Below are 126,381 nucleotides of genomic sequence, written 5' to 3' on the forward strand. Positions count from 1 at the left end.
ACTTGTTCTCTTGAAGATATGACCAGATACTATGAATCCATTGTTGATTGTAGAGATGGAGGGAAGGAAGTCTTGTGTGATGGTCTGGGGCATGGTGAAAGAGACTGGATCCAATGGGCAGGTGGTAGACTGGATGGTCTACCGTCTAACCTTTTTCTGCTAAGGTTGAAAAACATGACATTAAAGGAATAAGGGAATCCTGCCTGTAAAATATAGGCATAATCACGGCAGAAGTGAAGGTCTGGTAGATTTTCTCAATCTTCCCATTGTAAAAGGAGGCAAAGTCTTCAGCAGTTATGGAGGATGTAGCAGGAAGAGCGAAAAGAATTTCGCCAGGAGTGTACGGTAAGAGGCCAGATCTGAGTCGGTTTGTGATTTCTTCCACTTTTTCTCAACTGATCTTAGTTCTCTTCAATTGTTGTGCAACGCATCTGATATCCAAGGAGCAGGACAAAACATTTTCCTGAGTTTAGTGGACAGAGGACAAAGAAGGTCCATGGTTGAGGAAAGAGATGAGAGGAAAGTGTCTGTGTATGAGTCCAAGGGTTGGAAGAAGAAAGTGTCAGGATCAGGAAAAGCTAAAAGAGTGCCAGAAGCTACAGAGGTAGGGGAGATTATTACAGAGGTTACCCTGGAAATTGGTTTTAGGTAGGATTGAGTGTGTGATAATGAAGGATACCAGGTGATTATCAGAGATGTGAATTAGGGTGGTAGTTATGTCTGTAGCTGGATGGGATGTCTGTGTTAGGATGGGTGAAAATCAGATTCAGAACATTTCCTTCCTTGTGTGTGTGTGGGGGCGGAGGGGGTCAGTGCACTTTGGGGACATTCACATCTCAGTTAGCGCCAAAAATAGTAGATGATGTGTATGTGATATACCAGGATATGTGACCTGTGCTATGTGGATGAGAGCACCTGCATCTGTAATCTTCCTCGTCAACCTGCCTCTTAAGTCATATGCCACCACCTCTTTTGACACCTTTTGTCACCCATTGTTATCGCCTTTTGCTGCAAATAGATGAAAGACCAAACCTTTGATTTGTATACAGTAAATACTCACTCTGTCTCAGTAAACTTTAGAGAGCATTGCTACTCAAACACCAGTTCTTTGTGCTTCTTTAAGCACTCTGTTCCCTGATATTACTGTTAGGTCAGATGCATCAGTATCAGTGCAACTCTAATTCTATCAGTGTGCGTGTGTGTGTTTACAATGCAGAGACCAACAAAGACACCAACTGGCCACAATTCAATTGTTGTAAATACCATCTCACTATGTTCTTCCTCACAATACCACAATTGTACAACATGCAATCTCATCCAGAATGAAGCCGGATGAATTAACTTGAACTTCTCCAAGTTCTCCATCAACACCTTTTTTGCAGTGTTCCATCCACTGGCTATCTGTAGCTTCTGCATCAGATATAAAACACTGACATTCATCTACAGAGGAAAAAACAGAAAAGTAACCACCAAACTTGTCATACCCTACAACGAAGATCTACAGCAACACATTTTTCTTGCACCTGATAGAAAAATGAACTTACCCTAGCTGTCTAACAATGGAGTTTAAATATGTACCTGAGTTTATTGTAATTTATTCAATAATGTTCTGTATTTAGCCTGCATATATAAACAGCACATAAAGATATGTGATACAAATATCTGGGTTTGTTGTGAAAACAAATCTATAGAAATATTTTTTGTCTAATGTGCATACCAGAATTTAGAGGAAAAACAGATTTGAGATAGAAACTCCAAGGGAACCTCTTTGGGGGACTCAGAATGGAACCGTCATAATCAAGGTGACCACAGACAATATTGTTGACTTGAGTAAAAAAATATATATATAAAACCTTTAAACCTACAGAACACTGTGCTAGATTTGTATCAGTTCTGATCCTGTTTTTGTAAATGTTTGCAGTGTAGTATAATGAGCTCTTCTTTGAACTGAACCGTATCATTCTTTCTCAAATTACAAATTAAACATCTCAAAATCTTTTTTCCCCATTCATGCCCTATATGTCTCAAATTTACATTAAATCTGTTTTGCAAAGGAAAAGGAGGAGGAGGAGAAGGTTTGCATTTGCACTAAAAGAAGACAAATAGTAACTAATTTAGTCAGATACTGCAGAACATCTCTGAAAGTCACTGAGATCTACAAAAGCTACAATACAGAGTTTACTTTCTTCACATTTCGGGTATGAGTCAGTTATTTACTGAAATATTTGTTATTTCCTAACACTTCATTAAGGAAATGCTTTATAGAGCTTGACATGTGGGGTAATGAATGATTTAGTATATTAGTGTTCTTTAGAGCAGGGCTGAGCACCAGCAAATTCTTACAGTTAAAAAGAGAAGACTAAAGCATAAGAATCAGATGATAAATTTACATTAGATAGTCTAATGCGGTGTGATATCTCTATGTAAATAGCACTTATTATTTGCATTTCAAAATTATTAACTTAAAGTATTAGCAGATTAAAACAATTATTTTAAGATAATTCACATTAAATAAATCTATGAAGATTACTTCAGTCAGGAAAAAAATTCTATAACACATTTCCTGTGATTAATTTAATACATATAAAATGTATATTTTGGGATTAATGATTTTTCTGTTTTACACCTCATGTTGAAAACACTATGATTTTAGGACTTTTTGTTATTCTCTTTCGTTGTTTGTTGTTTACTCCAATTGCAACTCTACCTGTGGTCCATGGCAATTCTATAAACAAAGGGCCCTACCCATATGCAGAATTTTTGACTTGTTTCTAAATTATCCTGAAATGATTATGATCTACATGAGACTTGCTATTGCACACTTAATTTCAAGATGTGCCACATTAACATCTACCTCAACATGCTCTTATCCTTTTTTATGTGCGGTGATTAGAGCTTTGAATTTCCATTTTCATTTTTCCTTAAACTTGTGGAAATTCAGCATATTCCTTTATGACTATTTTGAACAAATTTGGAACCCACTTTAAATTTTTTTTGTTAGTTTGAACGCATGAATAAAGTAGGTTGGGTGGACGAAAATATGGATACAGCCTCTGTTGAGGCTTCTGCACAAAGCAAAACTCTAAAGGTAAATAACTATGCAAGACATCTAGAAAGTGCATTGTCCCTTGTTTAAAAGAAATCTTGAGGCAACACCCATGATACGGTGTCTAATTTTGTGCTGCTGTCGGTGATCTAAAATGTTAGCAACTTACAAGAAAGATAAACATCTCGTATACAAAAATCTCGTATAGACCTGTGGCTAATATCATAATGCAACTCTTTTAATTATATTTGACATCAGCAGAAATTTCAACCTTACCTTTAACAAATCATGCAGTAATTTATATTATTTTATCTGATGGTTTATAAAAAGTAATCACAGGTTTCTGGAAGATTAATTGTTTTTATTTACTATCATACTCATATTTTCTGGAAACTCAGACAATTGCATATGGTGTGAATTCACAGGTTAATATCTCGGCAATAACTTTAATAGGAACTATTTAAATATGAATGTAATAAATTCTTTGTTCAATTTTAACAACATAGAATGTCTGTTAAAATTAAAGAAATTGCAGATTTAATTGGAAAGATAAGTCAAATTTAATAACATCCTAACCCAGTAGAGGATGACAAGGAATCTCTTTATACTTGCAGAATTACAATGCAGTCTGGATGATTTTTCAACCTGGTAGTATTAAGAAAATCTATCTATATGTATAAAAAATACGTTGTCTAAAGAATTTGTGATCACTTTTCATGTTTCCAAATTTTACCAAAATTTATGTACCTCTTCTTTTGACCTTAACGCTTCATCTTTTTTTTTTCATAATATTCAATTTATTTTTCTGAAAATCTATGACCACAACAGATAAATTGAGAAGAACTGTTTTATAAAGATGATCTTTCTACCATAGTAAAAAGAATGATAAACAATAAATCTCCAGAGCTGGATGGCTTTCCCTTTGAAGTTTTTTGGGACTCCATTAAGCATCTTTTTACAATGCCCTTATTGAATGTGTAAATAATGGTGAATTGGCAGAATCAATGAACAACAACTCTTTTGTCTTATACCCAAGCCTAATAAGGATTTAAAACTTTTGAATAATTTACACGCAATTACTTTTTTGAGCTCTGATTGTAAGTTTTTGGATTCTATATATGCTGAAAAGATCGAAACCTTGTTTAGCAGACATAATTTCTTCAATCAGGTTTTTATAAAGGTAAACATATATCTAACAATATTAGACTCATTATAGATATTTTAGATTATTCTGAATTTATAAATGAAAAGTCGTTAATTTTGTTTATCGACTTCTACAAAGAATTCCATACAATTGAGCATTTGTTTATTTTTAAAGGTAGTTCCTTTATTAGTGCAATTCATAGTATTTATAATGGAATTAGCAGCTGTATTTCCTTAGCTTCCGTCGCTTCCCCCGGTTTCTTGTGTGTTGCGGTATTCGCCAGGGATGTTCATTTATATTTACCTGACGATACATATATTCATTCATTCATCTTCTACCGCTTATCCGAACTACCTCGGGTCACGGGGAGCCTGTGCCTATCTCAGGCGTCATTGGGCATCAAGGCAGGATACACCCTGGACGGAGTGCCAACCCATCGCAGGGCACACACACTCTCATTCACTCACGCAATCACACACTAGGGACAATTTTCCAGAGATGCCAATCAACCTACCATGCATGTCTTTGGACCGGGGGAGGAAACCCCCGAGGCACGGGGAGAACATGCAAACTCCACACACACAAGGTGGAGGCGGGAATCGAACCCCGACCCTGGAGGTGTGAGGCGAACGTGCTAACCACTAAGCCACCGTGCCCGATACATATATTTTACTTGCTAATTTTATATTTTAAATGAATCACAAATTTTGGTTGCCGTAAATGAATTGAAACTTTTCTCTAAAGCTTCAGGATTGCTACAGATGATTCAGTTGATTCATTAGCTCCAGCAGGTTCAAGTGATTCATTTGCTCCAGCAGGTTCAGGTGCTTCAGACGGTTCAAATGGTTCGGTTGGTTCAGGTGCTCCAGCAGGTTCAGGTGCATCATTTACTCCAGCAGGTTTAGGTGCTCCAGCAGGTTCAGGTGCATCATTTACTCCAGCAGGTTCAGGTGCTTCAGACGGTTCAAATGGTTCAGGTGCTCCAGCAGGTTCAGGTGACAATAAACAAATGCTTCAGTGTGACCCGGAAGTGTTTCAATATTAGGGAGATGGCTTCCTTTGGTGGTTTGTGGGCCTGACGGGTCACACTGAATTCTTCCCCAGGACACCTCTTAAAGTATAATGATTGCTGGTGTTGACTACATAGTCTGTATAGATTCAAGATTAGTTTCGAATATAAGCAATGCTGTGTAATGATTTATCAGTTTTACTGAAGTCACTGTTTTTTTTTAATCACATTTCTTATTTCTTAGTGTTCTAAGCCATCAGTGATGAAGCAGCATCTGTTCATACTAATATGTTTTACAGGTGAGTGTGTGTGTGTTTGGTTTTAAATAATGGCTGCACCTGTGCTAAAGAAAGGAGGCCTTATTTCTAAACTGATAGCCCTACTGTCTGATACAGGACACCTCTACCTACGTTTTTATTTTATATATATATATATATATATATATATATATATATATATATATATATATATATATATATATATATATATATATGACACAGCACTAGATGAAGCCAGTGACAGATATCTGATGTTTTATGAACAAATACATTTAGCATTTTATGTTTTACATTGATGGAATTATAAAAAAAAAAAATCTAATTAAATAAAATTAGAATTTTTACAAAGAGCCAACATTGCATAAAAACTTTAAACTTTTCTTCACAGGAGTCATCCCTTTTGTCCTGCCTGTCTCTCGTTATTACTTTCTGATCCAACAGGGGAAAACATGGAGTGATGCTCTAACTTATTGTCGAGCTCAACACACTGATCTGGCAATCATCGAAACCAATGATGACATGGTTCAATTTCAGAATGAAGCACATAGACAACAATTCAGTTCCAGTGCTTGGGTTGGACTGTACAATGACATTAACAGCTGGCACTGGTCCATGGGAAATGAGCCACTGGGAAGTATGAGACTATGGGCTTCAAACGAGCCTGACAACTGGCACGGAAATGAAACATGTATTGCGATATACTATTCTGCATGGGCTGATGCATCATGTTCTTCCATATCCAACTTTGTGTGCTTTGATGGTAAGAAACAGCATTTGTTTTTTCAGTAGAGAAGTGGGATATAATAAAATCACTGCTGGCATTATGCTGCAGTGTGAGTGTTCTCATTAAATCCCCTTAATTGGGTCAACCAAAAGAAACAACCTGTCTTTAAGAACTTTGATGGAGTTAGAAAATAGTGTACTGGTGTTCATGTTTTTGAAGTTACCCTGTAACTTGTTTACATACTAAGAGTAATAATACAAAACATGTAATCCATTTAATTTATTGTGAATTGTAGTCGCATAACACCAATGCACTTCCTTCCAGTAATAGTGTAGATTCATTAGACCTATACGAATAACAATGATTAGTAGCACCCTATTTTTGAACATGGGTTAAAAACTCAGTTTGTGTAGATAAGGCTGGTACCCTGCATATTTCCTGGTTCTGCAGTTCCAGAGGTCTTTCTAGAAAAAAAAAGAAAAAAAAAGAACTTTTTAGTTAAGAAAAAAAATATTTATTTTATTTTCTCATTAAATAATAGACTAGGTGACCTACACTGACCCTTTTTTCTGACAAGATGATTAAAGTTAAAATTGGTTTGTGAACCGAATATTCACCTGTCTCATAATCTTTGTTTTTCACCTCAGTGCTTGCCTTTCCCAGAGAGGATCCCAGTTTGATCCCCTCAGTTTTACGCTCCTTTCCACAGTTTATTCAGTCTTTGCTGTCATCTCTAGGCCTTTCTAATTTTCCTGCAACATAGTGTTAATTTCGTCAGACGAGACGAGACGAAATATGTTCGTCAACAACCTTTTTTTTCATGACTAAGACGAGACGATGACAAGACTGCACCACTGTCCAAAAACGCTGACTAAGACTAAATTAACATGCATTATTGTTGACGAAAAAAGACGAGACGAATGTTTTATGTATAAAATAAAAACTAAGATAAAATCTCTCATTTTCGTCTACAATTGTCTCTGCTTTTTCATCAGCTGTTACGCCTTTAAAATATTCACAACGAGTTCGCAGCTTCGCGCTGTTGCTCAAGTTACAGGTCCGCGAAGCGGATGCCGCTTATTATATTGCTACCTACCAAATAAATCGATAATTTAACTCAAAATGAGGATTTAAAAAGGAGTTTATTGATTTAAAAACAATTGTATTGTTTCCGCTAAAGGAAATAGTGCGCTCCATCTCTACGTTTAGAATCCTGTGTGTTCGAGTGTATGCCCTGTTTAAACGAGTGTTCTCAACTTCTCACTGATACTTTTGTGAGTCGCGGAGTTTTGACAAGTTTTATAGCCTTGATATTGTTTCTTATTCAAAAGTGGTGACAGAAAAAACTCAGCACCCCCAACCTGAAACCCACGCCCCTGTCACAATCACATAATAATCAAAATGAATAATTAGGCTTAAAAACAAATGTATATGTGAGGGAATCAAGTTTAACAATTACATGTAAAAACCGCTCCAAATATCATCAATAATGGTGTGTGCAATACCATGTATAACTTGCATTAAGTCGGTTATTTATTTTTATATATATATATATATATATATATATATATATATATATATATATATATATATATATATAAAATTACATACACACACACACCTACAGTTTTGATCTTAGGCTTTTCATTAAGTTATTTATTTCCACTATAACACTTGTGTTCCTGATATTATTGCATTTAATGAGGCCTCGTTCTATTTATTCTTACAATAGATTCCAGATGTGGTCAAGCTACAATTTTTTTGACTAAAACTAGACTAAAATGACGAGACTTTTAGTCAACTAAAACTAACAAAAAAGATATGTGAATGACTAAATATGACTAAAACTAACAAGGACATTTGGCACAAGACTGAGACTAAATTAAAAATAGGTGACAAAATTAACACTACTGCAACACAATCTATTAATTCTTACTGGTGGATCAGTGTGTTAGAGCATTTGTGATTGTAATACTGAGAACCAGGTTTAAGTTCATGTTGAACACAAACTTACTGACTAATCAAAACAGTGCTATTGCATTAGAGGATTTAGCTGTTCCTCCTGATTACAGTGCATGTTACAACCCCTTTACTTCATATAATTAACGAGTGGTTATGTTTTTATTCTTTCAGGAAATAAAACTGGCAACCAGAGGTTCATTTACATCTCTAAGAGTGTGACATGGTTTGCAGCTCAGTCTTACTGCAGAAAGTATTATACTGATCTTGCCACTATTAGAACTACAACAGAAAATTCATTTATAGGGGGACTGAACCCTTTGTATAATGTTTGGATTGGTCTGTTCCGAGATGCCTGGAAGTGGACAGACAATACCAGCTTCTCCACCATCAGCTGGATGTCTGGAAAACCTGATAATGCTCTGGGGAATGAAAACTGTGGTTATATAAATAATGGTCAAGCTGCTGATGCACAGTGCTCAGACATAATGCCTTTCTACTGTTACTCAGGTGAGTTAAAGTCTTATTCAGACTCGTTTTTAGATTATATTTTTTTAATTTAAATAAAGAATGTAAGTTTGTGCATTGATGATTGTGTTTGTATGTCTTTAAATTTCTACATTCAGATATCACTGGAAAACAACAAATCCTAAGGGTGAAGGTTCGGTTCAGTCAGGATGTGAACAATCCTGCAGTAAAGGAGGCCATGCTGGAGCAGGTGAGTCTTCATCAAGCTCACACTGAACTGTAATCACAATCTGACTGTTGGGTACAGTTTCTGTAACATTTTTACAGGTTACACACAGATGAGTCTCTACCATGTTTTATTGAGTAAAAAACTGTTTTTCAGATCAAGCAGAAACTAATGGATCACGGGATGCCAGAGACCATCACAGTGAAATGGAGAGTGAAACCAGATGGAACTGTGTTTTACATGTCTTTAATATGATCATTCATGCAAGGGTGGAAAACATACTGAGAAGTTAATATTAAATTAAAGTGTAGATAATAAATGTAAGTATTTTAATCAAAGATAGAAGTATCTAGCTTCAATTGCAGAAGTATCTAGCTTTAAGGTTTCAATTTTTAAATGTAAGTAGTAAAAGGTACATGTTTTAAATCAAGATGATTTGACATTGTGTGGAAACATTTACTTACTATTATTATTTATCCAAACCTGTTAAAAGACAATGTTGATTTTAAAGCAATTACCCAGTTTTGCCTAAAACTTCATTCTGTCTCTGCGAGTGTACTTTTCACGTGCTTAACTAATGCTAAATAGTTTACTAATTAATTAATCAGAAGTAAGGTATCTCACAAACAATTGATAATTACTGTTAGTGCTCATTATACATCCTTAAGGATTATCTATATTCAGACAAAGATAGATTTATCAATAACTACATTGTGTAAAATGGAAAGGTCAGATACAACAAACAATTGGTATGATTCAAGATCAGTTTGTTTCAGTAATGGGCATCATTGTAGAAAATGCATTCAAATCTTTGTATACTCACTTTATATATTCTAGGATATGTAACCTTGTATAACCCCTTTTTGTAAGCATTAGCTATTTTATTATCAGGTCCTGTATTCATGACACACCCAGTGCATGTAATCACATGTTATACCAATATACCATTTTTAATAAAGAAAAGGAGAAAAAAAGACAAAATTCTTTGTTGTGCGGTTCATGACAGATTGACTAATCTCAAGATTAATTAACCTGAGTGATGAAGAAACAACTTACACTTCTCTTTTTTTGAAAGGAAGGACAAAAAGGCAGGCAGTCTCTATAATTAGTATTAATTCTTTGGAATTAATACTAATTGTGCATTAATCTAGATTAATGGCGGAATTGTGTGGCATGGAGAAAACACTCTGTAATGCAAACGCTGAGACTGGAGTACCAGAGTTTATGTGCAGAGTTTAATGGAGAATAATAGCAAATAATCCAATATGTATGGCAAAAACCAGGAACAGGCAGGGTTCAAATAACCAGAAAAACATCAATAAACATGGCACACAAATCCAATACAAAACTCCAAAAAGTGCACAACTGGAAAACGGAAAACTAGGTCATAAGAATGGGAAGCCAATAAGAACAATGTAAGAAGGCTTGGTAACAAAGGAGAAATGTTGATACTTCGCATGAGCATGGCTTAAATGGCTAACCAACAGGAAGTGATCTGAGTGTCCAGGAAGTGTCACTATTCCCTCTGGTGGTAAAAATGGGGAGGCACAACTGAAGATGTTACAAAACCCCCCATTTGAACTCTAGGGCATCCCCTAGGTCTGAGGGAAGATCATACTCAGTGATTATCATGGAATGCTTTGACAAAGATGTCTTTCCTGTCCACCCATGATCATTGGTCTGGGCAGTAGCCCTCCAATTCCACCAGATATTGGAGTAGGGTTGCAAAGGGGCGGAAAGTTTCCGGTAAATTTCCGGAAACTTTCCACGAGAACGAGAATCTGGGGAATTTTGGGAATATTCCAAATTGGAAACTTTACGGGAATTTATGGGAATTTACGGGAATTATTTGGAAATATAAGTAAATGTATATAAACTATATCATACACAAACATAAATAAACATTTTGATTGGTCATAAGCAGACATACATGCAAGGTAATACAAATTTTAAAAATGACGTCTTGACTGATTTAATTGTAAGTAGAACTCTAAGTGATTATTTCATTAAGTAACACAAAAGCATAATAAACATTATGCTTGTAATAAACATAATAATCTTAATAATTGTAATAAACATATTTCCCTATGATTGCAGTAAAATGAAAGCACACCCACCCTTGCACTTCTAAAAAAGTCCCAATCAAAATGTAAAATGAAGCATTTGTTCTCAAGCTTATTAGGTCTCTGCTTCTGTGGTAGTCAAGGCCTTGAAAATGGAGGTGAATCCCCCCTTAAGTGATATATGGAGGATGGTTTTTAATTTCAGGGGGGAGTGTGTGTGTGAGGGGGGGGTCATCAAATAATCTGTGCATGTGGTAACACTCCTAATTTACTGCTTATTAAGGGTTAGTTAGGTAGTTATTAAGTATAGGTATTGGGTACAATTAAGAATGTAGAATAAGGTAATGCAGAATAAGGCATTAATATGCGCTTAATAAGTACTAATAAATAGCCAATATTCTATTAATATTCATGATAATAAGCAACTATTTAAATGACCCTAAAATAAAGTGTTACTGTGCATATTATGGAAGAATGCAAGTACATGCAGGGGGTTTGGCCTCAATGGCCCTCCAGTAAGCAGTGTGCTGTGTGCAAGTGACCGAGGAATGCAGGGTACAGATTCAACTTAAATTGCATTAAATCTTTTGTTTTAAACAAAATTATGCTGCAAGATTTTTTTAACTACATTTAAGTTCCTTGTTATAGGTAACTCTGAATTTTTTTAAATTCCCAGTTTATTCCCATATATTCCCATTACTTCCCATGGAAAGTTTCCAGCCTTGAAAATTCCCGGAATTTTGCAACCCTATACTGGAGTCAGCCCCTAATCGCCTAGAGTCCAGTTATACTGTTTTTTATTTCCTTGTTTTGGTTAATATTTATGCTGTTGCTTTTGTTTGTTAAATTCTTTACTTTTCTATCACAGTTAATTTTATTCTTCTTCTTCGGGAGTCACTTTTTTGTTTCCTGTCTTCAAACAGCTAGAGGAGGAAATGCTCTTCAGATCTTTATAATATTCCAATCTGATTCAAGTCAAAGGTACGAAATCATTAAGTTTGGGATACTTTCAGCTTGTCCAGTGTGTAAGCTGCAGGATGTTTTGTAATTCTTTCTCCACCATTAGTGTTAATTTTACTTGTGATAAGTGTTTGTTAGTTAGTGGAGGTGCACATCCAGACACCAGAGAGGATTATGTAGTTTCTGTAGGGGAAAATCTGGATGCCTTAGGCAGAGTTATTAACCCTCCAACTCTGGCATTAGAGCCCTCACTGCGAATAGGTGACGACCCGGTAGCAGAGCCACAAAGCCAAAGATTAAGCTAAGACTTGCCCACGGGAGCACCACTCCTCTCTGCTTCACATGTCTAACAGGTTTGCTCTCCTTAGTGAAGCACACCAGCTTAGGAGATGCAATTTTAAGGAATGTGAAATTAGCTAGGTCTTTGGGGCTTTGGCAGCACTCATTAGGTGTATTTCAGGAGGCAGGGTGCCGGACATACTGTAGCAGGTAATCTTAGGATCTTAGGCAAGCATAGATACTTGAAGGTAGTTCAGTCAGGACCACTTGAGTCAAAATAAAGACAATTCTTTGACATATTTAAATTTTTAATTTGCAAACTTATAAAGTTTACATTTGGCGGTATGGCTCTGTTCTGAATTCCCCATCCTTTTCATGAGCTCCATGAAAGCTAGTCAGGGAACAGCAGCAGCTTCGTGGGGGGACAATCTCCCATTTAACTGGGAAAGCAGCAAGACAAAAAACCCCCCAAACAGACCATACCAGGCAATCCTCCCTGGCTCTTCCTGCTAACTGAAGAGCCAGCAGAGGATTAAAGCGAGCATTTCACTAGCCAAACTTATTAAATTAACAACAACAGAGCAGAGGACATGTTATTATCAGGCACGGAAAGCAGTTCCTTTGCCATTTACTAGCACCCACTGACCATTAACCCCCCCCCCCCCCCAACCAACTGAAGGCGCAGCGTCTGTATACGATTCAAGGCCTCAGAAGACTCAAGGAGGAGAGCTAGCAGCAGCAAAGGAGGAGAGATAGCAGCAGCAGAGGAGGAGAGCTAGCAGCAGAGCTAGCTCAATCACAAACAGAACACGAGAAACCAAGCGCCTCCTCCCTGAATATCCCCCGAGTAGCCATCCCTCTAGGATCCATCCAACAACCTGAGAAAGGAGACTTCCAAAAGGCCCAACAAGAAATCCAGTCTTAACTTCCTTTCCCAACAAAGAATCGACAATTTCAGGTTCCTTAACAGCAGAAAGCAAATTATTATAGGCAAACTAATGAGTAGGCAACCAAGACACTCCTGCGAAAACCTTGGATAAGTCCAGCTATTAAATAATTGAAGAAGCAGCGGTTAGGATGCTTCACAGTGCCTTTCCCAGCTTTGGAACTTTTTTTTTTTAAGAACAGAAACACAATACAAGCAGAGCCAGTAACCATCGATTATCATCCACAGGTCACTATCTTTCGCTGGACACTGCTGCAGAGCTTCTACAAGGAGGAGAGAAGCTTTTCATTTCATTGCTGGCTAGCATTTAACCATTGTCAAGTTAAGAAGTTAGACCATTTGTCAATAAATATTTCCTGCATAACGTATCATAACAGCCTAGCGAGTCCCAACATAACATCATAACCGCCTAGCAGGGCAAAGCATAACCAGAGAGTCCTAACACAACGCAACATACTGCCCAGAAAGGCATGGCATAACGCATCACAACAGCCCAGCGAGGCACAGCCCAACGTATCACAACAGCCTAGCGAGGCACAGCACGACGCATCACACAGCCCAGCAAGGCACAGCACAACGCAACCCGACACAGCCCAGCAAGGTATAGCATAACGTAACGCAACACAGCCCAGCAAGGCATCGGATAGCGTAAAGCAACACAGCCCAGCAAGGCACAGCACAACGCAAAATCACACTTAGCAAGGCACCACATAACGCTTCACTACAGCCCAGCGAGGCACAGCACCACGCATCTCAACAGCCAACGAGGCATAAACACAGTGCAATGTAACACAACATAGCCCAGCAAGGCACAGCACAACATAACCCAACACAGTCCAGCGAGGCACAGCACAATGTAACCCAACACAGCAAGGCACAGCACAACGTAACCCAACACACTCCAGCGAGGCACAGCACAACGTAACCCAACACAGCAAGGCACAGCACAAAGTAACACAAATACAGCCCAGCAAGGCATGGCATAACGTACAATTACAGCCTATGGAGGCATAGCATAATGCAACAAACGCCTATCGAGACACAGCATAACGTATCATACAGCCTAGGGAGGCATAGCACAACTCAACATAATGCCCAGCAAGGCACAACGCATCATAACAGCCAAACAAGGCACAGCATAATGTAACAAAACGCATAGCAAGGCACGGCCTAACGCATCATAATAGCCTAGCGAGGCAAAGCACGACGCATCACAACAGCCCAGCGAGGTACAACATACTGCAATGTAACCTACATGGCCTAGAAAGGCATAGCATAACGCAACACAACATAGCCTAGCAAGGCACAGCACAACATACCATAACACAGCCCAGCGAGGCATAGCACAATGTATCACCACAGCTTAGCGAGGCACAACATAGCATATCGTTACCCAACACGGCCTAGCAAGGCACAGCCCAACACAGCCTAGCAAGGCATAACATAGCGCAACGTAACCTACCATGGGCTAGCAAGGCATAGCATAATGCAACACAACATAGCCTAGCAAGGCACAGCACAACGTATCACAACAGCCTATCAAGGCACAGAACGATGTATCACAACAGCCTAGCGAGGCACAACATAGCGTAATGTAACCTAACACGGCCTAGCAAGGCGCAGCACAATGCAACGCAAAACAACATAGCCCAGCAAGGCACAGCACCAAGCACCGTTAACACAGCCTAGCGAGGCATAGCATAACGCATCATAACAATCAACGAGGCCTAACATGGCGTAACGTAACATGGCCTAGCGAGGCATAACATAACGTAACCTAACATAGATTAGCAGGGCATAGCATGGCGTAACCTAACGTAGCTTAGCAGGGCATAGCATAACGTAACCCAACATAGCTAGCAGGGCATAGCATAACGCAACCATAGCATAACGTAACCCAACCTAGCTTAGCAGGGCATAGCATAACATAACCTAACATAGCTGAGCAGGGCATAGCATAACGTAACCATAGCATAACGTAACCTAACATAGCTGAGCAGGGCATAGCATAACGTAACCTAACATAGCTGAGCAGGGCATAGCATAACGGAACCTAACATAGCTGAGCAGGGCATAGCATAACGGAACCTAACATAGCTAGCAGGGCATAGCATAACGGAACAGCCTGGCGAGATATGGCATAACATAACATAACATAGCCTAGCAGGGCATGGCATAACATAAGCTTACATAGCCTAGCAGGGCATAGCATAACGTAACCTTACATAGCCTAGCAGGGCATGGCATAACGTAACCTAACATAGCTAGCAGGGCATAGCATAACGAAACCTTACATAGCCTAGCAGGGCATGGCATAACGTAACCTAACATAGCCTAGCAAGGCATAACATAGCGCAACGTAACCTAACCTGGCCTAGCATGGCATAGCATAATGTAACATAGCCTAGCAAGGTAAGCCTAGCTAGAATAACATAACATAGCATAACCTAGCATACCATAACGAGCTGGCTTAGCAAGGCATATCGAGGCATGCATTACCTAGCATGAGGCAATCTAGCCTAGTATAGCAAGCATGGCATGATACATCATGACAAGCAATGCAAAAGCATAGCATAACCTTATATTATAACATAGCGTAACATAAAACATAACCTAGCATAGCATAACATACATAGCATAGCAAAGCATAGCCTAACGTAGCGTAGCATAACAGACTGTACAACACGCCAGCCCTAAGGTCGCTTCCGGCTCAACAAACCCCATTATACACGAACATGCGCGCCGTATCGATTTACCGCAAGTTTAAAGCGTCTTCAAACTTCCCCTTCGGCTCCAGTATACTAATAGTAATCACGACCTCTTATAGTTCCATATCGCGAACACAAAAGGAGATAGCGGTTTAAACTCTAATCAGCCGCCGAGTTTAAATCGCAGCAGCAGCAAAGCAGAGGAAACAGCCAAGCAGACAGACTGAAAATGCATTTAAATAGGGCACCCTGTTTGAAAGGGACCAATAACACGCTTAGGAATCAGATCAGCTGATGGGCGGGGTTAGAAAATTGACATCAGCTGATAGCCGAGCTTGACTATGTGGCCTGCCTGAACTGACGCTGAACGCTATATTTATCCACATAGGAGCTAACTATATACGCCTTTATCGATCAGAGATTACTAAGAATAAAATTGTAGAGGTGATGTTCGATGCTGTAGTATGCTCTGGTAATGTACTGTACATTACAGCAGGATATCGTCGATGAACTGCTGGATGTCCAGGTGGTGTTCTGAAAACAATGTGGGCTTCATAGCTAATTGGAGCACTTTGAGAGCAGGGCTGGCCTGTTAGGATGAAATGCTGTCCATCCCACTCAGGAAGGAGCTGCATTAATTTCTTGCAGCATAGTACATCTTTTAAATAAAAGGTCTAGTTAATCTCTGACAAACTACGGCCAGGGAGCAGACCATATTCTGAATTCTTCTGTGAATTTCCAGATTTCATTTCAAACCTATTTGTTTCTTTAAACAAAGCAGTAATTATTGGAGTCTTTAATATCCATTTTGATAAGTTAGAAGATCCTTTACTGATGGGATCAACAGTTGTTTCCATCTTAGATTCGATAGGGGTTAAATAGAATGTAATAGGACCCACTCATAATGGAGGTCACACTCTTGATCTTTTTCTAAGATCAAGAGTGTATATAGAAAATAAAAATATAGAATGTTATAGAATTCTATATATTATATAGAAAATATAGTCACAGTGCCTCAATCAGAAGCTATCTCAGACCATTACTTAATTTTGTTTAAAATGCATTTTGGACACGATATGTGAAGTACACACCCTTCTTTAGTGCTCTGCAACAGTCCAATCCTTCAAAAACAAATTTTTAAAGTTGAAGTAGCTGCAGTTCATATGGCTAATCAAAAGTGCAAGTTCTGATTTGTTCCTGTTTATTTTGTAGCTGTATAACAGTGTAACATATGCCAAAGTCAGATTTGAGTTTTAGTGTAAGGTTTTATGACTGTCATGTTTTGTTTTTAACAGTTGTAATACTTGATTGCTCTAGTGCACGTGTCAAAACTCTGCTTGTTTATTGCTGCAGCATTTTAAGATTGTTATTCTGGCACTTTGAGAACAATTTATTTTATTCCAGCACTCCAATTTTTTTGTATTTTTATCAACAGTTTAAAAGCATTTGTGTTGATATACGCCAGCATTTTAAAGGCATTACAAGTTTGCATTTTTTGCCTTTTATTTTATAAAAATTTAGATATATTTCATTTTTAATTATTTATTTTATTTTGATGACTGGAGTAGAACTATATCTGAGTCCAATTTTTGCAGTTCATGTTGACAGAAAATGTGTCGCTTGGCAGAATTGTAAAATAAATATTTTTCTGTAAAAATGACAGTCTGTTTTAGTCTGTGTTTACAGTATGGTTTGCAATCACTGTGTTTGATTTTTTTCTGCTTGAAAAGAAGAAAATTAAGTTGAACCAACTTAAAAAATTGAGGTAATTTGCTGCAAAGCTTTTTTGAGTTTACCGAATTTCAGGTAAACTTCAGGGCTGTAGATCTCCCTACTCGTTTCTTAAAGTTCACTTAACCCCTTTTTAACTTTAAATGAACTCATGATTACTAGTTAGATGTACTTACTGAGGAAGGTTAGATGAACTTACTGAGGAAGGTATACCTAACAAACTAGCAGTTTCAATCCACTTTCTACAATGATTGTTGATCCGAAGTTGAGTAAACTCAAAATTGATTTGCAGCAAATTAACTAAATTATTTAAGTTAACTCAACTTCTTATTTTTTAGTGTGGATTGTACCTCAAGTATAAAAGGCAACAGCAGGGGGAAGAGCTTTTTCTTACAGAGCCCCACATTTATAAAACAGCCTTCCAATTAGTGTTTGGGACTCAGACACACTCTCAGAGTTTAAATCCAGGCTAAATAAACATTTATTTAGTCTAGCTTTTTACAAATAGCTTTTCTTAGGTAAAGGAGCAGATCTGGAGGGTTCATGAGCATAGAGTGTTTGGTGAAGTGGGATGTCTGGATGCTGTCAGCTTACCACCCTCACAAGACGCTCAGGTTTGCAGACTGTGAAATGGTGGGACACCATTTACGTTGCAGGATTACCTAGATGAGTAAATATTTTTCCACAGTCTGAGCAGGGGTGAATTTCCTTCTGCATTTCTTTTTGGGAAGTGTCTGAACTGAGAGAATCAAATGATGTGGGCATCCGAACCTTGTATTCAATCTCTTTCCTGACTCCTGCAGTTTTACATACTCCTCATAATGGCAGCTCCTCATGTGTTTGTTGAGGTAAATTTGAGATGTAAAGGAAAATGTGCACAAGGAGCAGAAGAAGACTGGCAACAGCACATCAGTTAGTTCTGAAGAATTACAAAAAAAAAAAAAACAGCACCTCAATAAAGTATATATTAATAATAACTTAATTAATAAACAAAATTAGAAAACTATCCCACTGTAAAAAAGACCTAAAATGTTTTAAAAACAGAATTTAAATAAATGCCACAAGAGAATATTCTTCTTCTTCTTCTTTCGGCTTTTCCATTCAGGGGTCGCCACAGCGAATCATCTCTCTCCACCTAACCCTATCTTCTGCATCCTCAACACTTGCACCCACTAGCTTCAAATCCTCATTAATTACATCCATATACCTCCTCTTTGGCCTTCCTCTTTGCCTCCTGCCTGGCAGCTCCATGTCCAACATTCTCCTACCAATATACTCACTCTCCCTCCTCTGAACATGTCCAAACCATCTTAATCTCGCCTCCCTAACTTTGTCCCCCAAACGTCCAACATGGGCTGTCCCTCTGATGTACTCGTTCCTAATCCTGTCCAATCTTGTCACACCCAAAGAGAACCTCAACATCTTCAGTTCGGCTACCTCAAGCTCTGACTCCTGTCTCTTCTTCAGTGTCACTGTCTCTAAACCATACAGCACGGCCGGTCTCACCACTGTCCTGTACACCTTCCCCTTGATTCTTGCTGATATTTTCCTACCACACAGAACTCCTGACACCTTTCTCCACCCACTCCAACCTGCCTGCACTCGCTTCTTTACTTCTTTCCCACTCTCTCCATTACTCTGGACTGTTGACCCCAAGTACTTAAACTCCTGTACCTTCTTCACCTCTTCACCCTGTAACCTTACTATTCCACTTCCCTCCCTTTCATTCACACACATGTACTCAGTCTTACTACGACTGACTTTCATTCCTCTTCTCTCCAGCGCAAACCTCCACCTCTCCAGGTTTTCCTCCACCTGCTCCCTGCTCTCACTACAGATCACAATGTCATCTGCAAACATCATCGTCCAAGGAGACTCCTGTCTGACCTCCTCTGACAACTGGTCCATCACTATAGCAAACAGGAAGGGGCTCAGAGCCGATCCCTGATGCAGTCCCACCTCCACTGTAAACTCCTCTGTCTGACCTACAGCACACCTCACCACTGTCCTGCTCCTCTCATACATGTCCTGCACCACTCTGACATACTTCTCTGCTACTCCTGACTTCCTCATACAGTACCACAGCTCTTCTCTTGGCACCCTGTCATACGCTTTCTCTAAGTCTACAAACACACAGTGCAACTCCCTCTGACCATCCCTATACTTCTCCATCAACATTCTCAGAGCAAAAATTGCATCTGTTGTGCTCTTTCTCGGCATGAAGCCATACTGCTGCTCACAAATTTCCACCACCTTCCTTAACCTAGCTTCCACTACTCTTTCCCACAACTTCATTGTATGGCTCATCAACTTTATCCCCCTATAGTTGCTGCAACTCTGCACGTCACCCTTATTCTTAAAGATCGGCACTAACACACTCCTTCTCCATTCCTCAGGCATGCTCTCACTTTCTAATACCCTGTTGAACAAACTAGTTAAAAATTCCACTGCTGCCTCTCCTAGACACTTCCAGACCTCTACCAGGATGTCGTCAGGACCAACTGCCTTTCCACTTTTCATCCTCTTCAAGGCCTTCCTGACTTCATCCTTTCTAATCTTATCTACTTCCTGTTCCACAGAGTTCACCCCTTCTACTCTTTTTTCCCTCTGATTTTCCTCATTCATCAGCTCCTCAAAGTATTCCTTCCATCTCCTCTGTACACTCTCCTCACTTGTGAGCACCCTTCCATCTCTATCCTTAATAATTCTAACTTGCTGCACATCCTTCCCATCTCGATCCCTCTGTCTAGCTAACCTGTACAAGTCCTTCTCTCCTTCTCTAGTGTCTAACCTAGTGTACAACTCATCATATGCCTTCTGCTTGGCCTTAGACACCTCCCTCTTCACTCTGCGCTGTAACTCCTTGTATTCCTGTCTATTCTCTTCAGTCCTGTCCATATCCCACTTCTTCTTGGCTAATCTCTTCCTCTGTATACTATCCTGAACTTCCTCATTCCACCACCAAGTCTCCTTATCTTCTTTCCTCCTTCCAGATGACACACCCAGCACCTTTCTCCCTGTCTCCCTGATCACTTCTGCTGTAGTTTCCCAGTCATCCGGCAGCACTACCTGACCACCCAGAGCCTGCCTCAACGTCTGTCTAAATTCCTCACAACATTCCTCCTTTTTCAGCTTCCACCACTTAGTTTTCTTCTCTATCTTTGACCTCTTCCTCTTACAGACCATCAAAGTCATCCTACACACCACCATCCTATGCTGTCTGGCTACACTCTCTCCCACTACCACTTTACAGTCACTAATCTCTTTCAGATTGCCTCTTCTACAAAGGATGTAGTCTACCTGTGTTCTCCTACCTCCACTCTTGTAAGTCACTCTATGTTCCTCCCTCTTCTGAAAATACGTGTTAACCACAGCCATGTCCATCCTCTTAGCAAAGTCTACTACCATCTGTCCTACAAGGTTCCTTTCCTTAACTCCAAACTTGCCCATCACCTCCTCATCACCTGTGTTCCCCTCACCAACATGTCCATTAAAATCCGCTCCTATCACCACTCTCTCACCCGTGGGAATACTCTCAATCACCTCATCGAATTCACACTAGAATCTCTCTTTCTCCTCTAACTCACAACCTACCTGTGGGGCATAACCACTAACAACATTCAACATCACCCCTTCAATCTCTAACTTCAGACTCATCACCCTGTCTGACACTCTCTTCACATCCAGAACATTCCTCACAAACTCCTCCTTCAGGACCACACCTACCCCATTTCTCTTACTATCCACACCATAATAAAACAGCTTGAATCCTGCTCCTATACTACGAGCCTTGCTACCCTTCCACTTGGTCTCCTGTACACACAGTATATCCACCTTCCTTCTCTCCATCATATCAGCCAGCTCTCTACCTTTCCCTGTCATAGTACCAACATTCAGAGTCCCTATTCTCAGTCCTACACTCTTACCTTTCCTCTTCTCTCTCTGTCTGTGCACTCTCCTCCCTCCTCTACTCCTTCGACCAACAGTAGCCCAATTTCCACCGGCGCCCTGTAGGTCAACGGAGCCGATGGCGGTCGTTGTTAACCCGGGCCTCGACCGATCCGGTATGAAATTCTTTCTGACAACTCGCATGGTTAGATTTGGCAATGTTTTATGCCGGATGCCCTTCCTGATGCAACCCTCTCTATTTATCCGGGCTTGGGACCGGCACAGAAGTCACTGGACTGTGACCCCCATGGCTAGATTCCACAAGAGAATATTAATTTAATGTAAATTAAGCCATGTTAAGCCACACATACAAACATAAATTTGACTACATTAGAAAGTACATTGCATTTTTTATTTTAAAGAAAGGTAACAAGCCTTTGTACCGTCAATGTACACATCTTACATACCACACCAAAAGCTCTTGTCCTGGATAAATGGGTCGACAGCAACGATACAGAATGCGTCCTTGATACTGAAAGGCCACAAGATTTTGCATTCTCCATCATGACGAGCACAATTTACATACCTAAAAGTTGGAGGTAACGTGGCAAAAACAGAAACATGGTGAAACAAGGGAAACACAGATGCCCATATGTTAGAGATATAAACTGAGAGGAGGCAAGAAAAGCATACTGTGTGGGAAATCTTTTTAATAAAATAATTCAAAAGTACACCACGGACTAGGGGAAAGGTGAGAAGGAGAGAAGAATACACAGCAAGAGTCAAGGCCATTAGAAACAAGCAGGTCCTAGGCGTAGGTCATCAACAGTAGTAAACGATTAACCACCCCTATAGGCTAAGAATACACAGAAACCAACACACACACACATACACACACAGAGGCAGAAAGGACACGCGCACACAATATTAAGGCCCAAAACTGAGCAGAAGGGTTTAATAGGGAGATGCAAAATCATAAGGAGTCACTTCTTAATATAAAATGGTTTGACAGCATAGCGAGGAGGATATTGAGTCTTTTTGTTAACACGCCATGGAGCTTGAGTAGCCTGAGTGCGTGTGGATGGAGTTGGAAGAGTCTGAGTAGACTTGGTGACAACTGTAGCAGTCTGTGTCGAGACATCGACCCCTTAACAGCAGATGTGTCGCTGGGTCGACCACGACTCTCCATATCCTGGATATAATGAGTAATGACCTCAGTGAGAAGATCAGCAGTAGGTGAAGGTGTAGAGAGGACAGTTTCATCCAAAAGGTGTGCTACCCATGCGGAGATTGAAGCTAGAACACACCACAAATAGAGCCTCAGCAAGCATATACAAATACTCTGGCCACTGGGTTAATAAGTAAACCAATGACTACTGCACACCACATCCAAAGAGACTGAACAGTAGAAGAACAGGTTTTGAATCATATAGAAGAGAAAATGCTGGAGTACAAGAAAATCCATACATACCCATGAACAAGTGTGTTGTGCTGAGTTGTGTTGAAGAAGACCATAGAAAAAGAGAATGAGTCTAAAAGCACATAAAACCAACTTATAAGCTCCATGGCCTGATGACGTAGGCCCAAGGACTATGGGGACGGGGCCCCTTGGTTGGGAAATAATGGGAATTTAGAGGGCCTAATGCGTGGGCAAAATATTGACCCAATGTATGGGCAAAGCATTACAAATTGGAAATAATGGTAATTTCCTAAGCGGGTGAAACTGTGTACGTGAGCGGTATTATGATTGGATAACGAAGGGGGTATGGCAAAAAGGGGGGCATGTCAGAACTGTATATAAACTTATTGCAATCAGCAGTGCTTCGGTGCAAGTCTCGTCTACTGGACAAACTTGTATCCCTGGTACCAGCTGGTTAATTGCTGTCTATACGACTGTCAATAAACCTACCTCAACTGAATCCAGTCTTCGTGAGTTTGGCTGATCATTTCTTCTCTGAAATTTTACTTAGAACTGTTGTTTAAACTTATAGTCAGATTGCAGGAGCTAGCCTGGGCCAATGTAGGGTGGAGTCGGTTTTCTCCCACAAATGCCAACAAATAAGTAATTGTTAAATTAAAGATTTCATTCAAAATTAAGGACCCAACAACCAATGTATTCCTCACCTCATCCAGTTAGCATGCATGTCTCTCTTGGCATCTATGTATTCTTCGCACTGATTATTTGTGTATATCTGCAAAAAAGCCACATTTATATGTTGTTTATATGTTATATAAAATCAGCATATGGTATTCATCAATCAGCCACAGATAAAAACCACATGCCTAGTATTTTGTAGGACCACTTGTGCTACCAAAACAGCTGCCACTAAATTAGCTGCTGCTAATGTCTTAAGTCCTGCAAGTTGCAAGGTGGGGCCTCCATCAATCAGAGTAATACAGAGATTAATACGGATTTGGTACCCCCTTTGCAGCTACAAAGGCTTCAGGGCAAGCTTTCCACACAATTTTGGAGTGTTTCTGTGGGTATCGTTGCCCATTTGTAAGTCAGGCACCGATGTTGCACAAGAAGGCTTAGCTCACAATCTCATGTGCAGGCTAGTTGTGTTCATCTACACTAAACTCATCCAACCATGTCTTTATGTGTCTTGTTTTCTTCACTGGAGAACAGTCATGTTCTAATTCCATCACAGTGCCATGCTGGAACTACACTGACCCCTTTTTTAACAAATGTTTGTAAATGCAGACTTTACACACTTGTGGCAATGGGTCTGGTAGAAGTAGGGTTGCAAAATTCCGGGAATTTTCAAGGCTGGAAACTTTCCATGGGAATTAACAGGAATATATGGGAATTAACGGGAATATATGGGAATTAACAGGAATATATGGAAATAAACTGGGAATTTTTTAAAAAAAATGTAGAGTTGCCTATAACAAGGAACTTAAATGTAGTTTAAAAAATCTTGCAGCATAATTTTGTTTAAAACAACAACAAGATTTAATGAATTTGTACGCTGCATTCCTCAGTCACTTGCACACGGCACACTGCTTACTGGAGGGCCATTGAGGCCAAGCCCCCTGCATGTACTTGCATTCTTCCATAACATGCACAGTAACACTTTATTTTAGGCTCATTTAACTTGTTGCTTATTAGCATGAATATTAATAGAATATTGGCTATTTATTAGTACTTATTAAGCACATATTAATGCCTTATTCTGCATTACCTTATTCTACATTCTTAATTGTACCCAATACCTAAACTTAATAACTACCTTACTAACTCTTAATAAGCAGTAAATTAGGAGTGTTATCACATGCACAGATAATTTGACACCCCCCCACACACACACTCACTCCCCCCTGAAATAAAAAAAAATACTCCATATACCACTTAAGGGCGGGTTCACCTCCATTTTCCAGGCCTAAGCTTGAGAAAAAATGCTTCATTTTACATTTTGATTGGGACTTTTTTAGAAGGTCAAGGGTGAGGGATGCTTTCATTTTACAGCAATCATAGGGAAATATGTTTATTACAATTATTAAGTTTATTATGTTTATTACAAGCTTAATATTCATTATGCTTTTGTGTTACTCAATGAAAGTGTCACATCCGGGGATGGAAGGAGGCAGACCCGTACGCAGGATAGCTTCAAAAGAAGGGGGTTTAATAAACACAGGAAGACATGGACAAAAATGACAATAACTGAAACAATACAGATGATGACATTTAACAAAGACTAAACATGACAAAGGGGGAAACGTAACTAATGATCCGCACTGCATTCAGCAACTTAAATACAATTAAGACAATGACAACATTAGGAACAGGTGAAGAAACAGGGAGGAGCAGACGAAGGCGGGGCAGACACGTGACAACAACAACAGCACATGGCCAAAAGTCCAGGCTGAATCATGACAGAACCCCGTCCCGTCCCGTCCCGTCCCCCGTCCCCCCCAAGGCGCGGCTCCCGAAGCGCCAAACCCTGTCAGAGTCCAGGAGGGGGGGCGAGGCACATGGCGAAGGCAGATGGGGGGGAGCAAGGAACACGGCGAAGGCAAATGGGGGAATGAGGAACCCGGCGAAGGCAGATGGGGGAACGAGGAACACGGCGAAGGCAGATGGGGGGAGTAAGGCACACGGCGAGGCCGGTGGGGGGAGCAAGGCACGCGGCGAGGCCGGTGGGGGGAGTAAGGCACACGGCGAGGCAAGCGGGGGTAGCAAGGCTCACAGTGGCACAGCAGCGAGGGCCAAGCGACGTCCTCAGCCGAGCAGAGGGGCCGAACGACGTCCACAGCCGAGCAGAAGGGCCGAGCGACGTCCTCAGCCGAGCAGAAGGGCCACACGACTTCCATGGCCGAGCTGAAGGGCCGAGCGATATCCTCAGCCGAGCTGAAGGGCCGAATGACGTCACAGCCGAGCTGAAGGGCTGAGCGATATCCACAGCCGAGCTGAAGGGCCGAACACAACCCTGACACACCGCAGCCAGACTCATGTCCTGATGTCCAGAATACCAAGGGTGGGAGGGTGGGAAGGTCCATCGCCCTGGGCCTGCAGCACCCCCCGCGGAAGAAGTGCAGCGACGCCCTCCTCGGACGGAACCGGAACTGGAGCGGCGTCCTTCACCGGAAAAAGGGCGGGGCGATGCCGCAGGGCACCAAAAAACAAAAAAAGGGGCAAAAACGGGTTGGTGACATCCTCCGCGACGGAAGTGAGGCGACGACCGCCTCGGACGGAACCGAAAACTGGAGCGGCGTCCCTCACCGGAAAAAAGGCGGAGCGATGTCACCGAGAAAAGAAAAAAAAAAAAAAAAGACCTGAAGGACTGGCGGAACAGTCCAGGGGGAGAAGGGAAAAAAGCCGGTCCGAGCTGGAAGCTATCCTGCTGGGTCTGCTGGATTTTAAGGCGGATCATTCTGTCACATCCGGGGATGGAAGGAGGCAGACCCGTACGCAGGATAGCTTCAAAAGAAGGGGGTTTAATAAACACAGGAAGACATGGACAAAAATGACAATAACTGAAACAATACAGATGATGACATTTAACAAAGACTAAACATGACAAAGGGGGAAACGTAACTAATGATCCGCGCTGCATTCAGCAACGCGGCTAACTTAAATACAATTAAGACAATGACAACATTAGGAACAGGTGAAGAAACAGGGAGGAGCAGACGAAGGCGGGGCAGACACGTGATAACAACAACAGCACATGGCCAAAAGTCCGGGCTGAATCATGACAGAAAGAATCACTTAAAGTTCTACTTACAATTAAATCAGTCAAGACGTCATTTTTAAAATTTGTATTACCTTGCCTGCATGTCTGCTTATGACCAAACAAAATGTTTATTTGTTTGTATATGATATAGTTTATATAAATTTCCCTATATTTCCAAATAATTCATATAAATTCCTGTAAATTCCCATAAATTCCTGTAAATTTCCATAAATTTCCAATTTGGAATATTTCCAAAATTCCCCAGATTAAGTTCCCGTGGAAAGTTTCCGGAAATTTACCGGAAACTTTCAGCCACTTTGCAACCCTAGGTAGAAGCAACCAAATTCAATAAAGAAGAGATGTCAAAATATCTTTGTCCATATAGCGTATGTGTTAATGTGACATTCACACGAATGACAGGACCCAAGGTTACCCAGCAGAACAATGCCCAGAACAATGCCCGCCTCTTCCAGCTTGCCTACTCCCCATTGAACATCCTGGTGCATTCACTTAACCAGGTTATAATCTTTTGATGGAATATATGATTCCAAATCATACTGCAACTGGATCCTGGACTTCCTGACTGGGAGACCTCAATCAGTCCGGATCGGGAACAGCATCTCTAGCACCACCACACTGAACACTGGAGCTCCTCAAGGCTGCGTGCTCAGTCCACTGCTGTTCACTCTGCTGACTCACGACTGTGCAGCAATGCACAGATCGAATCATATTATCAAGTTCGCCGATGACACGACCGTGGACTGCCTGGTGTAGAGCCAACAACCTTTCTCTGAATGTGGATAAAACTAAAGAGATTGTTGTGGACTTCCGGACTTCAGGAGAGCTCAGAGTGACCACTCTCCTCTGAACATCGACGGATCATCTGTAGAGATCGTCAAGAGCACCAAATTTCTTGGTGTTCATCTAGCGGAGAACCTCACCTGGTCACTCAACACCAGCGCCATCACCAAGAAAGCCCAGCAGCGTCTCTACTTCCTACGAAGGCTGAGAAAGGCACATCTCCCTCCCCCCATCCTGACCATGTTCTACAGAGGGAACATTGAGAGCATCCTGAGCAGCTGCATCACTGTCTGGTTCGGGAACTGTACGATCTCGGATCGCAAATCCCTGCAGCGGATAGTGAGGACAGCGGAGAAGATCATTGGGGTCTCTCTTCCCTCTATCATAGACACTTACACCACACGCTGCATCCGCAAAGCCAACAGCATTGTGGATGACCTCACACACCCCTCACACACACTCTTCACCCTCCTGCCATCTGGAAAGAGGTACCGAAGCATTCGGGCCCTCACGACCAGACTGTGTAACAGTTTCTTCCCACAAGCCATCAGACTTCTCAATAACTGAACTGTACTGTACTGAGCACAACATACACACACATCATCTGTATGGACTGCACAGACCCTCACAAAACACACACACTGACACATCATACTGTTTACATGCTGCTTACAATCCATCAAACTGTTTGCATGCTGTTTTGCACACTTTTTCTGCTGTTTTTGCACAAACTGTCCAACATTTCAGCTGTTTTTGCACATATTGTACAATATTTCAGCCATTTCGCACATACTATACAATATTTGTCATTTGCTGTTTTTTGCACAATTCTATATATTATCCCAAGGACCTGCTGCTAAGAAACTGTGTTCATTCTAATGTTACTGCAAGAAATATTGTTTGAACATTCAATATTCACATACAGTATATACACTGGTCGGTCGGCGCTGTTTCTGTTACTGTTTACTGTTTATTGTCTTTTGTGTATTGCATTTTTTGTACTTTTTGTATTGTCTTGTGTCTGCACTGTCTTTTGTCCTGCACTGTCTTTTGTCCTGCACTGTCTTGTCTGTCTTGTTTGTCTTGTCCTGCACTGTTTGCCCCAGGTTGCACAGTTGCACTTTATGTGGCTCTAGACTACTTATAAGTGTGGTGTCTTCTGCTTATGCACTTGCACTGTTATACTTCAGTAAAACAATAGGGGCAGTATGGGGAATGAAGGGTTGAGAATGTGAAGAAGAAGAAGAGAAGTGAGTGGGGTATGAAGATGAAGAGTGTTGCACATGTTACGTGAACGAGTGAAGTAAAGCGTTGTTCCGCTGACCTTGATTGCTTCTTTTACTAATACAACACAATACCACAAATTGGCGACGAGGATGGGATCGTCAGCACCATTTCCAAACCTTTTCTTGCCTGTTCCGGGAGAACCTGCAATCCCTTTCAAAACGTGGGAGCGGATGTTTCAGAATTACTTACTAGTCATTGATGTGGAAGGACAGGAATGGTCGGAGGTCAGGAAACGAGCTCTTTTATTGCACTGCTTGGGCACCGAAGGTCAAAGAATCTTTTATACATTGCCGGACACGGGGGATACAATGGCCGCTGCTATTACTGCTTTGCACACTCATTTCACGCCCAAAGTAAACGTGGTCATGGAACGACACACATTCCGGAAACGAGCACAACAAGTCGGCGAATCGATAACTCAATACGTTGCTGCACTGAGAGAACTGTCGTCTACTTGTGAGTTTACAAATGCTGATGATATGATTCGGGATCAGCTAGTGGAAAATGTAAGCAATCCGCGAATCCGTGAGAGACTTTTGCTACAGGATAAGTTAACACTGACAGATGCTATTACAATTGCTCAGCAAATTGAAACCGCTGGAGAAAATGCAAAAGTAATGTCGAGTACTCAGAACTTTCCGGTGCAGACCGTACGAGTCCAGGGAAATACTAGACGCCGTACAGGAGGATTCAAAAACAAATCGCCTCCTCAGCGACCATCTGCCTCTTTTACAGCTGCTTCAAAGGTGACTTCAGCTACACGCTGTTGCTTTCGCTGCGGCTCGGACCAACATCTAGCCAACGCGGTGGAATGCCCGGCAGCCAAGGTAACATGCAAAAATTGTAAGAAAAAAGGTCATTTTGCACGGGTCTGTAGGACTACGCAAACGCATTCAGTACATGAAGTCGCGATGCCTGAGTATACAATGCTGTTAATTCGAGACACAAACGTGAATACTAAACTACAGTGTACAGTGGAAGTGCAAACGGGTGCAATTTTGCGATCTGTTACATTGACTGTAGATACTGGTGCTTCAGTTTCCGTACTGCCTAAAGTCATTTATGAGGATTATTTCGGAAAAGTACCCTTACACCCACCTGCAGCGCGATTGGTTAAGTACTCGCGTACTCCAATTGATGTGCTAGGTTGCATGCGCGCAACTGTGAAAAAAGACTGCAATACATGCGCTGTGGATTTCTACATAGTAGAAAAAGGAACCGCGTTGATGGGAATGGATCTCATAACTGCACTACAATTATGCATTATAGGGGATAAGATTCTTTCTGTGCCTGTCACAACTGCAAATGCCGCCTCTTCGGAGTCAGTACTTCATTTATCTGCGCATGCTGAAAGGCCCTCAGTTGGATGTGTCACGGGATTCATGCACAAAGTGAAAATTTCAGATGCTGTCACTCCAGTTCGACAAAAGTTAAGACAGCTGTATCTGTGGAAATTGAGAGGCTCCTTTCTGCCGGTGTAATAGAACGCATTGATGCATCACCATGGGTTTCACCAATAGTGGTGACAATGAAGAAGACAGGTGGTATAAGAATGTGCGTGGATTTGAGAGAACCGAATAAGGCGGTGATAGTAGACTCTTACCCCTTGCCTCATATGGAGGAATTACTGACTGCTTTGGCAGGGTCCACAGTCTTTTCCACAATTGATCTGGAGAGTGCGTACCACCAAGTACCTTTGCATCCAGAGAGTCGTGATCTAACAGCTTTCATTACACATGATGGACTGTTTAGGTTTTGTAGAGTACCATATGGCCTGGCTTCTGCACCCTCAGTGTTTCAAAAAATGATGGAGTGCATACTTAAAGGCATACCAAATGTGCAGAACTATCTTGATGATGTCATTTGTTTTGGACGCACTGAATCTGAACATGATGCTGTGCTTAACACAGTGCTGAAAAGATTGCATGCGGCTGGATTACGACTAAACGCACAAAAGTGTAAAATTAAACAAAAGGCCTTGCGCTTCTTGGGACATTTAGTGACTGCACAAGGTGTTCAGCCTGACACAGAACACTTACAAGCCATAGTACAGGCTCCAGCTCCTACAGACGCAACTACCTTGCGTTCATTTTTAGGCATGCTCTCTTGGTACAGTAAGTTTATACCCAACTACGCTACCGTAGTCGAGCCGTTACGTGCATGTCTTCGCCAGGAAGGTTCTTTTCAGTGGAACAGTGAGATGGAAAATTGTTTTGCTGCAGTGAAGAAAATGTTGGTTGCAAGTCCAGCATTAGCCCTTTACAACCCTTCCTTACCGTCTGTTATATCGACCGATGCTTCGGATTATGGTCTGGGAGCTGTGTTCACGCAAATACACCCTGATAACACTGAACACACAGTTGCTTTCGCTTCAAGAACTTTAACTCCAACTGAAAGGAAGTACTCCACAGTGGAAAAGGAAGCGTTAGCTTGCATATGGGCAGTTGAAAAGTGGAGAACATATCTGTGGGGGCACAGATTTACGCTTCGCACGGATCACCAAGCTCTAACTACCTTGCTTTGTACAAAGGGCGCTGACAGAGCCGGAATGCGAATAGCAAGATGGGCTGCACGTCTCTTGTGCTTCAACTATGATGTTGTTTATCGTGCAGGTCCCTTGAACAATACAGCGGACTGTCTATCAAGACTACCCTTGCCAGCCGATACGGCTTTGGATGCAGATCCTGAGCCTGAACTTGTTGCGCTACTTTCAACGTCACAGACTGCTGTTACTGCTGCTGAGTTTAAAGCTGCTTCACAAGCTTGCCCTGAACTTTCTGCTTTGCGAGCCCAGATTAACAAAGGCTGGCCTACTTCAGCAAAACCACTGAGTCCAACATTGCTGCCATACTTCAAATTGCGTCAGGAATTGTGTGCCATGGACGAATTGGTGCTTAGAGGTTCACGTTTCTTGGTGCCAGTGGCTCTACGCAGAACACTGGTCACTTTAGCGCATGAGAACCATCAAGGAATAGTTCGGACGAAACAACGCTTGCGAGAGTTGTATTGGTTCCCAGGCATGGACCTTATGGTTCAGACACAAATTGCTACTTGCGCACTGTGCCAAGAGTCGGACAGAACTGCAAAGACTTCTGCTTCTCCATTACAGCCAGTAACTTTCCCTGCAGCTCCTTGGTTGAAAGTGGGCTTAGACATAGTTGGACCGTTTGAGACCGCTGCATATGACTGCAGGTATGCTATTACACTTACTGACTACTACTCTAAATGGCCGGAAGTTGCATTTACACCGTCAGTTACAGCGTCGGCTGTAGTCGGATTTCTGAACTCTGTTTTCAGCAGACACGGCAACCCAGAGTGTCTGGTGACGGATAACGGTCCTCAGCTGATTTCTTCAGTCCTCTGTGACTTTCTGAACGAACGAAATATTGTCCACATCAGAACGGCTGTTTATCATCCTGCTGCTAACGGAGCGGTGGAGAGATTCAACAGAGTGCTTAAAGACTGGGTGCAACTGATCATACTGCAAAAACAACAGTGGAAACAATCAGTCTTGGACTTTTTGCAAACGTACCGTTCTACTCCACATGCAACGACTGGTGTTTCACCGTTCGAACTGTTATACGGTAGGCGAATGAGAACTAAACTTACTGTATTCACGCCGTCTTCCAGTAATGTCCTGGACAAGGTTGTCAGAGAGCGAGTGTTAACTCGACAGGAGCAAATGAAACGGTACTTCGATGCCAAACATGGGGCACGGAAGCCTACTTTTCGAGTGGGGGATAGAGTGCGTGTACGCAAACCAACACACGTCCCCAAAGGACACACAAAGTTCACAAAACCTGTGGAAATAACCAAATGTGTAGGCCCTTGTACATTCAAGTTGTCGGACGGACGGACGTGGCACTCATCTCAGTTATCCTTGTTCCCTGAGATACCGAAACAGCCGTCAGAACAGTTGGCTGGGGAAGTCCCTGTTACAAAGACAGATACTGGACAAAATACAGAAAGACGTTCCGCTAGGCAACGTAAACCACCTACCTGGTTAAAGGACTACGAAAGTAAATAAGAGAGTGGTTACTAAATCTGGTGTATCGAATGTAATTGATGCAGGTACAATAGTTCAGTTTCTTTAAGGAACAGTTATTCTAATGTATTAATGCTTAAAGGTGTATATGCAATGGTGGGTGAACATTTCCTTATGTTAAGTTACCTCAGGATGTATTGTTACGTAATGGGGGAATGTGGTGTCTTCTGCTTATGCACTTGCACTGTTATACTTCAGTAAAACAATAGGGGCAGTATGGGGAATGAAGGGTTGAGAATGTGAAGAAGAAGAAGAGAAGTGAGTGGGGTATGAAGATGAAGAGTGTTGCACATGTTACGTGAACGAGTGAAGTAAAGCGTTGTTCCGCTGACCTTGATTGCTTCTTTTACTAATACAACACAATACCACAATAAGTCTTTAGCCCTGTTTTTGTTTTATGTAGCACCATGATCCTGGAGAAACGTTGTCTCATTTAACTATGTACTGCAACAGTTTTATATGGTTGAAATGACAATAAAAGCTTCTTGACTTGACTTGACTTCATCATACCAGGCAACCTTCTTTATGTGCGCCATGGTTCAGTTCTGATGCTCAATTTTTGGTGTTGTACAACATGTGCCATCTGACTAGTCTGTAACTCCACAGCTCCACGCAAAGCAAGCGGTGATGTACTTTGTATTCTAACATCATACCCAGCATAAACCTTTTTAGCAATTTGTGCTACTATAGCTTTTGTAAGGGAGCATTCAAGCTAACCTTCACCATATCTGCATCACTAAGCCATCGTCATCCATGACCCTCATGCCAGGTCAAAAATTGTCCTATCTTGGACCACCCTGTGTACTAACCACAGCATACCAGGTGCCCTCACAAGACCAGACATTTTTGAGATGCCTTGATCCTGTGTCATCAAGCCAACACAATTTGGCCCTTGTCAGAGTTGCTCACATGCTGTCTAGCATATCTCACACCAAATGATAAGGGCCATTGTTATAGGATAATCAATGTTATTCATTTTACCTGCTAATCTTTTAAAGTTATGACTGACTGCTGAATGATTGATCAATATCCTCTTCTAAAGTTTTTAATGTAGCACATAGTGTTTGTGGTCTCAGACAGTTACAGACAAGTATAGCTGTTTTATAGTTATTCTATATAATTGCTCTTTTTGTTTAAATCACAAAGTAATTGCATGCAGTGATAAAAAACTTTATTTTGTTCTGTTGCCCAATTCTAGTGACACCACAGTAAAGAACATTTTAATAGAGGCGCAATCTTTGCCAAAAGAAAATAGGAGGCATCAGACAAATCTGAATGTTTCTAGAGCTGGTAAAGGCAATCTGGACAGGACTGTAGTTGTAACAGGCCTCTTCAGTATTGCATAGAAATATGTTACAATGCCCACATTTTTTTTTTTTATAAATTTTTTTTTATATATATGTTAAAAAATATTTTTTATAAAGAGCAACCAAATGTATGTTACATTTAATAAAAGAAATAATATGGACAAGGGTCTAGAGGAGACTCCTTAGGTTAACCAAAGACTCAGGAGAAACAATGCTGGTTCCACCCAGTTTGTACTCTTGCACAAAATAAGAGGCTATGAATGTATACTAATCAAGTCAAGACGTTTTTTTTATTATTAAATCAAATATATATTTGATGCAGTAAACAGCAAAACAAAATGTTTTTCCAAGACATGTAAACATAAAGAACAGTGAACAGCAGGTTGGAGCAGCACTAAAAAGTAATGTATAAAGATAGCAGTATTAGTGCAGAGTTGAACAACTGAATGTGTGTGTGTGTGTGTGTTGGCCATCAGTCCAGTCTCTGAGAATTAAGAAGTCTCTTGGCTTGGGGAAGAAACTGTTAAAATTGTTGGTACCTTTTTCTATCCAGCAGGAGGGTGAAGAGTGTGTTTAAGAAGTGTGTGGGGTTATCCACAATAAGGTTGGCATTGCAGATGACAGCGTGTGTTGTACATGTCTGTGACAGAGGAAAGAGAAACTCCAATGATCTCAGCTGTCTTTACTATATGCTATCCTTTGGGCTTTTCTGGTAATGGAGCTGGTGTTGAGGAATCTTGACTCCACAGAGGATCGGTCAAATATTCATCTGAAAATGGTAGGTCTGTGCTCTACTGAAGTCAACAACCTCTTTCGTTTTGTAAATGTTCAGAGACAGATTGCTGGCTCTACACCTGGCTGTTAGCTGTTGCACATCCTCTCTGTATGCTGAAAGAATAGAAGTTAGAGTTCACGGCGTGAACAGAAGTGGAGTGAGGACACAGTCGTATCGGGAAGTCGTGGCCTAATGGTTAGAGAGTTTAACTCCTAACCATAAGGTTGTGGGTACGAGTCTCGGGCCGGCAATACCACGACTGAGGTGCCCTTGACCTTCTGCCCTTCATTACCACTATCATCAATAGATCCATAGCATCTGGTCATGTACCAACTACCCTCAAGAAAGCAAGGGTTATTCCCATCCTAAAGAAACCTGTATCAGACCAGTATCACTTCTCTCGAAAAAATTTTTGAACGCATTGTCTTTAATCAACTGTCTGTCTCCCTCTCACAGAACAGTCTGGCTTTAAAGCAGCTCATTCCACAGAGATTTTTGAAAATAAAATAAAATAAAAATGTATATGTTTTTATAGATTTATAAAATGTGGATATTTTTTGCTGAATGCGTCATTGTTGTTTTATCTTTTGTTCCATTGCAGGTTGATCTGATCTGTTGTTTGATCATTATTGCTTGTTTAGAAGAAAAGACATAAAAGGACACATTATCACAAACATATTCAGTAGTGTACTCCATTTTATCCAAACACAGAGGAACTTCCAATTAGTATTTATAGTAAATGAATAATAACTTACTACCCAAGAGTAGGCACTGTTCATGGCTTCTTCTCTGTCTACCATCTGTCCTTGATAGGGTCCAAAGTGTGCACCCACTGGAACAGTCTGCCCCTTATTAAACACACCCAGACCTGAGTCAGGAATACTGGACTTCTGAATCTCTAATCCAGAAGGAAGAGTTTGTCTGGCTCGGTCAGCGACCCCCATGGGAACAGGAGTATCAGGAATGAAGGCTGCTGGACCATGAACCTCACACTTTTTAAAGAAGTAGGACTGGCAAGCTTCACAATCTAGAAATGGGGATAAATGATGCCCAAATTATTTAAAATAAACTGCATCTTTTGTGTTTATACATTCATACCAAATAATTTATCCCACCAAAATCTTCCAGATTTCTCAGAATGTAAAATCATACCAAAAAAAAAGTGAATATTGCTAAGAATAAAATCAAGGCAGACAAAAAGACAAAACAGAATTTTACGGTTGTAATATGAACAGAAAAGGTACTAACCTTCTGTAAAGTGAACAGAGAGATTAGGTGACTTATATTAAGTAAAAACTATTTTTTTATTATGTTTACAAACGCTCTTAAGTGCTTAGTGGCTGTTCCATGTTTCCGATACAGAGAGACCAAACAAAGCTGACAGTTCACACTATCAATCAGACACAGCAGCTCAGTTCTAATTGCCTCTTATTTTGGATTTTTATTGCACTATATAATATGTAGGAAGAACAATCAGTGAGTGTGTTACTGGGCTCCAGACTAAAGTGTTTTGATGTCTTACAGAGGAAGTCTTTATCATCAGCTTCTTCATTTTTAATGGGGATTTTAACTTCAGGTGTGTTGATTAAGCTGTTTCCATAGTTACTGATGCTTGGCTCCAGGGTCTCCTCTTTCTTAACACTGCCTTCTGTCTCTCCATCTGAAGTTTCTGTTTTCATGTCCTCACACAGCTAACGATCAAACAACAACACCTAAGAAAAGGTGCCTTGACCTAAGAAAATGTAAGTTATACATGACTACGGACCACAATGGGTAACACCCAAGACAATTTTCTATAAAAGGTGGATTTCTTACATCAACATTCATGATATGATCTAATATATATATTATGGTATGATATTCATTTAGTGTTTTTTTACTGTAAAAACACAATGTTTGAAATTATCGAGAGGGTAGTAATGGGACTTTTCTGCTCATACTGAGGTGTGCTGTACAGTCAGGGTGTCACAGGAACAATATGGTCCAATCAAATGAATATAAATAACTGCTGAATAAATTCATTAAGATTAAAGTATCCTAATTAAATGTTTGTATGTACCCTAAACAGAACAGTCTGAAGATGATGTTCATTACTATGCACCGTAAATAATTCAAAGCTTTCCACATACAGAGAAAGCGAGATTTAGTGCTGACGTTACCAGTACATGAGTCCAATAACTACAGTCAGCTTTTTATCCCCCACTGTGTGCATGTTTAACAGGCTTTAAATTATTTTAGTCTTAGTGAAACACCATCAAGGTGTCAATGACTATTAAAAGGACAGCAAGAAGAAGAGTGACATAAAATTGCTCTGAATTTAATGTTTTCCTTGGAACAAGGATGCAAATTTTACTGAAAATATTATAAATTTTACACATTATCCATCGGCCTAAGCCAGTTGTTCCCAAACTGGGGTCACTAAAGATTTACGGGTGTCACAAAGCTCACTCTAGTTTGAGGGGTACAATTTATTTTTTCTTTATAAACAGAATGACAAATAATTAAATTTTTAAAAATTTTAATAATAACTAGATTTGTAAAGTTCGTTGCGACAAACTTTGATGTTGGCTTTGACGAGGCAAGTATTCGCAAAGGTTGGTGCTTTTTGGAGGCGAGTGGACATAAGGGTCAGTGGTACCTTTGGAGGCAAGTGGACAGAAAGATAGGGTGCCAAAACATTTCAGAATGCAATAAAAATAAAGAAAAATTAAACATATCAAATGACTGAAAAACGCAATAAGCTTCTAATCACACAAACAAAAGAACTTTTTAGAATTTTAGAATTACAGTTTTAACCAGTCTTATATACACTTAAGACAAACACCTTTCTTTACATGGGTGGAAAGGTGGGGTTTACTCAATATGTTATAAGATATAATGTTCTCCTAATGTTATCATGGGTTTGCTGAAAATAAAGTCCTCATCAGTTACGGCAGGAAAAAAGGTTTCAAATCTTTTACACATAATTGAGGTAAATAGTTTATAGTCCACATTCAGAATAGAGATTGATTCGTATAGACCAATCTCTATTCTGAATGTGGAACTGGAATTGAGCTGGAATTCTCTCATTTCATAACATCAGAGTATTCCAGTCAATATTAAGATAAGAGGTTTCTTGGTCACTTTGGATGTGAAATGTATACTGTTATCACTGAATTTGGGATACCATTCCTAGGTATGATTTCTTTTGCCAACATTTTAATGACAGCGTTTGCATGTACTTTTGCACAGGGAAAAGCTTTAACCCATTTTGAGATCTTATCAATGATAACCAAGAAATATTTTATGATTTTATGCTATTTTATTGGATCTCACAGAGATTGATGGGTATTTTAAGGTCATCCTGGACCTTGGTTGTGTACACATAACAGAAGATAAAGAGATTAGTTGGAGTGCTGAAAACAAGACCTCCTCCTTCAAAAGATAAACAACAGTTTAACTTAGCCAAAATGTCACAACCTAACAGATTGAATGGTTATGATGAAAATGCAATTTCAGGATCATCTTGACTAGAACATTTAAGTCAGAATATTTTTAGACAGGTGACAAGAATTCCATCTATTCCCACAGAGTTGTTACAAGATCGTTGTAGAGTTGATATGGGCCCATTGTACCTATGTCAACCATAAAGGGGTAAACAGCACCTTCAACACAGATTTATGGCTGGTAATGAGGTAGGATCAGAATTAAGTACAGTTCCTTCACTTAGTGGGCAGCCCTATTGATGTTGAAATTGGCGCTGATGAGGAGTGTTGCTTTGAAAAATCAGTACCCTTTCTTTTAACATTCCATTCCTGTGACTAGGAATGTGGCAATAGTAATACTTGCCAGACTTCCTCTTTTTACAGTATTTACACTGGTCGGCACTGTTTTTGTTTATCATCTTTTGTGTATTGTCTTTTGTTTAATGTGTTGTATTTTTTGTTTGCACTGACTTTCTGTCTTTTTGTCTTGTCTTGCACCAGGTTGCACATATGCACTTTATGTGGCTGGGACTACTTACTAAGTCCTTAGCTCTGTCTTTGTTTTATGGAGCACCATGGTCCTGGAGAACCGTGACAATAAATGCTTCTTGACTTGACTTGATGAAGTAAAACAACCAAACAACAACTCCCTTTGCGAATGGCGGTATGATGAAAAGGATATCATGGCATTGAAGTAAGACACTGTTAAAGCAGCCACCAGCCCCAAAATAGTGTGATCCAATAGTCCACATTGTAAGCGTAACAGGAGATATTGATCAAAAAGAGGAAAAGAAGGAATCCACACAACTCCTAATATTACCACCAGTGAAAAGAGTTGAAGTATCAACTCAAGCTTTTTAAACAAGCTTTTTAAACCCTAGTATCTATACTTCTACCTGAGTAATGAATGTGAATACTTTTGAACACCAGTGGTGTCAAAAGTATTCACATTCATTACTCAGGTAGAAGTATAGATACTAGGGTTTAAAAAGACTTCTGTAGAAGTTGAAGTAAAAGTACTGGTTTCAAAACTGCTTAAAGTATAAAAGTTAAAGTAATGCAAGGAAAAAATGCGATTAAGGACAAAAGTTTAGGCTGTGCCACAGGGGCCTATTGTGCACTACCCCACCTCCTCATAAAACATATTTCTAAAGGCCATAATGACTATAATGTTATATAAAAATGATAATGTTGAAAAATTTGGGATGTACTAGATTACCTGTTTCAGCCGCATACTGTATATGCCCAGTGAAAAAGAACGCATTTTAGTACAATGCGAATACATTAAAGAATCATATATGTGTACTACTGAGCTGTGTTTCATGGAGCGGAAGATATGACTAGTTGGCTATAAGTATTGTAATGTTGCAAAAAGTCAAACTTCAGAGGCATGTCATAAATAACCTTTATTGAAACAAACACATTGGACTCAAACAACAACAGGGTAATCAACATCAGTTAAGCACAGAACATGCGACAGAGTTACTAATAGGCTTTGTTCAGCCGCAAAAGCAGCTGGTTCTTAAAGTTCTTTGAGCCAGCGCATGCTCTTCTTGGCCTGAAGATCAGCCCTGCAACACTAAACAGTCTTTCACAGGGTGCTGAGGCAGGGAGTGCCGTATTAAGCTTAAGTGATAGCTGGCACACTGCTGGGAAGGACTTCAGTACCTCTACAGTGTCTCCTGGGCACCCCAGGTACACATCCAGCTGCTGTGTCATTTCAAGAGGGCTGGTCTTCTTCAAGGAGGAAAAGAAGTCCTCTTCCTCAGAGTAGTGTTAATTTCGTCACCTATTTTTAATTTAGTCTTAGTCTTAATCTTGTGCCAAATGTCCTTGTTAGTTTTAGTCATATTTAGTCATTCACATATCTTTTTTGTTAGTCTTAGTTTTAGTCAACTAAAAGTCTCGTCATTTTAGTCTAGTTTTAGTCAAAAAATTGTAGCTTGACCACATCTGGAATCTATTGTAAGAATAAATACAACGAGGCCTCATTAAATGCAATAATATCAGGAACACAAGTGTTATAGTGGAAATAAATAACTTAATGAAAAGCCTAAGATCAAAACTGCAGGTGTATATATATATTGCACACACCATTATTGATGATATTTGGAGCAATATTACATGAATTGTTGATTCCCTTACATATATATTTGCTTTTAAGCCTAATTATTTATTTTGATTATGATGTGAGGTTTCAGGTTGGGGGTGTTGAGTTTTTTCTGTCACCACTTTTGAATAAGAAACAATATCAAGGCTATAAAACTTGTCAAAACTCCACGAATCACAAAAGTATCAGTGAGAAGTTGAGAACACTCGTTTAAACAGTGCATACACCCGAACTTGACTGCACATCACATTTTTTACTTTATTGATGCTGCTTTTAATCGTAATGCAAAGACCGGTCATCGGGACATAAGCTGTCGTGTACAATAAAAGAGCCTGCGCAGCGACAGGAAATATAATTTAACACAAAAAGCCGCCTAGACCTAGGGTGGACTTGCGCTCAGGAGTTTTTTTTTTTTGTTTTTTGTTTTTGTTTTTTTTGAGGGGCGTGTGGACAAATTCTTTCTACGCACACACTATTTTATTTCTTGATAACAGACCAATGCGAACTATAACACACCGTTGCCATGAAAAACAGAGCGTTGCCATGGACACACAGGATTCTAACCGTAGAGACGGAGCGCACTATTTTCTTTAGTGGAAACAATACAATTGTTTTTAAATCAATAAACCTCTTTTCAAATCATCATTTTGAGTCAAATTATTGATTTATTTGGTAGGTAGCAATATAACAAGCGGAATCCGCGCATCAGCGCGAAGCCGCGAACTCGTTGTGAATATTTTAAAGGCGTAACAGCTGATGAAAAAGCAGAGACAATTGTAGACAAAAATGAAGAGATTTTATCTTAGTTTTTATTTTATACAAAACATTTTCGTCTCGTCTTTTTTTTTTTCGTCTCGTCTCGTCAACAATAATGCATGTTAATTTAGTCTTAGTCAGCGTTTTTGGACAGTGGTGCAGTCTTGTCATCGTCTCATCTTAGTCATGAAAAAAAAGGTTGTTGACGAACATATTTCGTCTCGTCTCGTCTGACGAAATTAACACTACCTCAGAGGGTTGGAAGTCCTCACTGATGTGATTCTAGGCCTGATAGTAAAAGTGGTTTCTGATGTAGTCAAGGGCTGTGGAATAAAAATTTGTTTTCAAATCAGGACCATTTAGACCATATGTCAGTATTGTAATTGTGTATTGGATAGTGTGTGTGTGTGTGTGTGTGTCATTAAATTTCATTTTAAACTCAATTCAAATTCATTTCACTGTCTGCTTAGAAATTATACTGTACACATTAAAGAGATAGATCATTTTTTTCACCCAAAAATGAAAATACTGTCATTTTCTCATCCTCATGTTGTTCTAAATCTATATGAATTACTTTTTTCTGATGAACACAAAATAAGATATTTTGATAAATGATGGTAAGCACACAGCTATTGTAACCACTGACTTCCATATTAGGAAAAACAAATACAATGAAATTCAATGGTACCGTTAACTTTGTGCTTACCATCATTTATCAAAATATCTTCACCATTTATCACTATACTTCCATAATATTTGTTTTCCTACTATGGAAGTCAATGATTACAATAGCTGTGCACTTACCATCATTTATCAAAATATCTTCTTTTGTGTTCATCAGATGGGAGAACGATGGCTTAGTGGTTAGCACGTTCGCCTCACACCTCCAGGGTTGGAGGTTCGATTCCCGCCTCCGCCTTGTGTGTGTGGAGTTTGCATGTTCTCCCCGTGCCTCGGGGGTTTCCTCCGGGTACTCCGGTTTCCTCCCCCGGTCCAAAGACATGCATGGTAGGTTGATTGGCATCTCTGGAAAATTGTCCGTAGTGTGTGATTGCGTGAGTGAATGAGTGTGTGTGTGTGCCCTGTGATGGGTTGGCACTCCGTCCAGGGTGTATCCTGCCTTGATGCCCGATGACGCCTGAGATAGGCACAGGCTCCCCGTGACCCGAGGTAGTTCGGATAAGCGGTAGAAGATGAGTGAGATGAGTGAGTGTTCATCAGAATAAAGAAATTTAAAACAACATGAGGATGAGAAAATCATGACAATTTTTTTTGTGTGTGGACTATCCCTTTAAATCTGTTTTAGGACCACAAGCAGCTGCTGGCATGACTGAAAATTAGCAGTAAAATCATTTTAAACAGCATTTGGATAATAGTTGGGCCTATTACCTCTGTACAAGTACCCATAGGGCCCCATACGGGGCGTGCACTCTCATACACAGACAGGATCATGACTATCTTTAGTACATACCTTATCAACCAGCTGTAGATTATAGCTTTGCACAATTAACTTACAAATATTGCATATAGTAACAATATAAGCTCAGATAACATTTGGTTAAAAGTTGAATTTCAAATCTCACACCGAGCCATCAAAGTAGTTTGCAACGTTGACTCATAGCTTACTGGTAGCAAGCAAACCATTGTCATGTACCCAAGTTTGCCACAGCAAACATTGCAAATTTATCATTTGTACGTACATTACTAGGTCACTACAATATTGTCAATAATCAACTGATAATAACAAAAACTATAGCTTTGCACAATTAACTTACAAATATAGCAATAATTTAAACTCAGATAACGTTTGGCTAAAGTCGAATTTCAAATTTGTTAATAATTGACTGATAATAACAAAATTTCAGCTTACCTCAGTATGCTTTTTCAAATTAGATAGCGAGGGACTTATTTTTCCATCCAACCATATTAAAAAATTCTTCCAGGTCCACCCAGGGATGTATAAGGGTTGGGGTTGGTTGGTCTTCCTGGCTACAAACTTCCTCGCTGGTGCTGGTGCTTGGTTGTTGAGACATTTGGTTTGAGTTTTGAGCCTCTGCCACGGACATCTTCGTACTTGGCTCCATCTGCTATGTCCAGCGTTGGGTAACTGAAGTGTGACATGATTTGTGTCTTGTGCAGGTGCAATGGATCACGTACAAACATGATTTGTTTTTAAAAGCAGTAAAAACATTATATAACGGATGTAATAGCTCGATTAAACCTGCTGGTGGGACTTCACAAAGGTTTGATATCAATTGTGGAATTAGACAAGGATGCCCTCTTTCTCCTTTTTTTATTTTGTTAGTCACTCGAGTTTTGGCTGTACATATTAAGAAAAGTCAATTTAATGGTATCAGTGCTTTAGGTAAAGAATTTAAACTTAGTCAGTTTGCTGATGACACGGCTATTTTTTAAAAAAACAAAATTGAGGTTCCAGTTATAATTAGAGTTATTGAGGCATTCACTGATGCTTCAGGTCTTAAAATGAATGGTTTCACTGAGCTGTACATATCTTACCATATCAGAATATATCACTTTCATTCACTTGGGCCATAACACGGCCTAGTATTGCCATTGTAATGAGAAAGGGGATGTGATTCACTTCACGTGCGTGGTTTTTATGTTATGTCTAATGATTGTCACAACTGAGCAGTTAAGGGCCTCGCACAAAGGCCCAGCTATGGCACTACTGGAATCTGTACTTATGACCATCTGATCTGTACCACTTATGCTAAGACGTGATGTTGAACAGTGTTAAATTTTTATAGTGATTCTTGTCTAGGTAATGCTTGTATGTGATGCAGCTTCCTCACTAGAGATCCAACAGTGTTTACTAAAATGTCCAACCTCTTAGATATGTTCCTTCACCTTATTTATATGTTATGAATTTCTATTAACTTATCTTTTAACTTCCTGAGAATGCTCTTTAGTCTTTATTTTCACTCCATTCCTTTAGAATGGCTGTCCCTTCAATACCAGTTTAACTGAGGGTTTTTTGTTCTAAAAATGTTAAGCTGTTTTAACATTTTAAAAATGACATACAATTAGATGTCAAGTAAAAGCATTTATGTACTGCCTACAGGATGCGGTATGTGTTACAATACACACAGTGTTCCAATGTGGAAAAAAATGACAAAAGGGACAAAGGATGAAAACAAAAAAAAAGTTAATCATCTCACAATATTAGTTGCTGATATCAGGACACTTTATCAGTGTTAGTCCAATTACATCAACTGACATTTGACTCTGACTGTGTGCATTTACGCACTGGTGAAGGAAAGACCTGCTTCCATGGCATGCTGAGGAGGTCGAGTCAGTGTGTGTGGCATCATCGGGATTTGGAGGGTCACATTGAAAGAATGCTTGAGTAAAGGGTCTGAAAAAGTAGGGCTCAGCTACACACACACAAACACACACAATGAGATGCACAATATCCCACATACACACCAACCTCGCATACAGACACACACAAATTCAAGAACTCAGAATATCATGTGTATGTGTGTGTATATGTATGCGTGTACCATGTATGCTCCTGGTCCGGGTGTCGTGTTTTTAGATTGTTTAAATCGATCCTCATTAAATCCAATGAGAGCAAACTGTGATTTAGACATAATGAGTGGACTGTAGTGACCTGGGCCTATAGACAGACAAACACACTTAGCAAACACTGACAATATGCAAAAATGATTGTCTCAGCTGTGTCATATACTGCTGATTTGCTGATTGGTATGTCATCAGAACAGCATTCCTTTTAATGCATATTCTTAATATTCCATTTTCTTCAGTCAGAAATTATTCAGTTGATGAATGCAATTCAGTATTTATGGATAAAATGTGGCCTGAAAAAAGTCATTCTTTTGATTACTCAAATGCAGCAAATTGTTGTGAATCTGTGTATCACATGGTGAGAGTGTTGCAGTTAAGTAAAACATAAACATGAGAGGGTGATATGATACATCACTGATGGGTTTGAATGACACTATACCCTCAAGCTCACATGCCAATGATTAGAAAGTAAAAGATGCTGTGTTGAAAACCTCTATATCAAAAACATAGCCTCACAGGACAGCATTTATTGATAGATTGCACGTTTTGCTGATATCCACTGTAATTCTATAACTGCAATGAATCTGAGGATTGTACACAAACTGATTATTAAAGGATAACATGGCATAGCCATGATGTTTTTAACATGGCATAGCCAGATGTTTTGACCCCTTGCTCCTGACTCCTCACCTGGGATGTGGGGATCATAGTGAAAGAAGGAATTTCTGGGCACAGTGCTTAAGAAACAGCTCCTCCGTTTTTGTGCTGCTTTTGTGCGAGGTTCACCATGTCCTCCCTGTCCACACATTTTTTCATATGCTTCCCTCACATTGTAAGAGCTTGGAGAAGGTGTGTCCTGAACAAAATCATAATATTAAAGAAATAAAAATTAAATTTACTAAGCAATGTATTAAACCTTAAAATGTTTACCACAGCTCCCAGAGGTGCAGGAAGTCTCTCCATGGCTGATTTAAAGACTGCTGTAGGCTGTTGCTTGTAAAACTCCTCCCTTTTTTCCTCTACCTGCACACACAATATACAACAATGAGTCAGTACTATATACAGCACTCAACATGTGTGGGTTCATCAATGTACCTCGTCACACTGTACCTCATCACTGCATTCAACACAGTCAAACAGGCCCAAGGAGACAGGGGGCTTAAATCTAGAGTCTCTACCTAAAAAGTCACTCCTATTAACTGCCAAGAGTCAAAAGAGAAAAAAGTCTCCCTGAAAAACTAAAGAAATCAGTCAGTGTGAGTGTTTATGTATAAATTGTGACTTCTGTATGATTTTAGGGGTCAAATACACCACATAAACGTGTATAAACACACACTAAACAACAGGTCCTTCACATCAGTTCACTTCACTGGTCACTTGACCAGTGCTAAGATCATTTTTATACAGTATATATTAGATAAATAGTATCCTATAGTGTTTATTTCATAGAGGCAGTGTGTGTAGTGTGTACCATATAGTCTGATGGTCCTGGTTCTGTGGTTTTACTGATGAAGGTGGTTGTTCTTTTGGCTGTTGAGCCAAAGCCGCCCGTCCTCTTGCCATCTAACTGTGCTTTCTTCAGACTCTCATTTGCCAGACCATAATCAAAAATGTTATATGCACCAGGACCTAACAAACAAACATAAACACAGACACACACACATTTTATTATATTTGTTATTTATATTATTCCTATGTATTCTTATGAATGTCTGTTGCATTTATCATTATAGCACAGCCATTAATGCTGCACACACACACACACACACACACACACACACACACACACACACACACACACACAGACACACACACAAACTTACCTGGTGTGGTGTTTTTTCTGTTTTCAGGAATGAATCGAGCTGCTGTAAGGTTAAAAGGACTTTTATTCACTCCATTATGTTTATTCAGATGTTCCAGAGCACAGCGAGGATCATTATAGGATCCCACAGGGGGCGCCACATCCTTCTTTAAGCAGAACCTCTACACACACAAACACACACACCAAAGCCAAATAATTTTAGATGTGTGATTTCAGTTTTATATGTCAGAAAATTCTTTTGTAATATATTCCATGACAGGACAAAACAAACTCCTTTCCCCTAAAGATAAGTTAAAAAAAAAACTAAAACATCCAAAACATAAAGCTGAAATCTTTACCAAATCAATAATTATACACATTTGAATTTTTTTAAAGAGCTGTGTGCACATGTATGCAAAAATAAATAAAACATCCTTTAAATTTTTCAAGCCTGTCTGGTCTCCTCTTTTGTGACATAACCATATTCTGTTAATATTTTAATATTATAATAATTGAATATTATAAAAATATTATATAAGTATAATATTTCTGAACGCCATCTATTCATGATACATAGATATAAAAGGGACATGCATGGAACCTCTCTCTCTCACACACACACACATAAAACACACACACACTCACACTCTCAAGACTCACAAGAGCAAGTTCCAGTACAAACCACAGTAACATCCACTTGAAATCTAAATACAAGAACAGAAAATAATCTTTGGAACAAGAAATAGAGTTTATACCTGTAGGGTTTACATACCGGTGTTTGTGACATAAATGCTGGTTTGGACATTGTGACTCCATTTGACTTCTCAAATTGTCCTTTAATATCATACTGACCAGGACCAGGAACTCCCTACACACACACACACACACACACACAGATATACACTGAGGTGCCACTTCATTAGACATGCCATTTTTCTCTGTACCCTCAGCTGCTCTAGGCCTTTAGTCTGAATCTGTCAGTTCAGTACATTTTTATGGATTATGTTTTTCTGGATTGCATGTTACAATCCAGTAAAGTAAAGTCATGTTCAGTAAAGTCTACTGTAAGTAAAATATAAGTGTTAAATGGCAAAAATATGAAAAAACCACAAATCCAAAAGCAACAACAAGATTTTCAAGGATAATGGCTGTGACGTGTGTGTGTGTGTGTGTGTGTGTGTGTGTGTGTGTGTGTGTGTGAGTGTGTGTGTGTATACCTTCTTGTTTGCCTGTAATATAAGGAGCTCAGGATATCGAGGAATCTGCAGCACAGCTTGGCTTTTCATCTCGCGCTTCAAATTCACATTCTCATAAAACACGGAGTGATCCCTACACAGCACACACACATACACGCACACACGCACACACACACCTTATGCAGATTCTCTCTATCAGGACTGATTTTCATATTGTGATATGATATAGTCATAACTAATGTACATTGTCTTTAACCATTACATGATCACAAGCAAACCAAAGATCTCTCTCTCTTTTCACACACACACACACACACACACACACACTCTCTCACTACACATGCAACTCCTGAGCTCCATGTGTCCTGAGTCCTCAGTGTGACCACCTCTTCTCTGTGGACCTGCCTGATCAGTCCTGATGCCCTACTTCTGGGTGGAGTCTCATTGATTGGTAGTTCTCACTGCTGCAGGGGATGGCTCTGTATGGACAGCCCATTACCCATAGGGCTGCTGTGGATACAACCATGTGGAGGCCATGGTGCCAGATTTGAAATGCTGTAATGTCACTGTAATCCCAATAATCCCACTCGCTATATTTATAATGTTTTTTAATCCCACTCTGTGTTTATAATGATTTATACTTAAACTCTCAGTGTTTATAATGATTTATAATCCCATTATCTGGTGTGAGAGAATGAGGTTTCTTTTTGAGTATGGTTCCTCTTAAGGTTTCTTCTCTGAGAGCTTTTTCTTTACACTATTTCCTTTTTAAACCATGTATGTATTTCCTTTCCTGTGTGTGTGTGTGTGTGTGTGTGTGTGTGTGTGTGTGTGTGTGTGTGTGTGTGTGTTCACGTTTCTCACTCCTCTGGATGGTAGTGTCCTGGTCCAGGTCCTTCCACCAGCTTCATCTCTGTCCGTTTCCCCGTCATTTGGCCAAAGTGGATTCCTTTATACTTTTGTTCTACCTGATATACAAATGGAGTTAAAAGACAAAACTTCACTTTACTTCATACTCACACAGTAACACACACCTGGGTGGGGCTGTAATAGGCAGGGCCCAGGCTCTGGTCAGTTCTTGGTGGTTTCTGCATGCACAGATCCCCCTGCTCGTCCTCCTCAAAACCAAAGGCCAGACTCGGAGATGGGATGGAGGGAGCAGAGTGGAACAACCACCTCACACGCTGCTCTCACACACACACACACACACACACACACACACACACACACAATAAGATTAGTGTAGGAAAGGAACCATGGAACTGCTATAACACACACTGGACTGTACCTTAATGCCCCTGTCTGAGATGGAAGGTAAGTGGTGCTTTTCCCCCAACGGCTGTATATCATAGGATCCTGGTCCCGGAATATTTGAATCTGCCTCCTCAAAACGCTTTGATCGGTTCTGCAGAGAATTACCACCAGGAACAGGAGCCTGTAGAACCAATGATAAAAAATAAAAAATACAAGAGATGGCAGCAAAGGACACAAAAACAATTAACATATAAAAAAGGGACAAAATAATGACAATAAATAAACAAATATAAAAGAAATATTCAATAAAGTATATAATAATGTACAATCAAATATCACAGAAACCGCTTCTAATAGGGCCATAAATTCAACCTGCAAATGAAGCACAATAACTAAAGAGTGCACAGTTAAGTGGTGCTATAGTGTGGGGAGGGCTAAATAATGGACAAGGCTACAATATGAGTGGAGATAGAGTAGAGGTGGATCAACATGTGTTGCAGTACCCAGGTAAGGACTCCATTATAGTGAGCCGGTCCAGGAGAACACTGCTCACTGTCCCCCGTGTCAAACACCGAGGGCCTGGAGGAGAGAGACAGGAACGGTGCAAAGGACTCTACAGAGACATGTACAAGGAGAAAGGATGAAAGACACATAGAGAGAGAGAAAGTCAGACATGTAGAGACAATGCAGTTTTAATGGTTTGATACTGAATGATTACTCTTTGACTTTTGAGCTTAGATGTTTCATTCTTGTTCCTCTACAACAGCTTCATATGTTTAACCCAATTAATGGTTCATCTCACAGTTAAAATACCATCAGAATACTAACTGTGTTAATGTTGTGAGTTTCAGTTCTGTTTAGATAAATCTGACAGTGTTGTTATTAAACATTACTTAAAAAAAAAAAATTAAAAATGATCACAGTGCTCAGGTGCTTCTCACCGATCAACGTTTTTCTCTTTGCACATTTCTCAACGTTAGTCACACTTAGAAATCAGCGTCATTTTTGATATAAAAACTTTCCTTTCATGGAGAATGATGGGACAGGATGCATGTCCATATAAAAAACTATCATATAACTTTTGTACACAGAAACTGCAGCTGTTTGGTTCATTGCACTTTGGTGCACTTTCATACTTACACCCACCCTTTTATCTGAGAACACAAAGAGTACAATGAGTACAATGATAATCTTACAAGATTTATTGAAAGTTGAACAAAAGCTATGTTACAAATGTGGGTGGTTCTTGTGGCCATGTTCATCAAGAACAAGTCTCAAGAGCAAGGGAAGTGTGGTGTGTTATTATGCTGCATAGCTTGTAATTTATGACTGCTAACTGAAAGGCTAGAGCTAAAGAAAATGCCATTTCAACCTGAAATTCTTACTCAGGAGCTCAGGGTAGTCTTCTAACATACAATTTTCCCTAAGTTCAGCAGGCTAAGTCAAATCAACATGGCCACTGACCGCACACACAATCTTTTTTATGCTGCTATTTTTTTGGGTAGGTACACCAGTAAATATAAATATATTATAAAAATATCATTGTATACACATGTGTAAACACTCTATGCACATGACTTGAAACTAGTGCATACACATGTTTTAACTTTTAATCAGTCAACATACAGAATTTTTCTGTATTTAGCGTGTTAAATCAAACACTGACTAAACAGTTCAACTTTCTGAGGAAAATATACATCACTAATTGTTTGCTAACAAAAGATGAAGATGGCAGCATCTGTTTTTCCACTCTTTATACCAAGGACACGCACACTGAGTCTTCCAAGGTATGTTGAATGAATTATTATACAGTAGACTATACAGTAGAACAGTTTAGGGGATAATAGATGAAAATGAGTGCAGCAGAGAGAGATGCTCAGTAAAAGAACAGTTAGAAGAGCAGTTAAACAACAGAACAGCAGAAAAGCAGCAGAACTGTAAGAACAATTAATACATTAGAATTTTCTGAATCTGACATTATGTGCACTTTAATGTGCCTGAGGTTTTGGAGTTTCCAGTGATCATTGGTGTGACAGTGAACAGTGTTGTGTTCTCACCGGTTCTCTCTGGAGCAGGTCTCTGGATGTTGTAGGAACCCGGACCCACGTTGGTGGTACTCGCGCTCTCGGCGCACAAATCCGTCACCCTGCACGCGCGACTGTACATCTTTAATTGCACTATTTAACACAGCGGTGGTAATAAACTAAACAAACTCCCCCTGCAGTGTCTGAGGTCTGAACTGACCTCTGCTTGCGTCTCAGCGTTGCTTGGATGCAAGACGCAGCTCATAGTGTCTAGACTAGAGAGTGTGTGCGTCTCAGCCCGTGTACACGTGGTAACCACGGAGATCGGTAGTAATGCATGCAGATTAGTGACTAAGGTGACTGTTTTTGCACTGATTGCCACTCTATGAACTCTCTGCAGAATGTCTGATTTATACACACTACGTTTAAATACATTAGCAGACTGGAAGCATGACAAGTTATTAATTACATTCATTCACATTAAGTATATTGATCACTATAAATAATAAAAATTAATTATTGGTTGATGATTGTCATTGACAGTTTTGTACATGACAGTCCAGCTTTAAATAAAGAGGACAGCTTTCAAATGGTACGATACTTTAATACTATGTGATACTCTAAGCTCGCCAATGCAACAATCTCAAAATCTCACTTATACTTTAGAACCATGCAAGCTTTTATTTTCGAAAACGTTTTTGGGGATGGGAGTGTTTTCAAGAAAAAAGCTGAAATATTTGGAAAAATATTCTTATTCACAGAGACAAATCCAAAATAGCATTTGTACCAAATACCTCTTATTACCATCTGAGCAGTGACACTGTTTTCATAAAGCAGTGAGCTGCTGAGCTTCAAGCAAAGTTCTCAACATATGTCAGCGGTGAGAAAGCGGTGTAATGAAGATTAAGTGAAAGTGGTGTGAACAGATTAAAAACACTGCTCATATTTATATATAGAAAAAAACTGCTTTATCTTCCGCTTGGAAACTGGAGTGTAGTTATGAATTCTGTTTTGTTTGTGCTTCAAGCAGTATAGGGTTAGGGTTAGATCCTGTACTGTGACATCAACTCGACTATCTGGCACACAGAAGAAAAAAAAAAACACCACAGAATTAATGAACATTTTTTTCCCTCACTCTAGTCAGATCACTGGCTCTTATCCCAGCCAGAGTTGTCATGTTCTGAAACACTAGCCAGTCATGGGTGTCTGTGAGCTCAATCATACAGAACAGGACAGACGCTTTCCACTGAATGTTATGCTGCGGGATCAGTGGCTCACGTTAGCTTTCATCCTTTCCGGTCAGTAGCTGTTGACTGATATGGAGAACTGGCTGATGGATAAAAACTGGCAAATGAACAAACCAGAACAAAATGGGGGTTTAAAAAACAGGTCTAGAACACAGTAGAACACTGGCTGATGTTTATTGTGACTTTATTACAAAGTCATTACTCTAACATGGTTTTATGCTACACCAACACGTACAGATTACTGTTTTTTTATTTACTGTGATGTTTAGAGCAAGATTTGTAGCACGTTGTACAGGTTACATGTGCCATTGCCTGGTCTGTGCTCAGTACAGTTTTTCCTGTGATTCACCATAGCTAATGCTTCTGTTTATCATGTACTTTAGAAAACTAATCTAGAGAGAAGCTGTGATCCTGCAGTTTGTGTTTGGAGAACTGCTCCAAGGTCTGGTAGTGTTTCAGGAGATCCGCCCGCTTCCTCACTGGTTCTGATTCGGTTCCTGCAGTTCCTGTGCTTTCATCACAGTGATGTGTGTGAGATGATCTCTGTGTGTTTGTGCTAACAGGTGCTAACAAAGGTTAATGGTGTTAATCTGTTATTAGGTTGAATGAGAGTGAAGTCATATGTCAATGAATCAACAAGGTTTGCTAATCACTGCTCCTCATACACACCTCAAAGTACACCTGTGATCAAACACACTTTAACACCTTCGAGTTTCCTTCATGTGCTGCAGCGCCCCTCTGCCTGGAGTTTCATGTTACATACTGAGCTACACAATGCCAAGGGACAAATGTCTTGATAGTTGTAGAGAGCCAACTGAAGTCCAAGGTCAATTAGGGAACTAAAGTTCAGTTGATTGGTGAAGTCATGGTGGGGTCATTCTGAGGTGAGGAGTTGAGTGTTTGGGGTCAGGATCGCTCAGGCTCAAAGGTCAGTCAAGTGGTTGAGGGTCTGCTATAGGCATGGTGTGCAGAACTTCGTCCAACAGCTGTAGTGCTCTGTGTAAATGAATCTCAATCCAACATGGTGTTTCTTTGATGCTCTGACGAGGATAATCAGGGCCCCAACCTTTAACAAAACTCATGCGCAAAATACACAACCGACGCAGATCATCCACCCCGATACCTGCAGCTGCAGACAGACCTGACACACACACACAGATGCAACATCACCACAAACGTAGCGCATGCAACAGTACAACAATAGTCTGTGTGTGTATGTGTGTGTGCTCACTGATTGCTGGTGCTATCCCTCCCACTGATCCTGGTCCTGGTATGTTTCCTGCAACTGCTGCAGCCTGAGCTGCTGCTGCAGCCTGAGCGGTGGCTGCCTGCTGCTGCATCTGTCGATGGCACTGCCTCAGATCAAACACCTACAAAACCACCACAAACAACACCTGCATTTTGCATTGGACAAAAAAGAACAGTACATGGGGATGGGGGTGTAGATGAGGGATAGTGTGTGTTGATCTGGGATATGGGAAGTGTGATTTGAAGTCTGGTGCTTGGGGACTGTGGATAAGGGTAAGAAAGTCTGGGGACATTGGTGTGGGCATACAGTTTAGAAAACAGAAATGCATTTTCAAGATTGTGGGCTTTGATTTTAGAAACTGGGGAAGTGTATTTAGTGGTTTTGGATATTGTAGAGTGTCCTTCAGGATTCAATGGTATAAACACTTAGCAAGGGTTTAGAGGTTTGAGTTACCTTGATGTAAGCACTGGGGTATATTTTGTGGACAGCATCACCTGGTGCACGACCTGCTTCACGATCCAGATAATAACTCTGGACAAACACAGCATGGTCGCTAAGACATCGCACCCAAACATCACCCTCACCCTTACACTCCAACTGTACACCTTTACCAATGTGTAACCTGAAGGGAAAGTGCAAGATCAGGAAAATCACAAAAACTTTTGCACTAAAAAATTAATTGTTGTTCACACTCATGATGTGACTAAAATAATTATGCTATGAAAATGCCCTATAATTAAAATGTGATGATGAGCACCATGCAAACGTCATAAGTTCTGATTGAGTGTAGTCTGAAACAGATTAGCATGCCTCGCTCTCTCGATGGCCTCGGTGCGGTGAACATTGCTGAGCTGGCCCAGGCAGAACCGATCTCCTCCTGATGGATCCACATAACCGTCCACTGTCACCACTGGACATGAAGATGGCACCTTAAATGTCTCGCCCACCTGAACATCCATCTCAAAATATGCTATAGAACACCAGTAATCTGGAGCTGAAAGAGAGAGGCAGTCTGAGTTCTGGACAATCTTAACACCTAGTAACAGCTACTACAATTCAAGTCCACATTATCAGGTGTGTGTGTGTGTGTGTGTGCCTTTTACCTGGGTGTGTAGATATCGGGGGCTGGAAGATCAGTTCATTATGTACAGGCCCTGTGAGAGAGACAGCAAGAAAGAACAGAAAGAGAGAGGAAGATAAACATCAAACATTCTAGAGACAAGTAGAGAGATAAACATAATTCAAAAGATCGGTAAGCTTAATAATAAGACACTACCGAGGTAACATTGTGATGACAATAAGGTAATGTTATGACAGTAATGAGGTAACATTAGCGCTAGTAATGAGATAACTGTATGACAGTTGTTGTAACATAATTGACCATGATGCAGTAAAGTTTCTGACGAGGTAATGTTATGACAGGAATTCAATAATGTTATAATTATAATCAGGTAAAGTTACACCAGTAACGTAATGACCAGGTTGAGATAACATTATGACAGCAATAACATAAGATTAAAAGTGCACTGAAACAATGTTATGACAAAAGTATGGTAATGAAATGACTGAATCTAACCTGTCACCAGAAGTCTTTATGATGTATCGAAAGCATACCACCACAAAGGACTCACCACATCCAACAGGAGGAAGGATCCAACATCCATGCAAGAGGAAGCTGTTTGAAAGGTATATCTGGGAACTAACTTGTATCCAAAAAAACCTAACTCCACAGCTGCACAACTCACTGTAGTATTAAATTAGCATCTCGACTCCACCAAAACTGTTCATCGTGAGCTCTAAAGGGACAATATTCATGGTCAGAGTACTATAGCTGATGCTGTATTGTCTGCAAAAGGAGGCCTTGCACTACTAAGAAATTACTGCCTTATAAAAACAGCTGTTTCAGTTTGATTTTCCAACCCGTGTAATTCGGCATTTGTAGATTTTTTTTTTTTTAATACAATCTGGGTTTGGGATAAATTTATGATGGCAATGAGAAAATGTGTGTCAATGAGGATGCTAGTGAATTTTATTGCGGACTATATTGAAACTTACAGTATTGAGGTGGATGGTGCTGCAAAGCTCCGCTCGGATTGGCCAGATTTGTCGGAAAGGCACTTCCTCTTGGCCATGAGCCACTGGCTGCTGTAGGTGGAAAATAAAGATGATCTTGTTGGATGAGTCCACTCCATCATAACACTGAACTTTATGTCTTCCTATTCCCTACTCCCTCTGCTGGAGAATACTGCACACTACACAGGTAACAGAATAAGTGAAGAGAAACGTTTAGCAATACATTTGGGGCACTACATTCTGCTTGTACAAGTTCTAAATGACAAATTTTATTCATAATATATAAGCAACCTAAACACTAAATAGGATTATAGTTCATCTAAATCACAGGGAGTGCATCATTTAGACACTAATCTATTGTAGTTCAAATTCCTCAGCACGCTCACTAATGTGCAGACCTTCTGACACAGCAACATAGTACACTACGTTCAGAACAGGGTGTGGACTTAATCATACAAGAACAGGTCTTACAGGCTGGAGTAGGAGCCAAGCTGGAGAAAGCAGGGCTGGGGGCTGAGCTGGCTGCCTCAGGTGGTGGCATAAGAGCAGGGCTGCTGAACGTCTCAGGGAGAGGTGGGCGTGTGGAAGTGGGTGGAGCAGAGTGAGAGGGGGCAGGCTGATGCTGGATAGTCTGAAGACTGTGTGGCCCATCAGAGCTGGAGTGAGACGGCTGAGGGTCAAATTCCTCCTTAACTATAAGTCCGGCACTGGGAACTGCACACGCACACACACACCCCCACACACACAGCAGTTCATGAATCACTGAGTTGTAATATAATTGCAATCGTTAAATAAATAACATCGGTTTCCTCCCCCAGTCCAAAGACATGCATGGTAGGTTGATTGGCATCTCTGGAAAATTGTCCCTAGTGTGTGAGTGAATGAGAGTGTGTGTGCCCTGTGATGGGTTGGCACTCCGTCCAGGGTGTATCCTGCCTTGATGCCCAATGACGCCTGAGATAGGCACAGGCTCCCCGTGACCCGAGGTAGTTCGGATAAGCGGTAGAAAATGAGAGAGAGAAATAACTAACATCACCCTCACCTGTTCCACCCAGATTCAGTCCAGACAGATCTGAAACAGTGAGAAAGAAAAACAGAGAGAGACAATTCATTTATTTTTGTATTTAGTCTGTTCAATGTTAATGTTCTTACAAATGAACATAAAGGTTAATGTCAATATGTAATTTTTTTATTTTCACTCTTTAGCCCTATGTTCTGTGTTGTTTTGAGTCCTGGAGGAAGATTGATTTATTTCACTGTGTACTGCATCAGCTATACATGTTCAAAATGGCAATTAAGGCCTCATGACTTGACTTATTGTGTAATATGGTGAAAAGTCGGTATGAATAGAAATGATTTGATGTTCTTATTGCCATCACTGTGCAACTGAAATATGTTACACATTCCTGCTGTGTGGGTGTGTGTGTCTTACCTATACCAGGTGATGCCACTCTCTCATAGTGGTAGGGGTTTACACACACACTGTCACACTTCAGGTCAAAGGCATACTGGCAGTATTTCACATGTTTCAACTCGTTCTTATGGAGATCGGGCCACCGCCATAACCGTGCATAGATCACATGGGGAAAGCCTTTACGACCGGCAACCTAAACATACGTATTTAAATATAAAAATATTTGTTATGTAATATTATATTAATATAAAACATAATGTACAGTATACTCTGAACTATTGGAAAAGTGAGAAATTCTATTGTTTGTCAAAAGATGCAACCAGGTGAGTCCTGATAGACTGACCATTTAAACCATTACAATCACTGAATGTCTCTTAGTTAGAGTGGGTTTCAACTGTGAAGATGGCAATTGTTAATAAAAAGAAGAAACGAACATAAAGACCAGAGAGCTGTCTGTGGGGAAAACAGAAACCTTCTGAAGCAGGGAAAAGAATAAAAGCCCACCCAGAGTCACTGCACAAACACTGAGCAGATACAAAACAACAATCTGTAAAGTCCTGAAAAGGAAGAAATCCCTGGAGCACTGAGTCACACACACCAACCAGATCAACTAAGAAAACTACAGCAGCTGATGACAAAAACCTAAAAAACAACAGTCAGTGACATCACCAACTACCTCCACAGGGCAGGGTAACGGTCTCACCCAGCATTCCCACAGCACACCAAAGTGGCCTGAAGCAGATCTTTTTGGGGCCAAATCTATTTTTGCTGTGCAGCAACTGAGGCTTGAACTGAGGAATTTCACCATAAAAACACAGCATTGGTCTAATGTGTTTTTTTTACACAGTCATCCTATGATTTCCAGCACAGTGAAAAATATATTTGTTTTTTAATACTTTAATAATATTAATTTTATCATAAACTACATATTCTTATTCGGTGTGTGTGTGAGATGAAGAACACCATCACATCACAGCAGATTATGTTGGCGATCAGATCAGGTGGTGACAGGTGGAGGAGTGAATCCAAAGTCTGCACCTCATCCTTCTTCTTAACCTTAACAACAGATAAAGTGGCATTCCCTTTCTTCTGTCTACTACTTACAATGTACAAAAAACACAGATAAAACAAATTAAAGCTAATTAACATCGGACACACACTGCTTCTAATCTGCTTACATGCTCTGCACATACCAAGTTTGAAACAGGCCAGGCCAGACCAGACTGGAATTCACAAAGAAGATGATCCAGTGTGGAGAAAGTAAGGATCTGCTCCTGACCCACAACATACCAGCCTATCTGTGAAACATGGTGGTGGTGTCATGGCCTACGCTTCATGGCCGCTTCTGGAACTTACTCATTAATCTTCACTGATGATGGAGTGCATGATGGTAGCAGCAGAATAAAGTCAGACATCTACAGAAACATTCGGATCATTTACAGAGAAAAAAGTCCAATCTAATCAGGAGAAACTTCATCATGCCTAAAGACAACAATCCAAAACACAGTGACACTATACACAGGACTTTTTGAGGGAAAAAGTGTAAGTTTTCAGACTGAATAAGTCAATTTTGGTGATGTCTGTTTATACTTCTAGATATTATTATCAGGAAATAAAAAAACTGAAATTCTGATCTACTGTCTCATGTTCCTCTTTTGATGTCAAACCCAGATGTCTTCAGTATATTACTTTCAGATGAGACTGAAGTCTGAAGGCTCTCACTGTTGGACAGTCACTGCTGACAAAAACCCCAGTTATCAACATACTAAAGTGTGTGTGTGTATACCTGTAGTCTCCCATCAAGTGTGCGCTGTATAGTAACACACTTGCTGGGATGAGCTCCGTTGGTTGTGACAGCGGTGATCAGAGAGTCGAGTTCATCTTTTTTCTCTTTCAGTTTCTTCACCAGACTCTCGATGGCTCTTTTACTGAAGCTCTCGCTCTCACCACCCTGCCGATGGCACATCAGACTGTGCACAATGCTGAGACACGCGTCACTGCTCGACACTGACATGCTGAACGCACTCAGTTACACCGGAGGGGCTTGACACTACACAAACACACACTCTAATAATCAGCTTTTGGAGGGAACACACTCCCTCATACTGCCTCTGTGTGCAGTCACTCCAAGCCACACACACTTTTGCGTCTGAATCCACTGGATCAACCCTGTAACACACAAAAAGCAGCCTTGTATGTAAGCGGTGTTTCTTTATCAGCCTGCAGGGGGCGTCAGTGACACGTTTACTTTCTAAAGACGAACCGCAGCAAGACGACAGTCACAGCTACCTTTTATAACAATTATTATAGTGCTGTTTCTGAGAAAATAATATTTTGATAGCAGCAAAATACCTCTATATCAACAAATACAGATTTTTTTATTGTTTAATATTGTGCTTTAAAACCTGGATGATTAATTTATTTATCCAATTAAACAAACAATAGAGCAAACATTAAGTCCAGAGAAATTTTTAAAGTAGTTTAAAATATACTATTATATTCTATCCTGCCTGTGTAATGTTTTAACCCGTTTCTCTCTCTCTCTCTCTCTCTCTCTCTCTAGCTCTCACTCACACACACTTCTGCATCAGCAGCTAACAATTAAAGCTAATGTAAACAAAGACCATGTTAGCATCACCGTTAAACTAAGCTTTGCTGAATTAACCATTGTGAGAAAATGCGACATTAAAAGTTACTAATGGCTCCGTAAATGTTTAGAATTGTGAGGTAATACCTGATCTAATTATTAATTTTATTATAAAATCAATTCTACTGCTCTCCAGCTAGCTCAGCTCGAATCCTTGTACTGTTAGGCGCCTGGCTAATGTTGTTAGCAAAACCAGGCTAACTGTATGTGCAGGTCCCAATGAGTCAATTAAACTCAGGTTAAACTGAACTACTTGACATTTAACGAGTATTATGAACGCATAAAGATGGTAAATGAACACTTGCACAATCACCTGAAAGCTGTACAGTCCGCGGTGTGTATGTGTAAATTTATTCCGCCAACGTTAATAACAATAACAGAGAAGAAAGGTACTGATCACGCGCATGCGCACACCTGCGCACCGTCCTCAGCTCAGGACACCGTCAGCATTTCAGGAAAGCCACCTGGTGGCCATTTAATAACATGGTGTAAAAACATATTTCTCACCAAAGATGTTCAAGAGCAACAAGCATGGGGTTTATATAAAAATATATGAATGAATAAATAGTTAAATAACAATAATAGTTATAATAATTTTTACACTAATAATTATTATTGTTAATATATTATTATATTATGTTGTAATATTATATTCTATATAAGATTCAGTGGGGGCACGGTGGCTTAGTGGTTAGCACGTTCGCCTCACACCTCCAGGGTTGGGGGTTCGATTCCCGCCTCCGCCTTGTGTGTGTGGAGTTTGCATGTTCTCCCCGTGCCTCGGGGGTTTCCTCCGGGTACTCCGGTTTCCTCCCCCGGTCCAAAGACACGCATGGTAGGTTGATTGGCATCTATGGAAAATTGTCCGTAGTGTATGATTGCGTGAGTGAATGAGAGTGTGTGTGTGTGTGTGTGTGTATGTGCCCTGCGATGGGTTGGCACCCCATCCAGGGTGTATCCTGCCTTGATGCCCGATGACACCTGAGATAGGCACAGGCTCCCCATGACCCGAGGTAGTTCGGGTTAAGCGGTAGAAAATGAGTGAGAGAGTGAGTGAGTAAGATTCAGTTTTATACTATGAAACACTGAAACACACAAAATATAATTTATACATTTATTCATATAGCAAACACATCCAGAGCAACTTCTAGTTGAAATCAATTCAGCATACACAAATGCTCTAATAACATCACAATCACAAAACTATAATAATAATAATAATAATAATAATAATAATAATAATAATACATACTAATAATAATAAATACTAATACTAAAAATAATACTAAACATAATACTAATAACAACAATAACCTTGTCCATGGCTCTGTCACTAACTGTACTTTTTTGCTTTGAGCTACACACTCGCAGTGCTAAACTGAGACAAGTCAAGGATACTGTAACAAACACACACCAAAAACTTCTAGGTCAGTTATGAAGCTGAAGACAGAAAGGAGTCATACATTAACTTGGGGGTGTTTTGGTGCTCATTACTCATGTCTTCATAATTTACAAAATATCAGAAGCTGGTACAAACACAAGTAACCATAGGAGTGTGTGGAGCGGTGATGATCCTGTCATGAGTGACATCAGCAGCAGGCATTACCACCTCCTTTAAGCTCCAGGGTTCATCCTGATCCCAGGTTCCTGTATATGTGAAGTGCCACATGTTCTCCTCATGCTCCTCTTAGTGTGAGCGACTGACTTCCCATCCAGGGTCTATTCCTGGGGAATATACTCCAGATCCACAATCACTAATAATGCCCAATAAATAAAATAAAGCTCTTACTGAAGAATGAATGAATGATTGCCTTAGGAGTGAATGGGTTTGGTGACAATTCTGGTTTAGACTAGTGGAGTGTTGCAAATGATAGCAGCTATACTTAACAGTTAGTGACAGATTTTCCAGAAATTCCGGTGTGAGGAACTGTGTGCATCTGGAGTGTGTGTGTGTGGAGTGTACTGTATGTGTCCATCATGATTAGGTTTGTGTGTGTATGTGTATGCTGGAGTGTTCTTGCACTAGTGAGCTATGAATTCATATAATCAGGAGGAGTGCTGCTGAGGGACTAAAGCTCAGTCGTGTATGGGGCTGTGAGAGACACCAGGCCATTCATAGGTATCTGGGAGGAAGGAGTCGTACTGTGTGTTCCACACAACTGATCTCACATATTCCTCTTTATCCACTGGCTCTGGGTACCGGAACGCCATGCCTTTACTGTACAGGTACTCCACCACCTACACATACGCATAATTAGACACCACCCCATCTCAATATATGCGTGCACACACACACACACACACACACACACACACACACACACACAGACCTCACCTTAACAGCCATCTGCACAGACACCTCTCTGATGCTGGACAGTGGAGGGTAAAGCCGACCCTGACTCAGCTCCTCATCAGTCAGCTGAATTGCCAGGGTCTAACACACACAGACACACACACCTGAGCAAGAAAAGATTTCTGTGTGCACCAATATGAGGACCTGGTGTAAACATACCACAATATTAAGCACAAAGGAGAAGAAATTTATAGGAAATTTTGTACAAGGCTTTGGAATAAATATCATTGCACAGGATCTGAACGAGAGTGGAGCTGCTTAATCAAAACTAGAAGTTTGCTGGTTTATTTGTGGCTTGCACTGGTGGGTTGTGTATTTGGTTTGATAGCCAGGTGTGAAAATTAGGCACCAGCTCAACATGTTTTACAGCAAAATTTGACACAGACAAAGGTCTTCGGTGCAGTCGTGTTTCTGTACAAAGAAACGGAGTGAGTGGTTTTGGAGCCCATGGAGACGGGGTGTGAAATTTCTTCAGAACTGTTAGAACTTGATAAAGTAAATACATTAACAGGTAGACAAAAACAGACATAAATGTATTGCAATGAATATTTAAATAAAAGTCAGGTGAACTGGTAACATCATACACCGTGATTATCTGTGAAACTGTAATGTACAGTATATTACAGGTCACATCTATCTACACAGTCCCCCAGCATGAAGGTGTTCTTCACCTACAGAAACAGTTTTGTTCTGGCTGCTGTCTCATCTGGCTCAGTGTTCAATTCACCAGAGGGGCAATAAAATCTGTCACCAGTAAACCTGAGGCAGAGGATCAGCATGTTAAACTGCATGTTCTTTAGCACAGAAAAAAATTCGTCCTTTAAAAGGTGGTGGCAGAGAACATGATGGATTGTAACCTCCTGTTGCCCTACGTCTGGTTTGCTGTCCACTTGTAGAAGGTTTTAAAAGGGACTGGACCAAACGCAAAGCCTCATATTGGCTAAAGCCATTGTGTCACATCTTGCTTGTCTGAAACGGTACTGCATAAGAGGTGAAGGTTCGAGAGAACTCTAGTGTCCTGAACAGAGCTCTGACTCTGACTAGACCCCACTGAACACCGACTGAACGCCAGACCTTCTCACCAACATCAGAGTCTGATCTCACTAATGCTCTTGTAGCTCAATGATCAATCACTAATCCCCACATACACAATCCAACACCTAGTGGAGAATTGTCCAGAAAACTACACAGTACTGAGTGTTCAGCTTCTGACTCATAGAAAGAGTTTAACTGCAGGAACTGCTTTAACATCTGCAAATACAGTCATATTTACCTTGGCAGCTTCAAGGAACACCGTATCACTTATGTGTCTGACTCCACTGAGGATCACAGCCAGAGCTACACCTGACAAAACACACACAGAAAATGTACAGTTCAAACAGTTTAGATTAATAGATTAATTATTTCACCTGACCAAGTTTAAAGCACAGCCACCAGAGGGTACTGCTTCTAAACAGAGAATATGAACACACACAAGCACTCAAGCACATGAGCACAAGCACAAGCACACGCACACACACGAGCACGCACACATACACACACCAGGAAATATGTATGCGTTGTTTCCCTGTCCCGGGATGAGGATTCTGCCATCATCCAGAGTAACAGCACCAAATGGACTGCCACTTGCAAACAGACACCGACCCTTAAACACACAAACACACAAAATTACACCATTGTATCCCAAAAACAGACAGCCAAATGGTGATTTCTATTTTCTATACACAGTGAAAATCTTAGATAGATAATTTATAAAGCTTTTTTTTTCAAACAAATATTGTTTATCATCAATATTTTAATTTAATATTAACTCAACTTTTACAAGTTAAGTTGGCTGTGTTTTCCATGGCATAAAGGTTTTTGTTGAAGTGTTATTTTGCTAATATTCCTTCAAATTCTGAGCAATGAAGATTAACAATATTTCAGGGGAAAAAAATCGTGTTTCTAAATTGTTCTCTAATCATTTTTCCACTGTATGTATGATTCATTATATGATTTTTTCAGAAAAAGCTGTGTGTGCGTGTTGTACATGTGTGAGGCTGTAGGCGTCCTCTGCAGTGCACTCAGCTTTAGCAGTCGGGTTGCTGAGAGCAAAGATGATTGGCCGCTCATTTAACGAGCCCATTGCTCTGATGACATCATGAGAGAAGAGACGCCCCGCCCCTGCCACACCTAAACACACAGGAAAGTATCAAATACACACACTCTCACACTGACACACACACATACTGACACACACACTTACCAATAATGGCTGTGGGTCTGATGACATTAACAGCATCCAAAAAACTCTTTACATCTCCAGGACTTGGGTGAACAAATCCTTCCTGATTACTGTCTGTGGACTGAGATCTGCCCTAAACACACACACGCACGCACATAGTAGAGTCATAGATCACACTGGATCTAACAAGCAAGCATACCGCACACTCTGACTCGCGCGCACACTCTGACTCGCGCGCACACTCTGACTCGCGCGCACACTCTGACTCGCGCGCACACTCTGACTCGCGCGCACACTCTGACTCGCGCGCACACTCTGACTCGCGCGCACACTCTGACTCGCGCGCACACTCACCTGGACAAGGAGGCCGTCTTTGTCAAACATCCATATCTTCTTGCGTGCGTCTGCCTGACTCACTCCCTCCTCCATCATGGCCATGACGATAAGGTTAGCGATGCCTAGAGCAGCCTGAACACATGCACTGTTTACACACTGCTCGTAATGCTAAAGCTAATAGATCATTAACATTGCCATCTGTTATAGCAAATATGGTACATGGCCAAGGAATGTGATTAATGTTGCAAAACTTCCTGTTTAATGATTGAGTTCAATGATATGAAATCAGCAATTGCAGCAAAGGAGAATTAACTTTAAAATAATAAATAAATAAAAGAAAAGGGATGAATCTGAAGCATTCAAAATAAAGTGTGAAATCTGTCACTGTACTGGTCTGTGGTGGTGAATAAAGACATCAGTTTCACTCGGTTTAAGAATCAATACATGTTCCTATCCTCATCTATTGTCACTGGGGTGATGATAAAAAGAGTAAGGTCATAAATACAGGCAAGGGAAGTGAGGTTATTCAGCAGGACTGTTGAACTTACTCTCTATAAAGAGTCTAGGGCTCAATCTGGGAATATTAGCATGAGTAGAACAGCTGCTCCCCAAAATCAAGAGGAAAAATGTAAGGTCTGAGCACCATTCAAGCTTGCCCCCTGGTGGGCTCCAGAAGAGGCTCCATTCTCAAGAGGCAGAATAAATAAATAAATTGGAATAATGATTTAATACAAATGGTTTTAGTGTGTGTGTGTGTGTGTGTGTGTGTGTGTGTAAACGTACCTCTCCCGCTCCCAGAAACAGAACTCTGTGCTCAGTGATTGGTTTCCCTACCACACGCTGTGCCGCCAACAAACCCGCCAGAGCTACTGCTGCAGTGCCTACACACACACACACACACACACACACACACACAGAGTTAGTAAACCAGGCTGTGGAATGTGTGGATCTGTGATATACAGAGTCTTCTAAAATCAGATTTTCAGACTTAATTGTCTTTGTGGAAGTGGGGACATGTTTGACCGACAGTTTGTACTGCATAACCCCTGGCAAAAAGTATGGAATCACCCCTCTCAGAAGATGTTCATTCAAATGTTTAATTGTGTAGAAAAAAAAAAAAAACAAGCACATATATGCAACAAAACAATTTTCACTCAACAATCCAAACTTCTCGCTGTATAAAAAAATTTAAAAAAAAAAAAAAAAAAAAAAAAAAAAAAAAAAAAGAAAGATAACTATAGTCAATTACATCTGTTTTTACAGATCAAACAAAGGAAAAAAATATAGAATCACACAAATCTGAGGAAAATTATATGGAATCACCAAATAAACACAACACTACTAGTACTTTGTTGCACAACCTCTGGCTTTTATAACAGCTTGAATTCTCTGAGGCATGGATTTAACTAATGACAAACAGTATACTTCATCAATCTGTCTCCAGCTTTGTCTTATTGCAGTTGCCAGATCAGCTTTGCAGGTTGGAGCCTTGTCGTGGACCATTTTCTTTAATTTCCACCACAGATTTTCAATTGGATTGAGGTCCGGACTATTTGCAGGCCATGCCATTGACATTATATGTCTTTCCTGTAGGAATGTTTTCACAGATTTTGCCCTATGGCACGATGCATTATCATCCTGAAAAATGATGCTACCATCACCAAACATCCTTTCAACTGATGGAATAAAAAAGTGTCCAAAATCTCAACATAAACTTGTGCATTTATAGAAGATATAATGACTGTCATCTCTCCCATACCTTTACCTGACATACAACCCCATAACATTAATGATGAATAAATTTAATTGGAACGGCACCAAACAAAAGTTCCAGCATCATCACCCTGCCCAATGCAGATTCGTGATTCATCACTGAATATAGCGAGCATCCAGTCATCCACAGTCCAAGATTGTCTTTCTTTAGCCCACTGAAACCTTGTTTTTTTCTGTTTAGATGTTAATGATGGTTTTCGTTTGGCTTTTCTGTATGTAAATCCTATTTCTTTTAGGCGATTTCTTACAGTCCGGTCACAGACATTGACTCCACTGCCCATTTGTTCCTCATTTGTTTTGTTGTGCATTTTCTGTTTTCAAGGCATATTGCTTTAAGTTTTCTGTCTTGGCGCTTTGATATCTTTCTTGGTCTACCAGTATGCTTCCCTTTTACAACCTTTCCATTTGATTTGTACTTGGTCCAGATTTTAGACACAGCTGACTGGGAACAACCAACATCTTTTACAACATTCCGTGAAGATTTACCTTCTTCGAGAAGTTTGATAATCCTCTCCTTTGTTTCAACTGACATCTCTCGTGTTGGAGGCATGAGTTATGTCAATCATCTTGGTTCAACACATCACTAATGTGTGCAAGCACTCTTTTTTAACTGCAGACTAATTAGCAGTTGTAATCAGATACAGGTATTTGTTTTACAAATGCAAAGTGCATGGTGATTCCATATAATTTTCCTCAGATTTGTGATTCCATATTTTTTCCTCTGTTTGATCTGTAAAAACAGTTGTAATTGACTATAGTTATCTTTCTTTATTTTGTATTTTTTTTAAGTGTTTTATACAGCCAGAAGTTTGGATTGTTGAGTGAAAATTGTTTTGTGGCATATATGTGCTTGTTGTTTTTTTCTACACAAACATTTGAATGAACATCTTCTGAGAGGGGTGATTCCATACTTTTTGCCAACGGTTGTAAGTGGAAAAACACAGAGCTACATTTATGGCATTTGGCAGACACCCTTTTCCGGAGCAAAAAAAAGTGTGTGTGTGTGTGTATGTGTGTATGCTGAATAACAAGCAGAAAAAAAGGGAAATCAAGCTGTGATCTAAAAGCCTGCCTCCGGTCTCCACTTTCCACAAACCCTCTTAAAACACACTAGTCTCATTGTATGACTCGCTCCTAATAAACACAGCTTCACTCTCACACAAACAGAGAGTGTGTGTGTGTGTGTGTGTGTGTGTATACCCTGGATGTCATCATTGAAGGTGCAGTATCGATGTCTGTATTTTTTCAGGAAGCGGAAGGCATTGTGATTTCCAAAGTCCTCGAACTGTATAAGTGTGTCCTGACCGTACTTATCCACCACCGCTTCCATGAACTCATCGATCAGGTCATCGTATCGCTGTGAGCGTTCACGTCGCTGGTACAACCCCATATAGAACGGGTCCTTTAGCAACTTCTACACACATAAACACACAAGCACAGTGTTAGTGTGTCAGAACCCTGTCAGAGCAGTCAGACGATTCTGAAGTCATCCTGTAATAAAGGAGTCTGTAATATTACTGGTACTAAACTACTGGTGCATAGGGGCTCAGCAGTTAATGCTCTGGGTTACTAATAAGAGCTTATAACCCTCTGCTTTAGAGAAGAATTTCACTGTACTCCAACATATATGTGGTAAATAAAAGCTTTCTTTTTTTATTACTAATTTAAAGAACTCTGAACTAGGCAGAAGGTCACAAGGTCAAGGATACAGTGTGAGTCTTCTTTATTTATATTTTAGAATTATATATTTATCGTGACACCGTGCTCTGCCTGTATTCTCTACAAAATCTCTTTCAGTATAGAATTCAGTAAAAGTAATTTCAACAAATCCCGGTGACAAGAGTCACAAAAGTAAGTATGCAGTGCTGAGGAATTCAAACAGACTGAACACAGGTTAAACATTTGGATCTCACCACAGTGGAGGAACGTCCAGAGACGATTAGTACCTTTAGATCCCTCAAGTGAAAGTGTAATGGAAGCACCCGATACAGTCTTTAAGTACATTTCTTAAGTTAGCTGGACAAAAAAAGGTAAATTTTGTGTGTGTGTGTGTGTGTGTGTGTACACTCACCTCATTATCTGTTCCCACATCGATACACACAGGCAGGCAGCTTTCTGGTCTGATTCCAGCACATGCGGTGTATAAACACAGCTTCCCTACAGGAATACCCATTCCATATACACCCAGATCACCCAGACCCAGAATCCTCTCACCGTCTGTCACTACCACAGCCTGCACGCACAAGCACACACACACCAACTGAGTTCCTTCAGTTAATCTCTTATTAAATAAGAATAAGCATCCTGTCCCTGTGGAAAGGTTAAGAAGAAGAGAGTGATGTCAAAAGCTTTTGGTGTCCATTGGAATGGCATCATACTTTTTTCTCTAAAACAATTCCATAAACCCATAAACCATAACCAACCAATTACAATCACCTTATCACCGCAAACTTAATATGAGAAAGCTTCAGGAAACATGCAACACAGCAATGGCTCACTTATTAGACAAGAGGAGTGGTAGGAACACTTAACCTTTTATATACTATTTTATATCCATAGTAGCTTCATCAATTTTACTGTTTATAACTTTAACACAATCAAGTTTTACTATCTAAGGTAAATTTGAAGACTATTCAAAATTGTAGAGCACAGGATTGTTTAAAAGTTTACTGTCCATCCCAATGAACATCAGGTCTTAAGAGACATCAAAGGGAATCTCATTGTTTAGTATCTGTATGGGACGGCTGGGACACTTGTGGACATTTGTCTGTGCAAAGGTTTTGGACAGGTGTGAAAAAGGTTGTAAATTACAAATGCTTTCAAAAATAGAATTGTTTATTGTGATCAATTAACGAAATTGAAAGTAACAGAAGAGATATCCAAATCAAATCAATATTTGTTGTGACCCTTTGCCTGTTAAACAGTATCAGTTTTTCCAGGTCCACTTACACAAAGTTTCTTAAGGAACTTGGCAGGTAGATTCTTTGATACATCTTGGAGAACTAATCACATATCTTGTGTGGATGTAGGCTGTCTGGGATTACACGAAGATACAGAAGGATCTCAGTCTTTCTGTATCTTCGTGTAATCCCAGACAGATTTGATGATGTTGATCAGGGTTCTGTGGAAGACAAACTTCCAGGACTCCTTGTTATTCTCTACACTGAAGATGGTTCTTAATGACATTGGCCTGTATGTTTGAAGTCATCGTCCTGCTGCAGAATAAATTTGGGGCCAATTAGACACCAACCGCATGATGTACTGCATGATGGATACCATTCATCCTAAACAGATCTCCTACTCCATTTTTTTAAATGCAGCCCAAGGAACCTCCTTCACTGTTGCCTGCACACACTCATTATTGTTCTCCAGCTCTTTTGGTGAACAACCTGCCTCCTGCTACAGCCAAATATTTCAAATCATCAGTCCAGAGACATGCTGCCATTTTTCTACTTAAAAAGCTTTTTGTAGGTCACTCTGGATACGGGAGTCTGCCAAATGCTCTAAATGTAAATGCCCCCAGTCCCTATGTTTGTGTGCATAGTGGAGTCTCCTAGTATTGTTTCCATGTTGGAGGTTTGGCATTTTGGCCGCAGTTCTTCCATAAAGAACACTTATGCCCGGACCTTCGATGGGTGTGCCTGTGTCCCACTCGCATCCACCAGTTCTGTGCTGATTAACATCTCCCGATGTTGAAGGGAAATAAGAGCAATGTGTCTTTCATCTGCTGCATTAAGTTTCCTTGACCCACTGCATCTACGCTCTTCAACTTTGCCCGTTTCTTTGTGCTTCCTCAAAACAGCTTGAACATTACATCCTGAAACCCCAGCCTGCTTTGAAGACCTTGCTGATGCAGTAAAACTACCTTGTGTCTTGTTGCTGTGCTCAGTCTTGGCATGGTGTATGACCTGTGACATAAATATGTCTCCACAACCTCACCTTAATAACAGAGTTTGGCTCCTCATCCAGTGTAAAGCTCCTACACAGCTGTTACAATTAATGAATGGGTTTAAACTATACATGAAACTGATGATCATTAACACCTGCTTGGTATAACTGGTGAATCGCACATCTGACTCTGATCCTACAAACTCACTGACCTTGTGCAAGATGCCGGTTTTGAAGCCAAAGGGGAATCACACCAAATATTAATTTGATTTTGATTTTATAGTGTATAGTGATATGAAAAATGTTTAGTCAACAGGGTTTATTGCACTCAAAGTTGACAGTTGACTACGTGTGTGTGTGTGTGTGTGTGTGTATATATAAAGTACCTTCACATTAGTTTCTGGCCAGTTGTCCAGGATGGAACGGATGTGTCCCTGATCCATAATAGAGATAAATAGGCCTCTGGTATACCACACACAAACACACACAATGTACACACATAACAAAACACATGATAGTAGTTGAATATATAGTGCATGTGTTAGGAATGTACTTGGGCCTGCGGAAGATGTGTCCGTATTGGGTGCAGGCGAGTCCCACAGTGGGCGTGTACACAATGGGCATCAGAGCCTCAATGTCCTCCATCAACACACGATAGAACAAACGCTCATTACGCTCCTGGATCCCCATAAGGTAGATATACCTAGTTAGATACACACACACCAACTTCACTGTAGTATAAATTTTTGTATGAATTATTCAGTGTTGTATAAATTTGAATAAGCACACTGCTATGGTGAGGTTGCTATGTATATTCATACAACCACAAAGTCCAATATGCAAAGAGCACCTCCTGTCTCTGCTTATCACCAGCTGATAACAAAAGGAGTGGTCTGTATGTGTGTACGTTTGTTATGCATTTGTGTTTTTCAATAAAATACTGTGATGGGACTGAGTTTTTCCACATCATGACGATTTGCACATCTCAGTTTTATTCTCCAGTTTTACAGCAATTTAACAATTACCAGTTTCTACTCTACATCTCAGTATAAAGTAAAAAAAAAATAAAAAAATCCATACATGAGACAAACATTTTACAGAGCTGCTGTTATACCAAATGTTATACCAAATGAATCAGTGTGTGTTGTGAACAGAAAGGATTATGGGTAAGTGTTCAATGTGCAGTACTTCTGCAGGGGGTCCGACATCTTCCTCAGGTTCTTCTGAAAGCGCATGGCCTGTAGGTCCTGAGTCTCAAACTTTGGGGGCAGCAATCCATGCAGTCCCAGGACCTGTCTCTCCTTTAGGGTGAAGGCCATGCCCTACACACACACACACACACCAGAGATTCTTGACTCACAATGTACAATGACTTCCAATTTAAATTAAAATCTGTAGTTGGTTTGAGATTTTATTTGAATTCTGAATATTGGTGTTTACATTTTCTTTACACCATAATTCAAAATAAAACTATAAAATGATCATGTTTGGTGTTTTGGAAGAATGAAAAAAAATGCATCAACCTTAAGAAAGTGGTTTTAAAAATCTCAGCAGCAGTTGTTGGGAAATTAAAAAAAACACAAATTAAGTGAAGGTAAGAGATTAGTGACGATGTTGTGGTTTAAAATTGCTGGTCGTTATAGACACACACACACACACAATTTAAATTATAATTTAATTTATGATTTAATAATTAAGTAATAAACTTAATTTGAAATTGTGTTGTGTTCCAGGTAACCTGAGGACAAGTCAGTCCACACTGTCTGTCTGCTTTGTTTCAGTTTCATTGAAGTGATCCTTGACTGGCTGTGAGTGTGCAGCTGTCACCACCACAAACTACATTAATAAAGTCGTCTGTATAAACCTGTGTCCGGTGACCGACAGGCACTGGGCTGACAAACACAGTTAAATGCCTCCCGCTCTCAGGAGCATGCAAACCTGTATGGACTAAAAGCCTGGGAAATAATTCATTAACTGCAACCACTGTGTTATAGAAAATGTGGCTTGTATATAAGAAACATATTTTAAATAAGTTTTGTTTATTAAATCCAGTTAATTAAGTCTGAAACGTGGCACATTTCCAGAAACACACTTGGAAATCTACATTAGAATTAGAATTACCAAATTAGAATTGAAATGAAGAAGGCCACGGAATGCTGACAAATGTTTCTCTGAGAATCACTTCCCTGTCTTTGACTTGGTGATTGTGAAGGATTTACGTAGTGCTCTCACTCTGGTCAATGTCTGCAGCAGATTTTTGCCCCGTTATCTTCACCTCTTCCTCTAAAATGTGTAGAAAACTGAATCTCTTCATTTTTTCGAATGTTTGAGGAACTTTCCTTCAGTTTCATTCAGGAAACTCTTTCCCAAGCTGTGGTTAAGAGGCAACATGATTCCTGTGTTTTTATGTTTAGAGTGAGGACCCGATCTGCTGAGTCACTGCTCTAATGACTTCCAGACCCAAACACCTCTGTGTGTGTTTGTGTGCGTGTGTGTGTTACCTTGTTGGTGCGTGGGTTGAGCATCAGTGGTTTGCCCTTCTCTTTAGTGTGAGCCATGCGACACACACTCAGACATGGCCACACACTCACACGCAGTCTTGACAGCATGATGATATACCTAAAACACACACACACACACACACAAGGAACTTGGATTTAGAATACCATAATCCTGCCCTCACACACTCACAAGGAACTTAGATTTAGAACACCATAATCCTGCCCACACACACACACACACACACACACACACACACACACACACACTCTCTCTCTCTCTCTCTCTCTCTCTCTCTTAAAGTCATTATTGCTGCTGTTATACAATTCCAAAGTGCGTGGTGACAGGTGTGTGTGTGTGTGTGTGTGTGTGTGTGTGTGTGTGTGTGTGTGTGTGAAGAAATTGAGCTTAAAATGAAGTGAATTTAAAAGTAAAGTTGTACTATTATCACTTGTACTTGCAATTTTAAAATAAAAACCATATTTCAAGCAACAATTACAACATAATGTTGTGAGGTAAAGTGTGTGTGTGTGTGTGTGTGTGTGTGTGTGTGTGTGTGTGTGTGTGTGTGTGTCTATAACGACCAGCAATTTTAAACCACAACATCGTCACTAATCTCTTACCTTCACGCGTTTTATCCGTCTTTAATAATCACTATTTACAGCTGCATACTCTTTTAAATGTCCATATACTCAGAGAACGACCTATTTTGAATGAACCTTTGAGGCGCGTGAAGCCAGAAGTAATTTGACTTCCACTCAAGTCTCGTGTTGCGCTTGTGCGCATGCGCATTTCAAATGCGACTTTCACTAGAAGACACCATCAGCGCCTACTATCGGAATTAAACATAATAATCACGACGTAATTCTCATAAATCTCTCTATGATGTGTTATTCCGTTTCATACAGAATTTGTTGATAATCACTGGATTAAAATGTATCTGTGTATTCATGTAGTTATCACTTTATTATCACATTATTACTTCCAAAGTGAAATAATCAACAGTAATAACGTATCCAGAGGATTCTAAATAGAAGCAAAAACCTAAAACAGAGTGAATTTAAGTGTAAACTCCAGTCCTTAGAGTAACAACAAACACACAACAGAGATTCATCAGATGTTCCACAATAAAGTGCAGTGTTACTAAAGGTGTTCTTCTGTTTGACCAGTAATGCCTAAATGTAGCACATTGTCCAGGATGGAAACTCGTTTGTTTATGATCTTCTTTTCTAAGTCCTCTTTATCAGTTTCTTGCTTTATCGACGTTAATGCTGCTTCTCTGGCATATTGCAGTACAGGATCTCCAGCATTTTAATGCAAATGTTAAAGGACCCGAGATTCCTCAGAGAATAGAATCTGCTCTTCATCTTCCTGAACACAGCTGACCTTCATGTGGACCTTCCAGTCCAGCCTGTTGTCGAGGTGAACAGCAAAATATTTGTAGAATGCAACCAGCCAAACTCTTGACCCTAGATTTTTACTGGTCTAGTTGTGGTTCTCTTCCTCCTTAAATTAACCACCATCTCTTTTGTCTTGGCAGCATTAAAGAATAGATGTCTATCCCACATGCACCCAACCTTCACATAGTCATGTGAGAAATTCAGCAGGTGACAGAGGTCTGACTTGTCCTGGACGTCTGTGATGAAGAGGGTAAAGAGGAAGAGGGACAGCACAGTTCCCTCATGGTGCTAATCTTCATGTCTTTATTCATAACTCCATAAACTGTATCAAGTCTATTTAAATACTGATATCATCTCTTCTGAACAACCAACAGTTTAATGTCAATATTGTGTCCTGATGTGTGTGTCCAAATGATTTGCTCACCTTTCTAGATATTGTCATTCAGCTCGACAGAGTTGTATGGGACCCTGAAAATAGGAAAAATAGGAACAAAAATGTCCTAGACAAACTGTGTGTCTGTTCTGTTCCATCTTTGTGTAGGATGGAACACAGTTTAACAAGAGTACATCTAAAACCACTAAAAATGAAAACTGTGAACTGCTAGACTGTGTATAGTAAGATGTCAACTGTCAACTCCCACAGAACCTAGGCTTGTCATAGAAAGCTGCTCTGCTGAAGCACTCATGACAGCTCAGCAGTGACAGTGAGTGTGTTTATACAATAGTCTGATTTGACAACAATCTGATTAATGTGTTTATGGAAAGTTCAATAATCAAAACACATCAACAGTTGGATTTAGGCACTAACAGACTCAGAGTCTGATGTTAATAAAAAAAATGAAATAAAAAAGGAGTTATCAGAGTGTTACATATTTTTAATACTTTTATTGGTGATCTACACAAATTGTTTACCATGTTTACACCACCATACTGCATCACATTAGCCACACTTTTAACCTAGCATCAGAATTATCATTAAAATCAGAGCATGAGCGAAACTGAAATGTTTATAGATATCAGAGTTGATCTATTTTAACAGCCTTGTGAACCGTAAGAGGCCGATGCAATTTGTAAAGGTTTTTGGCATTTAATAATGATATTTTTTAAAGTATCCTGGTGCTGAAATGATCATCACCCCCTTTCTGTTATAGACTCTAGGCATGTGTAATGTAATTGCAGTTGCACTTCTCTTTACAGGCAGCAGACATTACACACTGCACCTTTAAATAGCAATGCATCAGCAACACATCAACATGCTGTTTGTTTTTACACTCGGCTGTTAATGAGGAACAATCATCATCATCATCATCATCGGATCTGTGTAGTAACAAAATTGTACATCACACACTGTGAAAATATTAAAATATAAAATACATTTCCAATAAATAAATAAATATTCAGGGTGAAGCGTGTAGCATGTTTCTCCAAAGCTGTGTGTTCTGAATGCTCTGCTCATTCTTTTGTGTCTGAAACACACACACACACACACACACACACAGACACACACAGATTAATCCTCTTTAATACTTCCCCTTTGTGGACTGCTAAATAATTCTTCACACTCAAACTTGATGTAAGTGTAAGTGTGTGTGGATGCAGGTATGATAAACACTCCAAAGTGTTCAGGGGAAGTGAATGAGTGTTGGGAACAGCACTGGGGATAAGAGTTAATGAATAGGGGTGCCATAAATGCTACTTTATTTATTTGTTAGTTTATTTGTTTGTTTGTTATTACCTGCAGGAGATGCTCTGTCACACTGCGCTGTTATACTTCTGCAGTTTGTCACTTTCATCAGCAGCACTGAATAGTGCTGCCTGGAAACTGTGCTGAGCTCGGTAACTAACACACATACAGACACAAAGTTAGTGTGGAGGTGTGTGTGTGGGTGTGTGTGTGTATGTGAGAGAGAGAGGTCTTACTGCACACAGATGATGAGCAGGAGAGCGGAGCAGCTAATGATTGACAGAACGACTGTGATGATGATGAGTGTGATGTGCAGTGTGTCGTCATGATGATCTCGCTCCACAGACCCTATCTCTAACAGCTGGATACCACATCGCACACCGTCATACCCCTTCATACACCTGTCAATAAAATCGCACCTGCCAGTCAGATCAAAACCTGCCAATCAATTCAAACCTGTAAATCACATTATACAGCTGTCAATCATCTCACCTATAACAGGTAAATTATGTAAATAAATTAGTGCACAAGTTAAACAACTAATTAAGCAAACATTAAGCATAAATTGTGTGTGTGCATTTACTTACACACAGACGGGCTCCTTTAAGTCATATAAGTAGGTGCAGTAGCCGTGGATGCAGTACTCTCTGTGGGAGGTGTGACAGGGATCAGGGGCGGAGCTGAGGTTTGCGATGTGGGTGGAGCTATGGGAGATACTGTAGACGGGGCTGTTGGTGAGATTCTGTGCAGGAGTGCTGTTTCTCTGTCTCGCACTCAACTGGGCCTTATTCCTCTTTTTCCAACCATGTTTCTTGCGGCCACCTCGACCTAATACAAGCACACACAGATTGTAACTCCAGTAACAGTACAGTAACTCCAACACCAACACCGTCTACTTTAAATAGCAAGGGAAAGTTTGTATAGATTCCTTTACTCCTTTCCTGTAATGTCCTTTACTCATGAGGACTCATTTCATCTCTCTCATCACTCATCAGTCACTAATCTCTGTACTGTAGTAAAAGCATATTCTAATCAAGCATTCTACACAAGGATGTCCTTGCATAATGGCCTTCATCCATCACATGGATCAAAAATCACATTCCTGAGATATTTCAGTCTGGATTCAGCATCATGGTCATGAGTAGAGCAAGAATGTGAACTGCACCATCTACCACTACATCATCTACATATACCATATCAACAGCAGCAGCCTCTTTTGTGAGACATTGTCACACAAATGAATACTATTAAAACATGTAATCACACATCCCTCACAGCCCAGCTCCTGCACCACTGTATGTGTATTGCACTAACAATGTATACACACGATTTCACTGCTCTAGCGAAATCTAAAAAATGTCATTTTTAATGTCAAACAACCTAAATGTTTGTCAATTAGTGTGATGGCTGTGTGATTAGTGTGATTAGTGTGATCAATATTTTCCTTATTATGAATTTTTTTAGAATGTGCACCTAAGTTTCAGTTAAATGAGTTACATTCTAAATGAATGTTAGATGGTTCCCTGATTTACCTACTTGAATGTATTAAAAGTCTAAATGGGTGTCTTACAATACACTGATGTTGTTATGTAGTTTCAAAATACAACACGAGCATGTTTAAATGTAGTAAAAAAGCTTTTTGGTGTCTTAGGATGCAAAATTACAACATATGGGCTACTATATTGTTGTTGTGTCATCACTCATATTGCAAGCCATAACCCTGCTTTTCATGACAAACTAAATGAATAGCCCTGACCTACACTATCTATGCCATCTACAGCTACAATATTTATACCATCTATAAACCTTACAACCCAAGAGTTGGACTAAATCTTCTTTTTAGGTGTTGAATCATTTCTTTCCATTGTAGGTAATATGTGTATGTGTCTGTCTGTGAACGTACCTCTACCCAAAGGTGCCCCTGTAAACAGTCCTGAAGGTCCATCCTCAGATTCTGGCTCCTCTCCAAGTGCACTCTGAAGCCCCTCCCCAGATGCTGATGTCACAGTCACATGACCCAGCTCAGCGCTGTGAGCAGTAGATGAAGCTAAAGAGATGAGCGCACTGCAGGCTACACACACACACACACACACACAATTACAGAGTGAAGTTAAGGTGTGATGAACCAAATGATAAACATTACAGTTCCATCAACTTTCTTAAATGGAGCTTTAGTTTTTACAGAAGAAGAAGCTCCAGAAATCTGTAACATCACTGTGACAGACCGGGACGTCAGCACTTCTGCTCACAATTGCAGAGATAGATTTATTGTTAGCGAGTTTAATGAATTATTTGTTCATTTTGCTCTTGATCCTATTTGTGTACATTACTACACCTTGTTTCATTTCCATTTTAATTCTGATTTGAAACCAGGCAAGAACATGTCTGTCTAAATGATTACTGGACCGAGCAGAGGGGGTTGGATTGGTGTTTATAAAGAAGAGGCTTTATAACATTCTAGAAAAACTTGAATTACAATCATGTGAACTTGCTTTAATTACTGAGCGATATAAACTGCATACTGTTTTATTTTCAGTCCATTAGGGGAAAAAAATACATTTTACAGTGGATAAATACTTTACACGATGATATAAAGACGAACAAATGTTCCATCTTACTGCTGAAAATATAGTTACAGAGACAGATACACAGATGAAGCTCCTGCAACAATCTGCCCCACACACTCACTGGCTCCACCCACTCACTGACTCCACCCACTACCCCACACTGACCATATCAAGTGTCTTACTGATGCTCAAAAGACCTGTAACATAAATCAGGCTTAATCCCTAAACCTTAGTCCCTAATCCCTGCCCCTTAAACTGTACGGATATTGTTTATTAACAGAATCCACTCTAGTGTGTGTGGAGACAATAAGACCTGTAAAAGTGTAACACAACTCAAAATGAATGAACACACTTCTGTCTGTCTCTGAGTCATGCTGAAAGCAGCCCATTGTGGAGTGTGTATTAACTGTGTCACACTGTGTGTGTGTGTGTGTGTGTGTGTGTGTGTGTGTGTGTGTGTGTGTGTATGTATGGGGCGTGTCTGTGTACTGAAATAGCTGTGTGAACAATAAGCACTCCTCCTTCCTTTTGTTTTCTAATGCTTCACCTGCACTACCATTTCCCTTTCACACACACACACACACACACACACACACACACACACACACACACACACACACACACACACACACACACACACACACACACACACACACACACTTCACCTCAAAAAGTGCATATAAATATTAATGTTTAACACAGAAAATTTAAAAGTATGTTTGTGTGTGTGTGTGTGTGTGTGTGTGTGTGTTTGTGAGCATGGTTCCTTTCCTCAGGTGAGACAGAAGGAGGAGAGTTTTTCAGGTAAGAACTTGTCTTCACATAGCTGACAGCACACACACACACACACACACACACACACACAAATATACACACATGTAAAACAGTACAGCAGACAAATTTTTTCTGGAGTCTGAAAGTGTGTGTTTGTGTGGGTGTGTGTGTGTGGGTGGGTGGGTGTGTGTACTCACCAAGGTAGAGCAGAGAGGAGAGCAGGATGAGGTTCATGACAGAGCACCGTCTGGCTATGTCTCTCACTCTCACACACACACACCAGCAGCTGCTTTTATAGGCACCTGGTGTCAGGGCGTGTGTGTGTGTTTGTCTGTGTTACATCACGTTCCTGTCGTTTGTCCTTTCATGTTTAAGATGCAGACGGAGGAACGTCACGTCTTCAAGAAGAATGAAAACTATGGAGCAGAACCAGTGAGGTGGCACTAATGACCTTGGGCCTCAATTCAGAACACACACACACACACACACACACACACACACACACACACACACACTCACTCTCTCTCTCTCTCTCTCTCTCTCTCTCTCTCTCACCCACACACACTCACACAGACACATACACACATTTGAGACTGTGGTAGTTAGCAGTTAGCATGTTAAAAATCACTGAGCTCCAGTTCATTAGGTTTAAGTGCAGTGTGATGATTGTTTTATGCTCCATCAGGTACCTGTTCTTGCTTTTAGAGCCACAGCTGCTGTTCTTCTCCATGTTAATGAGAGGACTGAAGAACATAGCTCATGATAATGACCCTGAACACACACACAAACTGATGCACACACACACACACACACACACACACACACACATACACACACGCACACACACACACACCAAAAATACCCCAACATTAGCACACTAAATGAGCAGGTACCACAAACTCCACAGGAGCTAAAATGCTAAAAATCTAATAGTTGAATTCAATGTGTGTCCCAAAAGCTAGTTTTAATAGTTCTAAGAGTTTATAGGAAAAGTGATGGTCAGGGCTATACAGACAGCGAATGACCTAACACTGACAGAGATCACAGCAAGAAGAAGAGAAGAGGAACTTTTTGTATAAAAGTTTTACTTTATTATAAAATGTTAGGTGAGATACTGACTGAACATGTTTTTTGTGTGCTAGAATAAGCAGATGAATATAAACCAGTCTAAAATGAATCAACACACTGACTAATCACAATGCAGAGTTTAGCAGCATGAGTGTGTTGTGAGTTTGAACACTTCTTGGTGTAGATCATAGGTTCAAGTTTTATTTATTTATTATTTACTTATTACTTTAAGCTCTGGCCCACTCTGTCTTCATCACTGCCTCTTCCTCAGAAGTGATTCTAAACAGAACTTTCTTCCTTCTGCAGGAGCCCTTTTCTTTTATCTTGAGTATATATTTTGTTAATTAAAAAAATAAACAGAAGTATAATCATGTCAGGAATCATCATGGAACTGAAAACTCTCTGTAACTAGCAGTGCCAGCAAAATGACACAAGACACATGACGAAGTGATGACCAGAGAAGCTTCACCAATAACACCGTGAACGCGCACAGTGCAGTGATGTCGCGCATGCGCACGGAGCCACTTCCGCATTTTATTCTTCCTCATTGCTGGCTGCGCCCATTCGGTCGTTTATCACTTTATTTTGTAATAAACATTATTAAAATAACTCAGGTTTCTTACAGCAAGTCATAATGTCAAAACCTCCTCCAAAACCCGCTAAACCAGGTGAGTTTGACAGCTTTTAATTGTAAACAAAGTTTGGTAAAGTTTTGTGAATGTTTATTTAGGGGTTCTGTGTCATTAGAATATTATTATATAACATAAAGAAGTGGAAATACTCTATAAATACTCTTATAGCTGTAAATAATAAACATCAGTTTAATCATTATTATATTTACTGCACAAGTGCACATTTTCAGTCTAATTTTACTTAGTTCATTTCCGGGATCTGGACAAATGACTTTAACTCCAGTTTAGAAAGTAACATAGAATGAATTCCGTCTGCTAAATGTAATAAACTATAACATATGTGTGTGTGCTTCAGGGATGAATAGGAATATGGAGAATTATGTTTCACTGTGTGCATGGTGTCGATAACGTGTGTATGTGCATGTGTTAGCCACTAGATGGCAGTGTGTGGGTGTGTGAACTGTTTTTGTCTCAACTAGATGGTGAAGAATAACCTAGTTAAATACACTGAATAAGTGTAATGTATACTGAGTACTCAGGGTGAGCAGAGAGAGAGAGATTGTGTGTGTGTGTGTGTGTGTGTGTGTGTGTGTGTGTGTGTGTGTGTGTGTGTGTGTGTGTGTGTAAAAGAGTGAGAGAGAGAGAGAGAGAGATAACAGGTTTGGACATGCTCACACTGAGGTTTTATGCAAAGGTGTCAAAGAAAGCAGCTGTTAACCAATGTGTTTTGTGTGTGTGTTTGCAGGTCAAGTGAAAGTGTTCAGAGCATTGTTTACCTTTGACCCTAGGACGGTGAGTTGAATGAAAAAATCTCATGAAACTTTTAACCTGTCAGTTTGTGACCTTTGACCTCTGCGTGTTTGTGTGTTGCAGCCGGATGAGCTTTACTTTGAGGAGGGAGACATCTTATACATCTCAGACACAGTGAGACACACACACACAGACACACCAGATTGTAAGCACCATATAGTGTGTAATTTGTGTTTCTCTGGTGTGTTTAGAGTGACAGTAACTGGTGGAAGGGAACATGCAGAGGAAGAACCGGGCTCATTCCCAGTAATTACGGTAAGAAACACACAGACACGCACACAGAGCTCCAACATGTCAAAGTTTAAGAGAATTGAGACACAGATAGAGAGAGAGGTTTACATTAACAATTTAGTACATTACATTGCACACAAAGACTCTGTGTTTAACTGTGTGTGTTTGTGTGTGTGTTTTTATTCTGCAGTGGCTGAACAGGCAGAGTCCATCGACAACCCAATGCACGAGGCAGCCAAAAGAGGTGTAACATCATTACAATGCAACACACAACCTCACACATTTGCACCAAACCCCTTTTGACCCGTATGTGCGTGTTTTCATGTGTGCGTGTGTGTCTAGGGAATTTGAGCTGGCTCAGGGAGTGTTTGGACAATAAGGTTGGCATTAATGGACTGGATAAAGCAGGGAACACAGCGCTGTACTGGGGTTGTCACGGAGGACACAGAGGTACACACACACAAAGGGGTCTGAGACATTATTGAAAATTATTCTATTTTGCATTCTTTTTTTTTTCTTTTCTTTTTTTTTTCCAATTTAACATTACATTACAAATGACAAACAATTAAATGGTTCCTATGAATAAATTTCTGAATTTCAGAGTTCTCTATGTTTCTTTTTGCTTTAATGTCCGTGTGCATCACACTTCAGTGGAACAGAGAACTTTCACAGAAATGCTTACATTTTGTTGATGGAGGTAAAAAGGTTAATATCACACATTTTCTAATGCAACATCTTGAATATTGGCAGCAAAATTAAATAGCAGATTAAATTCTAAACTTTATTTGCTTCCAGATTCAGTTTTTATGGAAGACACTGGAAACACAGTAAATGTGTCTTTAACTGAACAGGTGTGAAGAAAACATTTCAGTGGATGTTCTATTTAAAGTAGGACAATAACTTTTTACAAAATTCAAATAAATTCAATTCAATATTTAAACAGTTAAGATCTCTGAACATCTCTTGGTTTGTTATTAAAAAGAATAAACCAACACAAAGACATGAGAGCTGTCTGTGGGAGAAAAGAGAAAATCCATCAGTCACTTTACTGGGAAAAATAAAGTGCCACCGCCTCGGATGGGACCAGGAGCAGCAATAAACCCTTAACCATAAGAAATCGTCATCTGTTGAGGTAGATTACATTAGATCCATCTGACAATAGGCTGAGTTATTAAAAAGATGAAAGCTGTTTGTAACAACAGCTGAATTATAAGAATTACAGGGCAGGGTGAAGGTCTCACATGATGGAGCTCATGATGGTAGCAGCAGAATGAAGTCAGACATCTACAGAAACAATCTGATCATTTACAAATGATCAGAAAAATGAGTCAAATCTAATCAGGAGGAACTTCATCCTGCAGCAAGACAATGATCCAAAACACAGTGACACTAAACACAGGACTTTGTGAGGTAGAATGTGGAAGTTTTTAGATTGAACAATTCAATCAGCAGAACTGAACCTTAAACTGAGGATCATTTCACCTCTTAAAGAGGAGACTGAAGGGAGAAACCTCCTGAAACACAACTACTGCAAGAAGCGGAGCTACAAACCTACAAAAGCAGAACAGAAGAAGAAAGCAGCAGTTTGGTGTCACTAAGTCTCAGGATTGATTAAGTTACAAGAAAGAAAGAAAAACAAGGGATATGACATGTTACTGTATTTACTTTAAAACCGTCTTTTCCAATACATTTCTTATTGCGTTCACTCCTTCATCTAAAATTGGATGGTCTGATACAAAAGGTGTCATTTGTTCTGATCTATAAATATCAGGAAATAAAAAAATTCTGATCCATCATCTATTTTTTTTTTTAAATCTGTCTTAAAACGTCTACAGTGTCTAGAACAAACAGATAAACTGACCTCACGGACTGGATACACAATCACATTCATTAATTCAAAAGCTCTGTAACTTACATAATTTGAGTATCTGTGTTTTATGCATGTGTAGATGTGGTGGAGCTGCTACTTTCCCAGGCGAACTGTGAGATTAATCAGCAGGTGAAATAATAATAAAATCTTAGTTATATGTGTAACATTATTTTCTCATTAAATTGAAAGATGGTTGTCTAATTGTTTTGTGACTCTTTCATTGTGTGTGTGTGTGCATGTATGTGTGTGCAGAATAAACTGGGTGACACCGCGCTGCATGCTGCCGCCTGGAAAGGATATTCAGACATTGTGGAGATGCTTTTAAACAGGAGTATGCCTACACACACACACACCATTTTGTTGCCTTTGTCTGTAGTGCAATTAGTTTTATTCTATCTGAACAATCTTAATGGATCCTCCATGAGAATTTTGTTGAATACACATAAACATTAGAACTATATTTATCTCTATGTGTGCGTGTGTGTAGATGCCAGGACAGATGTGTTGAATAATGAGAAGAAGACGGCTTTGCAGATGGCTACTAACGCTCAGTGTGCATCTCTGTTGAAGAGGAAGCAGGGCAGCGGTGAGCCTCTAATGTGCACAAACACTATTAAAATTTAAGTACTTATATTGTCACATTGTACATAATTGTGTGTGTTTGTTGCAGTGATTACACGCACACACAGCAATGCTGAGGAGTACCTGGATGATGAAGACTCTGACTGAGAGGAGAAAAGGAGGATTAATAACATTCCATTACCAAATATTGTGTGTGTGTGCGTGTGTGTGTGTGTGTGCGTGTGTGTGTGTGCAGGAGAGGGCGAGAGAATGATCTTTTGCAGCATCTTAATTAAACATAAATTTGTTTCTGTACCAGTTTGTTGAACATTTGCTGCTTATGATGGATGTGTGTGTGAGGGAGAGATTCTTTTGTACTAAATGAAAAGTTTATGTATGTTATATGAATTTCAAAGCTTTAATACCCTGCTAATAAAAACACTTTACACTTGTTTGTGTGTATACATAGCTTCAGGTTGTTTGTTACTTTGTAGTGAAAAGTGTTACATGCCTTTCTGATGGATTACTAATTTAATTACTAATTAAACCCATATTCAGACAGGATTAGTTTCCATGTAAATCCACCATGTCAGTCATTTTAACAGACTAAGTTGCATGTGTCTAAAAAAAAAATTACGTCATACTTTACATCCTATAAAAATGTTTTGAGGGTTATACTGCTCCAGAGAATCAGCAGTTGCAGGAGGTTTTGATAAGTGTAGTCCAGTTTGTTTTATTTGGCTGTCACAGCAGTGGACATTGTCAAAAAGCAGTGTTACACAAATAAAAATATTGATTTAGACTTGGATCCCTGATGAGCGAATCTGAGACATGAGGAAGAAACTGAGAGAGGAACCAGACAGAAAAGGGAACCCTTCGTCTTCTAGTCAACAGTTTATGTGATTGAGTCATCACTCTTTCACAGCATATACTACAGTCACACAGTAATGTTCAGGAAACTCAGTAACTAAGGAGTATGGTCAGGGTGTGCTATCAAACCCGTTTGTGTGATGTTATTTATCACAATTATCCACATTTGTACACAGGCTGCTCACTGTGGCTAATCCACTAATCTCCTGTGTTTATTCCTCATTCATTACCGACTTTAGCCAAAAGTAAATATCTATGAGTGGAAAAAACTCAGCCACTGGGACATGAACTGAAATAAAATAAAATAAAGTCGATTAGAATGGATCACTTCGTGTGTGTGTGTGTGTGTGTGTGTGTGTGTGTGTGTGTTTGCTCACCAGTCAGAAGAATCAACTTCCTTTTATAAATCCTCCAGTAGTTGTCAAGTCAAGTCAAGTCAAATCAAGATGATTTTACTGTCATTTCAACCATATATAGTTGTTGCAGTACATAGTGAAATGACACAACGTTTCTTCAGGACCATGGTGCTACGCAAAACAACACAGAGCTAAGGACTTAAGTAAGTTAGTCCTAGCCACATAAAGTGCACTTGTGCAACCTGGTACAAACAGTGCAAGATACTTTAAAAAAGACACTACAAGACAATACACAGAAGAGGCTCTGTCCAGAGTACATACTGTATATTCTACAGTACATGTGGAAAAAAAACTGGAATGAGCACTTAATATACAGTAATAGCAGCAGTCACATATATCAGGTATTGTAATGAATTGTGCAACACAGCAATTGACTGAATTGTGACAGCATGTGAAAAGAGCAAAATCAGTGTGCAAAGCAGCATGTAAACAGTTTGATATGGGTGGTGCTGTAGACATGGATGTATATTGGAAGAGTGTGTATTTGGTGCAGATCAGTGCAGTCCACACAGTGGAGTGTGTGTGTTGTGCTCGGTACAGTTCAGTTCAGTTGTTGAAGAATCTTATGGCTTGTGGAAAGAAACTGTTACACAGTCTGGTCGTGAGGGCCCGAATGCTTCGGTACCTTTTTCCAGATGGCAGAAGAGAAAAGAGTGTAATTAGCATGGTAGCAGTTTCTTCTGGAAAGTGACGCAGCTGTTACACACTTCAGATTTGTCAGCAGGGAAAAGTTAGAGAACAGAATCAGAGTTTTTTGCATGGCCTTTATATCTGTGATTTGATCACTAGCCTTGAATTCTGATTATCAGGTGGCCATGATGATGGACTGGTCCAAAAGAACAGAGAGAGAGACACATACAGCTGTCACAAGTTTCACAAGCTCAAAGAAGTTTATTGTATCATCACAAAAAAAGATAAAAACATTTTTTAAATATGTGGTTTATCAAACAAACAAACAAATAAACAAACCCAAATCTAAAACTTTAGTGTGTACAGTGTGGCTACTTATGCTAGCATGATGAGAAACTGCTGCTATGCTAATCTCACTTTTGTATGTATTGTTTTAACACCTACAGCAACACAATTATTTAAGATATTGTTTCATTCATTGCATTTTGAAGATTGATAGCAGCTAAACACCATGTTAACTAGCTATTTAGCTATTTTTCTGTTGTTCTCATGTGAGTAATGCTGCATTTGACTAAAGCTCTACCTAAGTCCAAAAAGCAAGAAAAAAATCATCAACTTGAGGTTCCAAGTGTGAATATACTCCGGCTCACAGCATCAGTAGTAAATAAATATCATCCCACAATAGTTTACTTTAGATCAGTCACACTTTATTTGGCTAAATTTCTAACACTGAGCGTAAGCATAAACTTCTATGTTTAATGAGAACAAATAGTGCATTAAATCATGACCACTAAAGCTGGCTAGTTTACTGCTAACAAAACACATGCTGAGATCGAAAAGAACAATTTATAATTTAGTGTTAAATGCAGCAAAATCACACACATATGGTTACACACACGCAACACAATTCAACATACACACATTTGCACATGCACAAATACACACTAGACTAGACTGAGTACATTGAGGGTTTGAGCAGAAACTCCATGGTGCCAGTCTCTCAGTTTATGATACTGAGGCCCAACTTTAATCTTCATCTCTCTGTTCACCACAGAAAGATAAAGAGATAGAGAAAGAGAAAGAGAGAGAGGGTGTGAATAGCGAATAGCGAAATACGAGAATAGAGAAGCGAGAAATAAGAAAGGACATACAACCAAACAAGAAATAACAAAAAAGCATGTAGGAATGAGGCTCTTAACACTTACTTTACTGTATTCTTTTTGAAGTCCATGTCCTCTGGCAGGGCTGCAGAGAAACACACCCAATTTAGAAACACTCACATTTAAACCCATCTCCTTCCAAAAACACATCTACAACAACCTCATTTCTTCACAAGGAAATCCTCCCAACACACACACACTCACACACATACACACATACGCACTCACCCTCAGTGCCAGTGATCTGTGCGAGGATGTGGAATGAGCGTGACTGGGACGTCCCTGTTCTGGGTCTCCAGTCCTCTGTGTCCTCCATGATGCGTTTCCTGCTTGCATCAGCGTGAGATGCCTCATGATAGAACCCGATATCTGTCTGAATTATTGGCTTACGGATCACCCTATCCACACAAACATACAAGTAAGTCTCTCTCTCTTGATCTCTTTCTCTTACACACACAAACACACACAAACACACAGAATGTGCTGAAATACAGGTGACACTGTGATTGAAACATTCTTGAACATCAAAGAATCATCACTGTTTCCCTACACATGACTTATGAGCACTGATCTAGTGCAAAAATCTTGTGAACACTGAAAGCAGTATTACTAACATATACTAACACAAACACACACATCATACTAACTTTGATGTTACTGTAGTTGTCTGTGGAGAAGAAAGAAGATAAACAAACAATAAAGATCATCATTATCATTATCATATGCTACTTTATGTAAGTCTTTATGTATGTAAATCAATAAAAGGTCACCAGTAAGATAGTAAAACCAATGTGTGTACTTATGTGTGTAATCAGAGACCTGCTTTCCTTGACCAGTAATGTGCCTCTGAAGAACTACTGCTTAATCTCTCTCTCTCTCTCTCTCTCTCTCTCTCTCTCTCTCTCTCACACACACACACACACACAAAACACCACACAGATAGATTTACCCTGTTCTAAATATAACTTACATCACACAAACTCTGTTCTACTATTCTTGTGAGGACCTTCTTTTCACAAAATTATTAATGCAGCTAATTTATGTTACAGTAAGTGAAACCTGACTTTAACTAGTGTAACCAAAAGGAACATTTTTAGAATGTAAACATTTTTAAATAAAAGTTAAGGTTTTCTTGTGATGACCAGCCAAATGTCCCCAAAAGGTCTAAACTGTCAAATATTGCACTTTATAGGAACATTTGGTCTCCAAATATCCAAGATATAAATACATGTACTGTACACATTAATCTGTTATCATACCTTCTGTACTGAAGCAGGTTTGGGAACACTGGCTGCTCTGAAAACACACAAAACATCATGAACACAGTCAGAACTCAGAACCATCAGTACTGAGACTAATGAGGACCTGAGTAGTGATACAGAGGGGTCTTCATTTCATACATCACATGTCAGAGACTCAGTAACAGATACTGCAACACACACACACACACACACACACACACACACACACACACACACACACACACACACACACACAAACACACACACACAGTTCAAATGCTGCTGAGAGTGAGAAATTTGTTCTAATAATAAAAGATTGCAATTAATCTGTCAGGTTTATTTACTTATCATTATTAAATATCAAATCAACAGAATCCAGGGAGGAGCTTCATCTCCACCACACTGGATCTTCCACCTGATCACACCTGCATTTAACCACACGTTCCCTTAAGCACTCCTTCATCTGATCACACCTACAAAATATTTCCAATATAGTTGGTTTTTATGGTGTTGCTAGGTGATTATAATTTAAATATTCAACATAAAAAACATGAGTGTAGACATTTTGGGAGAGATGAAGGAGAAGAAAGAAGAAGAACACATCTTACCAATCCTTATCACAGCTTCCCAAGGCTTAGTATGTTTTGTATATTAATTAACGTAATGCTGCTGAGTTCTGGATTGTGATTGGTTAAAATATGTTGATTAATTTTCTCTGACCGTAAAGCAGCTCACAAGTCATTTGTAATGCTCTCATTCGAACAGGTTATAATTTCTATAGTAGCAGCTTATTCACAGAAACATGTCCAGCACACAGTCCACATAAATTAATTAAAATCTGTCTATAAATATTGACATAGTAAAGTTTTCTGTGAGGAGAAATGTGTGTGTGTCTATGATGTGGTGAAGGAGTCTTCAGTGTCAGCGCTCATTGTTGATCAACCTCATTATTGATTAATAACCACAAACCCTGAAGTGTTGGGTGGGGAATAATGTACAGCAAATTGTTTCTAGGATGTGTGTGTATGTGAGTGTATGTGTGTGTACCTCTGTAATGTGAGTTTCAGGTTGCCTTTACATTCTTTGATCTTGCTTTGAGCCTCCAGATGATTCAGTTCCTCTGTTTTCAGGTCCCCTATGGAGATGACAGCATCACCAATAGCAACACCTGCTTTACTTGCCTTACCATTGTCTGTCAGCTATACACACACACACAAACACACACACAGCAGGAAAATCAATCAGGGAGCTCTTTTCATCGGCCCTTGGCAAAATGGCATCATGAGAATTACAATCATACCAGAGGGGACCAGAAGAGTGTGTTATGTCAGAGTGTGTGTATAATCCTGTAACTGATACATTTACAGAGAGCAGAGAGTAAGAGAGAGAGAGAGAGAGAGAGAGAGAGAGAGAGAGAGAGAGAGAGAGATAGAGAGAGAAAGAGAGGGACAAACAGAGAGACAGAGACAGTAAGAGGAAGAAAAATGAGGACAACCAAAAAATTGTGTGTCTCACTCGTGAGATGGTGAGTGGCATACTGAAGTCTTTTCCACCCTGTAGTCTGAAACCCCATGGACCAGGAGCGATTAACTCCACTGTGTAGAGATCAGACATACTGCTGCTGAAAACACACAAACAAACATAAAGACAAATACACACATGCAAAGTGACAAAACTGCAGCAGTGTAAAGGACAGAATACAGCAGTAAAGCACTGAAGGGTGTTTTACCTGAAGAAAGTGTGTGTGTGTATGTGTGTGTTTCTGTGAGCTGATCCTCCACAAGACAGCTGAGGAACACAGAGGGGCTTTAATATACTTACATCACACAGCAAGATGGGAGGGGTGTGTGAGTGTGTGTGTGTGTATGTTAGGGTTAGGCTTACACACTGATATTTAAGGAAGCGGAATGTGGTAAAACAGGATGCAAAACAGAGTTGACACAATTGTGTGTGTGTGTGTGTGTGTGTGTGTGTGTGTGTGTGTGTGTGTGTGTGTGTGATGTGGTGAAGGAGTTTCCAGTGTGAGCTCTGTGTACTGGTCAGAGGTAATGCTGGAGTTCTCCACATCTTCCGGACAGAGAAGCTTACACTTCTATGTGGGTTCTCATTGACATGACAAGTTGAGATTTTTCTCTTATTTCTCTTTTCTCTTGGAGAGAGAGAATAATTTTTTTCATGAACAACTATTTACCTTACTATCATTCTTACATATGTTGTACACATTTAACATCTGCAGTCACCTAAGATGAATAAAATGCTTGGAGATGCTGTTATAGGAGGATACTGAACTCTGTGGTGTGTCAGTCACTCTGTATCACCACAGGATGCAGCACATAACCCTGTGTAGATTAATTTCCTAGAAAAACACACCCCATGAGTTTTTAGAGTGCAGAATGTACAACCTGCATGGGATGTCAGTCTGTCACATGAACACACTAACTAGTGTTTATAGGCAGGGGGAGTTTTCAGACCATAACCAGAGAAAGCAGGATGACACCCACACGATAACAAGAAGAACATGTGAAACTCCATACAGACAGTAACATAAGCTCAAATCCAAATCCTAAACCCTGGAACAGTGAGGCAGGAGCATTACGCTCTGTATCACTGTGCTGTCTTTCAGCAGGAGTCATGAATTAATGTGCCTGAGAGCCTTCCTTTGTTGTGAAGTTCACAATCTGTCCTTGTCCCTGAGTCAACATTCACAAGCAGTACATTAACTGCTACCTACTCGCTTGTTTCCTGTCTCCTGTTGCTTTGTAGAAAAGCGATGAAAAAGTGGACATTTTTCAAAACTTAACCTGGGCCACAAGTGCTCTCACTGGCATCTCTCCCTGCGGTCCTCAGTAGAATGTCTCTCTATCCACAGTGGGTTTAGTTCATTCTCTCACAAGCCACTGAGAGGATATTGAGGAATGCAGAATTTCCTCTGCTTAACCCTAAGCTTCATTGTGATTCTCAGCCATCAATCCCAGCAGGGGTTAAAAATCTGATTAGAACACCACAACTGTTAGTTTGTGTAGAGTTGTTTCAGTTAGAGAAGTCCACACAGGTCTCTTCAGCCAGGACATGAAGCAGGAATTAAGCAGGAGAAGAAATGAATCACAGAATATTTGTGACTTTCTTCAGTGCAAGTGCCTCTGGAAGCATAGCCCACAACCACCAGCAAATGTATGTGACCCAACAGCAGTGTCTCCACAAGGAGATGTGTTGCACTACGTGAGGCAAATGGTGGTCACACCAGATACTGACTGGTTTTTGGACCACCAAAACTTTTAGACCAAAACTTTTTCTTAGAGTTCAGCTCATGAAAAATGTGGCCAAAGACAAAAGTGTTGCATTTATATTTTTTTCAGTGTAATATATAGACACTAATTAAACAGGTGAAGTCAGCAGTGAAGCAGTTACAGTTTTTTATTTTTTTGAGCAATTTAAAACCCATTTTTATTATCTCTTTAATTGAAGCCACACTAAGCCCCACACTAAGCCCCACCTCTACTAACCTAACACTAAACTGCTCTAGCAATTTCTTACTGGTATTAAGAGAGATAACACAACATACCTATTAAAGATATATTGATATTATATTTTTATAAAATGAATTAAGCAGTAAAAGGTGTTGATATTTTTATCATATGTAATATGCCTACTATAGATTCATCATAAATGATGCCCCAATACAGCACTCAAATGGAAAAAGGGAAAAGAAAAAGTGAAAGAAAATAATACAGAGAGTAAGAGAGAGTCCGAATGTGGAAAAAAACAAAGTCTTAACACAGGGTATAAGTCACATATTAGATGGCAAGAGTGAGATGTGTTTAAACACAAAGGCATGAAAATAAAAACTGTACAATAGATAAATTCTATAAACGGAAATAAAGACATCAGAAACTCATGCAGAGAGAGAGAGAAAGAAATGCAACCAGAAACATTAACACACTTTACACATCACAAGGCTGAACTGCATCTCCACCAACTATCCACAAACAGCTTCATCCTGGTGCTTCTACTATTTCTCTAACCTTCTATAAGCTTCATCAGAATCCTAATCAGTGTTAGACAGCCATGCTGTGAGTTCAGGAGCAGAAGGAGAATCTCCCTCAGGTGTTCAAAGTTAGTTGCTGCAGGTGTTAATGTTCTTGCCATTGGCCGCGTCCTCAACCAGAGACACATGATAGTCACTGGACAGAGTGAAGTGTGAAACACAGCCAACTAAACCTGCCAGGTACTGACGAGTGCTGTGAAGAGCAATCTCCTTCATCCCACCTGTGGAAAAATCATCACCATCATCCTATTAATCACTACAATCACTGTGTGTGTGTGTGTGTGTGTGTGTGTATTTGTAGTACCTATATAAAGTTCTCCATTCAGGTTGAGCTGTCTCATTTTGCCAGGTGATCGTCCCAGCTCGGATCCATAATCATCCACAGTCAGCTTCCCACTCTGCCCTTCCCTGATGATGGTCAGATACAGAAAGCAGATGGTAAAACACAAAACAGGAAGTTGTAGAAAGAGTAACAGGACGTAGGAGGTGTTTCTGACCTGACTGCTTTCACTCTGTGCCATTTTCCATCACTGAAGGTTCCGTTAACCACAACAAACACAGCCCCACTGCCCAGGTCATAACTGCATAGAACATCACTGTCATCCATTTGTGTTTGTGTGTGTATGTGCGTGTGTGTGGTGTGTGTGTGTGTGTGTGTGTGTGTGTGTGTGTGTGTGTACCTGAAGATGAGTGCTCCGTCCTGCAGGCCTATAGACAGATAGTCAGTGTGAGTTTGGCTCAGGTTCTCTCCCATCCACAGTAACAGTCCATCCTTAGAGAAGCTCTTAAAGCGCAAGAACACACTCGTCCTAGAACCAGATAGCCTACAGACACACACACCAGTCAACTGCAACTTTAAAATTTATGACAAATGACAAATTTATAAATCCACTATATAACACACACTACATTGACACACGCATACCTTTGAAGAATCTCTTGACTGTCATATGTCAGATAACTGCGTCCCATAAACTGAGGAATTTCAATTGCTTCAGTCACCGCTGACAGACAGAAAGAGGCAGACAGACAGACAGACAGACAGACAGATACACAGATACACAGACCAAGAAAGAAAGCATTTCTGATACCTGAAAAAATGGTTCTCAGGCACTCCTTGTGTGTGTGTGTGTGTGTGTGTGTGTGTGTGTGTGTGTGTGTACTCACAGTTAAAGCAGTAGTTTCCACACTCTGCACATTAAAAGCACAAAACAGAAATGTATTAGATTTGTTGATTTGTTGATTTGTTTATTTGATATACAAATAAATTGAATTGAATTGACTATTACTGCTTAGAGTGAGTCAATTCCTATTATTGAATCTAATAAAGCTTTGGGTAGTAAAAAAGGAAAGTGGGCTGACTTTAAAGATAATAATTTCAGAAGCTGCAAATATTTATTAAAATAGGAGCGCAGTATATTACATTTTGTACTTTTGTTCATAGGACATAGTTACCCACAGTATAGTGGTATTTAAATAAACCAATCCCACTTCTCATCCAGGTATTACAGCACTGATCATTGATAGAGGGATAGCTAAACATGTTGTCATTAACAATCAGGGCTTGAACTGAAAATTCAAGTGAAAATGATTGTCTAAACTGTGTCCAAAACTTAAGGCAATGTTTTACCCTCAGGTTGAAAGAGTAGCTGGATATCGGTTCAAGATGTGGTCTGAAATAACCATCGCTTAATACTCACAGTCACTAAAAGTTTCTTGTCCAGAAAAAATAGTCTGTCCAGGAATAATATTTATAGACTGGTGAAAAGAAGGAAAAATTTGATGTAGGATTTCAATAGTGACACTGTTTTGAGCGAGCTGTGATCGAATGGATCTCACTCACTCATTTTCTACCGCTTATCCGAACTACCTCGGGTCACGGGGAGCCTGTGCCTATCTCAGGCGTCATCGGGAATCAAGGCAGGATACACCCTGGACGGAGTGCCAACCCATCGCAGGGCACACACACTCTCATTCACTCACACAATCACACACTACTGACAATTTTCCAGAGATGCCAATCAACCTACCATGCATGTCTTTGGACTGGGGAGGAAACCGGAGGAAATCCCCCGACGCACAGGGAGAACATGCAAACTCCACACACACAAGGCAGAGGCAGGAATCGAACCCCCAACCCTGGATGTGTGAGGCGAACGTGCTAACCACTAAGCCACCGTGCCCCCATCGAAAGGATCTAAAGTATCTAAACATGACAGTTTGTATCTCTTACAAAAATATCAGGATGTGTATCCATACTTTGTTAAGTATCAGAAAATTTGTTAAAAAAAGGACTATTATCCAAAATTAGAGCATAAACATTAGCTATGATAAGAGGAGTATAATATAATCAACCCATTACTACTATATAACAACCTCAACACAGAAAATTGGTCATTTTTATTAATGAATTAATAATGGTAGTCATTCCTCTTAGATTTGGGATTAAATTTGGGGTGGTAAGCCTGACCTGTCCTATCCTCTGAGTTTAAATGATCCACAGTGTGTAAATGAGTTTCCTGAAGGATTACTATTCCCACAAAACATTGTTTCAGATTAGTAACAGTATCTTTTGACAGTGTGGTTTTAAGAGTACGCAGAAGCCTAACCACAGTTGACTTCTTTTCCTCTGTCTTACCAGAAATGCCAGATTGACAATGTGAGGAGTGGGCTGACTTTCTTGCTCCACTGGTTACAGAGGAGGCTCAGCTCACTGAGGAGGCCCTCAATTATGACCAAGTATGGGCTGAGATTCTGCAGCCTATCTCCCCTAAATGCAGCAAGTAAGCTCCATCTTTGGAAATACTCAATCCCTGATCAAAGTTTGATCACACTGAGGAGCAGAAAGCCATAGGCCTTAAAAGTGCCACAAGCCCCCAAGCCCTGCTCCACACCCTGGACTGTGCTGTGGCCAAGTTGGAGAAAGCGTGGAGAAAGAGGTGGAGACCAGAGCACCGCCCTGCCTTGGGACCCATAGAGTCAACAAACTGAGCCAAGAAACCCTGGATAGGGGGCAGAGGACTCCACGCATATGCTCCCCCTTGGGCACCTTAATTAAAGTCATGGCAAGCCAATCACTGCCCTGCTGGATTCCGGGAGCACCATGACCATCGCACAGCCAGGTATCCTTCCCCATACAGCAACGCCTCACAGGTCCACACTCACAGGTCCACAACAGAATGGCCGCTTGTTAAAGCCCCCTCAACCCTACCACCTAGTTTTTTTAATTTAATTTAATCTGATGTAATTGTAGGGGCACGGTGGCTTAGTGGTTAGCACGTTTGCCTCACACCTCCAGGGTCGGGGTTCGATTCCCGCCTCCACCTTGTGTGTGTGGAGTTTGCATGTTCACCCCGTGCCTCGGGGGTTTCCTCCGGGTACTCCGGTTTCCTCCCCCGGTCCAAAGACATGCATGGTAGGTTGATTGGCATCTCTGGAAAATTGTCCGTAGTGTGTGATTGCGTGAGTGAATGAGAGTGTGTGTGTGCCCTGCGATGGGTTGGCACTCCGTCCAGGGTGTATCCTGCCTTGATGCCCAATGACGCCTGAGATAGGCACAGGCTCCCCGTGACCCGAGGTAGTTCGGATAAGCGGTAGAAGATGAATGAATGAATGAATGATGTAATTGTGAGTAACCTGACTGGTCATATTGGCTTACTGACTTTTAATAATGTGTGTGTGTGTGTGTGTGTATACCTTTCTGACAGTGTTTTCCATCATACCCCAGTGTACAGTCACACTCGTACTCATCTCGTTTGGCTCTGCAGGTTCCTCCATTAGCACATGGGTTCTCCACACATGGGTGGGGCGTGTTCATAACATTAACGCCCACCACATGACCCGTCACCACAGCAACCTCACGGTCATTCAGTGTGATCTACATGCAGGAAGGATGTGTGACCTACATGAAATCGAGTGGTTTGGAATCTGATCTGTACTGAAGTAGAATTACAGCAATAAAACTGGACTTTTGACATACACCTCACACAGCCACACCATCGTGAAACTACTGACTGAATTTTAACACCAACACCAACAAAAAGCTTTTACAGAGGCCCTTATCCCTAGTGACGTACAAAGGGCTTTGACATCTGAATGAATACATCAGTGCTGGTCCACCTAGACACAGACTGAAGGAACCAAAATTCTAAAACTGTGCTGGGGATAATATAGCACACAGAAACATTTTTATAAACAAGCAAGAAAACATGAATTCTAGTTTACATTTCAATCAAAATTTTTCATCACCCACTGCAAATCAGGCTCATTGGATTCATTAGTGGCACAGGTGTGTTTGAGCTAGAACACATGAAATACCTGAACTGACTCAGGATTTGTCAAGTGTCATGTTTGACTGCATGTTAAAAATTTGGCCAAAGAACGATCCAAAATGTTAAGAGTTCCTTGCTCTTCACAAACAAGGAACAGGATACAAAAAGATAGTGAAGGCACTGCCAAGTCACTCAAAAGGTTTTCAACCTGCCTTCTCAGAAATCTGGATGCAGACACTGATACATTGCTTTTTCTGCCCCGTGCATGTAGCATAACCACTCTATTAATATTCAGTGACTTGGTATCTATCCTCTGACTCATTAGAGATACACCCCAATGTTGTAAGAAAATGCCATAAAGACATCAAAGTGAAAGTATTGAAGTAATCAGCCCAAAGCCCTGAGCTAAACACCACAGACTGGATCCCACAGATCTCTATATTGAAAAAGGTGTTTCTGGACCCACAAACCTGACAGTTACAGCAGTGCTGTTAGGAGGAACGGGAAATTCTGACACTGAAAATCTGACCTAATAAAAAAAAAAGCTGAAATAATGACCAAATGATTGATAAAATAAAAGGTGTGGAGTCATAAAAAGTGTGTGTATGTATGTATGTATGTATGCATGTATGTATGTATGTATGTATGTGTGCATATGTATGTGTGTGTGCATGTGTTTGTGCATGCATGTGTATGTATGTGTGTGTGTGTGTGTGTGTGTGTGTGTGTGTATATACCCTCTGAATGTCTCCACTGAATGGTCTGATTACTCCAGCACCTGTTTTTGTGGAGTCGTAATCAGGAACCCCACCGATATAGAGAGGGGAACTGCATTTAATCTGAGTAAATGCTCCCTACACACACATACACAAACTAATTAATAATTCTAAGACATCTCAAAGCTTGATGCAATAACATTCAGAAAAATCTTATTTTAAATGTTTACAGCAAAACATCTTATAATCATAAAAATCATAAAAATTCCTGAATATTATTTATTACACATGATCAGTATGCAATGAGTAATACAGTCATAATGTACACACACACACACACACACACACACACACACACACACACACAGTGATTACAGCTTACCTCAGCACTGCCCTCTACTGGGCGCTGATTGTCCACCTGCAGCATACCACTTTTAGCAGTACGAGACACTCTTAAATCATGCCACATGTTCAAACTGACAGACTGCTCACTCCTGAAACACACACACACACACACTTAGTGAGGTGGTGTGTGTCTTTAGTTTGGGTTTTATACCTCTGTCTCCTCCTTCTCTACACAGGTAATGGAGTGACTGCAACACCTGAGCAGTAAAGTCTATTATATTAAGTATTGAAAGGTGGAGTGTTCAGGATGTGTCTGTGTATGTTCAGTAATGCAGTCGGAGAATGCTTTGATTCATGGGATCATAATGATAGGTGTGTGTTCTATGGGGTGTGTCTACACTTGATCATTCAGAAGTGTTAATTCTCTGACATATAAAGTCCTTTAAATGTCTATATTTAATTGTTCTACATTTTAAAGATTGCCAATGTCGTAAAAAATGACAACATGATGGACTCAGACACAAAATCACAGATAAAGTGTCATATTGAGCATGGAGATAATCCAGTGAAGATTTAATGTGTGCTTCACATTACAGCTATATGTGAGTTCAAAAACATGGAGGTGTTCATGTTAGAGAAACAGCAGACACACTGACCTGATGTTCGCAGCTCCAGAGCCACAGTCGAAATGGAACTCCAGAAAACCACCCACCAGAACAATGGACAGGAAGTCACGACTGTACTCGTCATGACTGTAGAGCAGAGTCCCATCCTGACTGGTAGGTTTGAAGGTAATGTGGAACTCCATGAAGGAAAGATATGCCTGTGGGTGCTGAGGCCAAGGGGCACTGGCATATGACTGCACACTCTCACTGAAGCGAGGCAGAGACAGCACGAAGCCTGTCACACAGAGGATGTGGGTCAGTGTGTGTGTGTGTGTGTGTGTGTGCGTGTGTGTGTGTGCTTGTGTGTGAGTGTGTGTGTGTGTGTGTGTGTGTGTGTGTGGGTGGGTGTGTGTGTGTAAAAGACTCACTCTCCTCACAGTGAACTCCTCTGTATCCCAGAGGACAGAGGCAGGTGTAGTTGTCTGCACGAGTCGGGAAACACACTCCATTGTGCTCACACACCACCTCGTCACACACACGGGTACTGCACTCACCTGTAACACACACATACACTTACTTCCACATGCTGCTACACTGCCTAACATTGTGTGTGTTTGGGTGTGTGCATCTCACCAATGTCTGCTCCACTGAGGGCATATCCCTGAGGCCAAGGCCTCAGATCAGTGTCTCTGCCATTGATTGACAGGCTCTGAACACATCCTCGAAAGCCCTGATTTGTTCCCACTGTCTTCACAAGCCAGTAAACACTAGGAGCCCCGCCCACAAACAGAGAAGTACGGAACGTTATTTTGGTGTAGTGACCCTGTAACACACACACACACACACACACACACACATACACATACATACACACACATAAACTTTATAATTTTTATTCAGAACTTTTATATTTCTGTAAAGTTGCTTGACTATGTTCAATACAGTTTTTTTGGATTGCTTAAGCACGACTTTCAAAACAGGGCCCGTGTTTTCAAAACACTACACACAATTAGCACAACCACACACACAATTATCAAAACACTACAGATCCCTTGCATAATTAAACACTCTTGTTAAAACTATACACTTCTGTTTAAAAACCACACTTTGTTACCATATGAAACACACACGTTTCACATTACTATACTCTGTTTGCACGACTTACACTCTGCTGTGATAAACCTAAAACGCTTTTAGCACTTCTACTTCCCTATGATTAGAGTAGGCTACCATCAATAAAGTACAAATATAATGTAAATTCACCAAACACTACACAAGACCAATGTTGTAGACTGAAGAAACTAATTTATTTGTCAACACGCCCAAAATGTTGACATGGAGATTCATAATACTGTAACAAAATGTCACTTTACGTATTGTACTGTAAGTTTACTGTAAAAAAAAAACAAAAACTAGACATCGTCTCTTCGCCTAGCTGGATCTGGCCAGAGAATTTCATCAACATCGCCGGCAACGGTGTCATTAGCAAGACACCTTGGAAAGAAACGTCTTGAATGACGAATCCATCCTTGCATTGCTGCTACCTCCATCTGGTCACAGGCCTCCTCCATGGCTTGGATGAGGGGTACCTCAGCATGGAAACAGAGATCATATACCTTCCACCGCCATGCCGAGAAAAACTCTTCTATAGGGTTGAGGAATGGAGAGTATGGTGGAAGATATAGGACAGTGAAATGTGGATGTTGTTGAAACCAGTTCTGAACCAGAGCAGATCGGTGAAAGACACATTGTCCCAGACAACAATGTATTGCATATGATCGATTTGATTTGCTGCTGTTATGTTGTGCAATTGGTCCAAGAATGTAATTATGAGTGCTGTGTTGTAAGGGCCCATATGTGCATGGCAGTGGAGGACCCCATTCTGTGTAATGGCTGCACAGAGTGTTATATTACCCCCACGTTGCCCTGGGACATTGACTATAGCCCTGTGGCCAATGATGTTTCTTCCCCTCCTTCGTGTTCTCGTCCGGTTGAACCCAGCCTCATCTACGTAAATGAACTCTTGCTGGATCTCCTCTCCATCCATTCGTAAAACTCTCTGAAGAACAGTGTCATGCAAAATTGTGTAGTTCAGTGTAGATCTAGTATACATATTACAGTATAGTAAAAGATGAGACAGTATGCAAGAACACACTGCTAAAGTGAATGCATACGTCTGCATAATCATGCCGCAGTCGTTTCACCCTTTCGGAATTGCGCTCGAAAGGCACTCGATAAATTTGCTTCACTTGAATAGGTTTATCTTGTAGGATGCGTGCCAGTGTTGATGTTGAGACCTGATGGATATCGTTAAAACTGGCGTGGTTATTGACAATGTTAGCTTGGAGCTGATTGAGTGTTATAGCATTCTTGGCCAAAACCATGTTTACTATCTCCCTCTCTTGCTGTTCAGTGAACATAGGAGGCCTTCCCTCTTGTCGTTCCTGACCCTCAATCCCATATAGGAAAAAAAAAAACAGTATACAATAGTACAGTAATTTCACAGGAAAAGGTAACAGAAGTGCTGATAGTGCATAGAATACAGTACTGTGAGCAGTTACTGAAACCGTGCAGATGTTTTTGATATGATGATATTTTTACTATACCTATTTTCCAGTTGAAATGTTCTTATCACACTTGCCACTGTGTATCGGCTTAGATTTGGCTGTACTCGCAGTCCAGCCTCCCTCAGCGTCACGGCTGTGGTTGACAACGTGGTCAACCAGTGTTGCGCGGATCTCATTTGCCAGATTCGGTCCTCTTTTAGCACCTTCTTGTCTTCCTCTTCCTCTTCCTCTACCTCTACCTCTACCTCTACCTCCAGCATGGCCTCCATCTTTTCCTCTTGCTCTTTTGATTCCTCCTCTGTTGATTCCTCTTCCTCCCCTTCCTCCTCCTCCTTGTCCTCCTCCTCGTTCTCCTCGTTCTCCTCATTCTCCTCCTCGTCTTACTCTTTCTCTGACTCTTTCTATTGTGCTTGAAGACCGATGAACTCACCTGCTGCTTTTTATAGTGCTTATACACCTGATTGGTGTGTCTACAATTAAGCAAACAGGTGTTTGCACACCTGATGACTGTGTTGAACCGATTGGTTGGACGGTGCAGTAATTTGACAGTCAGTGCTTTGGTATTGCAAGGAAGTGACTTCATGATAGACTTTTGTGTGATGTATGTTAAGTGTGTTTAGTATTTTGCAAATCACTGTGTGTAGAGTTTTGCAACAAGTGTGAGGTTGACAATGTGCTTATAGTTGTGCAAATATGGGCTGATGTTTTGCCTCTTGAGTGTAAGGTTTTGCTTATAGTGTACTACTTTTAATTTTAGTGTGTAAGCAATCCAAAAAAACTGTAAAATTGAATTTAAGTGCTGTGTGTGTGTGTGTGTGTGTGTGTGTGTGTGTGTGTAGTTACCAGTGAGTGTCCAAACACAGGGGTGTCATTGTCGAGTCGTAGCCAGCCATTAACTCCGTCTCGGAAAAGAGTGACTGTGTGCCACTGACCAATCACAACAGAGCTGTCACTGATGATCTTCCCTGCCCCTGTGCCACAGTTAAACCTGAACACACAAATGTATTAACAAGTGTTGGTGTGTTATTGGGGGTTTTGGTGTGTTAATGGAGGTGTTGGAGTGTTAGAGGAGGTGTTGGTGTGTTAGTAGAGGTGTTGGTGTGTGTTAGTGAAGGTGTTGGTGTGTTAATGGATGTGTTGGAGTGTTAGAGGAGGTGTTGGTGTGTGTTAGTAAAGGTGTTGGTGTGTTAATGGATGTATTGGAATGTTAGAGGAGGTGTTGGTGTGTTAGTAGAGGTGTATGTGTGTTAGAGGAGGTGTTGGTGTGTTAGTGGAGGTGTATGTGTGTTAGAGGAGGTGTTAAGTTATCAGTGGATGACAGGAAGTGGAGATAATCTGTAGAGAAAGTGACCTGTAATTAAGTTTCCTGCGCACCAGAGAAAGAGACATGAAATCTCCTCGACCAAGTTCATTCTCTCCACAGTACAAGAGCAGACCATCCTCAGAGTCCGCCTGGCACACACAAACACAGTTCTTTTAGTAAAACATAATTTTAGTTGTGGACATTCCAAATGAATTATTGTATGTGCTATGTAAGAGAGAGAGAGAGAGGGAGAGAGAGAGAGAGAGAGAGAGAGAGAGAGGGAGAGAGAGAGAGAGAGAGAGAGAGAGAGAGAGAGAGAGAAAGTAGCTGTTCTATATCCCCCATTAGAATCGCCTTACAACAGAGACAACCATTTTGATTGATGGTCTATATCAGCATCACTGCTGCAGCTCTATTAACCCGCTTATCAATTCGATTTATTTTAATTCTCCTTTCCTTTCTATGCTTTGGCAATATTGTATGCTAACAATCTTGTAGATAACATACTAAAAAACACAGAGAGACAGAGACAGAGACAGAGACAGAAGGTTTGACCTTGAACTCCAGAGTGATGTGGAAGCTCTGGTACGAGTTCTTTAGGGGTTCAAATGTCATGTGAGAAAATCCATAAAACCTTGGAAACCGGATTGACACACCTACATGAAATACATGTTAGTGTCGCACCAAAATACACACAGACACACACACACCCACACACCCACACACACACACACAGGTGTGTATCCTGGGCTCAGTGTAAAAGCAGTGTGCTGTTTCTCTTTTCACATCATCCAATGAAACATGTACACTTTTTTCCTATAGATAGTAGTGTAACTATAAAACAGAACTAACTGGTACAGATACAGAATACACACAGTAACTGAAATAATAACAATAATAATAATAATAATAATAATAATAATAATAATAATATCAGGATCCCCTGGATGATACACTGATAAAAGAACAATTGTTATAAAATATTAGCATGCTAACATGTCACCTTCGGAGCAGTGGTCTCCATGGAGACCGAGGTTGCAGTGACATCGTGATCCACCGCTGTCGTAGTTGTTACTGCAGAAACTGTTGGGGGGGCAGATTGTCTCATCACATGACACATCATACACACGAGGCTCCACTCCTTTCCAGGGTGTGATCATGGGGCTGGTAGTGGGAGGCGCTGTGAGGATTGTGCTAGGTGCAGCAGTAGTGGTGTTTAATGTCCAGACTATATTGATTGACATGTCATTGTTCTGAAGTTCAGATGTGTTTTCAGGTGTGTTTTTTCTGACAAGTGAATTTTTAGGTGTGCTTTGTATGACAGTTGTGTTTTCTGGTGTGTTTTTTAAGACAGGTATGTTGTGAAAGGTCTTTGTTTTAATGACATCTCCGTAAGCAGAAGCACTGCTTGGTGATCGCAGTTGAAAGTGTAGGTTCTTCATAGGTTCTTCTATCAGCTTCAAAAATTGTCAATGTTTGAGGAAACAGTGAGAATAAAAGGTAGATTATCAGTACTTATAGTCTGTGATTCAGTGCTAGCACCAGCACTCTGATTAAATTAAATCAAATTTTATTGCAAAAAAGTACGTAAACAGTAAGTCTGATTAATAAAAGTCTCAGCACACGTACCTCATCTATAAAGATATCATCATCTGAGTCCACACCAAACCCCACATCATCAGTGTAGAGATCCTGATCACCACTGCCCACTTCACCTGGACCTGCTACACACACACACACAAACATTTTTTTGAATGTTAAATTGTAGATTGTGATTGATGAGGTGATGTTAAGTATTTTTCTATAACAGCACCTCTAACAGTAGTGAACAGTGTTGTGATGTCTGTCCACTCAGCTGTCTGAAGTCGAATATTAGACTGTAAATGTTATTATTATCACTGTATCACTGGTATATCACACCTGACTTAGACATCTGCTCAGCCCAGTGTAATTCCACTGAACACAGTGTTACCCTCTTAATCTGAAGGGATTTGTTTGTGTGCGTGAGTGAGTGTGTGTGTGTGCACTTTGGGGTCTTGATCTGTTGTCTAATTACTGAGGGGGTCTTAACCCAATTTCAGCTTCCTCACTGTATGTGTGTGTATTTGTTCAATCTGATGATAATTCAGTATCTCAGCCATCTACAGCTGACACAGTACACAGTGAAACAAACGAAACTATAGAACTAAAGAGTAAGTTGTCCTAGACACATAATGTGTATAGTGTACACCCTAGTGCAGACAGCCAACACAATACAGGACAGATACATAAAATTGTGTGTATGTGTATGTGTGAGTGTGTACAGTTTAGTTCACAGTCTGGTTAAGAGGCCCGAATTCTTCAGTACCTTTTCCCAGATCGCAGGAGGTACAGGGGTGGGGTGAAGATTGTGTGTGAGGGGTGTGCGGGGTTGTCCACAATGCTGTTTGTAGATGCAGTGTGTGGTGTATATGTCAGTGATAGAGGGAAGAGAGACTCTGATGAACCTCTCAGCTGTCCTCACTATCAGCTGCATGGTCTTGCAATGCAAAATGGTGCAATTCCCAAACCAGACAGTGATGCACCTGCTCAGAATGCTCTCGATGGTCCCTCTGTAGAACTTGGTTTCAGTTTAAGTGACCAGGTGAAGTTCTTTACAAGGTGAACACCAAGGAATTTGGTGCTCTTGATGATCTCTGGTCCATCAATGTTCAGAGGAGAATTCCACAACCATTGTTGCATGCTGTAATGAATGAACAGCATTCATATGTGTCAGTACTGTCCAAGTGTGTGGGGGCCAGGTGCCATTGGAGACAATGGCATCGTTTATGAAGCTGTTGGAACGATACACAAACTGCAGCAGGTCCAGTGAAGGTGGCAGCAGGGTCTTGATGTGTCTCATAATGAGCCTCTCGAAGCACTTCATAACGATGGCTGTGAGTGTGACAGAACTATAGTCACTGAACCAGAACACAGAAGACTTCTTCAGCATGAAGACAATGTTGGTGGACTTTAGGCATGTAGGAATAACAGAATGGAAATGTTGAAGATGTCACTGAAGATCCACTACCTGTTCTGCACAGTTCCTGAGCATGCTGCCAGGATTTTTATCAGGTTTGGCAAACTTCCATGAGTTAACTCTGTGTGGAGTTCTACTCACATAAAGCATGATTAGACAAAGCACTCCTTCCACGTCATACTGGACCTCAAACCAAGCACAGAAGTCAAAGGGAGGCATCACTGTCACATGCAGGTGATGTAGTCCTGTGGTTGCTGTTCACCTGAATGAACTGCGATGTGCGCCAAGTGTTGCTGCTGTCTTTTTGTTTTTAGCTTAGTATGGACACTCACTTTATTGCTGCACTTCTAATTTCTCTCATAATGCTTTCGACAGTGTGTGATCAGACAGTGGTGTGTGTGAGAGAGATTGGTCATTGTTTTTTGAGTGACTGGTCAGTGGTGTGGTGGTCATAACTTACCAAGGGTGCGGGTGGGGGGGTTGACTGGACTGGGGTAACTGACACCATGCTGGTTTACAGATCTGATGATGAACTGATACTTCGTTTGAGGAATTAGACCCTTCAAAACCATTGAATTCGACTCCACAGGCTCATGGATGATGGTCCACTCAGAGTCCATTTCTGGCCTGTCACACACACACACACACACACACACACACACACACACACACACACACACACACGTCTATACACTCTGTGTCTATACATGTTCTTTAACACTGTGTGGAACTAATGACACCTGATCATCAGAACTCGAGTCAGAAACAAATAATAACAGGATGTTGGCACCACCCCATGTTTAGATTGCTCGTGTGCTGGATATTGACGGGTTTTATTGTGGTGTGTCTGGGATTCTTCTGCATCCCTACTACTTTGCTGAATAAAATTCTGACAGTAAATTATACAGAGGGGAAATGGACTGAAGAGAGGGAAGGGTCACAGAAATACAGAATGTAAAAATTCTGTCATTTTACAACACAACATTTGAACAAAGAAAGACAACACACGTGCACATAGATTACCTGATGTATGCAACCAGGAAATAAAGCACAGGTGAGCTACCCTGACTTTCACCCTGGAGCCACGACAATGCCAGTTCAGTGTCCGATAAGGCAACCACTACAGGCTGAGTGGGAGGCGAGGGGGGCATACACACATCTGAAAAATAGAAACAGGGAGATACAGACAGAAAGATAAAGCTGTATAAGACAGACAGAAAGAGTGACAGACCCCCCAAGCAACCTTGGGAGAGTTTAGTCATGTTCACTCCACACCAGCGTAGCTTGATTTCCCAGATATACATTTTCATTTTATCTCTCAAAAGCTGTAATATAGATAAAACCAGGACCGCTTGGGAGGAGGAGTTAGGGCTGCAGTTAGGTGACGAACGTTGGGAGAAAGCCGTAGATAGGATACGGTCTACCACTTCCTGTGCCCGCCTCAGTCTCATTCAGTTTAAGGTTTTGTATAGAATTCATTTTTCCAAATCTAAACAGGCAAAAATCTATCCTGGGGTAGAGGACAGATGTGACAGATGTCATGCTTCCCCCTGTCATCTAAGTCATATGTTTTTTCTGTGCCCAAAATTACACGCATTCTCGCTATATTTGGTATTACCAATGAGTCAGTATCAGTGAGTTCTGTACACAAAGATGTTTTAGCCTTCTCATCTTTGTTGGCCAGACGTTGTATACTTCTACACTGGAAGGCAACAAGATGTCCCTCCATCTCTTTTTTTCCGTTTCTTCAGTTGTTTTAACAGGGGGATGTGGGGTGTTTGTGCGTGCGCGCGTGAGTGTGTGTGTGTCTTTGTCTGGGGGTTTGTTTTTGTTTTGGGTGGCGGGGTGGGAGTGTCTGCTCTTTGTTGTTTGAAAAAGGAAAATGGAGAATTTCTGTATACATTCTTGTATTTGTGATACAATTTTTGATTTTTCAATTAAAAAAAAAAAAAAAAAAAGAAAGAGTGACAGAATGAGAGAGACAGAGAGAGAAACAGAAAGAGCAACAGAATGAGAGTGAAAGAGAGAGATAGTCAGACAAAAAGAGAACAGTTGTGATAAATAAGTTTTAATTAAGGGGCTGGACTGAGTGATCAGTGAAAGTGGAAGTTTACCCTGGGAGGCGGTGCTAATACCCCTCAGCATGCTGGGACGTCCCTGTGCTGTTTCATGATACGCTGCCACACTAACACTGTACTGAGCTCCCACACTCAGTCCTCCAATCACCACATCCTACACACAAACACACACACACACACACAAGCTTTATACAGAAATATTTTAAGAAGGTTTATTTATTTACTGTGATTTGTATTAGGAGAAATGAGATGTGATGATTTTTACTCACTAAACTTGGCTGTCTAGCAAATTGCCCCTGTGATAATTAGAGAATAAACTGTTACAATGTTCTAGTACAGAATAAACTGTGTGTGGAGGGAAAAAAGACAGTGAAGTGTGTTAATGAAAAAAAAAACAGTAAAATGAATATGTGTAAAAGTTTGTGTGTACAGTGAGGAGAGTTTGTGTAGTCAAAGGAATGTCTAGAGTCCTGGTGGGACTGAAAGGATGACCGTCTCTCATCTCTGCATAGAATACCTGCAAAACACACACACACACACACATACCTGTACACATACACATACAAAAAGACCTCTATAGGTGTCAGAGTGGATAATTATTTGACACAGGCCTATCCTGTGAGTTTTGTCTTCTGTACATGTGTGTGTACCCTATATCCAGTAATGGTGTTGTGTCTTTGTGGGATTTTCCACTGAATTCTAAATGCGGTGCAGTTTACTGTCTGAAGCTCCAAACCTGGAGGTGCACTCAGGCGATCTGTAACACACACACACACACACACACACACACACACACGTGCGTATATACCAATGATCTCTTTGAAGCTTGTGACTGTAAAACTAAAACTTTTACTAAATTGTTCTGGATTCTAGAATGATTGAACGATTAAAAATGATTGAAAATAATTCTGTAGATAAACTACGAGTCAGGCAAATGGCAAATGAAGTTATTTGCTATAGGATTCATTAAAATTCATCAAAAATTTTAACAACATACTAAACTATTAAGTGATTTTGTTTAGACAATCATCCCCTGAAAGGAAAAACCGAAAGAAGAAGAGGAGTATAGACAATCATCTGATTAAGTGAATCAGAATAAATAATACTGTAAAAGTAATTGTAATGATTCGGATAGTCATTAACATGATTCACTGCGAGCGGTGTGGTCACTCACCTGTCTTGTTGATCGTGTGTCTTTTACAGACTGTCTGATCAAACACACACACCAGTACACACACTAACACACTCCTCAGCACCACACGTGTCTGACACACACTCATCATTTCTACACCCGTGACGCCGAGTTCTAAAGTTTTAGTTCTGAAGACTGCACTGCTGCTCGACCAACACCGCGTCCTGTAGAGGTGTGTGTGTGTGTGTGTGTGTGTGTGTGTGTGTGTGTGTGTGTGTGTGTGTGTGTTAAGAGGATCAGGGGTTTATCTCTGCAGACAGGATGGTCACTCAGACTGATATAGGAACAGACAGACAGACAGATGTACAGTTATATGAGAGGGATTTGAGCAGTGACTGTCTGTAGTCTGAGTAGACATCGTTTACAGTCTCTGGCGCCACCTGTCTGTGTTAAAATGTACTTTCAGGACTCTGGGCCCAAAAAAAAAAAAAAAAAAAAACCAGACGTTTTTCAGCCGTTTTCATGGAAAGAGAAATGTTTTTTTTACTGGACAGAAGGAAATGATCAGGTTTAATGAGCTTAATCAGCTTATTAACGAACATCACTGATAGAAAGAAGTCGTGTGTCAACTGCATCATATCTCTGGATCTCACACATGAGAGCATCACTGAGGGGAAACCCAGAAATTCACACCAGTTTTATTCAAAATCTTATTTCTGATCAATGAAATTTGTTTTAGATTTTTATTGGTCATTAATATTCACAATATGTTCATTAAATTGTGGGTATGGATTAAATCAATAAGTTCTGTCATCAACATGAGAACGTAATGTGTGTGTGTGTGTGTGTGTGTTTGTGGATGTTGGAGGCAGTAATGATAATACATTTAGGTTTAGCTATTCAACAGTCAGGCAGATGATGATGTCACAATCTTACCTGCTCTGTACTGAATCTAAAGTTCACGTTTCTAGTGTCTAGTGGATAAAATAAAATCCTCATAACACATCAAACTCCACCTGCCCCCCCCCCCCTCCACCTCTCACCCACATCAGTTTGTATCCAGAGCAAACAGGTTGACTGAAGGCGCTATGGTCCGTCACACCACACTGAGACACCTGGATCCCCAGAGAACCTATGTAAGAATGCTCTTCATACTCTACAGCTCGGCTTTCAACACCATCATCCCAGACATGCTAGTCAACAGACTAATTGCACTATGCCTGTCTCCACATCTACACCTGGATAAAGGACTTCCTCACAAACCGCTAATAGTCTCCCCCTCACTTCCACCTTCATGCTCAGCACCAGCTCTCCACAAGCCTGTGTGCAAAACCCACTACTCCACTGCTTTTATACACACCACTGTACTCCTGCTCATTGCATTAACACCGTCATCACATCTACAGATAAATTGACAGAGATCATGCTAGTCTCAGGATGTAAGGACATTAACAGGGACTGTAGAGAAAGGGTTAACAGCTTCAAATTCCTGAATTCCTAGGAGTATCTAATCTTTATGCAGAAAAAGCAAAAAAATATATGACTAAAAAGGGAATAAGTGAGGTAATTTTTTAAATTTCAGGAACAGTGACAGTGGTTACATGATCTCACCCAACTCAGTTTGTGCATTGCATTCTGGGATGTTGCTGTCATTTTGTGAGGATTTGTTTTATTTTAAAAAAGATTTGTGAACATATACAATCACATCTTGAAATACACAGTAGAAAAGGGCTTGGTTAAACTCAGCTAGCATGCTATAATGCATCACCTAAATTCAGTTAGCTTTAATTAGCAATGTATAACACATTTATATACTTAGCATTAAACTAATTTACGTACATTACATTACTGCTACATTACTTACTTACTTACTTACATTACATAATTGTTTAGTGTAGCTACACTCCTAAAGGCTAAAGTCGCTAGTGACCTATCAAAGATGGCGGTATCTAAGTAGTATTACACACATAGTGAACGTGTATAAAACTGAGAAATGCTAGTTAGCATCAGTAACTACTTAAAAGAAATTAGCTTTACATTCTAGCTTGTGGTCTGCTAGTTAACATTTTAAGCAGTATTCTGACATGCTACATCTTGCTAAAAGGTTGACACCTGTGTGTATGGGCAGTTAAATAATTAGCAAGTCAGCTAACAGGAGCATGGTTATGACTCTTCTGTTAGCGTTGTTGTTATGTATTTTGCTGATGCTTTATATTAGCATGCTGGCTCAGTTTAAATGTAACTTTCTATGTTTATTCATGATTTTATAAGTATTCAGTGATTCTAAAAGAAACAACAAAAACAAAACAATTCTAAATTCCTGACTGAATGGCAAGTCCACGTTAACCATAATGCATCAGTGTCCAAGGGAAAGTGTTGTTTTCTCTGTAAGGACTTGTGTTTGTTTCAGAGTCTTTCGCATGTTTAGCTACATCTTGGTCTCATTGTTGGGGATCTTGTCGTTCTCGTTTTCTTGAGAGACGGGATGATAGGGCAGTTTCTTTCTTTCGCTCTCCTCCAGAACTGAGTTCCCCAGTTCAGCATCAGCTGCCTGAAGTTCATGACGAGACAAAAACTCCACCACACCAGCACCTATCGAGTCACCCAGAACATTAGTGGTGGTCCGTAAACGATCTCTGAGAGAGAGAGAGAATGAAAAGTAGAGAGAAATATCCATCATTATAAATGCATTCTTATAAAAGATAAGGGATGAGGTCAAGATATATTTCACATTACTTTCACTAATATAATGTTTACCACTGTGACCACCCCAAAGATTATTTTCCTCACACTGCACATCACACAGTGTTACATTACACATTCTTTAACAACATGGTGCAAAAAAGATAAAGTAGCATTAGTGACAGCGAGGCTTCAAAGTTAGCTACATGTAGAATCATTTAGCTGAGGAGAAATGAATGACATTATTGATCTGACTCCACAGATGTTTGTTTCCTGACCAGTAAAACTGTTTAAAATGAGTGTCACAACATCATCTCCCATGTACCCTTCTGACCACCAGAGGGAGCCCTCGCCCAGGTTTTTCTACCCGCCATTAAAGGCAGGGTCTCCGATTTTTGAAAGCCAATGCCGACATTTAAATCACCAAAACAAACACACCCCTAACCCAAATGGGTCACACCCCTGTATTGATAGCTCCGCCCACACATACATACGTAACCCAGGCAAATAATGGAAAGAAATGTGTCTTTATCATAGCTGAAGGGAAGAACAATACGATTGTAGATAAACAAACAAGCAAAATCATGCAAAGGACGGCATATATTAGTTCTGTGAAACAAAGCAAAACCAACGTTACTCACCTATCGAGAAGGAAAAAAGCGCCTCGGCGTCTTAAATAAAGTTGAATTTCCCAAGTCAATAACTCCTGAGCTAAACGCTGTCACTAGCAAAACATTACGATAGAAAAGAGGTGTTATTTGTGTAGTAACAGCGTTTAGCTCAGGAGTTATTGACTCGGGAAACTCCAATCTGTGAATATGCGGCCAACTTACTGCTCCTTCAGTTCTCTCCAACGCTGGAAAGTTGATCCTATATTAAAACGGGTCCTGCTTCTTGCCTTATCGTAAGCCTTTCTTCACTTTCTTTCTTTGTTTTTATCCTCCATGTCATTGATAAAACCTCTTTCTGCTAATGTCACACATGCGCACTGAACACTCTCTCCGCCGCATATTGACAAGACCCGCCCCTTTCTGCTCATTGGCTACACGTTTGTTTTGATTTTTGTTTTGATTTTTGTTTATTATCGGCCCGACTCAGTTTTCTGAAGCATCTCAAAAATCGGAGACCCTGCCTTAAGGACTTTTAATCCAAGGTTTTCGCTGTTTTTATTGTGCTCGTTGTGTACGACGTTTACCTGTTTCTGGATTTTTGCTATTTCGTAATTTTGCCATCACTGATTTGCTAGTTTTTGGACTGTTTGCATTGTTTCTTAAATAAATAAAATTTTGATGGCAAAAAAGGTCCCATTTTCTATCCCTATTTTTTTGTTTGTTTAAATGTAAGTGTGTTTACAGGCTTGTGTCTGGATACTACTGAAAAACTACTGATCTTTTTCTACAAGACAAATCATGTCTACTGCTGGAGATTTCGTGTCAGGAGAACAATTTCCTCCTAACGTCAGCAAGACAAAGAAGTTGATAGTGGACTTTAGCATGAAGCATGAGAGGAGATACTAGCCACTCACCATCAACAGAAGCTCACTAGAGAGAGTGGACAGTTTCTGGTATCTAGGTATTCACATCGTGCAGGACCTGTCATGGTCCTGTCACACACCGTGATCAAGAACAACATCTCTACCATCTCAGACACTTAAAGGAATTTAAACTGCCCTCTCAGGTGTTAAACATTTCCTACACCTCAAAGGCGAAAACAGAGGATGAGGCGAATCTTCTTTCTGCAGGACATTCTGCCCTCAACCAAGAGAACACCGTGTACCTAGACTTATGTCATATCCCCCACTACCTCTGCTGGACTTTGGCACAGTTGCTCAATAGTTAAATTGCATTACATGCACATTTTTTCACTTTACCAAAATATAAAACATTCTATATTCATATTCATCATCCCACATTACTGTACCATAATATGGAACATAAACATTCTAAACAGTCTAGACATTCTAATCTCTCTATACTACCTTTTCTATATTATATCTTTTTTTTTTAAAATCAAGTCGTAAAAAGCATTTCATTACATCATACTGTGTATGATTGTGTATGTAACAAAATTTCAATTAGTTGTACATCCAGCACAAGGTTTAAAGTCTTTCTGAGATGCTTTTCTTCTCAGTGTGGTTGTAAAGAGTGAGTGACTTCCTTTCAGCTCAGACCAGTCTGATCATCTCCTTTGATCCTCTTATCATCCTTCTCTCACAGGAGGTTTAGAGTTTAAACAGAATGGAGCGAAAATCAAAAGAGTCTGTACTAATAAAGTGGCCATATTGTTAAAAAGATGAGACAGAAGCATTACTAATTCAGTAATACACTTTTTAAAGAGAATGTCCCCAAATCCCAAATTCTAAGGGCAATGAAAACAATAAGGTTCTCTGTATGTGTGTGTATGTGTGTGTGTGTGTGTGTGTGTGTGTGTGTCAGAAGTCAGAACTGGTTCATTGGACTCAGATGTTGGACTGATCATAAACAGATGGATTGTGGGTAATGGACTGAAAAGGGAAAAGCTCTTCCTGTATGGCTCAACACACACACATTGTACTAAATTTCTGCTCATGGCATTTTGTCCTGTTAGAAAACACACAGTATACACTTACAGAAACCAATCGACTGCGATGATAAGAGTGATGTCATCAGTGGGAAGTCCTACAGAGGTAAGCACTATCACCATGGTAACCAGACCAGCCTGGGGGATCCCTGCTGCTCCGATGCTCGCTGCTGTGGCTGTGATACTGACAATGTTTTAGCAGAATAACGTTTTATTAATTGGAATTGGAATAAACAATTGTACACTGAATTAAAGTAAACTAAAAGTTATGAAAAAGGTATAATTAAGGTTTCTGTGTGTGTGTATGTGTGTGCACCTGATTGTGAGGATCTGGCCAAAGTTAAGGTCCATGTTGTTGACCTGAGCAATGAAGATGGCAGCAAGAGCCTCGTACAGCGCCGTGCCATCCATGTTGATTGTGGCTCCGACTGGCAACACAAACCGTGTGACTCGCTTATCCACACCATTATTCTCCTCCAGACACTTAAACGTGATGGGCAGAGTAGCAGAGCTACACACACACAGTTTTTATTAGTCCCTGGTAGTTTCTAAACTCTGGACAGGTGTGTGCATTAAAGCTAAAAGGAATGTGTCAGTGTTTAGAGGTACAGGTGTGCAGAATGTGTGTGTGTGTGTGTGTATGTGAGTGTGTGGGTTGTATATAGGAAAGATGTAAAGTTGTACACAAATGCTGATGTAATTGTCATTTTTGAAAGGCACCTGTATGTAGGTGTAGTGTACACTGGTGTACAGGTGTGTAGGTGCAGGAGTGTATATATTCAGTCTCCACAGGTATACAGGTGTACAGCCTTAATGTCCACAGGTATACTAGTGGGCAGACGTTGTGCATACAGTTGCTAAGGAATAATGTGCACAGGTGTGGAAATGTAGATGTCTACAGGTATACATGTTTACATGTCTGTAGATGTGGCATATACAGTACAAGCATATAGGTGTAGTGTAGGTAGGTGTACAGGTGTGCTGCTCACCTGGAGGAGGTGCCCAGTGCAGTGATGAGGGCCTGTAGGAGACCTCCGATAAACACAAAGGGGTTTTTGCGTGTGACCAGAAAGTAGATAGTGGGCAAAACGAGGACAGCATGGATGAGCAGACCCACAATGACTGTGATGGTGTAAAGGCCCAGAGCTCCTCCCATCGCTGACATGTCCTCCATCTCCAGAATTTTTCCTGCAATCAGGAAGAGGATGCCCACAGGAGCATACCTGCCCACAGGTAACAAGCAAGACAATCACATCAGTATAACGTGAGCTGCCTGTGGTTTAATTTATTTGTGTCATTTCAGAAATAAGACGCCTACCCACAGGTAACGAGGTGAAATGATACATCTACAGTGAAAGAAGTCTCCATCATCTTTACAATTAAGTTGTTTTATTGTTAAGGGTGTAGGCAGCTGGAGCATACCTGTCCATAGGTAACTTTGTTTGCTGGAATGTACCTGTAATTTTTAAAATATCATTTCAGGCTGTATCTACTTTTTATTGACTGTGTGAGATCTGAGATGTTCTATACAGGTGTTCTTATTTGTAGATATTGAGGATGTCTTGTTGGTCTGAAGGTGAATTTAGAACAGTGAGACCAGTTATAATGTCTGGATATTGAAGACATTTTGGTTTCAAATAATCAGAATTCATTCAGATTTCATTTCCTGATATTTACATCAGGTGGGTTTCACCTGTGAAAACTGCATTTGTTATTAAAAAGACACCAGTGGAGCACTGAGTCACACAAACTGACCAGATTGACCAAGAAAAACAACAAGTGATGACAGAAACCTTGTGACATCTGTGAAGGAAAAACCCAAAACAACAGACAGTGACATCAGCAACATCCCCAACAGGGTGATGGTCTCACAATTCAATGAGACAGAGGTCTCACCACAAGATACAAACCTCTCCTCACCAGTAAGATTCAGAAGACTAGAAGTTGTGGCAGCAGGTTTCTGCTCTGTTGTCTGTGCAGTGGCTGCAAATGCTTCTGTCTCTTAATTCCATTTCCTGTCATTTTTGCTTTGTTGAACTCTATGATGTACTTTTGAAATAATTCAAAATAATTTCACTGTAAATTCTGTGTTTTTTAGTCACAGAAATGTTGATTGTGCAGATCAATGTCAAGAAATTGTTCTTGTGAGGGTCTGTAAAATCTTTCTCTCATGTTTCTTTTGGGTGTGTATTGTCTTGAGATAATAGTTTCTAAAGCTTTATAAAAAGTTATTCATTTGTACTTGTTGTTTTTATTTTATTCTCTTAGCAGGCAGTGCTGGCTGCAGTTTATAACTATTATGCTATACGTTTTCCTTTTAACTGTTGATATTCCAGACAGTTTTTTTCACGTTGCAATATCATTCTTGAAATGATACAAGGTTATCTGTAAATGTGACCTATACGTGTTATGTCTTTTTTTCCTGAAGTTATAGATGCTAGCTGATGATCTTAAATGTTCCATACAGGGGTGTACATAAGTGATAAAACAAATGCTAATGTCTGCCAAATGTTGTAAATGTAAACATAAATGTAAATGATAAAACACTATATTGTTACCTGGAGTCTTCACTCACATGAATGGTGTTAAAACACAAGTTCAGTTTGCACCATCTGTTTGAGTCATTATAAAGACCTCATTCTGACCCTGGTGACCTCTGACCCATCAGGCCACCTGACCTCTGGAGCCACCCTAACTACTCCCATACCATCAGAAACCTCTGAAACCCCCCTGTGCTTCACTCACCACATGATAATGGCCACGAGCCTCATGATGGCATCATTGAGACAGTCGAAGAAGTCCCTGAGCGGCTGGCCCTGTTCCTTCATGCTGCCGATGATGAGGCCGAAGCTCATGGAGAAGACGACGAGGCCGAGAGCATTGATGCTGTTCACTGTGCCCAGAATCGGGATGTCCTCCTCATAACTCTGATCCTCACCCACACTGGAACCGTTCACCGTGCTGTTCACTAACACCCTCACCGTCACCACCCGCTTCCCAGTGTGAGTCTTAAACTACACACACAGGGGTGGGAGTGGGGGACAGACAGGCAGACAAACAGAGACAGACAGACAAACAGATGCAAGTGATACTTCTAAACTTTTCTTTGACTTAAATTCATTGAGAAGCAGATACATGCAGTTGTGTGTGTGTGTGTGTGTTACCTGTTGTGTACAGGCCTGAACTATATTTGGAGGAAACATGTTTCTGTCAAAGAGAAAAAAATTATCTGTTGAAAAAATCTCTCTCTCTCTCTCTCTCTCTCTCTCTCTCTCTCTCTCTCTCTCTCTCTCTCTCTCTCTCTCAATGTGTAGCCAATAGAGAGTATATTATACAGGTGTGTGTACCTGATTAAGTCCAGGAAGGCATCAGCAGCATTCACCTGCTCTAGATTCTGCTGTGAGAGTGTTTGTGGTTTGGCTCCGCCCTTTCCTGGCTGGATAATGATCACCATGACGATTCCGATGAAGACAGCAATGACAGTGGTGGTGGTGTAGTAGATCACGGCTCGTATACCCATCCTACCTGACGCTCGTCTGTCCAGTGCAGCCATGCCTATACAAACACACACAAACAAGCAGACAATAAAGAGAAAGGTGCGTGTGTATAGGAGTTAAGAACATGATTATCTGCTGGGTTTGAAAGAGCATGATTTAGAAGCTAGAGAAAGTCTGTGGTTCTTCTAAAATTAAATCAATTATAACTCCAAAATGAGGGGGGCATGGTGGCTTAGTGGTTAGCACGTTCGCCTCACACCTCCAGGGTTGGGGGTTCGATTCCCGCCTCCGCCTTGTGTGTGTGGAGTTTGCATGTTCTCCCCGTGCCTCGGGGGTTTCCTCCGGGTACTCCGGTTTCCTCCCCCGGTCCAAAGACATGCATGGTAGGTTGATTGGCATCTCTGGAAAATTGTCCGTAGTGTGTGATTGTGTGAGTGAATGAGAGTGTGTGTGTGCCCTGTGATGGGTTGGCACTCCATCCAGGGTGTATCCTGCCTTGATGCCCGATGACGCCTGAGACAGTGACCCGAGGTAGTTCGGATAAGCGGTAGAAAATGAGTGAGAGAGTGAGTAACTCCAAAATGTGCTTCATCGCATAAATGTTTCACACATCATTGATTAAATGTTTAATTTACAAGCTTAGCATTTATTTCTGATATAAAAATTCATTCATTCATTCATTCATTCATTCATTCATTTTCTACCACTTATCCGAACTATCTCGGGTCACGGGGAGCCTGTGCCTCAGGCGTCATCGGGCAGGATACACCCTGGACGGAGTGCCAACCCATCGCAGGGCACACACACACTCTCATTCACTCACGCAATCACACACTACGGACAATTTCCCAGAGATGCCAATCAATCTACGATGCATGTCTTTGGACCGGGGGAGGAACCCGGAATACCCGGAGGAAACCCCCGAGGCATGGGGAGAACATGCAAACTCCACACACACAAGGCGGAGGCGGGAATCGAACCCCGACCCTGGATACAAAAATTATTTTTAAAAAATGCTAACTGTGGATTTTCTGTCAAAAACAAATTCCAGTAAAATAATGACAGTTAAATGAACATGTACATCATCTGTGCATGTACAAATGTATTAGAGCTGAACGTCATGTTCTAAAGATCAGATGGACATGACATTAATGTGAGATGCACATCTCTGCACAAATAGGCAGCAGTTCACACTCACATCTGACCTGCTCAATATGGAGTCACAGCTTGGAGAAAAAGAAAAAGGCAGTAAATTAACGTGTGTGGAGGGCTTCAGGGTTAAAAGGTGAAGAGTTGAAGGGGCATCGGGGTGGGCACACACACACGCACACAAACACACACATATTCAGGCCTGGGAACGCTGTGTGTTGGTCATTCACGCATTGCTACTCTCATTAATTCTGTGTCCATAGTAACAATACTCAAGGCCCAAGTTTCTACCGGTTTTATTGTGGAGACTATTTAACCACCCCCTCTCTCTCACACAAAAACTTTTTCTTGTTGCAGTCACTTGATAACACAGCTTTAGAGATAATAGGATCAGGATTCACCTAATGTGGAACAAATCTATGTGTGTGTGTGAGTGTGTGTGTGTGTGTGTGTGTGTGTGTGTGTGTGTGTGTGTGTGTGTGTGTATGCTTGTTAGTGACTGAATGAGCTCTTTGTTTGTTTGCTCTATGGTCACTCTGAACTCTGACCTCATGCCTCTTTGAAAAAGGACACACATGGACACGCACACATACACGTGCATTGTCTTACATGGTATCTGTATGTGTTGTGTTGTGCTGTGATATGTAGAGTTGTGTTGTGTTTGTGTTACTGTGAAATGTTGTGTAGTGTTGAGTCGTGTAATGTTGTGTACCTGTAATTAGACTAGACACCAGCAGTGGGAGCACTAACATCTGCAGCATGCGCATTAGCAGCTCCCCAGGAAACGAGAAGTATTTCACCTGTCGATACGACATCTTATATGGACGTAATGCAAACCCCAGAACAATACCTACAACACACACACGCACACACACACATACACACACACACACACACACACAAAGGGTTATATAAGCTTGAAATGGGTCTGTGTAACAGATCTGCAGTATGGAACAATAACTTATGTAGTAAAAACAAGTATAGATCATGCAAGGTTTAACAACACACACACACACACTGACCCACAATGACCGCAGCAATGGTGAGGATGACAAATGCGTTTCTCCTGCAGCAGGATTGGACATCTTTAGCTTTGAGGTTCTGCACAGCATCTCGGGCTCTGGTCGATCTCTGCCTCATTCTCTCTCTGATCTGCTGAATGCGGCCTCCAGGACGCTGCGTCTCCCCATTACTGTGAGTCATAGTGGCTTCTCCGATCCCTCTCAAACACTGACCAGAAAAACAAACACAATGCTCTAGTCTTCACCTTCTACATAGAACCATTTGGTGCTACTGCTTATCTAACACTGCAGAGTAATAATATACCTGCAGAACTTTCCACATATTCAAAAACACACATTCTACTCAATAGCTGTCCAGAGACTCAGGTCAAAACCTCTCAGAAGGTTCAGGTTGTGTGGAACTCTTTAACTCTTTAGTTCCTCTGAAGGATCCAGAAGTTTTTTGTTTCCTCAATAGACTGTGGAACTCATTAGATCCTTAAAAGTTTCAGTAGTGGTTTAGGTCTTCAGAAAGTTCTGGGACTCTTTAGCTTTGTAGAAGGTTCTGCTCTATTCTTAAAAAGCCCTTGAACACAAAGTTCAGAGAAGGTTCTGAACCCCATTAGTTCTTCAGGTGGTTTGAAAACTCCTCTATTGTTCAGAAGGATTTAGAGATCCTTGAGTTCCTCAGAAGGTTTCTGTATCTTTTGTTGAAGTTTCAGCACATGATGAGTTTAACAGAACAAACTGAGAGCTGATCTCAGGTCAGTGCCCCATCAGGTGACAGGTTTAAGATTACATTTTGATCAGTGGTTCTCCAACATTCTGCAGTCAGAGAACCCCACTAAACATAATCAGATGCTGGAATGATCACCGGACAGTTTTACTTTATCATAATAATTCAGTTATATAATTTTATAATTTTTTTTTTTCAGTTCTGCTTACTTCAAGTTCTATAAATTGCTCTGTTCAGTAATTCTTCATTTCTAAAACTTATTTTCAGCTGGTTTCTAACTGTAGATTGTGTTTCTACTTTAGTCCTGCAATAGTTCTCAAACTTTTACTTAAGATTTGTTTATTTATTAACAACATTTATTTATTAGACACAAAACAAAAAAATAAAGAAACAAAGCAAAACCACGTCTACGTCACTGACTGTCAGAGCCACAGGGTTACACAGGCTTCACTTATTCAGGTAATGAAACTGCACCCACATGCACACATACACACACACTCACACTCACACAGTCATTCTTTATTTGCCTACAGCTCCACGTGTGCTAGATCCACTGCCAGGACCATACACACACTCACAGACAGACACAGGCAGACACAAACACACACACATTCACAGAGTACTCACAGAAGTGAGGTGCTGTAGGCTGAAACGTGGAGCAGTGATACACTGAGAGAGAATTTGTGAATTTTAGTTCGAGAGAAAAAGTGTAAGAGATCAAAAAAAGAGTCATAGAATGGGAGGGTCTTGCGTCCTGGTGGGTGTGAGCTAGACAGCAGAGAGGACCCAATCAGAGAACCAGAGAGTGGAGGGAAAAGAGCAAAAGAGGTGGAGAGCGAGTGTGTGTGTGTGTGTGTGTGTGTGTGTGAGAGAGAGAGATAGATAGAGAGAGAGAGAGAGAGAGAGACCAACCCTAAAAACCACAAATGGGAAGGAAAACTCTCTGTGTGTGTGTGTGTGTGTGTGTGTGTGTGTGTGTGTGTGTGTGTGTGTGTGTGTGTGTGTGTGTGTGCGCGTGTGTGTATGTGTGAGTGTGAGAGAGTGTGTGTGCATGTGTTTGTGTGTAATGCCTGTCTGGACAGCTTCCACACACTACTCTTGCTCTTACACTCATATAGAGTATTGTTTTAATAACTCTAATGGGAAAATAACCTTGAATCAGATAAGAACAGCTAAGCACACACACACACACACACACAGTTTTTTTCTTGTTTGTGGACTGCATAATCATTAAATTCTGGTTGTGTGTACATGTCTTAGCATGTTCTTACATATTTTCCAGTCTAGCTGTAGTTCACCACTTCACCTGGAGCTCTAGAATTTTCTATTTAATTACATTTTTTATATAATTCAGATGTCCTTCTGATCTGGAGAGAGAGTTATGTGAGAATGTGTGTGATGTGCGTGCGTGCGATCTAGAATCAGTGTATGAGCCGGCTGATCTCTGATCTCCATTCAGAGACCCAGGTGTGTGTGTGTGTGTGTGTGTGTGTGTGTGTGTGTGTGTGTGTGTGTGTGTGTGAAGTCAGACCGTGGGAACAGGGTGATACAAAGGCCAGAGCACAAAGCTGCCCCACAGCCACCCCGTTCCCATTGCCCTGCTGCCTCATGGGGGCAAAAAGAGACGAGCGGATCACATCACCTGCCCCACATACAGCTCCATCCCCTGGGGATATCCCACAATGCACTGGGACACACCTCCTGCTTACCTGTCTCCCTCTCAGGTCACTGAGATGCACATGTAGAGACATGTGATAGGTTCAGCAGTAAAACTACAGAAAAATATTCACATACTGCATTAATATTAGATCAGAGTTGTGACTGGAAGCAGTGTATTCTGATAGGCACAGATAAAAGCCTCCTTCTGTTTTCCATGGAAACTGTAATTAAACTGAAATGCTAATCCTCTGTCTTATAAATCTCCTGCACTTCAGTTGTCCTGTGGAGCCCCTCAATCAGTCTCACACACACACACACACACACACACACACAAACACACACACAGACAATAACACGCAGACACATAAAACACCCACACTGATACACAAACATACACACTCACAGACACACACCCACACACACACACATACACAAAAATGTAAAGATTATGTGAAGAAAGTAAAAGTTTAACATATGGAGCAGGACTGAATGAAATTCCTACATCTGCAGTACTGAAGTGAAGGCTCTAGAAACTGAGAGAAAAAGTATTCAAGAAATAAAGCAAAAATCTCATAAAAAAACAGAAGCTGTGTGAACGATGTGCTGTGATGAATATCAGACAGTGATTATACAGGGAACAATGGTGTCTGACGGGAGTTTCTAAGGTTTCTGGTCTTCTGACTGCACATCATCCTTCAGCACAAAGAACATGAGAGAGACACAAAGCTAAGGCAAAGAACCGAGCCGCCGTGTAACACGCTGTACTGCAGCACCAACTCAGGGTCTAAGTTGTGAAGACAGGCAAGAGAATTTTTTTAAAAAATAAAAAAATAAAAAATTATGTGATTCACCGGGATCACTGACCACATTTTAACCAAATACAAAGTATTTGTTCAATTTCCATTTATTAATTTGTGTGTGTGTGTGTGTGTGTGTGTGTGTGTGAGAGAGAGAGAGAGAGAGAGAGAGAGAGAGATTATGACTGGGTGCTTGATTCCTGCCCGGTTCCATAGAAACAGCGGTGCGGACAGATACATTTTGGGCGCTGCGGCATATCAAATATATAAATAGTCAAATATAGATATTATATATAGATAAATAGTCAAAAAGATTTTCTGCGTGAGAAATACAGTGTACGGCGGGAGAACGTGACAAAAGACCAAAATGAGTGACTGTCAGGCTCAGTGCTCAGGCTCACAACTCATACCTGCTGATCATACTTAGTCCACGGTTATAGTTGACTTTAGGCTGGAATTAAAACTAAGTACTAAAAATATGTAATAATAATAATAATAATAATAATAATAATAATAATAATAATAATAATAATAATAATAATAATATACATTTACTACACCTGATTTTGCTCATCTGTTTAGTTTAAATCACACTATGGTATTTACTGTATTTAACAAAGAATTGACAGTAGATTTCAGTTAAAGGGGGAATTTTGAGAAAAATGTTTATCTTGGTTTTTGTGACATATACATAAACCTTAATAACTCCATAATTAAATGTGGACGAGAAACACTATCGCTTATTATTAATCTGAACACTGGCAAAAATATCTCCATCTAGCGGCTGTTCTCTGGAACTGCACCTTTTTCTTCAGTTTATTATTGGTTGGGAATAACAGAATAGTGCATCACCTTGTATGAAATGTGTGCGTGTATTTTACCTGAGAGGTTTAAATATAGTCACTTTTATGGTTTATCTCCTGCTCTCGTTGTGTGAAACGTCTGTTTACATCAATCTGACATTAGAACAGTTTTATTTACATCTTTGCCCATTGGGTTATATACAGTGGTGTAGTCGGGGCCATACGCACATATACGGAGTATGCTTACTTTTTCCCCAGGGCTGTTTGCGTATAACGACTTATATGGCTTAATATTAGCGTAGGGGAGACCGGGTATGGTTGTAACACTTTTTTCTTCAGCACCTAAAACTACCTTTTTTTAGGCTACACGTCTGAAACTTTTAGGCAAAGTACCCACGTTTGTCTACTACAAATGGCAACACTCTCTCACTCATTTTCTACCGCTTATCCGAACTACCTCAGGTCACGGGGAGCCTGTGCCTATCTCAGGCGTCATCGGGCATCAAGGCAGGATACACCCTGGACGGAGTGCCAACCCATCGCAGGGCACACACACACTCTCATTCACTCACGCAATCACAGACAATTTTCCATAGATGCCAATCAATCTACATGCATGTCTTTGGACCGGGGGAGGAAACCGGAGTACTGGGGAGGAAACCCCCGAGGCACGAGGAGAACATGCAAACTCCACACACAAGGCAGAGGTGGGAATCGAACCCCCAACCCTGGAGGTGTGAGGCGAACGTGCTAACCACTAAGCCACTGTGCCCCCCAAATGGCAACAATTTAAATTTATTCAACTATGTCACAGACTTTGTGAGATGATGACAAATACAAGGTGGTCCTTTGTTACAACCTATGCCACTACTGGGGTAGGTTGTAACACATACTGGGTTAAGTTGTAACATGTAGACAAAATGCACAAAAACTAAGGTTTGTGGATGCTGTATGTTGAATTCCACCGCGAGTTGATAGGCAAACTTTCTGACCTAAAAGAAATCATAACATGATGTCTGAGTAGGGACACAATTGTCTAAATGTATGTGTTGGTATTTATTTAACTTTTACCTGATTTTAAATATTTTATTCATCATTCATCAAACATTAAATTGAGTTTGCATGAAAGGTCTAGTACACATTAAGAGGTCTTAAATCTTGCCTTTTCTACCCTGTTCTCAAGACGCTTATCCATCATGCTCACCTCACATGGAGTTTAGCCCATAGTATATATCGGCTGCCTGATTATATACTCCCTGGTGAAGACCTGGTGAGGACTGTAGTATCCTACACGAGGAAGGTCCCTCGATCCATGGTCTTTCAGTTCTTTATATTTCTGCCAATATCTGTTCGAGGTTACATGGCAGATTGCATGGTATTTTGCCACTGCCCTAACAGACTTTCCTTTCCTAACTTCCTCTGCTGCTCTTTTTAAAAGACTGGCATCGACTCCACGATCTGTTTTTCTCACCCAAGTTCTAGGCATTCTGTAAAATGATTAAAATCACAAAAATGTTCTTAGTTGTATATAAGGGGATGGTTGTAACACTTTTAAAACACGTGTTACAACCTACCCCACCACTGTCACCCATTGTTTAGCTAGCTGTATTAGCATGGTGCTTTGAAATTGGCAGGAGGTTGATACACGATTCTTTACTAGAGAAACTACAGTTTGACCTGATATAACTCATACAACATTATCTACAACGGTAGAAGTACTAAACAAAATATTATCTTGTTATTTTTTTTTTTTTTACTTTCTTACCTCAGAATTAGATTTTCTGCTGTAGCTTCAGGAGAGATAACAACACAGACTTGAAAACCTCCATGTGGGATCGTAAAGGAAGCCTGATGAGACTGAAACTGTTACATGACTCCTATCTTATCCCTGATTCGTGGAATTGGTAGTGTTACAACTCTCCCCGTGTTACAACTATACCCGGTCTCCCATATACCCGCGGTATACCCACTTGTTTTGCTGCTTAAAACGTCCATAATTTACCCTCGTCTTTTCTTCCCCTTTAACTGCATCGCATATTTTAACTCGCAAAACTTCGTTGTAATTGGTTCATTTTTGTTTGAATTCCACTTCACTGTAATACACTGTACTGTCACCAAATTCAGCTGACACATCACTCATAGTTATACTACAACACTTACCTGGGAGAAATGTCTTTTTGTATAATTTTTATGATTTTTCATAATAAAAAAAACAATAACTTCACTGTAATACACTGTACTGTTACCAAATTCAGCTCACACATCACTGATGTCCTTATTGTTATACTACAACACTTATTTTGGGGAAATGTCTTTTTGTATATTTTTTTTATGATTTTTTAAATATGAAAATAATGCCATAACTTCACTATTATGGATATTATATTCAATAACTTCACTGTAATACACTGTACTGTCACCAAATTCAGCTCACATATCACTGATGTCCTGATAGTTATACTACAACATTTATTTTGATTTTATTTTTATTGTTTGCATTATAAACAATATACAACAATATACATTTCACTGTGATGTAAACTTCAATGTTTAATTCAGCTTTTGTCAAACATATGTAATCCTGCTGCTTATATAAGCGCTATTACAGATATTGTTAAACTCTATGGTCTCTGTACTTGCTTTAGCTCAGTGCACAATGCACAATACCAAGGGATATGTCTGCTCGGTATTTGTGATTCTGTCTTCCCAAGGCATTTTATGTGGAACCATTTTGTGCGGGTGCACACTTTATCTATAAGGGGGGGAAATATGTAAATTATATCTATAAAATATTTGCTTTAGGAATCCTGTAATGCATAAGCATACTGAAATATTTAATTACTTTA

General features: G+C 40.3%; 9 protein-coding genes across 10 annotated transcripts; 1 reads left to right on the top strand and 8 right to left on the bottom strand.

Annotated features, from left to right (window-relative positions):
• Nucleotides 1-21,888: 21,888 nt before the first annotated feature.
• Nucleotides 21,889-36,508, bottom strand: LOC132855022 (histone-lysine N-methyltransferase PRDM7-like). The gene is made up of 4 exons (XM_060883732.1): nt 36,344-36,508; nt 35,577-35,848; nt 23,554-23,621; nt 21,889-22,015 (listed from the first exon to the last, which is right to left on the bottom strand). The coding sequence occupies exons 1-4, from the start codon at nt 36,498-36,500 to the stop codon at nt 21,889-21,891; spliced, it is 624 nt and encodes a 207-aa protein (XP_060739715.1). The 5' UTR covers nt 36,501-36,508.
• Nucleotides 36,509-44,348: 7,840 nt separating this feature from the next.
• Nucleotides 44,349-51,123, bottom strand: stpg2 (sperm-tail PG-rich repeat containing 2). Its single transcript, XM_060883925.1, has 13 exons — nt 51,009-51,123; nt 49,455-49,564; nt 48,986-49,132; nt 48,732-48,881; nt 48,562-48,665; nt 47,719-47,830; nt 47,274-47,369; nt 46,524-46,683; nt 46,172-46,329; nt 45,631-45,723; nt 45,391-45,556; nt 44,676-44,791; nt 44,349-44,546 (listed from the first exon to the last, which is right to left on the bottom strand). The coding sequence occupies exons 1-13, from the start codon at nt 51,115-51,117 to the stop codon at nt 44,412-44,414; spliced, it is 1,656 nt and encodes a 551-aa protein (XP_060739908.1). The 5' UTR covers nt 51,118-51,123; the 3' UTR covers nt 44,349-44,411.
• Nucleotides 51,124-52,380: 1,257 nt separating this feature from the next.
• smad4b (SMAD family member 4b) lies at nt 52,381-60,043 on the bottom strand. The gene is made up of 11 exons (XM_060883066.1): nt 59,919-60,043; nt 58,745-59,127; nt 56,977-57,151; nt 56,587-56,616; nt 56,016-56,258; nt 55,527-55,616; nt 54,575-54,625; nt 54,282-54,465; nt 53,925-54,093; nt 53,454-53,592; nt 52,381-53,363 (listed from the first exon to the last, which is right to left on the bottom strand). Exons 2-11 carry the CDS (start codon nt 58,970-58,972, stop codon nt 53,152-53,154), a joined length of 1,521 nt encoding a protein of 506 aa, XP_060739049.1. The 5' UTR covers nt 58,973-59,127; nt 59,919-60,043; the 3' UTR covers nt 52,381-53,151.
• Nucleotides 60,044-60,705: 662 nt separating this feature from the next.
• On the bottom strand, nt 60,706-73,448 carry me2 (malic enzyme 2, NAD(+)-dependent, mitochondrial). Its single transcript, XM_060883189.1, has 15 exons — nt 73,302-73,448; nt 72,681-72,798; nt 71,368-71,501; nt 70,733-70,882; nt 70,566-70,641; nt 68,363-68,524; nt 67,492-67,705; nt 65,302-65,399; nt 64,537-64,650; nt 64,204-64,315; nt 63,988-64,130; nt 63,501-63,603; nt 63,232-63,302; nt 61,941-62,039; nt 60,706-61,843 (listed from the first exon to the last, which is right to left on the bottom strand). Exons 2-15 carry the CDS (start codon nt 72,786-72,788, stop codon nt 61,682-61,684), a joined length of 1,746 nt encoding a protein of 581 aa, XP_060739172.1. The 5' UTR covers nt 72,789-72,798; nt 73,302-73,448; the 3' UTR covers nt 60,706-61,681.
• Nucleotides 73,449-74,948: 1,500 nt separating this feature from the next.
• areg (amphiregulin) lies at nt 74,949-79,420 on the bottom strand. Its single transcript, XM_060883165.1, has 6 exons — nt 79,301-79,420; nt 77,666-77,833; nt 76,350-76,590; nt 75,999-76,163; nt 75,814-75,918; nt 74,949-75,544 (listed from the first exon to the last, which is right to left on the bottom strand). Exons 1-5 carry the CDS (start codon nt 79,335-79,337, stop codon nt 75,831-75,833), a joined length of 699 nt encoding a protein of 232 aa, XP_060739148.1. The 5' UTR covers nt 79,338-79,420; the 3' UTR covers nt 74,949-75,544; nt 75,814-75,830.
• A 1,262-nt stretch (nt 79,421-80,682) lies between these two features.
• Nucleotides 80,683-84,737, top strand: ostf1 (osteoclast stimulating factor 1). Its single transcript, XM_060883886.1, has 10 exons — nt 80,683-80,839; nt 81,549-81,595; nt 81,677-81,727; nt 81,805-81,868; nt 82,035-82,088; nt 82,187-82,294; nt 83,794-83,843; nt 83,967-84,045; nt 84,202-84,300; nt 84,385-84,737. The coding sequence occupies exons 1-10, from the start codon at nt 80,806-80,808 to the stop codon at nt 84,441-84,443; spliced, it is 645 nt and encodes a 214-aa protein (XP_060739869.1). The 5' UTR covers nt 80,683-80,805; the 3' UTR covers nt 84,444-84,737.
• A 1,691-nt stretch (nt 84,738-86,428) lies between these two features.
• Nucleotides 86,429-90,395, bottom strand: pdlim5a (PDZ and LIM domain 5a). 2 transcript variants are annotated; one of them, XM_060883479.1, is made up of 8 exons: nt 90,322-90,395; nt 90,108-90,213; nt 89,640-89,791; nt 88,611-88,647; nt 87,999-88,018; nt 87,580-87,749; nt 87,397-87,436; nt 86,429-87,232 (listed from the first exon to the last, which is right to left on the bottom strand). In XM_060883479.1, the coding sequence occupies exons 2-8, from the start codon at nt 90,204-90,206 to the stop codon at nt 87,136-87,138; spliced, it is 615 nt and encodes a 204-aa protein (XP_060739462.1). In that variant the 5' UTR covers nt 90,207-90,213; nt 90,322-90,395; the 3' UTR covers nt 86,429-87,135. The 2 variants fall into 2 exon arrangements, with proteins under 2 accessions (XP_060739462.1, XP_060739461.1); XM_060883478.1 differs by having other exon boundaries at nt 90,108-90,210; nt 90,322-90,362.
• A 1,691-nt stretch (nt 90,396-92,086) lies between these two features.
• LOC132854786 (pikachurin) lies at nt 92,087-108,826 on the bottom strand. The gene is made up of 24 exons (XM_060883401.1): nt 108,695-108,826; nt 108,171-108,277; nt 107,951-108,037; nt 107,790-107,816; nt 107,557-107,674; nt 106,466-106,601; nt 105,903-106,069; nt 104,074-104,168; nt 103,448-103,901; nt 103,000-103,100; nt 102,493-102,593; nt 101,985-102,129; nt 99,208-99,397; nt 99,003-99,128; nt 98,626-98,869; nt 98,007-98,118; nt 97,646-97,762; nt 96,334-96,514; nt 93,805-93,828; nt 93,563-93,641; nt 93,318-93,461; nt 93,135-93,218; nt 92,942-93,045; nt 92,087-92,858 (listed from the first exon to the last, which is right to left on the bottom strand). The coding sequence occupies exons 1-24, from the start codon at nt 108,801-108,803 to the stop codon at nt 92,707-92,709; spliced, it is 3,204 nt and encodes a 1,067-aa protein (XP_060739384.1). The 5' UTR covers nt 108,804-108,826; the 3' UTR covers nt 92,087-92,706.
• Nucleotides 108,827-110,301: 1,475 nt separating this feature from the next.
• slc1a3a (solute carrier family 1 member 3a) lies at nt 110,302-121,025 on the bottom strand. Its single transcript, XM_060883519.1, has 10 exons — nt 120,904-121,025; nt 119,562-119,769; nt 119,252-119,389; nt 117,241-117,448; nt 117,058-117,100; nt 116,639-116,907; nt 114,883-115,116; nt 114,210-114,404; nt 113,943-114,077; nt 110,302-111,288 (listed from the first exon to the last, which is right to left on the bottom strand). The coding sequence occupies exons 2-10, from the start codon at nt 119,740-119,742 to the stop codon at nt 111,081-111,083; spliced, it is 1,611 nt and encodes a 536-aa protein (XP_060739502.1). The 5' UTR covers nt 119,743-119,769; nt 120,904-121,025; the 3' UTR covers nt 110,302-111,080.
• Between the last annotated feature and the right edge of the window lie 5,356 nt (nt 121,026-126,381).

This window comes from Tachysurus vachellii, chromosome 12 (genome assembly GCF_030014155.1).
Source record: "Tachysurus vachellii isolate PV-2020 chromosome 12, HZAU_Pvac_v1, whole genome shotgun sequence".
Taxonomy (NCBI): Eukaryota; Metazoa; Chordata; class Actinopteri; order Siluriformes; family Bagridae; genus Tachysurus; species Tachysurus vachellii.

Coding starts and splice junctions, on each gene's coding strand:
- stpg2 (XM_060883925.1), bottom strand. CDS start 51,117: ATGTACAGTCGCGCGTGCAGGGTGACGGATTTGTGCGCCGAGAGCGCG. Junction 48,882..48,985: donor TCTCAGACAGGGGCATTAAG/GTACAGTCCAGT, acceptor GTGTGAGAGCAG/CGTGTGAGGTGGTTGTTCCA. Junction 47,831..48,561: donor GGACACTACCATCCAGAGGA/GTGAGAAACGTG, acceptor TGTGCTGTGTAG/GGATCACTCCGTGTTTTATG.
- pdlim5a (XM_060883479.1), bottom strand. CDS start 90,206: ATGTCTGATCTCTACACAGTGGAGTTAATCGCTCCTGGTCCATGGGGT. Junction 88,648..89,639: donor CTGAAACTCACATTACAGAG/GTACACACACAT, acceptor GTGTGTTTTCAG/AGCAGCCAGTGTTCCCAAAC. Junction 88,019..88,610: donor AACCTGCTTCAGTACAGAAG/GTATGATAACAG, acceptor TCTTCTCCACAG/ACAACTACAGTAACATCAAA.
- me2 (XM_060883189.1), bottom strand. CDS start 72,788: ATGCTGTCAAGACTGCGTGTGAGTGTGTGGCCATGTCTGAGTGTGTGT. Junction 64,131..64,203: donor CAGACCCACAGCCATTATTG/GTAAGTGTGTGT, acceptor CTGTGTGTTTAG/GTGTGGCAGGGGCGGGGCGT. Junction 61,844..61,940: donor CTGTGCAGATGGCTGTTAAG/GTGAGGTCTGTG, acceptor GCGTATGTGTAG/GTGGTGGAGTACCTGTACAG.
- areg (XM_060883165.1), bottom strand. CDS start 79,337: ATGAACCTCATCCTGCTCTCCTCTCTGCTCTACCTTG. Junction 77,834..79,300: donor CTCCTCTCTGCTCTACCTTG/GTGAGTACACAC, acceptor GTGTGTGTGTAG/CCTGCAGTGCGCTCATCTCT. Junction 76,591..77,665: donor AGGGGCACCTTTGGGTAGAG/GTACGTTCACAG, acceptor TGCTTGTATTAG/GTCGAGGTGGCCGCAAGAAA.
- slc1a3a (XM_060883519.1), bottom strand. CDS start 119,742: ATGACTCACAGTAATGGGGAGACGCAGCGTCCTGGAGGCCGCATTCAG. Junction 115,117..116,638: donor CTCGTGGCCATTATCATGTG/GTGAGTGAAGCA, acceptor ACCTGTGGGCAG/GTATGCTCCTGTGGGCATCC. Junction 114,078..114,209: donor GGCCAGATCCTCACAATCAG/GTGCACACACAT, acceptor AAACATTGTCAG/TATCACAGCCACAGCAGCGA.
- LOC132854786 (XM_060883401.1), bottom strand. CDS start 108,803: ATGATGAGTGTGTGTCAGACACGTGTGGTGCTGAGGAGTGTGTTAGTG. Junction 98,870..99,002: donor AGGAGTTCACTGTGAGGAGA/GTGAGTCTTTTA, acceptor TCTGTGTGACAG/GCTTCGTGCTGTCTCTGCCT. Junction 97,763..98,006: donor CAGTAGAGGGCAGTGCTGAG/GTAAGCTGTAAT, acceptor ATGTGTGTGTAG/GGAGCATTTACTCAGATTAA.
- LOC132855022 (XM_060883732.1), bottom strand. CDS start 36,500: ATGAAAACAGAAACTTCAGATGGAGAGACAGAAGGCAGTGTTAAGAAA. Junction 35,849..36,343: donor TGATGATAAAGACTTCCTCT/GTAAGACATCAA, acceptor CCCCATTTCTAG/ATTGTGAAGCTTGCCAGTCC. Junction 22,016..23,553: donor ATGCATGCTAACTGGATGAG/GTGAGGAATACA, acceptor TCCAACTTTTAG/GTATGTAAATTGTGCTCGTC.
- ostf1 (XM_060883886.1), top strand. CDS start 80,806: ATGTCAAAACCTCCTCCAAAACCCGCTAAACCAG. Junction 83,844..83,966: donor ACTGTGAGATTAATCAGCAG/GTGAAATAATAA, acceptor ATGTGTGTGCAG/AATAAACTGGGTGACACCGC. Junction 84,301..84,384: donor GAAGAGGAAGCAGGGCAGCG/GTGAGCCTCTAA, acceptor TGTTTGTTGCAG/TGATTACACGCACACACAGC.
- smad4b (XM_060883066.1), bottom strand. CDS start 58,972: ATGTCAGTGTCGAGCAGTGACGCGTGTCTCAGCATTGTGCACAGTCTG. Junction 55,617..56,015: donor CTTGGCTCCTACTCCAGCCT/GTAAGACCTGTT, acceptor TTCCACCTACAG/CAGCCAGTGGCTCATGGCCA. Junction 54,626..55,526: donor GCACCATCCACCTCAATACT/GTAAGTTTCAAT, acceptor TCTCTCTCACAG/GGCCTGTACATAATGAACTG.